The sequence below is a fragment of the Rutidosis leptorrhynchoides genome, chromosome 4 (genome assembly GCF_046630445.1).
Source record: "Rutidosis leptorrhynchoides isolate AG116_Rl617_1_P2 chromosome 4, CSIRO_AGI_Rlap_v1, whole genome shotgun sequence".
Taxonomy (NCBI): Eukaryota; Viridiplantae; Streptophyta; class Magnoliopsida; order Asterales; family Asteraceae; genus Rutidosis; species Rutidosis leptorrhynchoides.
This window is the reverse complement of record NC_092336.1, coordinates 278,170,321-278,314,499: the sequence shown is the minus strand read 5'-3', so window position 1 is coordinate 278,314,499 and position 144,179 is coordinate 278,170,321. Positions and strand designations below refer to the sequence as shown.

The 144,179-nt window shown below is 33.8% G+C and overlaps 1 protein-coding gene across 1 annotated transcript; it reads right to left on the bottom strand.

Moving 5' to 3' along the window:
• Positions 1–119,106: 119,106 nt before the first annotated feature.
• LOC139841629 (protein LURP-one-related 15-like) lies at positions 119,107–120,444 on the bottom strand. The gene is made up of 3 exons (XM_071831840.1): positions 120,232–120,444; positions 119,504–119,731; positions 119,107–119,379 (listed from the first exon to the last, which is right to left on the bottom strand). Exons 1-3 carry the CDS (start codon positions 120,442–120,444, stop codon positions 119,107–119,109), a joined length of 714 nt encoding a protein of 237 aa, XP_071687941.1.
• Between the last annotated feature and the right edge of the window lie 23,735 nt (positions 120,445–144,179).

Sequence of the window (144,179 nt, the reverse complement as noted above, 5' to 3'; positions counted from 1 at the left end):
TAATACATATGTTAATAATGATTCCAATAATACTAATAAGTACATAATGATACTAATACTAATATGAGTAATAATAATAATAGTTTGTGTTATTTTGGTAATAATAATAATCCTAATCATAATAATAGTAATAATACATATATAAGTAACAATAATAATGATAAAAATAATTTTGGTAAAGAAATCTACCTTCCAAAGCTTTTCTAAAATTTTTTGCCCCGAACAAGGTTTGAACCCGAGACCTCTCGCTCATACACAACACCCTTAAACCATTCTGTCATTTCTGTCTTTCTTGATTATAGAGATAGTTTAGATAGACGATTCCTAACAAGATTGCATTAACACAATTTGAAAATTCGTTCGAAATTGATATATGACCAAAAAGTGTAAGAACAGAGGTTTAGATGATGGGTTTTCTTTATTTTTCTGTTTAATTCTCCTCAATTGTAGATATTGATATATATAATGTATTTACATTCATGATTTAACAGTATTTTGTATGTATCTGTGATGGACTTCGATTCTTTTACAGACAGGAACAAAATTTTAAACAGTATGATTAAAACTTGCAACTGATTTTGGACTTGTATGGTAACTTGATTCTTGACATGGAATCAAATTAGATACAGGACTAAACAGCCAGTAAAGAATTTGCAATGGATACCTAACTGATTTTGTATCTATCTATATATTCTATTTATATACTTAATATTAATATTTAATAAATATGAATTTAATAATAATAAAAATATTTTAATATTATTAATAAAAATACTATTAATAATAATAAGAATAATAATAATATTGGTGATATCAAAATAATAACTAAAATCATATTCTTATTACTAATTATAAGGTTTATTAGTAATAATAATAATAATATTAATAATAATAATAATAATAATAATAATAATAATAATAATAATAATAATAATAATAATAATAATAATAATAATAATAATAATAATGTAATATTTTAAATTTGTAAGTAAGTTTATATGTTGTTATTACATATCATTAGCTATGTAATATTTAATAATTATAAGTAATATAACATATATTGATTAATTAATTTTATATATTTTATTATGTTACAATATACATATCATATTAATTTGATATAAAAATCACATATATATTTATATATATTCATTTTAATAGTAACTTAATTATTCTGTATTTTATTTTATATTTTTAATTACAATTGATTAAAACTGTATTTTAAAATATAATATATACATTTATATTTATATTTATATATTTATATTTACATATTTATTTACACACAATGGTTCGTGAATCGTCGGGAATAGTCAAAGGTTAACCATGTCTATGTAATTTGTTCAAAATTCTTGAGACTCAATATTACAGACTTTGCTTATCGTGTCGAAATCATATACATATTAAGTTTAAATTTGGTCGGAAATTTTCGGGTCGTCACAGTACCTACCCGTTAAAGAAATTTCGTCCCGAAATTTGATTGAAATCATCATGGCTGACAATAAATATGTTTTCATGACGCATACGAGATAGAAATTAGAGTTTTTATCATCAGTGAGTAAAATGGATAAAACAATTCGATTACGCGAAAAGTATAAGTGAAGCTATCACAAAAGAGTGAAAAGAGTAAATGCAGGTTTGTCTTAACTAGTGACGTAGTCACAATTGATTTCCAGAATTCAATGGATTTAAAAGAAAATCTTCGTAATAAGATTTGATTCTTCGTAATTTAAGGAAGTTAGGATCCTCTAATTAAATGCGAAAATCTGCCTTGATTTCTTTATCAGATATTTCACTATAAATTAACTTCTTCCGTTCCATTACTTTTACCACTCCTATACTCAACTCCCAAATTCAAAAGATTGTAAAAATACTTAATCCAGCTCTGATCCTTGTCCTTATCCTGACTATCGCAACAATCATTCTCCTTTTTCAACTTCCATTGGAGAAATTTGATTACTTCTACTTCGCCCTTGAGGTTATTGTGTTTTTAATTCTCCCGTGTCTTTATGTTGTGATAAACATTTATATACACGGTTTGTAATTTATGTGTTGTTATCGAGCTTTATATTTTTCCTTATATTTCGGAGTCCTTACTTCTGTCTTCTATAATCTTTGTCATCCACAGTTAATGTTCTCTCCTATTTGCTTCGATTTATACTCCAATTTCTATTTCGGAGCTTCATGCTCTATTTTCTCTTCTATCCATTAAACACCGCATGCAATGGTCCGGAATTCGCAGATATGAATTTTGGAACTAACATAGTTAATGTTCTAAGAAAGAAATGGTAATACCACAATTTGACTTGTCAAATTACTAGAATTCAAGGGAAAATATTGGACTATCAAGAAAATATGTTCTTGATATGTTTATAGATTAGATAGAATGTAAGAGTCGTGTAATATGGCACATGATGATGTTATGGTTTGTGAATCACCACGTTCCATTAGAAACTCAGCATGACTTATTGTAATATAATCATGTTGATCAAGTGTCATTATATTATACTAACTCATGCTTTAGTTCCCAACACTACTTCAAAACATTCATAATTCAAACTCTACGTTTTCAGAGATTTAGAAACTAAAACAGTTTTCTTTTATGATATAACACAGATAGCGCGGAGAGATTATTAATATCGGACAAGAATATTTATGAAGATATCTTCAGAAATATTGAGGATGTTTACAATGAAAGGTACGATGGTATCTTAGAATTTTAGAATCAAAGTGTGATGAAGAAATTCATTCACAATGATTTAGAGCGATTAAAGAGTAAGGTATTCGCTAAAGTTTTCATCAGAAACAGAACTATCAGGATTCCTTATGTACAAGTTTAGTCCTTGTGATTCGTCCACAGTCTCCTTCATAGTTTCGTATAATTCGCTTTTCGGTACTAAATTTTCTATTGAGCGTTTCCAACACTCCATTCTTTATCATCATACTTTTGACTGTTAAAGTCATCAATAGTTTTCGTTGTTCTATCAACTTTCTCAAAATTTAAAGAACTGATTCATAGACTAAAGTGCTTTTCAGAATTTCAGAATAGAAGATCATAATTCTAAGAGATAGATGTTATATGTATGCATATAACTGTTGCTGTAGACATGCTGCGAGATTCGATACACTGATTTTTTATTCCTGATAATTGGTATGGTAATTCTCGTTATAAGATGTGGATGAGTATATGAATAGGTTTTAACGAACAAATATAATGGTTCTTCGGAGGGACTTAAGCCAATGAGTAATGAAGTTGCTGGTAAGGTTACTGTTAATGTGGTGGGTAATAAGTGGTTTCTCAGTAACGATGACAAAAAGTAAACTTATATGTCAAGGTTATAATAAGGCTAATCCGAATGAAAGTCAAAGTTGATTTGCTGGAGCTGTGAAAAAAATTGTCTAATTTGAAAAAGGATTGCAATGTTATTTTCGATGATAATAATGCCAAGGAAGCTTGTACAGATACGTGTTAAACGTTTTCTCAGGTTCTGAGTGTTTTCAGGTGTATAACTATATGCATCAATCTTTTCTCCCGTAGATGAAGTGCGGTTGGTTCATCCTCTAGATTGAGGTGTTTTCAAGAATCATGAAAGGTTTGAATGCAGATTATAATCGTCGAGATACAAATGAGGTTTAAGATGATATCAAGTGGCAAACTTGAAGAATTGTTTAGTTTCATATGTTATAATCAATATTTTAATTCATTTTAATTGTCCAATATTGGTAGTCCTCAGTTGATAGTCCACAGTTAGCAATATTAAATATTCGAATTAATTAATACGTGTCGTGACCCGTGTACATGTCTCAGACTCGATCACAACTTAAAGTATATATATTATTGTAGAATCAACCTCAACCTGTATACTTAACTCCAGCATTACTGCATATAGAGTGTCTATGGTTATTCCAAATAATATATATAGATGCGTCGATATGATATGTCAAAACCTTGTATACGTGTCCCGATATTTAAATGCGTAAATAACAGTATTTAAATGACGATAAATAAAATTGAGAGAATATAAATTGCGATAAATAAATTGCGATAAATAAAATGTAATCAGTTAGTTAGGAACAGTTAGCTAAGAACAGTTAGCGTGGATTCTTAACAAAAATTTTCTCATAGTTAATTTGTTTGTTTCTAACAAATTTTATTTTGTCCAATGTTTTCTTCATTATCCACTTGTTGGATTCTGATAGGTCAAAATCCAAATATAAAATTGAATGAAAATGGTTATTTTGTGGTGAACGGATTCGTATATCTTGTGGATGTAAGTAGGATAGTAAATGATTGTTGAATCAGATTCAAAGAATGTACAATGTAACTTATTAATGTGAAATCTAAATATTCCTTGGGTATTACCTACCCGTTAAAATATTTTCATCATTAACAGTTTTGTACGAAAGAATTTTTAATTATAATCTTTATGAAAACATATATACATATATATTTCCTTCAGATGTAATCATGGATTTAATGAGTAATTTGATATTAAAATCATTTGATTTACCATTAGAACAAGAATATATAATCTCTAAAACATTAGAGATTACATAATCGCCATGTCGAACGAAAATAAAATAGATAGAACGATGATTATGCTCGAGGTACAGAATGAGATGTTGAGACATGGATTGTTGATGGTACTGGTGCTGTTACTGATGGTACTGTTGGTGTCGGTGATGTTGCTGAAGCTGGTACGTTTTGCACCATATTCTCCAAATTTATTACTCGAGCGCGAAGCTCGTTGACTTCTTCCATTACTCCAGGATGATTGTCAGTCAAAACGAGCGGATGAATAAGGTTTAGAATCTGAGATAGTATATAATCGTGACGAGATACTCTGAAAATGAGAGAAAATAGTATTACGAACAGGTTTGCCGGTAAGTGCTTCAGGTTCATCGCCAAGAGATGAATTCGGTTGATGGAAGGGATCGCCTTCTTTGCGTCTCCATTGATTAAGTCGACTACGAACTCATCCCCAATTCATCCAGAATTGATGATGGCTAATTGGTTGATCCAGTTCGGTCACACTGCTTTCGGAGCTTAGGTGAATATCCATGTCAGAATCTGAGGGACTTGAACTAGTGCGAATTCTATTTCGTACGATTGAATAAAGAATTTTCGATATGAAATGATTTTCCAGCTACTGGATGATATTCTAACTACATAGAATATCTATATATATAGTACTAAAGATTTCGTAGACTACGGAGGAATTTACGTCATATGTCAAGCAAGCCTACAGTAACAGATACGCTAAGATGTGAATTATCAGATACGTTAAGATATGAATTTTGTCTATACACTATTCATGCAGTCAATGCAGCAAAATGTATTTAGACTAAGAATGATAAGCAGGTAATTTCCGACAAGAAATGATAAGCAAAACTTTTGACATGCAGACACGGTCGAAGTCCAGACTCACTAATGCATCTTAACAACTATCAGTTAGACACACTAATGCAAGACCTGGTTCGCTAAGACTATCGCTCTGATACCACATGAAGCGACTCGTCCTAATCTATAAGGACGAATACAATAACATATGATTACATCGGGAGGTACTTGACCTCTATATGATACATTTTACAAACATTGCATTCATTTTTAAAAGACAAACGTTCATTACATCAAAAGTTGACGATATGCATACCATTTCATAATATATCCAACTATAAATGACTTAATAATAATCTTGATGAACTCAACGACTCGAATGCAACGTCTTTCGAAATATGTCATGAATGACTCCAAGTAATATCTCTAATATGAGCAAATGCACAGCGGAAGATTTTCTTTCATACCTGAGAATAAACATGCTTTCAAGTGTCAACCAAAAGGTTGGTGAGTTTATTAGTTTAACATAAATAATCATTTCCATCATTTTAATAGACCACAAGCTTTTCCTTTTCATTTCTCATAAATATACTTCCCATGCATAGAGACAAAAATCATTCATATGGATTGAACACCTGGTAATCGACATTAATAAGATGCATATAAGAATATCCCCTATCATTCCGGGACATCCATCGGACATGATAAAACAACATCGAAGTACTAAAGCATCTGCTACAACGGATGGGGTTTGTTAGGCCCAATAGATCTATCTTTAGGATTCGCGTCAATTAGTAGACTGGTTTACTAATTCTTAGGCTACCAAGTAAAAGGGGCATATTCGGCTTCGATCATTCAACCATATAATGTAGTTTCGATTACTTGTGTCTATTTCATAAAATAGTTATAAAAGCAGCGCATGTATTCTCAGTCGCAAAAATATATATTGCAAAAGCATTTAAAAAGGGAGTAATGAAAATCACAATACTGTATTTTGTAGTAAAAATACATATGACGGCACTGAACAAGTGCATGGTTGGCCTCGAATTCACGAACCTATATCAATTGTATATCTATTAAAACGTATAATGGAAATCACATAATTTCCTTTATTAAGTATATATTATTTATGTGTTTATAGTTTATATAAATTTTATACCAAATTTTATTAAAAACATGTACTTCATTTATATTTTTTTTATATCTTAACTTATATATTATATATATTACTTTAAGATTGTAGTGACTCGAACTTTTCCATGTTGATATATATATTAAATGAAATTGTTATTTACATGATTAAGTGTTTCCAACATGTTACGCAATCAAACTTGTTAAGACTTGATTAATTGAAATAGGTTTCATATAGACAATTGACCACCCAAGTTGACCGGCGATTCACGAACGTTAAAACTTGTAAAAACTATATGATGACATATATATGGATATATATATAGTTAACATGATATTATGATAAGTAAACATATCATTAAGTATATTAGCAATGAACTACATATGTAAAAACAAGACTACTAACTTAATGATTTTGAAACGAGACATATATGTAACGATTATCGTTGTAACGACATTTAATGTATATATATCATATTAAGATATATTAATACATCATGATATTATGATAATGTAATAATTTAACATCTCATTTGATTTAATAAACAATGGGTTAACAACATTTAACAAGATCGTTAACCTAAAGGTTTCAAAACAACACTTACATGTAACGACTAACGATGACTTAACGACTCAGTTAAAATGTATATACATGTAGTGTTTTAATATGTATTCATACACTTTTGAAAGACTTCAAGACACTTATAAAAATACTTCTACTTAACAAAAATGCTTACAATTACATCCTCGTTCAGTTTCATCAACAATTCTACTCGTATGCACCAGTATTCGTACTCGTACAATACACAGCTTTTAGATGTATGTACTATTGGTATATACACTCCAATGATCAGCTCTTAGCAGCCCATGTGAGTCACCTAACATATGTGGCAACCATCATTTGGCAACTAGCATGAAATATCTCATAAAATTACAAAAATATGAGTAATCATTCATGACTTATCTACATGAAAACAAAATTACATATCCTTTATATCTAATCCATACACCAACGACCAAAAACACCTACAAACACTTTCATTCTTCAATTTTCTTCATCTAATTGATCTCTCTCAAGTTCTATCTTCAAGTTCTAAGTGTTCTTCATAAATTCTACAAGTTCTAGTTTCATAAAATCAAGAATACTTCCAAGTTTGCTAGCTTACTTCCAATCTTGTAGAGTGATCATCCAACCTCAAGAAATCTTTCTTATTTATAGTAAGATATCTTTCTAATACAAGGTAATACTTATATTCAAACTTTTATTCAATTTCTACAACTATAACAATCTTATTTCGAGTGGAAATCTTACTTGAACTTGTTTTCGTGTCATGATTCTGCTTCAAGAACTTTCAAGCCATCCAAGGATCATTTGAAGCTAGATCCATTTTTATTATTTCTAGTAGCTTTATCCAGAAAACTTGAGGTAGTAATGATGTTCATAACATCATTCGATTCATATATATAAAGCTATCTTATTCGAAGGTTTAAACTTGTAATCACTAGAACATAGTTTAGTTAATTCTAAACTTGTTCGCAAACAAAAGTTAATCTTTCTAACTTGAATTTTAAAATCAAATAAACACATGTTCTATATCTATATGATATGCTAATTTAATGATTTAAAACCTGGAAACACGAAGAACACTGTAAAACCGGACATACACCGTCGTAGTAACACCGCGGGCTGTTTTGGGTTAGTTAATTAAAAACTATGATAAAATTTGATTTAAAAGTTGTTCTTCTGGGAAAATGATTTTTCTTATGAACATGAAACTATATCCAAAAATCATGATTAAACTCAAAGTGAAAGTATGTTTTCTAAAATGGTCATCTACACGTCGTTCTTTCGACTGAAATGACTACCTTTACAAAAACGAATTGTAACTTATATTTCCGACTATAAACCTATACTTTTTCTGTTTAGATTCATAAAATAGAGTTCAATATGAAACCATAGCAATTTGATTCACTCAAAACGGATTTAAAATGAAGAAGTTATGGGTAAAACAAGATTGTATAATTTTTCTTGTTGTAGCAACGTGAAAATTGGTAACAAATCTATATTAATCATATCCTAGCTAACTTATACTGTATTATACATGTATTCTAATATATTATGTAATCTTGGAATACCATAGACATGTATGCAAATGTTTTGACATATCATATCGACCCATGTGTATATATTATTTGGAACAACCATAGACACTCTATATGCAGTAATGAGGGAGTTAGCTATACAGGGTTGAGGTTGATTCCAAAAATATATATACTTTGAGTTGTGATCTAGCCTGAGACGTGTATACACTGGGTCGTGGATTGATTCACGATAATATATATCAATTTTTTTCTGTACATCTAACGTTGGACAACTAGTTGTAGGTTACTAACGAGGACAGCTGACTTAATAAAATTAAAACATCAAAATGTATTAAAAGTGTTGTAAATATATTTTGAATATACTTTGATATATATGTACATATTTGTTATAGGTTCGTGAATCGACTAGTGGCCAAGTCTTACTTCCCGACGAAGTAAAAATCTGTGAAAGTGAGTTATAGTCCCACTTTTAAAATCTAATATTTTTGGGATGAGAATACATGCAGGTTTTATAAATGAATATGCCCCTTTTTATTAATTCTGGTAATCTAAGAATTAGGGAACAGACACCCTAATTGACGCGAATCCTAAAGATAGATCTATTGGGCCTAACAAACCCCATCCAAAGTACCGGATGCTTTAGTACTTCGAAATTTATATCATATCCGAAGGGTGTCCCGGAATGATGGGGATATTCTTATATATGCATCTTGTTAATGTCGGTTACCAGCTATTCACCATATGAATGATTTTTATCTCTATGTATGGGATGTATATTGAAATATGAAATCTTGTGGTCTATTGTTACGATTTGATATATATAGGTTAAACCTATAACTCACCAACATTTTTGTTGATGTTTTAAGCATGTTTATTCTCAGGTGATTATTAAGAGCTTCCGCTATTGCATACTAAATTAATGACAAGATTTGGAGTCCATGTTTGTATGATATTGTGTAAAAACTGCATTCAAGAAACTGATTTCGATGTAACATATTTGTATTGTAAACCATTATGTAATGGTCGTGTGTAAACAGGATATTTTAGATTATCATTATTTGATAATCTACGTAAAGCTTGTTAAACCTTTATTTATGAAATAAAGGTTATGGTTTGTTTTAAAAATGAATGCAGTCTTTGAAAAACGTCTCATATAGAGGTCAAAACCTCGCAACGAAATCAATTAATATGGAATGTTTTTAATCAATAAGAACGGGACATTTCAGTTGGTATCCGAGCGTTGGTCTTAGTGAACCAGAATTTTGCGTTAGTGTGTCTTATCGAGTTTGTTAGGATGCATTAGTGAGTTTGGACTTCGACCGTGTTTACTTGAAAAATGATTGCTTAACAAATTTTGTTGGAAACTATATATTTTTAACATATGAATATTATGTGATATATTAATCTCTTAACGTGTTTCATATTACGTGATAGATGTCTACCTTTAGAACAAGTCTCATTGACTCACCTAATAATAATGAAGAGTCAAATGTAAATTGGAATGATTCGTGGACTGATTCACAAGTTCCCGAAGAAGAACCGGAAGAAGAGTCGGAACCGGAAGAAGAATCGGAACCGGAAGAAGAAATAGAACCAGTGGGGGAAATAATAAAACGGTTAAGTAGAAGAAAATCCTCAACCAACCGACCAAAGTTAATTATGGTCAATGGTGTTTCCGCCAAGGAAGCGAATTATTGGGAGGATTACCAATTCTCCGATGAATCGGATCCCGACAAGGATTCCGATGATGTTATAGAAATTACCCCAACACAATTTAATAAGGCAAAAGAGAACAATAAGGGAAAGGGTATAAAAATAGAGAAATTTGATTCCAAACCCGATGAACTTTATATGTATCGTTAACACTCGTATTTCTTAAGTTGTGACAATAACCCGGGAACCTCTAAACCACCAGGTTTTTCTAAACCAATGTGGAAAACGATGGCTCGTATTAGGGGAACATCATATATCCCTAGAAACTTAGCAAAACGAACCAAAACTGAAGAAGAAGAAGAAGAAACGAGTGAGTTGAAATAAGATAGTTGTATTCGTGTGGTGTAATATATGTAATATATGTAATATAGTGTGCTTATGCTTTATGATATATGTAAAAATTGCTTGTATAAATAAGTATTTTTTTTATGAATCTAACTCTTGTCTATTTTACAGTTTAAAAACACAAAATGGATAGACAACTCAATATTTTAAGAGACCTACCCGGAGACATGATTGATGAAATCTTGTCTAGAGTCGGTCAGAATTCCTCGGCACAACTATTTAAGGCGAGATCAGTTTGTAAGACATTCGAAGAACGTTCCAAGAATGCCTTGGTTTATAAAAGACTTTCGTTCGAAAGATGGGGGATATCACATTGGGAAATCCATAAGTTACGATGTGTTTACTTTGACGCATATATTGCGGGGAACTCAAATGCTATTTTACGCAACGGGTTAAGAAATTATTTTGACTCAATATATCCGAATATAGGATTTCGTGATTTAGAAAAAGCGGCTAACATGCAACATAAAGAAGCATGTTATGCTTACGGGTTAGTAATGTTCGCTTCTCACCAAAGTGAGAACAAGAACATCGGGCTACAACTATTAAACAAAACGTTCCCACAAGTGACGGAGTCGGTAATTGGGGTAAGAAATGAGATTTTTATGTTATTACGAGACTGTTGGTCATTACGTAACCTTCATCCTTTTGAAGAAGTTACAACACATTGTCTTACTATCGGTCACAACGGTTATGTTCCACAAAACCAAGGATGGGAAGTGGTATTAGTAAAACCAGAATGCATGACTTGTTTCTGGACGTATGAATTACGTGTCTTTATTGCCTTTGCTGAACGCCTTATTTATTAACTAGAATTATCTTTGTAACTACTTTGTATCAAAGTTTTATGTGCTATATTTCATGCTATATGTAAAATAGCGGTATTGTAAGTTTGCAAGTTATTGTATAAAGAATTGAATATGATATATTTTTTTTGTGTGTTTAGTTTTTCATATAGAATTGTAGTAGTTGAAATGGTATGTTAGCTACTAAGTATGAACTTAACGGGTAGGTACTACCCGAATTAAAGAGTATAAAATGCTAATATGAAGAAAAAACTTTTATAAATGAGTTCATATTATGCTACGAGATACTATTAACTACTCTTAATATTCTGTATGATTAACTTGTTTCATTTGACTATTTGAAGGAAATGGCACTGACTACTCGACAAACCATGAATATGAGCGAAGAGGAATTTCGTACCTTTCTTGCTGCAAACATAGCCGCAGTACAGGCTGCGCTACATACCAACAATAACTCCGAATCTAGCAATGTAGCTACCGGCACAAGAAATCGTGTAGGATGCACCTACAAAGAATTCACTGCCTGCAAACCTTTGGAATTTGATGGAACCGAAGGACCGATCGGATTGAAACGGTGAACATTTGAGAAAGGTGTTAGAAGTATTGAGGAAGGAAGAATTGTACGCTAAGTTTTCAAAGTGTGCATTTTGGTTGGAAGAAGTTCAATTCCTCGGTCACATAGTGAACAAAGAAGGTATTAAGGTGGATCCGGCAAAGATAGAAACTGTTAAAAAGTGGGAAACCCCGAAAACTCCGAAACACATACGCCAGTTTTTAGGACTAGCTGGTTACTACAGAAGGTTCATCCAAGACTTTTACAGAATAGCAAAACCCTTGACTGCATTAACGCATAAAGGGAAGAAATTTGAATGGAAGGATGAACAAGAGAAAGCGTTTCAGTTATTGAAGAAAAAGCTAACTACAGCACCTATATTGTCATTGCCTGAAGGGAATGATGATTTTGTGATTTATTGTGACGCATCAAAGCAAGGTCTCGGTTGTGTATTAATGCAACGAACGAAGGTGATTGCTTATGCGTCTAGACAATTGAAGATTCACGAACAAAATTATACGACGCATGATTTGGAATTAGGCGCGGTTGTTTTTGCATTAAAGACTTGGAGGCACTACTTATATGGGGTCAAAATTATTATATATACCGACCACAAAAGTCTTCAACACATATTTAATTAGAAACAACTGAATATGAGGCAGCGTAGGTGGATTGAATTGTTGAATGATTACGACTTTGAGATTCGTTACCACCCGGGGAAGGCAAATGTGGTAGCCGATGCCTTGAGCAGAAAGGACAACCCATTAGAGTAAAATCTATGAATATAATGATTCACACTAACCTTACTACTCAAATAAAGGAGGCGCAACAAGGAGTTTTAAAAGAGGGAAATTTAAAGGATGAAATACCCAAAGGATCGGAGAAGCATCTTAATATTCGGGAAGACGGAACCCGGTATAGGGCTGAAAGAATTTGGGTACCAAAATTTGGAGATATGAGAGAAATAGTACTTAGAGAAGCTCATAAAACCAGATACTCAATACATCCTGGAATGGGGAAGATGTACAAGGATCTTAAGAAACACTTTTGGTGGCCAGGTATGAAAGCCGATATTGCTAAATATGTAGGAGAATGTTTGACGTGTTCTAAGGTCAAAGCTGAACATCAGAAACCATCAGGTCTACTACAACAACCTGAAATCCCTGAATGGAAATGGAAAAATATTACCATGGATTTCATCACTAAATTTCCAAGGACTGCAAGTGGTTTTGATACTATTTGGGTAATAGTTGATCGTCTCACCAAATCAGCACACTTCCTACCAATAAGAGAAGATGACAAGATGGAGAAGTTAGCACGACTGTATTTTAAGGAAGTCGTCTCCAGACATGGAATACCAATCTCTATTATCTCTGATAGGGATGGCAGATTTATTTCAAGATTCCGGCAGACATTACAGCAACCATTAGGAACTTGTCTAGACATGAGTACTGCCTATCATCCACAAACTGATGGGCTGAGCGAAAGGACGATACAAACGCTTGAAGACATGCTACGAGCATGTGTTATTGATTTTGTAAACAGTTGGGATCGACATCTACCGTTAGCAGAATTTTCCTACAACAACAGCTATCATTCAAGCATTGAGATGGCGCCGTTTGAAGCACTTTATGGTAGAAAGTGCAGGTCTCCGATTTGTTGGAGTGAAGTGGGGGATAGACAGATTACGGGTCCGGAGATAATACAAGAAACTACCGAGAAGATCATCCAAATTCAACAACGGTTGAAAACTGCCCAAAGTCGACAAAAGAGCTACGCCGACATTAAAAGAAAAGATATAGAATTTGAAATTGGAGAGATGGTCATGCTTAAGGTTGCACCTTGGAAAGGTGTTGTTCGATTTGGTAAACGAGGGAAATTAAATCCAAGGTATATTGGACCATTCAAGATTATTGATCGTGTCAGACCAGTAGCTTACCGACTTGAGTTACCTCAACAACTTGCGAATGTACATAACACTTTCCACGTCTCGAATTTGAAGAAATGTTTTGCTAAAGAAGATCTCACTATTTCGTTGGACAAAATCCAAATCAATAAAAAACTTCAATTCATTGAAGAACCCGTCGAAATAATGGATCGTGAGGTTAAGAGACTTAAACAAAACAAGATACTGATTGTTAAGGTTCGATGGAATGCTCGTAGAGGACCCGAGTTCACCTGGGAGTGTGAAGATCAGATGAAGAAGAAATACACGCATTTATTTCTGGAAGATACGTCAACACCTCCAACTGCTTAAAATTTCGGGACGAAATTTATTTAACGGGTAGGTACTGTAGTGACCCGAACTTTTCCATGTTTAAATATATAGTAAATGAAATTGTTATTTACATGATTAAGTGTTTCCAACATGTTAAGCAATCAAACTTGTTAAGACTTGATTAATTAAAATAGGTTTCATATAGACAATTGACCACCCAAGTTGACCGGCGATTCACGAACGTTAAAACTTGTAAAAACTATATGATGACATATATATGGATATATATATATAGTTAACATGATATTATGATAAGTAAACATATCATTAAGTATATTAGCAATGAACTACATATGTAAAAACAAGACTACTAACTTAATGATTTTGAAACGAGACATATATGTAACGATTATCGTTGTAACGACATTTAATGTATATATATCATATTAAGATATATTAATACATCATGATATCATGATAATGTAATAATTTAACATCTCATTTGATTTAATAAATAATGGGTTAACAACATTTAACAAGATCGTTAACCTAAAGGTTTCAAAACAATACTTACATGTAACGACTAACGATGACTTAACGACTCAGTTAAAATGTATATACATGTAGTGTTTTAATATGTATTCATACACTTTTGAAAGACTTCAAGACACTTATAAAAATACTTCTACTTAACAAAAATGCTTACAATTACATCCTCGTTCAGTTTCATCAACAATTCTACTCGTATGCACCCGTATTCGTACTCGTACAATACACAGCTTTTAGATGTATGTACTATTGGTATATACACTCCAATAATCAGCTCTTAGCAGCTCATGTGAGTCACCTAACACATGTGGCAACCATCATTTGGCAACTAGCATGAAATATCTCATAAAATTACAAAAATATGAGTAATCATTCATGACTTATTTACATGAAAACTAAATTACATATCCCTTATATCTAATCCATACACCAACGACCAAAAACACCTACAAACACTTTCATTCTTCAATTTTTTTCATCTAATTGATCTCTCTCAAGTTCTATCTTCAAGTTCTAAGTGTTCTTCATAGATTCTACAAGTTCTAGTTTCATAAAATCAAGAATACTTTCAAGTTTGCTAGCTTACTTCCAATCTTGTAGAGTGATCATCCAACCTCAAGAAATCTTTCTTATTTACAGTAATATATCTTTCTAATACATGGTAATACTCATATTCAAACTTTGATTCAATTTCTACAACTATAACAATCTTATTTCGAGTGGAAATCTTACTTGAACTTGTTTTCGTGTCATGATTCTGCTTCAAGAACTTTCAAGCCATCCAAGGATCCTTTAAAGCTAGATCCATTTTTCTTATTTCCAGTAGCTTTATCCAGAAAACTTGAGGTAGTAATGATGTTCATAACATCATTCGATTCATACATATAAAGCTATCTTATTCGAAGGTTTAAACTTGTAATCACTAGAACATAGTTTAGTTAATTCTAAACTTGTTCGCAAACAAAAGTTAATCCTTCTAACTTGACTTTTAAAATCAACTAAACACATGTTCTATATCTATATGATATGCTAACTTAATGATTTAAAACCTGGAAACACGAAGAACACTGTAAAACCGGACATACGCCGTCGTAGTAACCCCGCGGGCTGTTTTGGGTTAGTTAATTAAAAACTATGATAAACTTTGATTTAAAAGTTGTTCTTCTGGGAAAATGATTTTTCTTATTATCATGAAACTATATCCAAAAATCATGATTAAACTCAAAGTGGAAGTATGTTTTCTAAAATGGTCATCTACACGTCGTTCTTTCGACTGAAATGACTACCTTTACAAAAATGACTTGTAACTTATATTTCCGACTATAAACCTATACTTTTTCTGTTTAAATTCATAAAATAGAGTTCAATTTGAAACCATAGCAATTTGATTCACTCAAAACGGATTTAAAATGAAGAAGTTATGGGTAAAACAAGATTGGATAATTTTTCTTGTTGTAGCAACGTGAAAATTGGTAACAAATCTATATTAATCATATCCTAGCTAACTTATATTGTATTATACATGTATTCTAATGTATTATGTAATCTTGGGATACCATATACACGTATGCAAATGTTTTGACATATCATATCGACCCATGTGTATATATTATTTGGAACAACCATAGACACTCTATATGCAGTAATGAGGGAGTTAGCTATACAGGGTTGAGGTTGATTCCAAAAATATATATACTTTGAGTTGTGATCTAGCCTGAGACGTGTATACACTGGGTCGTGGATTGATTCAAGATAATATATATCAATTTTTTTTCTGTACATCTAACGTTGGACAACTAGTTGTAGGTTACTAACGAGGAAAGCTGACTTAATAAACTTAAAACATCAAAATGTATTAAAAGTGTTGTAAATATATTTTGAATATACTTTGATATATATGTACATATTTGTTATAGGTTCGTGAATCGACCAGTGGCCAAGTCTTACTTCCCGACGAAGTAAAAATCTGTGAAAGTGAGTTATTGTCCCACTTTTAAAATCAAATATTTTTGGGATGAGAATACATGCAGGTTTTATAAATGATTTACAAAATAGACATAAGTACGTGAAACTACATTCTATGGTTGAATTATCAAAATCGAATACGCCCCTTTTTATTAAGTCTGGTAATCTAAGAATTAGGGAACAGACACCCTAATTGACGCGAATCTATGTGGTTGGTCTTACAATGCTGGACTGGGTTACTAGTAATTACAATTGCACTCTGTGAATCACTGTATATCAGGGTCTTAGTGATCTTAAAGCCAAAGTCTAATAGTTAAGTTTGCATCCGCAAAACTTGTGAACAACAATGAGTTGCGACAATGTACTCAGACTCAGCTGTTGATAATGAAACACAGTTTTGTTTCTTCGATGAACAATGAACCAATCTATTCCCTAACATCTGAATTGATCCAGATGTGCTTTTTTTATCAACCTGGCAACCTCCATGATCCGCATCAGTATAAGCAGTGAGATTGAAATCAGATTCATGAGGATACCAGATTCCAAGGTTAGGTGTACCTTTAAGGTATTGAAAAATTCTAACCACTGCTTTGGTGTGTGATTTCATAGGGTTTGATTTTAAACGAGCACATACCATTAAAGCAAGTACAAAAGAGAACCAACCATGCTTCTATAAAGCGTTATATCAAAGGGAGAACCAACCATGCTTCTATAAAGCGTTATATCAAAGGGTTCCCCTTTTTCATCAACATCCAGCAAATTCCTCATGGGGGTGGTCATGGGTTTTAAAGTAGTCATTTTAAAACGTTTTAGCATATCGTTGATATATTTAGTTTGACTGATAAAAATCTCATTTGGTAATTGTTTGACTTGTAACCCCAAGAAGAAATTGAGCTGGTCAAGCATGCTCATTTCGAATTTATAGGCCATAAGGTCACCAAATTCTTTGCATAAGGCCGGGGACGTGGAACTAAAAATAATATCATCAATGTAAATTTGAACCAAAAGAATGTGACCGTGGATTTTACAGATGAAGATCGTTGTATCAATCATGAAAGGACCCGTTCATACCGATTATAAACGATTCACAATAGTTGATTTCATTGCGAGGTATTTGACCTCTAAATGATACATTTTACAAACATTGCATTCGCTTTTGAAAGACAAACTTTCATTACATCGAAAGTTGATAGTATGCATACAATTTCATAATATATCCAACTATAAATGACTTAATGATATGCTTGATGAACTCAACGACTCGAATGCAACATCTTTTGAAATATTCCATGAATGACTCCAAGTAATATCTCTAAAATGAGCAAATGCACAGAGGAAGACTTCTTTCATACCTGAGAATAAACATGCTTTCAAGTGTCAACCAAAAGGTTGGTGTGTTCATAAGTTTATCATAAACAATAAAATTCATCATTTTGATAGACCACAAGATTTAAACACAGTACACCTATCTCGTGAACAAAACCATTTTTCATAATGCTTGGCAGAGTAGGTTCGTATCCTTTTCTCCCCCGTAGGTTGTCTCGCGATTTTTAAATAACCATACACATATCTCGTGCACAAAAATAATACACATAACCTGTGTATAAAAATCATTCTCTCGATACATAACATTCAATTTGATTTCATTGCTCAACATGGTAACCGACCTTAACATATAATGCGCATCAATAATATCCCCAAAACAGAACATCTCGTCTATATAATATATAAACTTCGAAGTACTAAACACCACGCCCACTAGCTCTTTCGTCTAGTGAACATTCTGGGTGGGGGTGTTAAACCCGGTAGCTACCTTTAAGATTCGCGTGAATTAGGGCCATACCCGTTTCTAATTCTAAGGTTACCAAGCAATAATAATCAGGGGAAATATTCACAATAATTAGTGGCAATTATAACGTCCAACTAATTCAATAATAATCCACAGAACTTCCATCTGCATAATAATTCATTCGAGGAATGTTTTGCTTGTGTCTATCTCGTCAAACAATTATAAAAGCATCTCAGTCCAAAAATATAGATTTCAAAGGCATTTAATAAAGCAGTTGTAAAAATAGCGCATGTATTCTCAGTCTCAAAATGTAAAGAGTAAAAGGGAGCAAATGAACTCACGATACGATATTTTGTAGTAAAAATATGCATACGACTGAACTGAACAATGCAGGGTTGGCCTCAGATTCACGAACCTATATCAATTATATATATCAACACATTGTAATCGAAGAAATTTATATACTATTATGATTAATGTTATATTTATTATTTTAATGAATTATATATTTCATTAATTATTTAACCTATATCAATTAGTTAGGTTATATATGTTAACTATATTTTTATAAAAATTCTATTTCTTTGTTAAAATGATAATTATAGTAATACTACAATAATAATAATAATAATATTAATAATGATAAAAATGATAATTTAGTAATAATGTTGTTAAAAATGATAATAATAACAATAATAATAATAATAATAATAATAATAATAATAATAATAAAAATAATAATAATAATAATAATAATAATAATAATAATAATAATAATAATAATAATAATAATAATAATAATAATAATAATAATAATAATAATAATAATAATAATAATAATAATAATAATAATAATAATAATAATAATAATAAGGTTAGAAAGGCTACCTTAAATTATAAGCCTAAAAAAATAAACTGCCTCAACCTAGGCTCAAACCCGAGGCCTCTCGTTCGACAACCACATGCCCAACCATCGCTCTGCTACTTGTTTTCTGTTTTAATCACGGATTTAATTCTTTTAATTAACAAATCACAGTCTTCTTCTTCATCCTTAATCATTATCTTATGTTATCACTAAAAATCAACTTCAAAATCATTAGCATGATCATCACTGTCATTGATATATCATGTATCCTTAACATCATCACCATATCTATATTATCATTAATGTCCTAATCTATCATTATCATCGTTATATACTAACTGCCCATCATCATCTCATAATCTATCTTTATTTCCATAATTTTAGCCCAACAGCCTAACTTCGGCCCAATTTGTAACGTGGCAGACCATTCATTTGATGAAGCCCAAGGGAAAATCATTTGGCTCGATAATTAATTAAATCATAACGGCCCAAAAAAATCATAACAGCCTGATCAAAAGTAAATATAAAAACAATAACTTCGATCAATGAGAACAACTGTAACAACCATAATTTTATACTAAATTTTCGCAGATATCAATATTTATTCCTCATCTTCCTTTTTAGGCCTTCATCATTATTATTAATTATTAATCGATGCCCACTTGAACCGCTAATATCCACCCACTCCAATATTCATTTAAACTTTCTATACTTGTTCCCACGTGGCTTATCAATCCATAACCGTCATCACCACAAATTACTAAAGTATATCTTACGTTTAATTAACTAGTTGCATGAGTGGGGTTGTTACATTAATAATTCTCGACCAAAAGAAAATATGTTTAACACCTTGGTTTGATACCATCATTGACGGCAACAGTAGACAAAAACAGAAGTGAAGATGAATGGGTTGGTGGGTTTCGGTCTTGGTTGAGGAGACAAGAAACAAACAGCAACAGCAGGAATTGCCGTTTCGAACCGGGAATAGAAGCAGATAACAGGAACGTAGTTGTATCAACATCACGATGGTGTGTGTGTGGTTTTCAACTGAAAGTAGCAAGCAGTTCGACCGCAAGGGTGTTCAAGGGGTTGATGATGGTTCGTGGTGGTGGTCATCGTTTAAACTGAAGTAGCTAAAACAAGTGGGTTTTGATTGAGGATGATGATGGGTTCATGATGTTCGTCAATAAGATGATAGTGGGAGTTGGTTCTTAATAGGAACATAAATAGAAGACTAGTAGCTTGCAGCTTAACGAGTTATTGTGGTGATTAAATGGGTTTCAAGTGGTGATGAATCGATGGTGTTTGTGTTTGGTTTAGTGTGGGTTCGAGTAGAAATATGAGAGATGGAGAGAGGGTGGCGGTTCTCGGAGGAATTGTGGTGGACTACGGTGGTTCTTGGTGGTGGCCGGTGAGTATGGTGAAGTGTGGTTGTTAGTCAATGGGAGGAAGCAGGAGGGGTGTGTGTGTGTGATTGTTAGCTCTTGCATACACACAAATATATATTTAATATGTAAAGTTGATGAAATATTATAAAGAAATAAAAATGTATTCCTAAATAGTGCGATACAGTGAAGCAGCCTGCAATATTGTAATTACTCTACCGACAGTTTATCACGGATGACTATATCGTGTCCATTGCTAAACAGTTAACGTATAAAAGTGTTCCTAAAAATCCCAAATTTTTAGATTAAATATATTTAATTATTTCAATCATTAACTGTTTGAAACCTGATCAAAAAGGTTCGTTAATTATTTATTTTCTGTACCAAATAATATATACGTAGTACTAATTTTTAAACTAAAAAGATAAAAATATTTTTATCAAACATAAAATCTTCGTAATCAATTTACAGTCCAACTTTTATTTTAAATTTTCATAAACTTGTATTAGATCTATATGAACACTAATGAAACACCAACCGAATATTACAACTGTTGACAAATTAAGCTCGAAATCGTTTATAATCAATATACTTTCTAAATATATATAAACAGTTTTGAATAACAAGTTTTATTATGTAAATAAATAATTTATATATTTCCAAACAATTAAATTTAATATTATTATATATTTACAAATATAAAAATAATAATTTTATTATTTAGTATATTATTTTATATATTTATTTATAACAAAAATTTCATACAAATGATTAATAACGTTTCAAGTTATTATATATATATATATATATATATATATATATATATATATATATATATATATATATATATATATATATATACACACATATATATATACATATCTATTTACAGATAGTTGTTCGTGAATCGTTGGGAATGGTCGAAGGTTAAATGAATATATGAAAACAGTTCAAAAATTTTGAGATTCAACAATACAGACTTTGCTTATCGTGTCAGAATTATGAAATCGTATCGTGAGTTTGGCTCAAAATTAGTCGAAATTTTCCGGGTCATGACAGTACCTACCCGTTAAAGAAATTTCGTCACGAAATTTGATCGAGGTCGTCATGGCTAACAATAAGAATGTTTTCATGACGAATATGAGTTGCTAAATAGAGTTTTATCATCGTTGAATAATATGAATAATCAATTCAATTATTCGAAGAGTACGGATGAAGCTATCACAAAATAGTGAAATGAAGAAATAGAGATTCGTCTTAACTCTTGACGTAGTCACGGTTGATTTCCGGAATTCAAGGGATTTATAGAAAATCTTTTAAAGATTTGGTTCTTCGGGAATTAAGGAAATTATGATCCTCACTAACATTCTAAGAAAGAAATTGTAATAGCATGATCTGATTTGTTAAATTATTAGAATTCACAGAAAGATAGAAATATTAAGAAAATATTTTCTTAACACATTTAGAGGTTAAGTAGAATGAAAGAGTCATGTAACATGACACATGACGAAGATAAGGTGTATGAACCATCATCACGTTCCATTAGAAATTTAGCATGACTTACTGTAATATAACCACGTTAGCCGAGCGTCATTATATTATACTAACTCATGCTTCAACTCTCAACACTTCTCCAGAAATCATTCATAATTTAAACTCAAATTTTATAGAAGGATAGAAACTAAAACAGTTTCTTTTATGATGTGACTTAGATAGCACGAGGAGATAAATAATTTCGGACAAGAATAGTTATGAAGATATCTTCAAAAATATTGAGGATATCTATAACAAAAGATACGATGATATCTTAGAATTTCTAAGATCGAAGGATGATGAAGAAATTTTTTTTCGCAAGGATTTAAGATTAAATAAGGAATAATGTATTAGCTAAAAATTTCATCAGATATTGAATCATCTGGATTCGGTACATACAGGTTTAGTTGATTTGTCCATAGCTCCCTTCAGGGTTTTCTCAATCCGTTTTCCAGTACAAATTTTCTATTGAATGTTTCCAACACTCCATTCTTAATTATCACACTTTTGGTCTTTACGACCATCTATAGCTTTTGCTGCTTCATAAGCATTCTCATCTCTGAATCCTTGGTTATCAATTCGAGGTGTTTTCAAGAGTTTGAAAGGTTTGAATGAATATTGTAATCGTCAAGATACAAATGAGGTTCAAGATGAAATCAAGTGGCAAACTTGAAGAAATGTTTAGTTTCATATGTTATAATCAATATTTTCATTCATTTTAATTGTCCAATGTTGGTAGTCCACAGTTAGTAGTTCACAGTTAGTAATTCAATAATTCATATATAGTTTAATATATAATATTCGAATTAATTAATACGTATCGTGAACCATTGTATACATGTGTCAGACTCGATCACAACTCAAGGTATATATATTATTTCAGAATCAACCTCGACCCTTTATATGCTAACTCGAACATTACCACGATATAGAGTGACTTACGGTTATTCCAAATAATATATATAGATGCGTCGATATGATATGTCAAAACCTTGTATACGTGTCCCGATATTTAAAGTGCATAAAATAAATAACAGAAATTAAATGACAATAAATAAAATTGCGAGAATTAAAATTGCGATAAATAAATTGCTATAAATAAATGTAATAAGGAATTAACAGTTAGCTAGGTACAATTAGCTAGGATTTTGTTAGCGTGTTTTCGTAACAAAATTTCTCATAGTTAATTTGTTTGTTTCTAACAAATTTTATTTTGTCCATTGTTTTCTTCTTTATGCCACTTGTTGGATTCTGATAGGTCAAAATCCAAATATGAAATTGAATGAAAATGGTTATTATGCGGTGAACGGATACATATTTCTGTGGATGTAATATGATATTAATCTCATTTGGTTTATCGTTAGATCTAAAATATATAATCTCTAATACATTAGAGGTTACATAATTGCCATGTAGAACAAAGATGAATGATGTAGAACGATATGTAGAACGATGATTATGCTCGAGGTATAGATTGCGATGTTGAGGTGTGTGATGTTGAAACTTAGGTTGTTGGGGGTACTGGTGTGGATGTTGGTGGTGCTGTTGGTCCTGGTGATGTTGCTGAAGCTGGTAAATTTTGCACCATATTCTCCAAATTGATTATTCGAGCGCGAAGCTCGTTGACTTCTTCCACTACTCCGGGATGATTGTCGGTCGAAACGAGCAGATGAATAAGGTTTAGAATTGTAGATAGTATATAATCATGGCGAGATATTCGAGAAATGATGGTGAAAATGGTGTTTCGGACTGGTTCGCCTGTAAGTGCTTTAGGTTCTTCGCCAATAGGTGAATTCGGTTGGTGGAAGGGATCACCTTCTTCGCGTCTCCATTGATTAACTCGACTACAAACCCATCCCCAATTCATCCAGAATTGATGATGGCTAATTGGTTGATCCATTCCGGTTGCATTGTTTTCGGAGTATGAGTGGAAATCCATATCGGAATAGATGTCGAAATAGCTATCGAAATTCGAGGGACTCGAACTAGTTTGAAGGATCCATCTCGTACGATCAGAGAATTGATTTTCGATATGAGATAGATTATAGGAGAAATACATAATTTTCATATGTATATAAAATACCAAGATCACATAAGTTTTGGAGGAATCTCCGGAAGCTGTCAGGCAAAGTTTACTGTAACAGATACGCTAAGACATGAATTTTTTCTATACACTATCGATGCACTAAATGCAGTAAGGCGTGTCTAGACTAAGAATTATAAGCAGGTAATTTTCGACACGAAATGATAAGCAAAACTTTTGACATGCAGACACGGTCAAAGTCCAGACTCACTAATACATCTTAACAACTATCAGTTAGACACACTAATGCAAGACCTGGTTCTCTAAGACCACCGCTCTGATACCAACTGAAAGGACCCGTTCATACCGATTATAAACAATTCACAATAGTTGATTTCATTGCGAGGTATTTAACCTCTAAATGATACATTTTACAAACATTGCATTCGCTTTTGAAAGACAAACTTTCATTACAATGAAAGTTGACAACATGCATACTATTTCATAATATATCCAACTATAAATGACTTAATAATATTTTTGATGAACTCAACGACTCGAATGCAACGTCTTTTGAAATATGCCATGAATGACTCCAAGTAATATCTCTAAAATGAGCAAATGCACAGCGGAAGATTTCTTTCATACCTGAGAATAAACATGCTTTCAAGTGTCAACCAAAAGGTTGGTGAGTTCATAAGTTTATCATAAACAATAAAATTCATCATTTTGATAGACCACAAAATTTAAACACAGTACACCTATTTCGTGTACAAAATCATTTTTCATAATTCTTGGCAGAGTAGGTTCGTATTCTTTTCATCCCCGTAGGTTGCCTCGCGATTTTTAAATAACCGTACACATATCTCGTGCACAAAAATAATACACATAACCTGTGTATAAAAATCATTCTTTTGATACATAACATTTAATTTGATTTCATTGCTCAAAATAGTAACCGACCTTAACATATAATGCGCATCAATAATATCCCCAAAACAGAACATCTCGTCTGTATAATATATAAACTTCGAAGTACTAAACACCACGACCACTAGCTCTTCCGTCTAGTGAACATTCTGGTTGGGGGTGTTAAACCCGGTAGCTACCTTTAGGATTCGTGTGAATTAGGGCAATACCCGTTTCTAATTCTTAGGTTACCAAGCAATAATAATCAGGGGAAATATTCACAACAATTAGTGGCAATTATAAAGTCCAACTAATTCAATAATAATCCACAAAACTTTCGTCTGCATAATAATTCATTCGAGGAATGTTTTGCTTGTGTCTATCTCGTCAAACATTTATAAAAGCATCTCAGTCCAAAAATATAGATTTCAAAGACATTTAATAAAGCAGTTGTAAAAACAGCGCATGTATTCTCAGTCCCAAAAATGTAAAGAGTAAAAGGGAGCAAATGAACTCACGATACGATATTTTGTAGTAAAAATATGCATACGACTGAACTGAACAATGCAGGGTTGGCCTCAGATTCACAAACCTATATCAATTATATATATTAAAACATTGTAATTGAAGAAATTTATATACTATTATTATTAATGTTATATTTATTTTTTTAATGAATTATATATTTCATTAATTATTTAACTATATTTATTTTATAAATACTTAATATAAAATATTAATGTAGTTAGGTTATATATGTTAACTATATTCTTATAAAAATTCTATTTCTTTGTTAAAATGATAATTATAGTAATACTACAATAATAATAATAATAATATTAATAATGATAAAAATGATAAATTTAGTAATAATGTTACTAAAAATGATAATAATACTAATAATAATAATAATAATAATAATAATAATAATAATAATAATAATAATAATAATAATAATAATAATAATAATAATAATAATAATAAAAATAATAATAATAATAATAATAATAATAATAATAATAATAATAATAATAATAATAATAATAATAATAATAATAATAATAATAATAATAATAATAATAATAATAATAATATTATTATTAATAATAATAATAATAATAAGGTTAGAAAGGCTACCTTAAAGTATAAGCCTAAAAAAATAAACTACCTCAGCCTAGGCTCAAACCCGAGACATCTCGTTCGACAACCACATGCCCAACCATCGCTCTGCTACTTGTTTTCTGTTTTAATCACGGATTTAATTCTTTTAACTAACAAATCACAATCTTCTTCTTCATCCTTAATCATTATCTTATGTTATCACTAAAAATCATCTTCAAAATCATTAGCATGATCATCAGTGTCATCGATATATCATGTATCCTTAACATCATCACCATATCTATATTATCATTAATGTCCTAATCTACCATTATCATCATTATATACTAACTGCCCATCATCATCTCATAATCTATCTTTATTCATATAATTTCGGCCCAACAGCCTAACTTCGGCCCAATTTGTAACGTGGCAGACCATTCATTTGATGAAGCCCAAGGGAAAATCATTTGGCCCGACAATCAATTAAATCATAAAGGCAAAAAAAAATCATAACAGCCTGATCAAAAGTAGATTCGTGAGGTTAGGATATTTGAAGTGGGGCATAAATATAAAAACAATAACTTCGATCAATGAGAACAGCTGTAACAACCATAATTTTATACTAAATTTTCGCAGATATCAATATTTATTCCTCATCTTCCTTTTTAGGCCTTCATCATTATTATTAATTATTAATCGATGCCCACTTGAACCGCTAATATCCACCCACTCCAATATTCATTTAAACTTTCTATACTTGTTCCCACGTGGCTTATCAATCCATAACCGTCATCACCACAAATTACTAAAGTATATCTTACATTTAATTAACTAGTTGCATGAGTGGGGTTGTTACATTAATAATTGTTGACCAAAAGAAAATACGTTTAACACCTTGGTTTGATACCGTCATTGACGGCAACAGTAGACAAAAACAGAAGCGAAGATGAATGGGTTAGTGGGTTTCGGTCTTAGTTGAGGAGACAAGAAACAAACAGCAACAGCAGGAATTGCCATTTCGAATCGGGAATAGAAGCAGATAACAGGAACGTAGGTTTATCAACATCACGATGGTGTGTGTGTGGTATTCGACTGAAAGCAGCAAGCAGTTTGACCGCAAGGGTGTTCAAGTGGTTGATGATGGTTCGTGGTGGTGGTCATCGTTTAAACAGAAGTAGCTGAAACAAGTGGGTTTTGATTAATGATGATGATGGGTTCATGATGTCTATCAATAAGATGATAGTGGGAGTTGGTTCTTAACAGGAACATAAACAGAAGACTAGTAGCTTGCAGCTTAACGAGTTATTGTGGTGATTAAATGGGTTTCAAGTGGTGATGAATCGATGGTGTTTGTGTTTGGTTTAGTGTGGGTTCGAGTAGAAATATGAGAGAGGGAGAGAGGGTGGCGGTTCCCGGAGGAATTGTGGTGGACTACAGTGGTTCTTGGTGGTGGCCAGTGAGTATGGTGAAGTGTGGTTGTTAGTCGATGGGAGGAAGCAGGAGGTGTGTGTGTGATTGTTAGCTCTTGCAACACACATATATATTTAATATGTAAACTTGATGAAATATTATAAAGAAATAAAAACGTGTTCCTAAATAGTGCGATACAGTGAAGCAGCCTGCAATATTGTAATTCCTCTACCGACAGTTTATCACGGATGACTATATCGTGTCCATTGCCAAACAGTTAACGTATAAAAGTGTTCCTAAAAATCCCAAATTTTTAGATTAAATATATTTAATTATTTCAAACATTAACTGTTTGAAACCTGATCAAAAAGGTTCGTTAATTATTTATTTTCTGTACCAAATAATATGTACGGAGCACTAATTTTTAAACTAAAAAGATAAAAATATTTTTATCAAACCTAAAATCTTCGTAATCAATTTACAGTCCAACTTTTATTTTAAATCTTCATAAACTTGTATTAGATCTATGTGAACACTAATGAAACGCCAATCGAATATTACAACTATTGAAAAATTAAGCTCGAAATCGTTTATAATCAATATACTTTCTAAATATATATAAACAGTTTGTAATAACAAGTAATATTAAGTAAATAAATATTTTATATATTTCCAAACAATTAAATTTAATATTATTATATATTTACAAATATAAAAATAATAATTTTATTATTTAGTATATTATTTTATATGTTTACTTATAACAAAAATTTCATACAAATGATTAATAACGTTTTAAGTTATTATATATATATATATATATATATATATATATATATATATATATATATATATATATACACACACACACACATATATATACATATCTATTTACAGATATGTAACAACCCAATCCGTTAACCTTCTGAAAATGTGCCACAAAAAAAATTTTCTGGAACAGTTGATCTGGACGGCGTCCAAAAGCTTGGACGGCTTCCAGCTCTTAAGACTGGGACGGCGTCCAGACATCTAGGACGGCGTCCAAATGTACTAAAATAGCCTGATCAGTTTTTCGAACACACGCGGGCGAAAACCCACTTCCCGACACTTTTAAAACAAAACACTTTCACAATATATTACAATAGTTTAAACTAAGAGTTTTTCACAATAAAAACCAAGTTTTACGACACCGGGCCCACATCGACCCAAAATACCACAAGTGACTATTTCGACCCATTAGTTTATACAAAAACATAGACCGGGCATGGGATTGGGGACATGCTACCCAATCCTAATCAAATCCAAAAGCAAGTCTTCTAAAGCAACTGCGCAAGTCCACTAGTCCCCGCGCTTACCCGAGCCACCGCATCCATGCAATCTATAAAAATGTAAACAACGAGAGGGTAAGCTAACGCTTAGTGAGTGAAAATATACTACATACATATATATGCATAAAATGGACACGCCACGCAAATAAACAGATATCGCATACCGAAGCATCCAAGCATAAAGGCAAGCTAGTCTAAGCATACCGTACGATCACTAAGCAACGAGCTAAAGATACATCAACAAACATAAGTTCACCAACGACGATGTGAACAACGCCAAATAGCTACACCCGGAGGGTTAGCTACAACACAACAATACATCAATATATATAACAATATAAAAACGTCCAAGGTTAACCCCTTAACCCAATACCGAGAACCAAATACCACAATGAAGATTGGCCGAACTACACGAGCCTTAGTAATCCGAAACCACACGAGATTACTATCTTCACAACATCGAGGTTGGCCGAACTACACGAGCCTTAGTAATCCGAAACCACACGAGATTACTACCTCAATAAGATGACCGAACTACACGAGTCACCATGAATCCGAACTACACGAGATTCATTTCCAATAAGAAGACCGAACTACACGCGTCATCGTGAATCCGAACTACACGAGATCCACTTCTCTAATTCAAACCCCACGGTCATGAGATTATAAAATCCACCACATCGGCGTTATCCACGTCACAACAATATCAACCCTTCGCCATTGGGGTTATATACTCCACATCACAAACGCGTGTGATAACGTACACATAAAACGTGTACCTCGCCAAAGGTGGTCACCAAAACGCACAACCGTGCCAATTGGACCTAAACGCAAGTCCATCAAATCCACCTATATGTGAAGTGAGCTCTAATAGTCGAGAATCACTTCACCCGACCCGCACCCATCCTACACATACATATGCACATAGGATATTAACACTCACCTTGTCGTCTTGATGAATGCTTCCAAGTAATCCGCAACGCACCAAATGGAAAGTACCTATTCCATTATCACAAACACAACAACACAATTAGGGTTGACTTACAAACCAACCCAATTGACACCTAGTGCAAATTCGACCCATTTGCACTTCCAAGCACGAAACGCGCTCAAACTAACCAATATCCACTAACACGAGTGAAAATGGTCCTAACACATCAATTAAGCCCGAACACAAGTGTTAAACACGTGTCGTGCCCATTTTGACACCAAAACCCTAATTTGACCCATTTCAAAATTAGGCAACCAAACACGCCCAAAAGTGTTCCAACACTTCCATAATCACTAAACCTAGTGATTAAACTCACCATCAAACCCTAAACAAGGCCAAATCGTCAACCGACCCAAAACCCGCCAAGTGACAAGAATAACAAGTCACCATAAACCCATTTCATCATCTAAAAGGGTTTCATAACAATCAAGCTCAAAACCCTAACTTGAACATCAAATCTAACAAATGAAATTCGGAGTTTGACCTTACCAATACCACCACCACGTAGCTAAGAGCGAGATGAACAACTTTAGAACCCGAGCTTTTGCTAGAATCCGACTCCTTCTTCTCCAAATCCACCTCTCTCTCTAGAACTTCTCCTCTCTCTCTAGATAATGTTGGGAGTGTTTGTGAGGATGAAATATCATCCACAAATGACCAAGGAACCAGCCTTGAAGGCTCCAAACCGGCATCCAAGTGAATTTACCATTTTACCCCTTTTTAATATAAAATAACAGCTGGCCCGTAGTTATGTTGGACGGCGTCCCAACCATTAGACGGCGTCCCAACTTTCAATCTTGGACGGCGTCCCAACATTTGGACAGCGTCCCATTTGTCTGAAACAGAAATCAGGGTCTTACAACTCTCCCCCACTTAAACACGATCGTGTCCTCGCGATCTGCAACATGTAACCGAACAGATCTCACTCAACGGTCCTCAAACATAGCCCCAATCCGAGTTTCCTAGGCAACTCTTCCCCATGAATCTCCTTTAACAACTGAAATTGTCGCACGCGATTTATCAAATCACACTTCGAGGACCAAGACCATGCTCCATCCCTCACATCGGGAAAAACTCAACCAATCTCGAACCAAGATATCAAACCTCTAGCGTACCATTACCAAGTACAATGCTAAAAGCAACCAAGTCTCAATCCTAAAGTCAACAATCCGAAACGATGAAGACCGATCCAAACGAATCCTTACGGATAACACCAATCACTAAACATCCCTTGTAGTGCGCAATATGACCAATACGCAACTACCGTAACATCGTAATCCAACGGTTAAAACTGATAGCGCCCAAAACGATCATGGCAACTCTAGATCCCAAGGTGTACAAAATCAATGATCGTCACACCCGTAACAACACGTGAGCGAAACACGGCTATCGCATCACTAATCATACCACAACATGGTCCTCACGACCCCACCATCGGTGTATCAAACAACCGATAGATCAAACATCATGGTCCTTACGACCCCACCATCGGTGTATAAAACAACCGATAGATCACACAACATCCCTTAGTGTACAACGATATATAACACTAACTCATGGACAACGCATATCCAATCACACAAGGAGATGGTACTCGAATTTCCCATCGGTGCTCACACATCCAACAATACGAAGGCTGGCCGAAAACACACGTGCCTTAGTGAATCCGAACTACACGCGACTCACTACCTTCACCACTACAACAATCGGGAATGGCCGAACTACACGTGCCATAGTGAATCCGAACTACACGAGAGTCACTATCCCAGAGGAATGACCGAACTACACGAGTCATTTGTGAATCCGAACTACACGAGACTCACTCCTCAATACAATGACCGAAACTACACGAGTCATTTGTGAATCCAAACTACACGTGACTCACTTCCATAATAAGATGACCGAAACCACACACATCATCGTGAATTCGAAACCACACGCGATCCACTACCATGATGAAGTCAGCGAACCCGAAGATCATACTTCACCAATCTCAACACCGGATGAAGTCAGCGGACCCCGAAGGACATGCTCCACCGATATAACACCTCGCTCATGATGAAGTCAGCGGACCCCGAAGGTCATGCTCCACCAATCGCATACTCCCATGATGAAGTCAGCGGACCCTAAAGGTCATGCTTCATCTGTAGTGACCCGAACTTTTCCATGTTTATATATATATTAAATGAAATTGTTATTTATATGATTAAGTATTTCCAACATGTTAAGCAATCAAACTTGTTAAGACTTGATTAATTGAAATAGGTTTCATATAGACAATTGACCACCCAAGTTGACCGGTGATTCACGAACGTTAAAACTTGTAAAAACTATACGATGACATATATATGGTTATATATATAGTTAACATGATTTTATTGTAAGTATGTATCTCATTAGGTATTTTAACAATGAGTTATATACATAAAAATGAGACTATTAATTTAAGAAACTCGAAAACGATATATATAACGATTATCGTTATAACAACGTCTTACTAGGTACATATGAATCATATTAAGATATTGATACACTTGGTTAATTATGTTAAATGATAAGTAAATATATTATTAAGTGTATTAACAATGAAATACATATGTAAAAATAAGACTACTAACTTAAAGATTTCGAAACGAGACATATTTGTAACGATTATCGTTGTAACGACATTTAACTGTATATATATCATACTAAGATATATTATATATCATAATATCATGATAATATAACAATTTAACATCTCATTTGTTATAATAAACAATGGGTTAACAACATTCAACAAGATCGTTAACCTAAAGGTTTCAAAACAACATTTACATGTAACGACTAACGATGACTTAACGACTCAGTTAAAATGTATATACATGTAGTGTTTTAATATGTATTCATAAACTTTTGAAAGACTTCAAGACACTTATCAAAATACTTCTACTTAACAAAAATGCTTACAATTACATCCTCGTTCAGTTTCATCAACAATTCTACTCGTATGCACCCGTATTCGTACTCGTACAATACACAGCTTTTAGATGTATGTACTATTAGTATATACACTCCAATGATCAGCTCTTATCAGCCCATGTGAGTCACCTAACATATGTGGGAACCATCATTTGGCAACTAGCATGAAATATCTCATAAAATTACAAAAATATGAGTAATCATTCATGACTTATTTACATGAAAACAAAATTACATATCCTTTATATCTAATCCATACACCAACGACCAAAAACACCTATAAACACTTTCATTATTCAATTTTCTTCATCTAATTGATCTCTCTCAAGTTCTATCTTCAAGTTCTAAGTGTTCTTCATAAATTCCAAAAGTTCTAGTTTCATAAAATCAAGAATACTTCCAAGATTGCAAGTTTACTTCCAAGTTTTCTAAATCCATTCCAAGTAATCATCCAAGATCAAGAAACCTTTGTTACTTACAGTAGGTTATCTTTCTAATACAAGGTAATAATCATATTCAAACTTTAATTCAATTTCTATAACTATAACAATCTTATTTCGAGTGTAAATCTTACTTGAAATTGTTTTCGTGTCGTGATTCTGCTTCAAGAACTTTCAAGCCATCCAAGGATCCTTTGAAGCTAGATCTATTTTTCTCATTTCCAGTAGGTTTATCCAAGGAACTTGAGGTAGTAATGATGTTCATAACATCATTCGATTCATACATATAAAGCTATCTTATTCGAAGGTTTAAACTTGTAATCACTAGAACATAGTTTAGTTAATTCTAAACTTGTTCGCAAATAAAAGTTAATCCTTCTAACTTGAATTTTAAAATAAACTAAACACATGTTCTATATCTATATGATATGCTAACTTAATGATTTAAAACCTGGAAACACGAAAAACACTGTAAATCCGGATTTACGCCGTCGTAGTAACACCGCGGGCTGTTTTGGGTTAGTTAATTAAAAACTATGATAAACTTTGATTTAAAAGTTGTTATTCTGGGAAAATTATTTTTATTATGAACATGAAACTATATCCAAAAATTATGGTTAAACTCAAAGTGGAAGTATGTTTTCTAAAATGGTCATCTAGACGTCGTTCTTTCGACTGAAATGACTACCTTTACAAAAACGACTTGTAACTTATTTTTCTGACTATAAACCTATACTTTTTCTGTTTAGATTCATAAAATAGAGTTCAATATGAAACCATAGCAATTTGATTCACTCAAAACGGATTTAAAATGAAAAAGTTATGGGTGAAACAAGATTGGATAATTTTTCTCATTTTTGCTACGTGAAAATTGGTAACAAATCTATTCCAACCATAACTTAATCAACTTGTATTGTATATTATGTAATCTTGAGATACCATAGACACGTATACAATGTTTCGACCTATCATGTCGACACATCTATATATATTTCGGAACAACCATAGACACTCTATATGTGAATGTTGGAGTTAGCTATACAGGGTTGAGGTTGATTCCAAAATATATATAGTTTGAGTTGTGATCAATACTGAGATACGTATACACTGGGTCGTGGATTGATTCAAGATAATATTTATCGATTTATTTCTGTACATCTAACTGTGGACAACTAGTTGTAGGTTACTAACGAGGACAGCTGACTTAATAAACTTAAAACATCAAAATATATTAAAAGCGTTGTAAATATATTTTGAACATACTTTGATATATATGTATATATTGTTATAGGTTCGTGAATCAACAAGTGGCCAAGTCTTACTTCCCGACGAAGTAAAAATCTGTGAAAGTGAGTTATAGTTCCACTTTTAAAATCTAATATTTTTGGGATGAGAATACATGCAGGTTTTATAAATGATTTACAAAATAGACACAAGTACGTGAAACTACGTTCTATGGTTGAATTATCGAAATCGAATATGCCCCTTTTTATTAAGTCTGGTAATCTAAGAATTAGGGAACAGACACCTTAATTGATGCGAATCCTAAAGATAGATCTATTGGGCTTAACAAACCCCATCCAAAGTACCGGATGCTTTAGTACTTCGAAATTTATGTCATATCCGAAGGGTGTCCCGAAATGATGGGGATATTCTTATATATGCATCTTTTTAATGTCGGTTACCAGGTGTTCACCATATGAATTATTTTTTCTCTATGTATGGGATGTGTATTGAAATATGAAATCTTGTGGTCTATTGTTACGATTTGATATATATAGGTTAAACCTATAACTCACCAAAATTTTTGTTGACGTTTAAAGCATGTTTATTCTCAGGTGCATACTAAGAGCTTCCGCTGTTGCATACTAAAATAAGGACAAGATTTGGAGTCCATGTTTGTATGATATTGTGTAAAAACTGCATTCAAGAAACTGATTTCGATGTAACATATTTGTATCGTAAACCATTATGTAATGGTCGTGTGTAAACAGGATATTTTAGATTATCATTATTTGATAATCTACGTAAAGCTTTTTAAACCTTTATTTATGAAATAAAGGTTATGGTTTGTTTTAAAAATGAATGCAGTCTTTGAAAAATGTCTCATATAGAGGTCAAAACCTCGCAACGAAATCAATTAATATTCAACGTTTTTAATCAATAAGAACGGAACATTTCAGTTGGTATCCGAGCGTTGGTCTTAGAGAACCAGAAAATTTGCATTAGTGTGTCTTATCGAGTTTGTTAGGATGCATTAGTGAGTCTGGACTTCGACCGGGTTTTCTTTAAAAATGATTACTTAACATTTTTGTTGGAAACTATATATTAATAACATGTATATATTATGTGATATATTAATCTCTTAACATGTTTGATATTGTGTGATAGATGTCTACCTCTAGCACAAATCCCATTGACTCACCTAATAATAACGAAGAGTCGAATATATATTGGACTGATTCACAAGTTCCCGAAGAAGAACCGGAAGAAGAATCAGAACCGGAAGAAGAATCAGAACCGGAAGAGGAGGAACCGGAGGAGGAAATTGAACCGGTGGGGGAAATAATAAAATGGTTAAGTAAAAGAAAATCCTCAACCAATCGACCAAGGCTAATTATGGTCAATGGTGTTTCCGCCAAGGAAGCAAAATATTGGGTGGATTACCAATCCTCCGATGAATCGGATTCCGACGAGAATTCCGATGATGTTATAGAAATTACCCCAACTGAATTTAAAAAGGCAAAAGAAAATAATAAGGGAAAGGGCATAAAAATAGAGAAATCTAATTCCAACCCCGATGAACTTTATATGTATCGTCAACCCCCGAAGCCCTTAAGTTGTAACAATGACCCGGGAACCTCTAAACCACCAGGTTTTTTCTAAACCGTTGTGGAAAACGACAGCTCGTATTAGGGGAACATCATATATCCCTAGAAACTTGGCAAAACGAACCAAAACCGAAGAAGAAGAAACGAGCGAGTCGGAATAAGATAGTTGTATTTGTGTGGTGTAATATATGTAATATAGTGTGCTTATGCTTTATGATATATGTAAAAATTGCTTGTATTAATAGGTATTTTTTTTTATGAATCTAACTCTTGTCTATTTTACAGTATAAAAACACAAAATGGATAGACAACCCAATATTATAAGAGACCTACCCGGAGACATGATTGATGAAATCTTGTCTAGAGTCGGTCAGAATTCTTCGGCACAACTATTTACGGCGAAATCAGTTTATAAGACACTCGAAGAACGTTCCAAGAATGTCTTGGTTTATAAGAGACTTTCGTTTGAAAGATGGGGGATATCACATTGGGAAACCCATAAGTTACGATGTGTTTACTTTGACGCATATATTGCAGGGAACCCAAATGCTATTTTACACAACGGGTTAAGAAATTATTTTGACTCAATGTATCCGAATATAGGACTTCATGATTTAGAAAAAGCGGCTAACATGTAACATAAAGAAGCATGCTATGCTTACGGGTTAGTAATGTTCGCTTCTCACCAAAGTAAGAAAAAGAACATCGGGCTACAACAATTAAACAAAACGTTCCCACATGTGACGGAGTCGGTAATTGGGGTAAGAAATGAGGTTTTTAGGTTATTACAAGACTGTTGGTCATTACGTAACCCTCGTCCCTTTGACGACGTTACAACACGCTGTCTTATCAACAGCCATAACGGTTATGTTCCACAAGACTAGGGATGGGAAGTAGTCCTAGTAAAACCAGAATGCATGACTTGTTTCTGGACGTATGAATTACGTGTCTTTATTACCTTTGCTGAACGACTTGTGTACTAGCTAGAATTATCTTCACAACTCTCTTGTATCAAAGTTATTGTGTGCTATATTTCATGCTTTATGTAAAATAAGCGGTATTGTAAGTTTGTAAAATATTGTATAAAAGTTTGAACGCGAAATATTATTATAATCAGTTTTTCATATAGAATTGTAGTAGTTGAATTGTATATTAGCTACTAAGTATGAACTTAACGGGTAGGTACTACCCGAATTTAAAGTTATAAAACACTAATATGAAGAAAAAGCTTTTATAAATGAGTTCATATTATGCTACGAAATACTATTAACTACTCTTAATATTCTGTATGATTAACTTGTTCCATTTGACTATTTTGAAGGAAATGGCACCGACTACTCGACACACCGTGAATATGAATGAAGAGGAATTCCGTACTTTTCTAGCTTCAAACATAGCCGCAGTACAGGCTGCGCTACATACCAACAATAACCTTGGATCTAGCAGTACAGGAAATCGTGTAGGATGCACCTACAAAGAATTCACTGCCTGCAAACCTTTGGAATTTGGTGGAACCGAAGGACCGATCGGATTGAAACGGTGGACCGAGAAGGTCGAATCGGTGTTTGCCATAAGTAAGTGTACTGAAGAGGACAAAGTGAAGTACGCTACGCATACCTTCACAGGTTCTGCGTTAATATGGTGGAATACCTATCTAGAGCAAGTGGGACAAGATGATGCGTACGCACTACCGTGGTCAGCATTCAAGCACTTGATGAATGAGAAGTACCGTCCCAGAACCGAGGTCAATAAGCTCAAGACAGAACTTAGAGGGTTACGAACCCAAGGATTTGATATTACCACGTACGAAAGACGATTCACAGAATTGTGCCTATTGTGTCCGGGAGCGTTCGAAGATGAGGAAGAGAAGATCGACGTGTTTGTGAAAGGATTACCGGAAAGAATACAAGAAGATATAAGTTCACACGAGCCCGCCTCCATACAACAGGCATGTAGAATGGCTCACAAACTAGTGAACCAGATTGAGGAAAGAATTAAAGAACAGACGGCTGAAGAGGCCAATGTGAAGCAAGTCAAAAGAAAGTGGGAGGAAAGCAGTGATAAGAATCACCAATACAACAACAACAGCAATTACAATAATAATCGCAACAATTATCCCCACAATCGCAACATCAATCGCAACTACAAAAAATGGCCCAACAACAACAACAACAGCAACTACAACAATCATCCCAACAACAATAACAACCGCAACAACAACAACAACAATCAGAAGCAGCTATGCCAAAGGTGTGAAAAGTATCACTCGGGGTTCTGCACCAAATTTTGCAACAAGTGTAAAAGAAATGGTCATAGCACGGTGAAGTGTGAGGTCTACGGACCAGGGGTTAATAGAACGAAAGGAACAAATGGTGTCGGAACGAGTAATGGCGGAGTAAGTAGTGTCGGAGCAAGTTATGCTAATGTAGTTTGTTATAAATGTGGAAAACAGGGCCACATTATTAGAAATTGCCCGAACCAGGAGAACACGAATGGACAAGGCCGCGGAAGAGTTTTTAATATTAATGCAGCAGAGGCACAGGAAGACCCGGAGCTTGTTACGGGTACGTTTCTTATTGACAATAAATCTGCTTACGTTTTATTTGATTCGGGTGCGGATAGAAGCTATATGAGTAGAGATTTTTGTGCTAAATTAAGTTGTCCATTGACGCCGTTGGATAGTAAATTTTTACTCGAATTAGCAAACGGTAAATTAATTTCAGCAGATAATATATGCTGGAATCGAGAAATTAAACTGGGTAGCGAAATATTTAAGATTGATTTGATACCAGTAGAGTTAGGGAGTTTTGATGTAATAGTTGGCATGGACTGGCTGAAGAAGGTGAAAGCAGAGATCGTATGTTATAAAAATGCAATTCGCATTGTACGAGAAGAAGGAGAACCCTTAATGGTGTACGTAGAAAAGGGCAACATGAAGCTACATCTTATTAGTAATTTGAAGGCACAAAAACTAATAAGAAAAGGTTGCTATGCTATTCTAGCACACGTCGAGAAAGTACAAACCGAAGAAAAGAGCATCAATGATGTTCCCGTCGCAAAAGAATTTTTCGATGTATTTCCGAAAGAATTACCGGGACTACCTCCACATCGATCTGTTGAATTTCAAATAGATCTTGTATCAGGAGCTGCACCAATAGCTCGTGCTCCTTATAGACTCGCACCCAGCGAGATGAAAGAACTGCAAAGCCAACTGCAAGAACTATTAGAACGTGGTTTCATTCGACCAAGCACATCACCATGGGTAGCTCCTGTTTTGTTTGTCAAGAAGAAGGATGGTACATTTAGGTTGTGTATTGACTACAGAATGTTGAACAAACTTACCATCAAAAACCGTTATCCACTGCCGAGAATTGACGACTTATTTGATCAACTACAAGGCTCGTCGGTTTATTCGAAGATCGATTTACGTTCTGGATATCATCAAATGCGAGTAAAGGAGGATGATATTCCAAAAACTGCTTTTAGGACGCGTTATGGTCATTACGAGTTTATGGTTATGCCGTTTGGATTGACTAACGCACCAGCTGTGTTCATGGACCTTATGAACCGAGTGTGTGGGCCATATCTTAACAAGTTTGTCATTGTTTTCATCGATGACATACTTATTTACTCAAAGAATGATCAAGAGCACGAAGAACATTTGAGAAAAGTGCTAGAAGTATTGAGGAAAGAAAAACTGTACGCAAAGTTTTCAAAGTGTGCATTTTGGTTGGAAGAAGTTCAATTCCTCGGTCACATAGTGAACAAAGAAGGTATCCAGATGGACCCGGCAAAGATCGAAACTGTTGAAAAGTGGGAAACCCCAAAAACTCTGAAGCATATACGTCAATTTTTAGGATTGGCTGGTTACTACAGAAAATTCATCCAAGATTTCTCCAAAATAGCAAAACCCTTGACTGCATTAATGCATAAAGGGAAGAAATTTGAATGGAAGGATGAACAAGAGAAGGCGTTTCAACTATTGAAGAAAAAGCTAACTACGGCACCTATATTGTCATTGCCTGAAGGGAATGATGATTTTGTGATTTATTGTGACGCATCAAAGCAAGGTCTCGGTTGTGTATTAATGCAACAGACGAAGGTGATTACTTATGCGTCTAGACAATTGAAGATTCACGAGCAAAATTATACGACGCATGATTTGGAATTAGGCGCAGTTGTTTTTGCATTAAAGACTTGGAGGCACTACTTATATGGGGTCAAAAGTATTATATATACCAACCACAATAGTCTTCAACACATATTTAATCAGAAACAACTGAATATGACGTAGCGTAGGTGGATTGAATTATTGAATGATTACGACTTTGAGATTCGTTACCACCCGGGGAAGGCAAATGTGGTAGCCGACGCCTTGAGCAAAAAGGACAGAGAACCCATTCGAGTAAAATCTATGAATATAATGATTCACACTAACCTTACTACTCAAATAAAGGAGGCGCAACAAGGAGTTTTAAAAGAGGGAAATTTAAAGGATGAAATACCCAAAGGATCGGAGAAGCTTCTTAATATTCGGGAAGACGGAACCCGGTATAGGGCTGAAAGAATTTGGGTACCAAAATTTGGAGATATGAGAGAAATGGTACTTAGAGAAGCTCATAAAACCAGATACTCAATACATCCTGGAACGGGGAAGATGTACAAGGATCTTAAGAAACATTTTTGGTGGCCAGGTATGAAAGACGATTTTGCTAAATATGTAGGAGAATGTTTGACGTGTTCTAAGGTCAAAGCTGAACATCAGAAACCATCAGGTCTACTACAACAACCTGAAATCCCGGAATGGAAATGGGAAAATATTACCATGGATTTCATCACTAAATTGCCAAGGACTGCAAGTGGTTTTGATACTATTTGGGTAATAGTTGATCGTCTTACCAAATCAGCACACTTCCTGCCAATAAGAAAAGATGACAAGATGGAGAAGTTAGCACGACTGTATTTGAAGGAAGTCGTCTCCAGACATGGAATACCAATCTCTATTATCTCTGATAGGGATGGCATATTTATTTCAAGATTCTGGCAGACATTACAGCAAGCATTAGGAACTCGTCTAGACATGAGTACTGTCTATCATCCACAAACTGATGGGCAGAGCGAAAGGACGATACAAACGCTTGAAGACATGCTACGAGCTTGTGTTATTGATTTCGGAAACAGTTGGGATCGACATCTACCGTTAGCAGAATTTTCCTACAACAACAGCTACCATTCAAGCATTGAGATGGCGCCGTTTGAAGCACTTTATGGTAGAAAGTGCAGGTCTCCGATTTGTTGGAGTGAAGTGGGGGATAGATAGATTACGGGTCCGGAGATAATACAAGAAACTACCGAGAAAATCATCCAAATTCAAAAAAGATTGAAAACCGCCCAGAGTCGACAAAAGAGCTACGCGGATAGTAAAAGAAAAGATATAGAGTTTGAAATTGGAGAAATGGTCATGCTTAAGGTTTCACCTTGGAAAGGCGTTGTTCGATTTGGTAAACGGGGGAAACTAAATCCAAGGTACATTGGACCATTCAAGATTATAGATCGTGTCGTACCAGTAGCTTACCAACTGGAGCTACCTCAACAACTCGCGGCTGTACATAACACTTTCCACGTCTCAAATTTGAAGAAATGTTTTGCTAAAGAAGATCTCACTATTCTGTTGGACGAAATCCAAATCAATGAAAAAATTCAATTCATTGAAGAACCCGTCGAAATAATGGATCGTGAGGTTAAGAGACTTAAACAAAACAAGATACCGATTGTTAAGGTTCGATGGAATGCTCGTAGAGGACCCGAGTTCACCTGGGAGCGTGAAGATCAGATGAAGAAGAAATACCCGCATTTATTTCCAGAAGATACGTCAACACCTCCAACTGCTTAAAATTTCGGGACGAAATTTATTTAACGGGTAGGTACTGTAGTGACCCGAACTTTTCCATGTTTATATATATATATATATATATATATATATATATATATATATATATATATATATATATATATATATATATATATATTAAATGAAATTTTTATTTACATGATTAAGTATTTCCAACATGTTAAGCAATCAAACTTGTTAAGACTTGATTAATTGAAATAGGTTTCATATAGACAATTGACCACCCAAGTTGACCGGTGATTCACGAACGTTAAAACTTGTAAAAACTATACGATGACATATATATGGTTATATATATAGTTAACATGTTTTTATTGTAAGTATGTATCTCATTAGGTATTTTAACAATGAGTTATATACATAAAAATGAGACTATTAATTTAAGAAACTCGAAAACGATATATATAACGATTATCGTTATAACAACGTCTTACTAGGTACATATGAATCATATTAAGATATTGATACACTTGGTTAATTATGTTAAATGATAAGTAAATATATTATTAAGTGTATTAACAATGAAATACATATGTAAAAATAAGACTACTAACTTAATGATTTTGAAACGAGACATATATGTAACGATTATCGTTGTAACGACATTTAACTGTATATATTGAAGGTTTTTTCGTATGCCCGAGAGACATATTAAATTAATGTGGCTAATGTGTTATGATCCAAGTCGGGTCATACCCAATAACAAGCTTACCAACACCTTATATGTATTTATCTTAGCGAATGGATCGTTAAATAAATACGCGACACTTGAACTTTAGAAAATCGGTTTTCTGGAATGTTATTACTTGAAACAAATTATTTGGATAATTTGTATTTAATTATTTATAGGTTTAAATAATTATGTTGTGTTATATTTTATAAAATTGGTTTATAAAATAAGTGATTTAACAAATGCATACTTTATATAACAAGTTCTAAATTAATTCAAAGGTATTTTATATCAAGTTTTATAAAATATAAACCTTGTTATATATTTAATAGTGTGCAGATTTTGGGTCTCCAAGAGAGCATCCCATGCTTTGTTTTATCACTTTTAAAAATAGCACAACTCCTTAGGAACATGCTTAAGTAGTCACCCAAGACCTTGACTCAAGTAAGACATGCAAAACACACCAAAAGATCAAAAAAAACTGCACAATATTCAGCTCCTTGAGCTGCCTGCTGCCGTGACCTTTTAGGTGTCAAAGAGGGTTCAAAATTTGGATTTTGCAAGCTCTAATCAAGTGTTAATAAATCCTAACCAAAGTACAAAGGTTTGGTATTAAAAGCTTGGGGTATTACTTGCTTGAGGCTTCAAGTTAGAAGCTCTAAATTCATCATCTTTATCATCATTTTGTTACTTGGATTACAACCCTCAAACACATTTGAGGAGGTACATTTCTTACTTCCTCTTGTTATTTTATGTAAGCATTAATCCTAGACTTGATATTAATATGGAATTTGTTCAAAAGGTTTTACATATCAACATGAACTTATCTCATGCTTCCGCTTGCTTTAACATTACACAAATTGGTTTTGTAATCATGTTAACCATAAGTACATGTTTTATAAACTTGTCAAATTCTTTCAATGGTATCTAGAGCCGAGGTCTATGGATTATGCTTCGTATATTTTCTTTAAACCCACTATATTTGCATTCCAAGTACATGCATGAAAATGGAATACAAATATTTTCGGGTTTGGGAGGGTTGGTAATGTTGGCCGAAATTTTGGGGCTTCCAAATGGGTTTGGAGCTTCAAACTTGGTCATGTTTTGTTGTTTATTATAGTTCACAATCAAGCCTTGACCTTATGTTTGAATGGTTGCATGTTTGGTTGAATTAATTCATTCATTTGGTATGTAATATTAATTCATTCATTTGGTTTGTAATATTATTATTTTGGTTATGTAATTTATTTTATATTTGGTATGTAAAATAGATTAAGTTGTAATTTCATTTTCTAGACAAAATGTATTAGGATATATTTTGTAAAATGATGAAGATGATGAAGACTTGAAGAACACAAGAAGAAGCATTTGGATGCAAGATTAAGTGGGAGATTAAAATCTCCTACTTTATGTTATAACCCTTAACCGGTAGCATTTGTTTTCGGCTAAACAAATGTCTACCAAATTGGCTTGATTGTGAACATATTATTTTGCATGCATGGTTGTTTATTTGGTTGATTATGGTTTGTATGTTTGGTTGCTACAATTATATCACAAATTAACAACTTGTAAAATGGTAATTTAATTGGTTAAATTAGACATAAATAACAATATGCAATGAACAAACTACAATTTAATTGGTTAAATTAAAATGTTAAAAGGGCATTAATAAATGGTTATTAACAACACCAAATGGATTTTAATAAATGGTTATTAAAACACATATAAAATGGTTTATATCAAGTAATTGGTTTAATTACAAAACATGAAAATGGATTTTCAAATAAACCATACACTAAATGCATGTTGGTGTATGGTGCAAAAGTTTTCTCAAACTAGAATTAATGAAAACTTAAAATCCCTTATTAACTAGGCAAACAAGTTAAACGCCATCCTATTGTGTGACACTTAAAAGTATTAGGGAACTCATGATGGGATAAAGGTCACCTAACCGTTATGAGCAAACTAATATGATTAAGGTAAATTTCGCATGCTTGTGGGATAAAGGTCACCTAACCGCTTGTATGTTAAATTTACAAGTCTATACAAGTAGGACGACTTGATTTGGGAATCATGAACTTAGGGTCACCCAAGCATGATGAACAAATAGGCGTTGATGGGATAAATATGCCATGCAAAAGGATTGCATGATCCCATAACTTAGAAGTTGCAAAAGGATTGCAATTGTCATAAAATGACTACCTAGCTAAATCAAATGACGGGATAAAGGTCACCTAACCGTAATTTGGTTTACCGTTGGATTCTAATATTTAATAAGTCAATTAAAATATAAAAGGGTATTGTTTATTAAATTTAAAATCGATACTTAAATGAACTTTGTTAAATTTTGTAGATGGCCGCCAATATCAACAACAACATTCCAAACGCACCACTTAACCTAAACCACCTATCATTAAGGTCTCTCTTAGAGAAAGACAAACTCAACCATACAAACTTTATGGATTGGTTCCGCAATCTTCGGATTGTCCTCAAACAAGAGGATAAAATGTATGTGCTTGAGGACCCCATTCCCGATCAACCAGATGAGAATGATGTGGAGGCAATGGCCTCTTACGATAAGTATTGCCACGACTCCCTTCAAGTCTCATGCTTAATGCTTGGGACTATGATACCCGAACTCCAAAAGGATTTCGAGCACCATAGTGCATACGACATGATAACGCAATTGAAGGAGATGTTCCTCCAACAAGCGCGTGTCGAGCGCTTCGAAACGGTTCGGGCGCTACATGCTTGTCATATGGACGATACCCAATCGGTTTCATCTTATGTACTCAAGATGAAAAGCCTTATCGATCGTGCTAACCAACTTAACCTAAACATATCAAATGAGTTAGCCACCGATCTTATCCTTAACTCCCTATCGAAAAGGTTTGATCAATTTGTAATTAATTACAATATGAATGGGATGGATAAGAGCATAGGTGAGCTTCACGGTATGCTTAGAACGGCGGAAACTAGCATGGGTAAAAGGGCTTTACCCGTGTTAGCAATCGATCAAGGTGGATCCAAAGGTAACACCTCTAAGCCAAAGGTGGCTAAGAGGAAAGGACCCGCCCATCAAGGCAAAGGGAAGGGGAAGATGGTTACCCCAACCAAGAACAAGGCTAAGAAGCAAAAGGTAGCCGAGAAGGCAAACCCCAAAGAAGACCCGTGTTTCGGTTGCGGTGAAATGGGTCACTGGAAGCGAAATTGCCCGGTCTATCTTAAGGAATTGAAGGACAAGAGGGATGCAGGGCAAACCTCAGGTAATATATATATGGTATATATTGAGCTTAATATTACTTCTTCTAATACATGGGTATTAGACACTGGATGTGGAACTCACATTTGCAATTCATTGCAGGGGTTCAAAAGAAGTAGCAAGCAAACGGGAACATCAAGTCTCTACATGGGTAATGGAGCCAAAGTGCAAGTGAAGGCTCAAGGAGACTTTGTGTTAAAGCTTCCAAGTGGTTTGGAACTTATTTTGAAAGATGTTTTGTATGCACCCGATTTATGTCGAAACATTATTTCCATTTCCCGTTTGAAACAATGTGGTTTTTATCTTAATTTTGTTAATGATGATATCCATATTTATTTAGATAATGTATTCTATTTCAAGGCTTCACCTTCAAATGGAATTTATGAATTGGTTCATGATGACACATCATCTAGTAGCTCAATGTACCATACAAGCACCAAGAAACTCAAAAGGGATTTGAGTGATTCCTACTTATGGCATTGTCGCCTTGGTCACATAAACAAGAACCGAATACATACACTTCAAAAGAATGGACTTTTGAAATCAAATGAAATGGATTCGTTTGAAGTATGTGAATCTTGTTTACAAGGCAAGATGACTAAAGCACCTTTCAAAGGGACCTATGAAAGGGCTAAAGATTTATTGGGATTAATACATTCGGATGTATGTGGACCCTTTAAACCCATGACTAGGAATGGTGAAAGATACTTTGTTACTTTCATTGATGACTTTAGTCGTTTCGGATATGTCTACTTATTAAGACATAAGGACGAAACGTTTGAAGCATTCAAAGAATATCAAAACGAAGTACAAAATCAACTCAATAGGACAATTAAGGTACTTCGTACCGATAGAGGAGGTGAATACCTAAGCGATGCCTTCCAAGATCATCTTAGGAGTTGTGGGATTATCTCACAACTTACTCCACCCGGAACACCCCAACTTAATGGAGTTTCTGAAAGGAGGAACCGAACCCTAATGGATATGGTTCGATCTATGATGGCAAGAAGCTCGTTGCCTCTATCATTTTGGGGTTATTGTCTAAGCTCCGCGGCTCGTATTTTAAATATGGCCCCAACCAAGAAAGTGGAACGAACTCCTCACGAGATGTGGTTTGGAAAACCTCCTTCTCTATCATACTTAAGAGTATGGGGATGTGAAGCTTATCCTAAGCGTTATGTAGCTAATAAGCTACATGCTCGATCCACAAAGTGTATCTTCATAGGATATCCCAAAAATAACATGGGATATTACTTCTATGATCCATCCGAGCAAACTGTATTTGTTGCTCGGAAAGCGGAATTCCTAGAAACCAAGTTCCTTATGGAAGGTGATGGTGAAAGGAAGATAGATCTTGTAGAGGTACAAGATCAAGCCGATGATACACAATTGGTTGGCACTAGTACTCAACATGAGGATGTTGAAAATGATCAAGTGGATGATCAGGGTACACAAGACGTTCGAAGATCTAGTAGGATTAGTAATCCTCCCGAGAGATATGGGTTTCTCGTGGATGGTTGCTATACGATTGATTTGGATGAACCGACAAACTACGAAGATGCTTTATCAAGGGTTGATAAAGATAAATGGCAGGATGCCATGAACGCCGAGATGCAATCCATGTATGAAAACCAAGTGTGGGAACTTGTTGAGCAACCTCCTAGCTCTAAGCTAGTTGATTGCAAATGGCTTTTCAAGAAGAAAACCGACATACATGGAAACTTGGATACATATAAAGCTAGACTTGTAGCAAAAGGTTTCACTCAAACTCAAGGGGTTGATTATGATGAAACTTTCTCGCCAGTGGCAATGCTAAAGTCTATTAGGATATTATTTGCCATTGCTGCTCACTACGACTATGAAATATGGCAAATGGATGTCAAAACCGCTTTCCTAAATGGATATCTTATGGAAGATGTCTATATGGTCCAGCCTGAAGGTTTTGTTGATCCAAAATATCCTAAAAGGGTATGCAAGTTAAAGAAGTCAATCTACGGATTGAAACAAGCATCTAGAATGTGGAATCATCGTTTTAATGAGGAAGCCGAGAAATTTGGCTTCATTAAAAATGGTGATGAAGCTTGTGTATATAAGAAAGCTAGTGGGAGCACTATAATGTTCCTTGTACTATATGTGGATGATATATTATTATTTGGGAATGATATTACCACAATGCAAGGAGTCAAAACTTGGCTAAAGAGTTGCTTCTCCATTAAGGATCTTGGAGATGCACAATACATATTGGGGATAGGGATCTATAGGAATAGATCCAAGAGATTGATAGGGTTAAGTCAAAGTACATACATTGATAAAATCTTGAAAAGGTTCAAGATGGAAAACTCTAAGAGAGGTTTGGTACCTATTCAAAAGGGAACCGTTCTCAGTTCATCTCAGTGTCCTACCACGAAAGATGAACAAGAGAGAATGAAGAAAGTCCCATACGCATCTGCTATTGGGTCTATCATGTATGCAATGATATGTACTAGACCGGATGTGTCATGCGCTCTAAGCTTGACAAGTAGATACCAGAATAACCCAGGAAATAGTCATTGGATTGCTGTTAAAAGCATATTGAAATACCTTAGGAGGACTAAGGATATGTTTCTAATATATGGGTCTGGTGAGGAGGAACTCGCTGTAAAAGGTTACGTGGATGCGAGTTTCCAAACTGATCGAGATGACTCTCGATCACAATCCGGTTATGTCTTCATGTTAAATGGTGGTGCGGTCTCTTGGAAGAGTTCGAAACAGGAGGTTGTTGCGTTATCCACTACAGAGTCGGAGTACATTGCCGCCTCACTGGCAGCTCAGGAAGCTGCATGGATGAAGAAATTCATCGACGACTTAGGAGTGGTCCCTTCCATTCAGGACCCTCTTGAGATCTTTTGTGACAATGAGGGTGCGATTGCTCAAATCAAGGAACCCCGTGCTCACCAAAAGACCCGTCACATTGAGCGAAGATTCAACTACATAAGGGATGAAGTTGAAAAAGGAAAGATATGTATTCGCAAAGTTCACACAGATCTAAATATAGCGGACCCACTCACGAAGCTCTTAGATGGTGCAAAACATCAAGGGCATGTTAGTACATTAGGGCTTCGATATTCTAGTGATTGGTTATGATCTGTTTTATGTATTGTAACGGGACGAAATTTGTTCAAACTCATTAATATAATTATGGTATTAATTTATTAATTTTGAGTTATGTTCCTATTTTGCATATTTCATCCATGAATAAGCAATTATTCTAAATTTCCGTAGTCGATCACATTTGTGGGAACAAGTGTGAGGTTTAGACTATTATGAACTAGGATTGGTATACATTCATAGGTTGAATGTAGGGCAAGGTTGCAACCAAGGTTCATAGATATTTGTGGGAAACAAATATTGGAAGACCCGCTCTCAAGAATTACTGTATAGAGCCTATGTGGTTGATCACATGTAATCTTGAGTAAAGACGAATATCATTGTATCCTCTGACCTGAGATACATATTGGGTTCGGATATTCACCAAGTACTGTGCCTTGATTCTTTCCTTCGCTATTCTGAAACATGGTAGTACATAAGGAAGAACTCAGGTATATTACAAAGTGTATATCTAGGACGTATGTAGTCAAGATGGAATTTGTCCCTCTTATTCGTTGAGAGTCAGATGTCTAAGGCCTGATAAAGTTAAGTCTATAAGAGAGTGGTCACTCTATATCTCTTGGATTTGACATGACATCCAGGATGAAAGGAAATAATGAAAGATTCACCTACATATATCAGTTCGAGTAGGGAGCTCGAAAAGGATGATGTTATTGAATGGCACAAAGTCATAACATATTAGGGGTGATGGACGGTGTGTTAGGCTGTATCCATCACTTGCATTGATTTCTTATGTTTCTCGTGCAAGTGGGAGATTGAAGGTTTTTTCGTATGCCCGAGAGACATATTAAATTAATGTGGCTAATGTGTTATGATCCAAGTCGGGTCATACCCAATAACAAGCTTACCAACACCTTATATGTATTTATCTTAGCGAATGGATCGTTAAATAAATACGCGACACTTGAACTTTAGAAAATCGGTTTTCTGGAATGTTATTACTTGAAACAAATTATTTGGATAATTTGTATTTAATTATTTATAGGTTTAAATAATTATGTTGTGTTATATTTTATAAAATTGGTTTATAAAATAAGTGATTTAACAAATGCATACTTTATATAACAAGTTCTAAATTAATTCAAAGGTATTTTATATCAAGTTTTATAAAATATAAACCTTGTTATATATTTAATAGTGTGCAGATTTTGGGTCTCCAAGAGAGCATCCCATGCTTTGTTTTATCACTTTTAAAAATAGCACAACTCCTTAGGAACATGCTTAAGTAGTCACCCAAGACCTTGACTCAAGTAAGACATGCAAAACACACCAAAAGATCAAAAAAAACTGCACAATATTCAGCTCCTTGAGCTGCCTGCTGCCGTGACCTTTTAGGTGTCAAAGAGGGTTCAAAATTTGGATTTTGCAAGCTCTAATCAAGTGTTAATAAATCCTAACCAAAGTACAAAGGTTTGGTATTAAAAGCTTGGGGTATTACTTGCTTGAGGCTTCAAGTTAGAAGCTCTAAATTCATCATCTTTATCATCATTTTGTTACTTGGATTACAACCCTCAAACACATTTGAGGAGGTACATTTCTTACTTCCTCTTGTTATTTTATGTAAGCATTAATCCTAGACTTGATATTAATATGGAATTTGTTCAAAAGGTTTTACATATCAACATGAACTTATCTCATGCTTCCGCTTGCTTTAACATTACACAAATTGGTTTTGTAATCATGTTAACCATAAGTACATGTTTTATAAACTTGTCAAATTCTTTCATATATATCATACTAAGATATATTATATATCATAATATCATGATAATATAACAATTTAACATCTCATTTGTTATAATAAACAATGGGTTAACAATATTCAACAAGATCGTTAACCTAAAGGTTTCAAAACAACATTTACATGTAACGACTAACGATGACTTAACGACTCAGTTAAAATGTATATACATGTAGTGTTTTAATATGTATTCATACACTTTTGAAAGACTTCAAGACACTTTTCAAAATACTTCTACTTAACAAAAATGCTTACAATTACATCCTCGTTCAGTTTCATCAACAATTCTACTCGTATGCACCCGTATTCGTACTCGTACAATACACAGCTTTTAGATGTATGTACTATTGGTACATACACTCCAATGATTAGCTTTTAGCAGCCCATGTGAGTCACCTAACACATGTTGGAACCATCATTTGGCAACTAGCATGAAATATCTCATAAAATTACAAAAATATGAGTAATCATTCATGACTTATTTACATGAAAACAAAATTACATATCCTTTATATCTAATCCATACACCAACGACCAAAAACACCTACAAACACTTTCATTCTTCAATTTTCTTCATCTAATTGATCTCTCTCAAGTTCTATCTTCAAGTTCTAAGTGTTCTTCATAAATTCCAAAAGTTCTAGTTTCATAAAATCAAGAATACTTCCAAGATTGCAAGTTTACTTCCAAGTTTTCTAAATCCATTCCAAGTAATCATCCAAGATCAAGAAACCTTTGTTACTTATAGTAGGTTATCTTTATAATACAAGGTAATAATCATATTCAAACTTTAATTCAATTTTTATAACTATAACAATCTTATTTCGAGTGGAAATCTTACTTGAAATTGTTTTCGTGTCATGATTCTGCTTCAAGAACTTTCAAGCCATCCAAGGATCCTTTGAAGCTAGATCTATTTTTTTCATTTCCAGTAGGTTTATCCAAGGAACTTGAGGTAGTATTGATGTTCATAACATCATTTGATTCATACATATAAAGCTATCTTATTCGAAGGTTTAAACTTGTAATCACTAGAACATAGTTTAGTTAATTCTAAACTTGTTCGCAAATAAAAGTTAATCCTTCTAACTTGACTTTTAAAATCAACTAAACACATGTTCTATATCTATATGATATGCTAACTTAATGATTTAAAACCTGGAAACACGAAAAACACTGTAAATCTGGATTTACGCCGTCGTAGTAACACCGCGGGCTGTTTTGGGTTAGTTAATTAAAAACTATGATAAACTTTGATTTAAAAGTTGTTATTCTGGGAAAATGATTTTTATTATGAACATGAAACTATATCCAAAAATTATGGTTAAACTCAAAGTGGAAGTATGTTTTCTAAAATGGTCATCTAGACGTCATTTTTCGACTAAAATGACTACCTTTACAAAAACGACTTGTAACTTATTTTTCCGACAATAAACCTATACTTTTTCTGTTTAGATTCATAAAAAAGAGTTCAATATGAAACCATAGCAATTTGATTCACTCAAAACGGATTTAAAATGAAGAAGTTATGGGTAAAACAAGATTGGATAATTTTTCTCATTTTAGCTACGTGAAAATTGGTAACAAATCTATTCCAACCATAACTTAATCAACTTGTATTGTATATTATGTAATCTTGAGATACTATAGACACGTATACAATGTTTCGACCTATCATGTCGACACATCTATATATATTTCGGAACAACCATAGACATCTGACTTAATAAACTTAAAACATCAAAATATATTAAAAGCGTTGTAAATATATTTTGAACATACTTTGATATATATGTATATATTGTTATAGGTTCGTGAATCAACCAGTGGCCAAGTCTTACTTCCCGACGAAGTAAAAATCTGTGAAAGTGAGTTATAGTCCCACTTTTAAAATCTAATATTTTTGGGATGAGAATACATGCAGGTTTTATAAATGATTTACAAAATAGACACAAGTACGTGAAACTACATTCTATGGTTGAATTATCGAAATCGAATATGCCCCTTTTTATTAAGTCTGGTAATCTAAGAATTAGGGAACAGACACCCTAATTGACGTGAATCCTAAAGATAGATCTATTGGGCTTAACAAACCCCATCCAAAGTACAGGATGCTTTAGTACTTCGAAATTTATGTCATATCCGAAGGGTGTCCCGAAATGATGGGGATATTCTTATATATGCATCATTTTAATGTCGGTTACCAGGTGTTCACCATATGAATGATTTTTTCTCTATGTATGGGATGTGTATTGAAATATGAAATCTTGTGGTCTATTGTTACGATTTGATATATATAGGTTAAACCTATAACTCACCAAAATTTTTGTTGACGTTTAAAGCATGTTTATTCTCAGGTGCATACTAAGAGCTTCCGCTGTTGCATACTAAGATAAGGACAAGATTTGGAGTCCATGTTTGTATGATATTGTGTAAAAACTGCATTCAAGAAACTGATTTCGATGTAACATATTTGTATCGTAAACCATTATGTAATGGTCGTGTGTAAACAGGATATTTTAGATTATCATTATTTGATAATCTACGTAAAGCTTTTTAAACCTTTATTTATGAAATAAAGGTTATGGTTTGTTTTAAAAATGAATGCAGTCTTTGAAAAATGTCTCATATAGAGGTCAATACCTCGCAACGAAATCAATTAATATGAAACGTTTTTAATCAATAAGAACGCGACATTTCATCATCAATCACCAATACCATGATGAAGTCAGCGGACTCCGAAAGTCATGCATCATCAATCAACGCCCTTTTGGCCTCGAACGACGAGTAGCGTAACATCACACTCTGCTACGTCATAGTGAATCCTAACGGATACCACTAACCATTCACACACTCGAGCAAGAACCACCTATATCAAACATAGGCACAAAACAATAATTCTCTAGAAGAGAATCCGACATACACCTCCCTTAACCGAAGGATTTCACCTTGCTCGCCAAACACGTCCATTATCTCTCAATGAGATTTACGTCATTACCACTCGGTGATAATTCAAATCCAAACCATAAGTATAATTTATCCGAAATTGTAATCTACCACAAATCGACCAAACTAGGTCCCAACACAATTTTCGGATCTTACTAAAATGTCATCCGAAATCTCACACTAAAACTTCCTCGGGCGGAAGTGTAACTCCCCCACTTGAAACTACGTTCCAATATCACAACTCGTACAACCGTACAATGCTACTAAAGGTATACTTTACCAACAATTGGGTTCACACGACCCGTTACCATAACTTGCTCCAACCTTGAGCATACGAAAGATTTCAATCAATCCTTAAACACTTCAAACAAAAAGTGTACCGCAATTTACACAAACTCTACTCTCGCAATCATCCAATTGCTATAGTTTATCAAATTTCCCTAGTCACTCATGTACCTAAGGGTTTCACTTCGGTACCCTAAGTACAATGTAACCGCAACACAATCGGAGTCGAACACCACGCTAGTAGGTATAAAAGAGGCACCTAATGTCGCATCACGTAGACTCCTTTACCAACATACATCGAGATCCAAAACACTCGATCTCAAGGGTTTCTATCCTCCTGACGAACCTCATGGTTCATTACTTCAACACGAGAGCGAACACGCTCTAACATCCGAACACCAAAACCCATACCCATGGCTTGGTATAAACACTCTACAAATATCAAGGAATGCTTGGTTGCACCAAGTCTTACGCCCTTCGCCCGACAATCAAAACGTCACCCTAGGGTACTTCCATTAGGAACATCACCCATAATCATAACATGCACAACACAATGCATTTAGCAAACTCAAATTCAAAGGCACTTAATAAATAATCAAAGGACATATTTATTAAAACGAAACGTACCTTAACGTCTCCTTGCCGCACCCGTCCCCGCTAACTTGGGACATTCCGACTTACGATGTCCTTCTTCTTGGTAATTGAAGCACACCATGCCATCAATTTTTGGTACCGAACATTCCCAAGACTTGTAACCCCTCACGCCACAATTGTAACATCTAGGCGCACTAGAATCCAATATACTCGTCCGCGTACCACCCGTGCTCACGCTCGGACACTTAGTCCTCTTACTTGGAGCACCATACGAAACAACACTTCTCTCACTTGAAGGTTCACCAATCTTCGATCGCGAATACGACTCAAAACCTCTAGCCACCGCGAATAATTCCGCAAACGACTTCGCGTAACCCCGGCTAATCTTACTCTTCAAGTCATCATTCAAAGTCCGATAGAAATCCTCCATCAACAAACGATCATTCCCCAAATACTCCGGGAAAAAATGAGCCTTCGCCATAAAGGTCGTCTTGAGAGTATTCAAATCCATAGAACCCTGTTGCAATTTTTGCAACTCATTATGCATTTCTGACAAATCGGCTGAAGTTCGAAACTCCTTGAAGAATTCCTTCTTAAACTCGTCCCATGATAACGCCATAAACGGTTCACCACCGAAAAGATCAGTCTTACCATCCAACCAATCCTTCGCCCTACCCCGTAACAAACTAGTAGCGAATCTTGTCCTCTTCTCGGGATGGCATTCAATAGTACGAAAACACCCTTCGACATCCGAGATCCAAGTTGTGCTTATCAAAAGATCCGGTTTTCCGTCGTACATCGGGGGTTTAGTCCTCATGAAGCTCTTAAGACAATGCTCCATTTCACCATTACTCCGAGATTCGGAATATTTTCTATCCATTTCTTCTCGAAATGCACTCATTTGCTCCGCAACGGCGGCCGCAACTCTAGAGTTAAACTCCTCGTCATTCGTCTCGATCTCGTTTCGCGTCGTCATTCTAAAGAATGCAAAACGATTAGTCCACGAACGTATAAAACAACACGCATAACACTGCCCCATCTTGCTCGACACTCGTGGTACATCACTTGTTAAACATGATTTGCACCCGTAATAAGGTTTGCAAGTCCTTATTACGCACACACATCGTATCCCCTTATTAGTACAATGACCATCTTGCTCGATGATATTCGCAACACAACATAAACACAAACATAACACAATTAATATATTAATAATATCCGCATTACCAATATCAACGTTAGTCCACCTACAACAAGGCACTAACTATAACCTATTTCGAACCCGTACTCCTACAAGTCCCACAACAAATTAAGCACACACAAAAGTCTAAGTCTAGGCACCTATCTCAAGTCACCTAAATCCCTTATACTTTCTAAATATATATAAACAGTTTTGAATAACAAGTTTTATTAAGTAAATAAATATTTTATATTTTTCCAAACAATTAAATTTAATATTATTATATATTCACAAATATAAAAATAATAATTTTATCATTTAGTATATTATTTTATATGTTTACTTATAACAAAAATTTCATACAAATGATTAATAACGTTTTAATATATATATATATATATATATATATATATATATATATACACACACACACATATATATACATATCTATTTACAGATAGTTGTTCATGAATCGTCGTGAATGGTCGAAGGTTAAATGAATATATGAAAACAGTTCAAAAATTTTGAGATTCAACAATACAGACTTTGCTTATCGTGTCAGAATTATGAAATCGTATCGTGAGTTTGGTTCAAAATTAGTCGAAATTTTCCGGGTCATGACAAATCGTTCCATGAGAGAAGCCATTTTCCAGCAAATACTTTGTCAAGGTCTCGTACCATGCACGCGGTGCTTGCTTTAGACTGTACAAAGCTTTCTCTAAGTAGTAGATGTGGTTCGGATGAATAGGATCAAAAAAGCCTTCTGGTTGATCAACGTAAACTTCCTCTTTAAGATTACCATTCAGAAACGCAGTTTTTACATCCATTTGAAACACCGTAAAAATTCATATGAGAAGCAAATGCAAGAAAAAAACGAATAGCCTCAATATTTGCAACCGGAACAAATATCTCATCGTAGTCAATACCCTCTTGTTGCTGGTATCCTTTGGTCACAAGACATGCCTTATTTCTAACCTCAACCACATCAGAATCCTTTTTATTCTTGAAAATCCACTTAACCCCGATTAGTCGTTGACCCGCTAGTCTTGGAACTAATCGCCAAACTTTCAAATGTTCAAATTGAACTATCTTTTCTTGCAGAGCTATCACCCATTTCGGATCAAGTAAGGCTTAAACAACCGAAGTTGGTTCAATCTTACTAAGAAAGGCAGTATATAAACACATATTCCGAGTAGCCCTTCGAGTTGATACTGGAGCAGTAGCATCACCAATGATAAGATCAATCGAATGACTTTTAGTCCATCGGTTGGTATGTGGAAGAGGTCCTATATAAGTGGTATCCATTGAAACATCAACCGTTGTTGATGTTGAACCATGATCCTCTTGTTCTGATGTAACATTATCTGATGGGTCTGTTTGAGTTTCTGGAGAAACAACTAGAATTGTATCATCGAATGTATCTTGAATCGGATCAATGTTATCATCTAGAGGTGGGAGGGAGGATGAAGAAACAACTGGTGAATTAGTTGGTGTTGTATCTTCATCATAGAGACTTGGTTGTGTCTCCACAATAATTGATTGTGTTGGTGTAACCGGTACGACATGAATATCTGAATTCCGTTGAGGAGAATAAAGACTATCAAACAAGATATCCAGTTCCTCTGTAGTTAACGTAGAACACCCTTCTTCGAAAAAACTGAGTTGTGTGCGGAAGAAGTAGTAGCCAGGTTAGGATCGGATTTTGAACTGAGTTGTTCAAAATCCATTCCCGATAACTCATCAAAACGAACATTCATGCTTTCCTTTATCGTTCGTGTTCTTTTGTGATAAACACGGTAAGCCACTTTGTTCGACGAGTAACCGAGAAATATGGCCTGATCTCCATGAGCATCAAACTTTCCTAGCTGTCAAAGTCGTTAAGAACATAACATATACAACCAAATACACAGAAATATTAAACGTTCGGGCGTCTACCATATATCAACTCATAAGGAGTTTTATCAAAACGTTTGTTTATGATATAACGATTTTGGGTATAACATACAGTTTAAATGGCCTCCCCGCACTTTTTTGGTAGTAGTTTAGAGTAGGCAAGCATCGTTCGAGCAGCCTCGCACAACATACGATTACGCCATTTGACTACTCCATTCTGTTGGGGGGGGGGGGGGGGGGGGGGTTCTTGCAGCAGAGAACTGATGTTCAATGTCTTGGTCTTTCAAATAACTATCAAGAAGGTCATTCTTAAATTCCATCCCATTATCATTTCGGATGCTCTTAACATGTTTGTTAAAAGAGTGTTGAGTTTTCTTGATGAACTCAATGATAATGGCGGGAGTTTAAGATTTGGTCCGCAAAAGGAAAATCCATGTAAATCGGGTATAGTCATCAACAATGACAAGCACATATTTCCGGCCACCAAGGTTAGAAACCCTCATGGGTCCACATAAGTCCATATGCAATAATTGCAAAGAAAGTACTTGAGACTTGCTTAAGTGGATGATTAGTCCGTTTTTGCTTACCCATTGCACATGATGGAGACACATGATGCATATCATATTAAAAGCTAGGAATACCATCAACCAAGTCTTTAGAGACTAGTTGATTGAATCCCTTGTAATTCAGGTGTGACATCCAGTGATGCCATAACCACGAATTTTCTTTTGTGGAACGTGTAACCAAACATAAGTTACCAAGTGTTGGTGCATCATTGAGGTCAATAGTGTATAGTGAAGCACAACGTTTACCAACAAGAAGATCATTTCCATCGGTGGATTGCATCGAGTATTGACGATGTTCGATTAGAACTTTGAGATCTCCGTCGCAAAATTGGCTCACACTAAACAAACTACAACCCAGACCTTTAACATAGAAGACCCGTTTGATTGTTATGCCATTTTTCACATAATCTCCATAACCCATTATCACTGCAATCTCATTATTTCCAAATGTAGCCATTCCTAGGAATTTGTCAACGAAAATGATAAGCAAGGATTTATCACCCGTCCTGTGTCGAGAACAACCGGAGTAGATATACCACACACAAATGTCAAAACCCTGTAAATGTTAATTTTCCTAGAGTTTAGGTACCCAAAGTTTCTTCGGTCCTCTACGGTTAGTCCAATAAACTTTGGATCACAAATATAAGAATCATGTAATGCATCATGCAATTTAGACGTTAAAGCATCATTTAAAAGCATATGACATGAAGCATCATAAGCAATCTCAAGTTTTACATGATCATCGGAAGTCTTAACACACAACTTATTCCAAGTAGATGTTTTGTTCACAGAAGAAAATTGAAATACATGAGTAGACTTCCTAGGTTAACTAGCAGATTTCATGGTTTGGTTTGCTACTTTCTTAGTCATTGACTTAGGAACCCAAACAGACTTATAATTCAAGTTTGGACTATAACCTGTGACACGAAAAATACCTATGATTTTACGTTCCTTTGCATCATACTCACTCAAATCAGGTTTTGGACTCGTGTGTTGTGTTGAAGACTTCACTGGTTTCTTTAAAAGAATTTCCTTTGTATGTTTTGACATTAACATCATAGAAAGTTTTTCAATAGAACAAGAACCATCTGGATGATGAACCTTCTTAATAATAAATTTCTTTGAAGGTGCAACATTTGAAACACTCTTCTTAGTTTGAGAACGTAAAGGATTTTTAAGAATGGTAATGAGTTTAAAAGTATTAAATTGAGATTTCCCCTTAACCTTCTTATCAATCCCACCAGCACACTCGGAAATTTTATTCACACAAGTAGAAGTCAATTGTGATGTGTGTAATTTTGAGGAATCATGCTTATGTATGTTAGCATGCTTTAGTAGAACTATCTTACGATTTAAACTTTGAATCTCAAGACACAAATCCTCAGCAGAATGTAGAACTTCACCTTCCCTAAATGCATAAGTACATTCTTTCCTAGGAAGTGGTGGAAGTTTATCACACATCTTAAGCATTTGTTTCAAAGATTGACATCTAAGTTGCAATTCAACATTTTCTCTTTCAAGTTTATCAACTAGATGATAAAAATCTATCTTCCCGGGCTTTGTTTCACCTGGTTCTACCTTAGGTTCAACTTTTGGTTCTACCATAAGTTCTACCTTTTCATCTAAAGCCTTTTGACCTAGTGATTTTGACTTAGAAAGTTTTAATTTGTTTTCTATCTTGTCTAATTTGGTTGCAAACTTGTTGGTTAAGCATTTAATTCATGTGCTAGGTCTTCACCGATTTTAACTTTAGAAACAGAACATGCAGTTAAGGCCGGTAGAATTGGTTTTGCTTCAATAGCAGATTGTTTAAACACCTCATTTATTGTAACACTAGAACTAGATGTGCCAAACACTTTTTTTTCTAGCATCAAAATGTATTTCTCTAGAATGAGGGTTGGATTGTAAACTAATCTACGCTTAGGCACATAATCAGTATTTTGTATATTCTGTTCATGTTCAATAAGTTCATTCAAGAAATCAGGATTTGATTTACCCATTTTAGCATTAATTTTTTCATACATCAAGCTAAATTGATAATATTTTCTAGATGAGCGATTAGCAATAATATCATCAAAATCAGCATCGGAAGCATGCACAAAGTGATATGGTAAACCAGTTTAAAAATAATCAGAATAATATAATCTTAGAATCTTTTTGGAAATATCGTCCAACATCTTGGGATCTTCAAAACCCAACCCCCACTTATCACCATAAATTGTTTTTGGTCTATTCATAAAGATTGTTTGTTTCGACAATTCCATGCTAATGATAGCTCGTGATTTCTCTTGTCGATCGAGTTTCTCCTCATATCGTGCAAGTTGAGCTTTCATTATTAAAGAATCTTTAGTGAATAGTGAAATTTCTGGTTTCTTCTTAATTATGGTTTCTTGAAATTGAACAATTTTCTTGCTTAATTTGTAAAGTGTGGGTTCATATTGTTCTTTTAAATCAGAAAGATCTTTTTCTAAGGATTGAACTTTCTCCGCAAGACGTTCGGATTTCAAACGATAATCTATACTTTCAAATTTAATCGAAAGTATTAACTTCTTAAGGTCTTCCAACTCAGTTTCCATAGAGCTGAGTTGGATTCTCAATCGATTCATTTCTGATCGTGAATTGGATGATGAAGAAGATTTAGTCTCATTTAGTTTGATTTTATCTTTCAAAACTTTGTTTTCAGATTTTAGGCCTTTTACCTCTTTTGACATTGAGACTAAATTCTTCATCATGTCATTTTGCATTTTCACAAAATCAGTTGGAATTTCAGTTAATTGTACCTCATCATCATCAGATGTTGAGTCAGAGTTCTCCATTGCTTCCTTTGCTTTGATAATCTTGGTCACCTTGCAGACATTAGCATGTTCCACCTCGGAATCAGAATCATCCGTCCAATTGAACCAAGTATCATCAACCGGTTTCATCTCTCCCCCAGTTTCCATAACCTTTGCCATCAATATTTTCTTTTTGTGGTAAGCTGCATACTTCTTCTTAGGCATTTTTCACTCATGGGAGAAATGGCCAGGTTTACCACATTTATAACAGATTGACTCATCCTTCTTGGAATCATCAGCATGTTGATGTTTTCAGGAATCAGGTTTCTTGTATTATGAGGAAGACGATGAATTCTTGCGTTGGTTGCTCGATTTGCCTTTAAACTTGTACTTGTTCAAGGTTTTGGTGAACATAGCAACCATTTTGACTCGTTCAAGGTGAGAATCATCAACATCTGAAAGGTTGATCCCTTCAGAATCAGTTGATTCTTCAACAAGCACTTTCTTGGATAAGCTTTTGGAAGTAGTGTAAGATTTGCTCTTCTTCTTAGCAATGAGGGAAAGTGGATCAACCGGAGAAGACTATTTCCTTTCCGCTTGAAGTTTAGACATAGCTGGTTAATAATGCATAAGGACTCCAACGAGCTCATGAATGTTCAGCTTATCAATCTCTTTGGTAGATCTAATGATAGTTCCATAAGGAAGCCAATCAGTATTGAGCTTTTTGAGAAACTTCATGTTGATCTCAGCATTCACTTTAGTAATCTTGCACCTCTTCAACTCATTAAGAACACCATTTGAAACATCTGTAGGTATCCTTGAGAAGTTCTTCACGTTCCTGCTTGAAATCTTCATAAAGTCCTGGAACCTTATTCAGTTTGGTAACATCAGACATGTCATAACCTTCTTTTGTCTTTTGATCTTATTCCATATGTCCTTAGCAGTAGTATTACTATCAACATTTTCAAACAAATCATACGAGATGGCTTGTGATCGAACATAAATCTGCTCAAATAGCAAAGTTGATGTTGAGTGCATGATGAAGTGTTTAAGAACGTTTATAGCTTTGATCTCCCATCCCGTTTACCGTGAATAACCCTTATTGAGATGATGATCTACGAAAGGGTGATCAAAGCTACGTTCACCATTGATGGCAGTTGCCGCACCAATGGCCACTGCTTCGCGCCTGAGTTGTAGCCTTGGAAAATATGGTGCAAAACGTACCAGCTTCAGCAACATCATCGGCACACCAGTACCACCAACAACCTAAGTTTCAACATCACATGCCTCAACCTCACAATCTATACCTCGAGCATAATCATCATTCTACATATCGTTCTACATAAATTACCTTCGTTCTTCATAGCGATTATGTAATCTCTAAAGTTTTAAAGATTATTCATTCTAGTGCCAATCGAAAAGCAAATGAGATTAATATCATAATAACTCATTAAATCCATAATTACATCTAAAGAAAATATATATGTATATATGTTTTCATAAAGGTTGTAATTAAAAATTCTTTTGTACAAACTGTTAATGGTGAAAATATTTTAATGGGTAGGTAATACCCGAGGAATATTTAGATTTCACATTAATAAGTTACACTGTACATTCTTCGAATCTGATTCAACAGTTATTTACTATCCTACTTACATCCACAGATATACGAATCCGTTCACCACAGAATAATCATTTTCATTCAATTTCATATTTGGATTTTGACCTATCAGAATCCAACAAGTGACATAATGAAGAAAACATTGGACAAATAAAATTTGGTAGAAACAAATAAATTAACTATGAGAAATGCTGTTAAGAATCCACGCTAACAAAATCCTAGCTAATTGTTCCTAGGTAACTGTTAATTCCTATTTACATTTATTTATCGCAATTTTAATTCTCGCAATTTTATTTTTCGTCATTTAATTTCTGTTATTTATTTTTATGCAATTTAAATATCGGGACACGTATACAATGTTTTGACATATCATATCGACGTCATCTATATATATTATTTGGAATAACCATAGACACTCTATATGCAGTAATGATCGAGTTCTCTATACAGGGTTGAGGTTGATTCTAAAATAATATATATACCTTGAGTTGTGATCGAGTCTGAGACATGTATATAATGGGTCACGACATGTATTAATTAATTCGAATATAATATATTAAACTATATATGAATTATTGGATTACTAATTGTGGACTGCTAACTGTGGACCGCCAACATTGGACAATTAAAATGAATTAAAATATTGACTATAACATATGAAACTAAATAATTCTTCAAGTTTGCCACTTGATTTCATCTTAAACCTCATTGGTATCTTGACGATTACAATCTGCGTTCAAACCTTTCATGATTCTTGAAAACATCTCAATCGAGAAGATGAACCAACCGCACTTCATCTACGGAAGAAAAGATTGATGCATATAGTTATGCACCTGAAAACACTCGGGACCTAAGTAAACGTTTAACACGTATCTATGCTAGCTCCTTTAGCATTGTTATTTCCGAAAATAACAATGCCATTTCTTTCCAAATTAACCAATTTTGTCACAGCTTCAGCAAATCAATTTCGATTTTCATTCGGATTAGTCTTATTATAACCTCGATATATAAGTTTGCCTTTCGTCATCGTTACCGGAGAACCGTTTATATTCCACCACATGAGTAGTAAACTTACCAGCAACTTCATTACTCATTGGCTTAAGTATCTCCGAAAAATCGTTATATTTGTTTATTAAAACCCTATCATATATTCATCCGTACCTTGTAACGAAAATTGTCATACCAATTACCGAGAATCAACAATCGGTATTTCGAATCTTGCAGTGTTTCTACATCAACGTTTATATGAATGTGTATACCATTTATCTCTTAGAATTATGATCTTCAATTTCGAATCTCTAAAAAAAAAAAAAAAAAACGCTTTAGTCTATGAATCAGTTTTCCGAAGTTTTGAAAAAAAAAAAAAAAAAAAAAGCTGATGAAGCAGTGAAAACTGGAGACTGCCTTAACAGTCAAAAGTTTGATAATAGAGAATTAAACAAACCATGAAGGAGACTCAAAACAAATCACAAAGACTAAACTTGTACATAAAGAATCTTGTTGATTATGTTTCTGATGAAATCTTTGGCGATTACCTTGCTCCTTAATCATTCCAAATCATTGTGAATGAATTTCTTCATCACACTTTGGTTCTAAAATTATTAAATATCATGATATCTTTCATTACAAATATCCTTAATATTTCTGAAGATATCTTCATAAATATTCTTGTCCGATATTAATTATCTCACCGCTCTATCTGTGTTATATCATAAAAGAAAACTATTTTTGTTTCTAAATTCTGAAATATTCAAACTTAAAATATGAATGTTATTGAAGTAGTGTTGGGAACTGAAGCATGAGTTATTATAATATAATGACACTTGATCAACGTGATTATATTACAGTAAGTCATGCTGAGTTTCTAATGGGACGTGACGATTCACAGATCATAACGTCATCACGTGCCATGTTACATAACTCTTTCATTCTGCTTAACTTCTGAACATATCAAGAAAACATATTCTTGATAGTTCTATTCTCAGTGATTCTGGTAATTTGACAAATCAAATCGTGCTAATACGTTCTTTCTTGTTTAGAACATGATGTTCATTCGAAACTCCATACTTACGAATTCTAGACCATTACTCGCTTTAGTAGAGGTCGAAAAGAGAATAAAAAGACAAAGATCTCCAAAATATAAGAGAAAATATAAAGCCCGATAATAACACATAAATTACAAACCGTGTATGTCAATGTTTATCACAACATAAAGACACGGGAGAATTAAAAAACACTATAACCCCAAGGGTGAAGTAGAAGAAAACATATTCCTCCTGTGAAAGTTGGAAAAGGAGAATGATTGTTGCAATAGTAAGGATAAGGACAAGGATCAGAATTGGATTAAGCATTTTCACAATCTTTTGGATGTATGAACTAAGAAAGAAAGTATAGGAATGGTGAAAATAATGGAACGGAAGGGTTTAATTTATAATGGAAATATCAGACAGGGTAATCGAGGCAGATCACCGTATTTAATTATAGAGATCTTAATTTCCTTATTCGCCGAAGGATCAAATCTTTTAGATTTCAAAGATTTTCTCTAAATTCCTTAAATTCTGGAAATCCACTATGACTAAGTCAAAAGTTAAGACGAATTCCTATTTACTCATTTCACTCTTTTGTGATAGCTTCACTCCTACTCTTCGAGTAATCAAATTATTTTATCCTTATTACTCAATGTAATAAAACTCTATTTATCAGCTTATATGAGTCATGAAAACATACTTAATGTCAACCATGACCATCCCAATCAAATTTCGGAACGAAATTTCTTTAACGGGTAGGTACTGTGACGACCCGGAAATTTCCGATCAAATTTAAACTTTATTCTTTCATGATTTTGACACGATAAGTAAAGTCTGTAATGTTGAGTCTCGAAAACCTTGAAACTATGTTCATATATTCAATTGACCTTCGACTGCTCTCGACGACTCACGAATAATTAATTGTAAATAGATATGTGTTTATGTATATATAAATAATAATTCAAAATATAATTTGATGTATTATATGTTGTTGTTATTAAAAATTAACAAAATAAAAATAGGATATTATAATAATTATTATTTAAAATATATCTCTATATATAAATAAAGTATATTAAAAATTAATATTAAATGATTGTAATACTCGTTTGACGTTTCGATCGATATTAAGCAAGTTAAATTCAAACTTAAATGATTTTAAAATAAACGGTGATCCAAAAATGAGTTACATAAAGTATAGGCTTATTAAAAATATTTTTGGGAACTATTTATTGTGTTTTAAAACTTTTTATATTTTACTTGGGATTGAGAGTGAATAATTAATGTAATTTTTATTTAATAGTTAATGCTCGAATTTTATACCATAAAGACCAAAATAAATAAATATAATTAATTTAAAAATATGGGATTTTTCTGAACACTTTTATCCTCCACTGATTTCGCACGATACACAGCCCGTGAAAACTGTCGGCAGAATAATTCTTTGATCATGGCAGCTACACTATTTCTTTGGTGTTTCCTTTGCACGTTTATGATAGACCAATCATTCACAAATAATATATATATATATATATATATATATATATATATATATATATATATATATATATATATATATATACATACATATATATATATATACATATATATATATATATATATATATATATATATATATATATATATATATTTATTATCATCTTTACACATAATATATATAAATATCTATCCTACATATACATATGATATGATACAACAAAACCCATATTCCTTCCTTCCTCTTCTCTTGACCGAGGCATGAGCTATCACTTGCAACCTTGGGCCGTCACTCTAATCACCACCACTTCCACCATTAAAGTAAGCAACTAGGCTCACTGTTTCTATTTCCAATCGAGCCAAACCACACCTACATATTGTTCTCGTTTCTATCTCTTGTGTACGTTCGAAAGTTAACCACCCTACCACCGATCATTGTGTGATGCTTATCAACAACCATCAGTTTGTTCCTTCCATTCTCTATTAATGATCAACGAATAATAACCTCAGCCGAAGTATTGTTTCTAAAGCTGTATCGACATGCTACTACTACTCGAAGTATTACATACTATTTTGCTATCCCAACCACCATCGAAGCAACTACTATGCTGCTACGTTTATTTCTTTTATTTATTCGATTAACTGCTATCCATAACCTCCCACCCTCCCAAACAATCACCGTAATCTCCACCTCCTCGTTTAACACATTACACACCATACGTATTTCTGTATTTGCAAACCAACGAACACCACCAATAACCCGTCACTTTTACACCTCTACTACTTACTATTTTGCAGCACCATATAAACCCACCAAAAACCACCACACTTTCTAGCTATTTATTGTTGCTTTTGTACGATCCCTTCTGTTGTTTGCTGTTTCAGTTTGACCAAACCTCAACACAACCCACTTAAATCAGTTGTCTTGCTCAATAAAACGTATCCAATCACCAAAGTTTTCTATTTCCATTTTATTATGACAGTTCACGTTTTCCTGTTTCTGTAAAACTAATATGATGTGATACGATCGTGTTTCTTGTATCTTGTTGCTATAATAAACAGTCAACACCACCATAAAATGTTTGGGCTGTACGTGTTTTCTGTCTAAACCGATCACGTTGAACTATGATGATAGTATAATCAAATGTGATGGTGTAAAATGGTGAAATAAAGGAGAAATAAGATTAAAGATCACGTTGAACTAATTGATGCAAACCAGGTGGCGGCTGTTACATGCTTTTTCCTGTTGGCCGACAAGTTCATGTTTGGGGACGTTCACTTTGTTATTTTAATAAGATAAACCCCACCGATGTTTTGTTTCATCTTTCCTTCTTAATCTAAATCTGATTTTCGACTAGGCCTATTTTATGGAGTGGACTGTATTTTTTACTGGGCCGTGACCCTATGATTCTTTAGTTGGGCTTGTGAAATTATTTTGGGTCGAAGGAAGTTTGGGCCAAGTATTATTTTTCTGTTGGGCCGAATATTAGAGGAAGAAGAAGAGGGAATGACGATTACATAGGTTATATAATATCAACTCGGGGTTAATTCAGAAAAACGAGGTAGAGCAGGTGGTCTGAGAGTGTTTGAGTAAGCGAGAGGTCATGGGTTCAAGCCCTGGCTATGGCATTTATTTCTTTTAAAGCTTCTTTTAAAGTTAGTATTATTTTGTTATTATTATTATTAATATCATTATTAGAAAATAATTATTTTTATTATTATTATTATTATTATTATTATTATTATTATTATTATTATTATTATTATTATTATTATTATTATTATTATTTTTATTAGTAATTATTGTTATTATTATGTTATTACAAATATTAAAAATATAAATATTAGTATCATTATTATTATTAGTAAAATCATTATTTTTATATTTATTATTATTAGTATTTATTATTATTAAAATCAACATTTCTATTAAAAGTATCATTTTTTAAGTTATCATTCTTATCATTACTATTACAAGTATCATTTCTAACTCTATCATCATTATTATTATTTTTACCATTACTAATATTATTTTAATATTATTATAATTTTTACAAACAAACGATATATATATATATATATATACACAAATAATATATTTAATACATATAACATAACAAAAAGAATATTTTTATTTATTTTAAATATATAAAAAGAATATATGAAACATATAGGTTATTAATATAAAAATGATATAACTAATAAATTTATATGTATATAAATTGGTACGATTACAATTATGTGTGTTAATATATATAAATGATATAGGTTTGTGAATCCGAGGCCAACCCTGCATTGTTCAGTTCCGTCGTATGCATATTTTTACTACAAAATATCGTATTGTGAGTTCATTTGATTCCCTTTTACTCTTTATATTTTTGGGACTGAGAATACATGCGCTGTTTTTATAACTACTTTATTAAATGCTTTTGAAATATATTTTGAACTGAAAATACTTGAATTGCTTTTATAAATGTTTGACGAGATAGACACAAGCAAAACATTCCTCAAATGAATTATTATACAGACAGAAGTTCTGTAGATTATTATTGAATTAGTTGGACGTTATAATTGCCACTAATTGTTATGAATATTTTCCCCTGATTATTATTGCTTGGTAACCTAAGAATTAGAAATGGGTATGACCCTAATTCACGCGAATCCTAAAGGTAGCTACCGGGTTTAACACCCCCACCCAGAATGTTCACTAGACGGAAGAGCTAGTGGGCGTGGTATTTAGTACTTCGAAGTATATATATTATACAGACGAGAGGTTCTGTTTTGGGGATATTATTTATGCGCATTATATGTTAAGGTCGGTTACCAAGCCAAGCAATGAATGCAAATTGAATGTTATGTATCGAGAGAATGATTTTTATACACAGGTTATGTGTATTATTTTTGTGCACGAGATAGTTGTACGGTTATTTAAAAATCGTGAGGCAACCTACGAGGGAGAAAAGGATACGAACCTACTCTGCTAAGCATTATGAAAAATGGTTTTGTACACGAGATAGGTGTACTGTATTTAAATCTTGTGGTCTATCAAAACGATGAATTTTATTGCTTATGATAAACCTATGAACTCACCAACCTTTTGGTTGACACTTGAAAGCATGTTTATTCTCAGGTATGAAAGAAGTCTTCCGCTGTGCATTTGCTTATTTTAGAGACATTACTTGGAGTCATTCATGGAATATATTTCAAAAGACGTTGCATTCGAGTCATTGAGTCCATCAAGAATATTATCAAGTCATTTATAGTTTGGATATATTGTGAAATGGTATGCATGCCGTCAACTTTCGATGTGATGAAAGTTTGTCTTTTAAAAACGAATGCAATGTTTGTAAAATGTATCATTTAGAGGTCAAGAACCTCGCGATGTAATCAGCTATTATGAATTGTTTATAATCGATATGAACGGGGCATTTCATACTTGATCCTAGTGGATTACTTGAATTAATATGTTATATTAATTTATGAACTTATTTCGGATAGCGAAGTAACTAGAAAACGTTACGATTAAGTTAATCGTCTAGAAAGTTTTACAGTTTACGGAAGTCGGAAAAACGAAAAAATAATTATTTTTTTAATAATTATTATTATCTTTACGAAAAATTATTTTAATTTATTATTTATTTAATGAATTAAACTCGGTGATTACGTTTCAACGACTAGTTAACTTTCCGGAGACCGGTACGGTTAACGGCAACGAAACGGACCACGCGCTTATGAGTATTTATCAAAAACCGAGTCCAGGACACCCCTAGATGGGCCACTCCGTCGAACCCTCACCCAAACCCCCTTAGTGGACTTAACTTGGGCTACAAGGTCACTAGTTGGATTAAATTAGGCCCTAAACCTAGGTATAAAAGAAGAAGTAAACCCACAAACCCCTCATTCTTATTTTTTGGCCGATTTTGCTCTCCCCTCTCCCCCTTGGAACCGTCGGCCACCATCACCACTATAACACCATCATCAAGTTGAATTTAGATCAAACATTGTGCATAAAGGTTGTTCCCTATATCGTTCTACATACCCTAGCATCAATCAATTTGTGTTTTAAGGTATATTTACAAACCCTAATTTCTATAATTCAGTGTTTTTGTCAATTACATAGTGTAATCAAGTCTAGTTCTCAATTAATGATGTTAATGATTGTCGTTTATCGTTTAATTGATCAATTGATGTTGTTTGCATGAAAAACGAATTTAAATCTTGCGAATCTGATAAAATTGAATTGTAGAGTGATCTTGTAATGTGTTTAGATGGAAAGGTATCAAAAAACTATTGAATTTAGACTTTGATTTGGCTAATGAAAAGTGTACTGCTGTAATCTTTGTTAAAAATCATGCATGCTAGACTTAAGATTTGCGTCAAAAGCTTTTGTGATGCTCTCGGTGCGTCAAAACGAAGATTTATGTTTTAAAGAGAGCTGAACTATTTTCGAATGTGAAAGAAAATATTTAGAGTGAACTAGAAATTTATTGAGGTTTTGACCTTCTGGAATATGTTACTTTATATGTTCCTTGATGTATTTCATTTGTAAGTTAACTTGCAAAAACGAGATTTGCCATGAGTTATAAGCTCGACTAAATGATATGTCTGTTTGTTGACTAAAACTGAAGGGTCTGTAAATATTGGTTAAACTGTACAAATTGGCAAAAGATATGTCTTTGATTATTTTATCACTAAAACAATAAGATGTCTGAAGTAACCTCCAATTGGCCATTCATCAAAATCTATTTTTTATAATTTTGGAGAAATGTTTCAAAACTAATGTGCGTGCTGAAACTATTTTGGTAAACCGTAACTAGACCTTTTCTGAAACCCAACTTTTAGACGTTGTATGAGGCCTTGGGTGGACTTTTTGGAATCTATTTTGAGTCTAGTTGTAATCTGGAGTTTGCCATGATTTCTTGAATAATGTGCTATGAGTTATAGTTGTATCTTTCTATGATGCGCGTATTTTAAAGACATGCGTTAAACTGCGAATATGCAATTTGCTTAACTATGAGCTGTGAAGTGATACTTGACTTAGGTTTGACATGTTTACCATGTTTTCATGACCTACTGAGATGTTTAACTTTAGTTGACCACTTTGACCGAGTTGACTTTGATTGACTTTTGTTGACTTGCTTGGATTAGTTGACTTTTAATTGCTTGTTGAGTCAGTCTGAGCACTAGGACTTTGCGTACACTATGGGTTGACATAGTTTGACCTATATGTATACTTAAGATGACCTATTTGACTAGGTTGCGTTGTTCAGTCGAGATTGTTCGACTACTTTACGATTTTACTAAGAGAATTCAGTGCTTTTGCTAAGGTGAGTCTACAGTCCCTACTACGTTTTTACAGGGATGAGATAACATGATTTTTACAAATATTTTACATATTAGGCACAAGTACTTAAAAAATATGCATATGAGTTCAGATCAAAAATCAATTAGCTTGATTATATTAGTTACTTTATGTAAGCTCGACTTATAGGGACGATAACGTTAGGTTTGACAAACCTCACCCCAACATAATGGGTGTTTATTTTGTTGTTACTTGTACACTTGATCGGTGTATGCTTAGAAAGGAAATGGGAAGATGTGTAGCCTAGCTATCCGTGGGTTAAAGTTTTATAATCAAGTGCTCATGATAATGTATGCTTTTTACGATGCTTTCCAGAAATCTTGTGGCCTAACTTACGAAATGCTTTACAAAACCTGTAGATTTCACTCAACGTTTTCGTTGACGTTTTGCATGTTTTTCTCTCAGGTCCATAGAGGTAGTGCTTCTGCCATCCAGAAGTTGTTATGCTTGCCTGCTGCTAGAACTGGACGATGTCCAGCATATTTTACTACATTTATTTCAAGAACACATATTCGCATTGAAAACGATGTTTTAAGTTATGCTTTGAGTTATTTACATTGGTCGTTTGTGTCAACTACTTTTCAGTTACTTTTCTTTATTAAATGACTTTGTTTTGATAATTAATGCGAATACTTTTCGGAAACGTCTCATGTAGAGGGCGTGACCGCTAAACTGTGGGACCGGAGTTAATACACCGTTAGTGGATTCTGATGGGGTATTACAGTACTCCTAGTATAATAAGAGGTTCCACTACAAAAGGGATCTATTCCGGAATCCAAAGCTCAGGTTGACGTACTACAACCGTTGTGCCTCAGTCAAGCTTGCATTGTATCCGACAGAGTTCTCTTATGAAGGGGTGACACAACTAGTGTACTCTGAATGGCGTTCGCGACTTCCCAATATAAAAGCCGGTAACTACGTTCTATTAGTTGGAAAAGCGATTGAGTTTAAAACATAATTGTAAAGCATCTCAACACATACACAATCCACAATATTATATCAGCAGCATAACTGATTACATCATAACATACACTAAAGATAACTACTCGCTAATCATGGTAACAATATCATAAATCATAACAATGAACGACATTATATAAAGATAAAAGATAGAAGTACCAGTAGATTAACTAAGTTCTGAAAATACAAAAGTGACAACTTCAGACTCCAGACCGCTCCTAATACAATCTTCGACGTTCACCTTCGGGTACTAAATTTCCCGCTCAGAGAAGAAAGCCTCAAAAGTATGACTAATTATAGTGAGAGAGAGTGAAAATTTAAGTGTGAAGTGTGTGGAATGATTTAATGACAAATGGCCCTTTAAATAGGCCATTCTGGGCCTGGCAGGACGTAGGGCAGGAGGTGGCAGGCCGTGGGCCACAACCTTGGGCCATAGCCGTGGGCTATTGGTGGCTTGTGTGCCCAGGCCATGGACAGCTGACCTTGGCAGGTCGTGGGGGAACACCGTGGGCCTAGGCCGTGGGCTGCCTTGGTCACCTTAATTTCATGGATTGTAAATTCTGATATCTGAGGTCATAACTTTGTCTTTACCGTTTTCGCTCTAGATTCTTCGTTTTAAGTCTGATTTCTTTGATTCTTCTTGCATTATTTTCGTAATCACTTAATCTACAAAATAAAGTGAATAGATGCTTAAATTGGTGATAAAGTTTATATTTTATTGATTTTGGACTTAATATCGGGGGTAAAAACGTGACTATTTGGCCGATATTACCTGCTAACTCAGACGGAAGATCTAATACTAGAGTTTGATCATTCAAAATATCTCGATTTGTGAATGGACCAATAAACCTTGGAGCTAGTTTACATCATTTACAAAATCTAATAACACCCTTCCAAGGAGAAACCTTTAAATACACACACTCCCTAACAGTGAAAGTTACTGGTCAGCACCGCGGATCTAGCGGCCTTTAACTTTTCGTGAGCAATCGCAAACTTTTTGGCTGTTATCAGAACAATTTCTGGCCCTGAGAACTTTTTCTCACCCGCTTCGAATCAACACGTAGGAGTTCTATACTTACGACCATACAACATTTCATATAGAGGCATTCCAATACTTGAATGATATGAATTATTATAGGCTAACTCTATCAGTGGATGGTGCAAATCCCAAGAACCACTATATTCCAGAACACACGCTCTTAACATATCCTCTAGTGCATAAATCGTTCGTTCACTATGACCATCTGTCTGTGGATAATAAGTGGTACTTAGATTCACACGTGTACCCAGATTCTATTGTAAACTATTCCAGAAGTTCGTTACAAAACTAATATCTCTGTCGAAAATTATAAACAACGACACACCATGTCTGCTGACTATTTCTTTCAACTACAAATCTGCTAAATCACTTAAAGAAGAGATTTCACGAGTAGCTAAGAAGTGAGCACTCTTTGTCAGATGACCTACTATCACCTATATCATGGCGTGTCCTTTCTGGGTTTAGGGTAACTTGGTTACAAAATCCATCGTAATATGATCCCATTTCTACTCAGGAATTTCCAATTGTCATAACGACCCATACAATTTCTGATGTTCCGTTTTGACTTGCGCACAAATATGAAATTTTTCATCAAAATTAGCGACATCTGTCTTCATTGTTGGCCACCAGTACGAAGTTTTCAAATCTTTATACATCTTTGTACAACCTGGATATACTGTTAATCTAGATTTATATGCTTTTGTAAGGTTCAAATCCCTCAAATCTCCAAGCAAAGTCACCCAAATTCGGTCATTATAGGTCTTTAATCCTCTAGCATCATTGCATAGGTCAAATTTTCGTTTGGTCGTTTACTCAGTCTTTAAATTTTCATCATTCAAATCTACTACTTGAACGGTTTTTAATTGGTCAATTAAATCTGAAAGGGTCTCAATTCTCATAAATCGAATATATTCAACTGTTTTCTTGCAACTCAATGTATCAGCGACCATATTTTCTTTACTTGGATGATATTTGATCTCACAATCATAATCTTTAATCAGTTCTTTCCATTGACGTTGACGCATATTCAATTCTTTCTACGAAAAGATATACCAAACAGTCTTATGATTTGTATAAATTTCTCAATGTGTCCCATATAGATAGTGTGTCCCAAGCTTTAAAGTGAAAACAACTGCAGCCAACTCTGAATCATAAGTAGGGTAATTTTGTTCATGGTCTTTTAACTGTCGTGAAGCGTATGCTATAACCTTATTTCTCTGCATCAAAACACAGCCCAAACTAGTGTGTGACGCATCAGAATAAATCACAAAATCTTCGGACCCCTCTGGCAAAGCTAAAGCCAGTGCTTGACATAACAACTGTTTAAGAGTCTGAAAATCCTTTTCTTGCTCATGAGTCCATCGAAAGGCTACGTCTTTTCTGGTCAACTTATTCAACGGACCCGCTATTTTCGAAAAGTATTCGATAAACCGGCGGTAATAACCTGCTAAACCCATAAAACTTTTGATTTATGTTGGAGTTTTCGATGAGTTCCAATTCATTACTACCTTCCACCATAATACCCTGTTCACAAACAACATGACCCAAAAACTACACTTCCCACAACCAAAATTCACACTTAGAGAATTTTGCATACAACTTTTCTTGTTTTAGTAGCTCTAACAATAACCTCAAATGCCTTGCATGATCACTTTTTGTTTTCAAATAAATTAATATGTCGTCTACAAAAACAATCACAAACTTATCGAGGTATTGTCGACACACTCTATTCACTAAAATGTCGTATATAAACAATGTTTTCGGTATGTCGGTCTCTACAACTCATACTTAATGATACCCTGAACGTAAATCAATCTTTTAAAAGTAAGACGCACCCTGTAACTGATCGAATAAGTCATCTATTCTCGCTAATAGATACTTATTCTTTATCGTTCTCTTGTTCAAATCATGATAGTCTATACACATTCGAAGAGACCCATCCTTCTTTTTCACAAACAAAATAGGAGCACCTCATGGCAAAGAACTTAGTCGAATAAAGCCCTTATCCAACAGTTCCTGAATCTAAGACATAATTTCACGGATTTCTGAGGGAGCTAATATGTAAGGATCTTTTGCTACCGGCATAGCACCTTGTACCAGATCGATTTTATATTCTACTTCACGCATCGGAGGTAACCATGGTAATCATCTGGAAACACTTTTGGAAATTCTGACAAAAATGTAATATCAGATACCTGCTTCTCTTTTTTAACATCAATCACGTAGGCTAAAAATGAATTTCATCCTTTTAATATCTCCTTCTAAGCTTTCATTAAGGAAACTATAGGAAAGTTAAATCCATCACGCTCCCCTTGAGCTACAACTCGAGACCCATTGGCCAAAGGGAAAGTAATAATCTTCGTATGGCACTTGATGCTAGTCCTATTCAAACTTAACCAGTTCATGCCTACCACTACATCGAAGCTAGGTATAGGCATCACTAAACAGGTAATAGGGAAAAGATGGCCATCAATCTCGATGGTAACTCTAGACACAGATGATGTGAATGGAATCGTTTTACCATCAGCTACTTCTATTCTCAAAGGCGCATCTAATATTCTAACAGGCAACTTCAACTTATCACAGAAGCCTAAGAACATAAATGAGTGGTTCGCCCCTGAATCAAAGAATACACGAGCTGGCAAGGAGTTAACCAATAACATACATGTAGTGACCCAAACTTTTCCATGTTTATATATATATTATGAAATTAATATTTACATGATTAAGTGTTTCCAACATGTTAAGCAATCAAACTTGTTAAGACTTGATTAATTGAAATAGGTTTCATATAGACAATTGACCACCCAAGTTGACCGGTGATTCACGAACGTTAAAACTTGTAAAAACTATATGATGACATATATATGGATATATATATATATATAGTTAACATGATATTATGATAAGTAAACATATCATTATGTATATTAACAATGAACTACATATGTAAAAACAAGACTACTAACTTAATGATTTTTAAACGAGACATATATGTAACGATTATCGTTGTAACGACATTTAATGTATATATATCATATTAAGAGATATTCATACATCATAATATCATGATAATATAATAATTTAAAATCTCATTTGATATTATAAACATTGGGTTAATAACATTTAACAAGATCGTTAACCTAAAGGTTTCAAAACAACACTTACATGTAACGACTAACGATGACTTAACGACTCAGTTAAAATGTATATACATATAGTGTTTTAATATGTATTTATACACTTTTGAAAGACTTCAAGACACTTATCAAAATACTTCTACTTAACAAAAATGCTTACAAATACATCCTCGTTCAGTTTCATCAACAATTCTACTCGTATGCACCCGTATGCGTACTCGTACAATACACAACTTTTAGATGTATGTACTATTGGTATATACACTCCAATGATCAGCTCTTAGCAGCCCATGTGAGTCACCTAACACATGTGGGAACCATCATTTGGCAACTAGCATGAAATATCTCATAAAATTACAAAAATATGAGTAATCATTCATGACTTATTTACATGAAAACAAAATTACATATCCTTTATATCTAATCCATACACCAATGACCAAAAACACCTACAAACACTTTCATTCTTCAATTTTATTCATCTAATTGATCTCTCTCAAGTTCTATCTTCAAGTTCTAAGTGTTCTTCATAAATTCTACAAGTTCTAGTTACATAAAATCAAAAATACTTTCAAGTTTACTAGCTCACTTCCAATCTTGTAAGGTGATCATCTAACCTCAAGAAATCTTTGTTTCTTATAGTAGGTTATCATTCTAATACAAGGTAATAATCATATTCAAAGTTTGGTTCAATTTCTATAACTATAACAATCTTATTTCAAGTGATGATCTTACTTGAACTTGTTTTCGTGTCATGATTCTGCTTCAAGAACTTCGAGCCATCCAAGGATCCGTTGAAGCTAGATCCATTTTTCTCTTTTACAGTAGGTTTATCCAAGGAACTTAAGGTAGTAATGATATTCATAACATCATTCGATTCATACATAAAAAGCTATCATATTCGAAGTGGTAAACTAGTAATCACTAGAACATAGTTTAGTTAATTCTAAACTTGTTCGCAAATAAAGTTAATCCTTTTAACTACACTTTTAGAATCAACTATACACATGATCTATATCTATATGATATGCTAACTTAATGATTTAAAACCCGAAAACACGATAAACACCATAAAACTGGATTTACGCCGTCGTAGTTACAACCGGGGGCTGTTTTGGTTTGAATAATTAAAAACTATGAAAAACTTTGATTTAAAAGCTATACTTCTGGGAAAATGATTTTTCTTATGAACATGAAACCATATCCAAAAATGATGGTTAAACTCAAAGTGAAAGTATGTTTTTCAAAACAGTCATCAAGATGTCGTTCTTTCGACGGAAATGACAACCTCTTTCAAAAACGACTTGTAACTTGTATTTACGACTATAAACCTGTACCTTTTCTGTTTAGTTTCATAAATTCAAGTTCAATACGAAACCGTGGCCGCTTAAATCACTCAAAACGGATTAGAAACGAAGAAATGGCGAGCAAAACAAAATTGGTAAAAACTACTCATTTTAGCAACGTGAAAATTGGTAACAAATCTATTCCAACCATAACTTAATCAACTTGTATTGTATATTATGTAATCTTGAGATACCATAGACACGTATACAATGTTTCGACCTATCATGTCGACACATCTATATATATTTCGGAACAACCATAGACACTCTATATGTGAATGTTGGAGTTAGCTATACAGGGTTGAGGTTGATTCCAAAATATATATAGTTTGAGTTGTGATCAACACTGAGATATGTATACACTGGGTCGTGGATTGATTCAAGATAATATATATCGATTTATTTATGTACATCTAACTGTGAACAACTAGTTGTAGGTTACTAACGAGGACAGCTGACTTAATAAACTTAAAACATCAAAATGTATTAAAAGTGTTGTAAATATATTTTGAACATACTTTGATATATATGTACATATTTGTTATAGGTTCGTGAATCGACCAGTGGCCAAGTCTTACTTCCCGACGAAGTAAAAAAATCTGTGAAAGTGAGTTATAGTCCCACTTTTAAAATCTAATATTTTTGGGATGAGAATACATGCAGGTTTTATAAATGATTTACAAAATAGACACAAGTACGTGAAACTACATTCTATGGTTGAATTATCGAAATCGAATATGCCCCTTTTTATTAAGTCTGGTAATCTAAGAATTAGGGAACAGACACCCTAATTGACGCGAATCCTAAAGATAGATCTATTGGGCCTAACAAACCCCATCCAAAGTACCGGATGCTTTAGTACTTCGAAATTTATATCATATCCGAAGGGTATCCCGGAATGATAGGGATATTCTTATATATGCATCTTGTTAATGTCGGTTACCAGGTGTTCACCATATGAATGATTTTTATCTCTATGTATGGGATGTGTATTGAAATATGAAATCTTGTGGTCTATTGTTACGATTTGATATATATAGGTTAAACCTATAACTCACCAACATTTTTGTTGACGTTTTAAGCATGTTTATTCTCAGGTGATTATTAAGAGCTTCCACTGTCGCATACTTAAATAAGGACGAGATTTGGAGTCCATGCTTGTATGATATTGTGTAAAAACTGCATTCAAGAAACTTATTTCGTTGTAACATATTTGTATTGTAAACCATTATGTAATGGTCGTGTGTAAACAGGATATTTTAGATTATCATTATTTGATAATCTACGTAAAGCTTTTTAAACCTTTATTGATGAAATAAAGGTCATGGTTTGTTTTAAAATGAATGCAGCCTTTGAAAAACGTCTCATATAGAGGTCAAAACCTCGCAACGAAATCAATTAATATGGAACGTTTTTAATCAATAAGAACGGGACATTTCAATACATGTTATGATGTCATCGGTAGCAGTTACAGCGTCTACCGTCATCTGAAATGCCCTTGCTTCCACCACCAGAGGGTTCTTTATTTTCTGCCCGGAAGTAGAAGCAGAAGATCCCCCCGTTGATGTTGATCTTTCCCCTGACCCTGCCCCATAACTGCTTCTAGATGCTGATGGGCAACCTGTAGATCTATGACATTCTTTTTGATAGTTCCAATAGACAACATCTCTAAATGAACAATTAAATTCGTCATGATCCAAAACTCCACATCTTAAGCATCTCCTAGTCAATGGAGAACATGGTACTGCATGTGTAGATTTACAGACAACACACCAATTTTTCAGACTAGAGCTCGACCTGCTCTACCCGATTTACCCTGCTGCTTAAAACCACCTGACTTCTTAGCACGATTACTAGAATTCCTACTCGAATGCTGGCTTAATTGACTATTCGATGGATTCTCAGATCTTCTCGCATAAGACCCACTTCCTACACTTGTACCTCTTGCCGCCTTAACATCCCCTTCTGTAGCTTTTACCATCTCATGGGCTTGAGCAAGATTTTAAGCAATCCTTCACCCGTTCTATATTCCGTCTTAATTACCGTCACAAAATTTTGAACTTTATCCTTCTCATTTGGTACCCAAGGTTGTACAAATCTTATTTTCTCGGGAAAATCCCCAAAAGTATCATCAATTGTCATATCATCTATCATCATTATACTAAAAAAACTCAGTCTTCAATCTTTACATCTCATACTCTGAACAATATCGTTCACAAAATTTTGCATGAAATTGTTCCCATGTTATTTAGTTGAATTTCTCTTTGGACAAGTACGATATGATAGAATCCCACCACTCCATAACTTGGCCTTTCAACATTCGACAAGCAATACAATACTCTTAATTCCGGCTCACACTGACAAGCCTCCAAAGTCGCTCTACTTCCCTGAACCATTGGAATGTCATTGTAGGATTTGTATGACCGTTAAACTCAGGGGGTTTACAGTCGACAAACTGCTTATAAGTATACTTCTTCTTTGTTTCAAACATTGAAGACTGAAACACGGGCATCTGAAATGGATACATTAGTTGGGGAGTGGTTGATTGTACTGAGGTGGTATCTGATTTGGTAGCGGATAATGATATTGATTCTTTGGAAATTGTTGTTGTTAAGAACTTCCATATTGTAGGTAAAGGGTTGGAAGTATTGTTGGGTTCAATGCTGTAGTATTCGAGTTTAGTTGTATTTGCTGTTGTTGTTCAAGCTCTTTGATTCGATCTCGAGCTTCTTGAAACTAAATCTGTAGGTCAATAATTTCCTGTGGTGTCTCTTCCTCTGATAACACATGCCCATCTTCATCTGGAGCTCTAAACATTCCTAGGGAGATGGGGCCAGTAGCATCGTTCTCATTATCTTCCATTTATGTACTACCACAACATCTCACACCAAAGCTTTATATATAATCGGTTAATACTTACTGACTAACATACATCCTGTCCTAGTATTCACTTAGCCCATTCCTCTTGCGTGTTATATTTGGCAAACTTATGCTCTAATACTAACTTGTTACACCACCATTTTTTTAAGTTGCGGATTATATTAATTAAACCATTTTCATTAAAACAAACATGATTAACACAAACCCAATGTAACATGCAACTAATTTTAAATTTCTACAAACATGTGTCAAGTGACATTACAACAAAATATAATTTTAAATGGGAAAAGACACATCAGAGTCAGCCTTCTCCCCAAAAGCACTATGTGGCCTAGGTAGGAGAGATCAACCTAAGGGTTGAGTTCCTCATGAGGTGGCCAACATCCATGTTGTATACATTTAAGTGATGTGTTCGTCACATGCGGATGATTTATATAACATGGTATGTGTGAGGAACTTTCGTTAAGCCCAAGTCCGATCAACTAGTGGTTGTGGGTTCGGCCGGACCATCGAAGTCTCTATAGACTGAACTCTTTGTAATGTTTGTGCTATATTTAATTACATGATTAGTGTAACTACTATTATGTACTGTTGCCTATAGTTAGTTGCAATCACTTAGCTTCGTGCTAATTCCCCTCCCTGTATGATTAGTGTAACTACTAATTCCAACACACATGGAAACACATAACAAACAGTCATCACAAAGCCATAACTAACTAGCAATAGCAGCATGTTAATCTCAACAAATAAGGCAATCATAGAATAATAAGCTACTCCATACTATCAATCTCTAGTTAGTCCCATTCACCAACTACCTAAACCAAAGATTCTCAGAGGTCTAATGTTTCCGAGCCTTCTCTCTGTCTTTATCACTTGAGAAAAGATAACACAAGTCAGTAACTTTATTCCAACAATAGTGATAATACTACTAAATCATTAACAAAAAGGTCTACATCTATCGAACCCTAACAAAGCCACATTTTCATTTAACGGAATGGTATTGCATGCCCAAAAGTATGACATACAACATACAAAATCATACTACAACCACCATCCTAACTGCTAAGGTATCTTAGGTAAAATTAGACACACGGGAAGCATAACAACTAGGAAACAACACTTAGGAAAATTTCAACTGCCCAAACACCATCGGTCGACGTTCAGAGACAAGTGATGTACCATTGTTACGGGTTCAAATCGTGTCAAACAAGTGATGTACGATGAGTGTTGAGCAAGATGGGGCGGTGTGGTGTATATATCGTTTTCATGTGTTTCGTTGCCTAACCTATTACATTTTATAGCATGAAGACGAGCAGCGGTCACGATAATGGAAGTACGAGTGAAGAGAGTGACTTCACGGCCATGGTAGAGGCCATCTTGAAAAGTCACAATGCGGAATTTCTCGCGAGTGTCAAGAAGGTCTTCCAAGAATCGGTCAATGAGCAAGTGACTGACATGATAAAGGTGCAAATGGGTGCTATCATCCAAAGAGAGTTTGATAAGAGATTCCCAAAACCTAAAGGGATGTATGTTGAAAATGAGGCGGGGGATGTGAGAAGGAGGTACTTCCTCTACAAGAACTTTAAAATTTCTCAACCCCCCACCTTTGATGGTGAAAGAGACCCACTCAAAAGTACTCATTGGATCTCCGATATGGAGGGGGCCTTCCGCACTAGTGAAAGCCCTATCAATAAGAAGACGAGTTACGGAAGTAGCATGTTGAGGGGTGATGCAAAGATGTGGTGGGATGCAAAAATTCGAGTTTATGGTGAGGAGCAAAGCATGCGTTTGACTTGGGATGAGTTTAAGACGGAATTTTTCAAGGAGTACCGAACCTCGGCTGATCTTTCAAAGCTTAAGGATGAGTTGCATGCTTTGAGGCAAGGGTCAATGGATTTGAACACTCTCAAGTCCACCTTCTTATCAAAGACCCAATTTTGCTCGAAGTACATCGGCTATGATCATATGTTGATGGAAGATTTTTATTGAACCTTGAATGACAATCTCCAAGAGAAGATTAGTAAGGGTTCAGTGAAATCTTTTGATGAGTTGTTTAATGTGGCTAAAGGTTTTGGGTCGCTTGCTCCGAAAAAGAGTGACTTCACTTTTAGCAAGAGAAAGTTTGAAGCTACAAGCCATTCCAACAAGAAGAGTAAAGGTGTGACCGAGAGTGACAGTAGTGTGAAGAAGGGTGCTTTTGGTGGTCACGTGATCATATGTTATAGTTGTGGGCAAAAGGGTCACATCTCTCTGATTGACCGAACCCATCTTCTAACAAAATCACTTGTTTTAATTGTCAAAAGGAAGGGCACCGAAGGTCAGAATGTCCCGATTGCGGGGTAATCAAGTCAAGAAGTTCGAAAAGGCAGCGGGTACAGCTAAGGGGGCAAAATTATTTGATAACCCATGATGAAAAAAAACAATCCATTGAAGTCGTCTCAGATGCTTTCAAGGTTAACTCTAATCAGGTAAGGATACTATTTGATAGTAGTGCAAATTTGTCGTTTGTGTCTCCAAAGTTTGTGCCTAAGCTTAATAAGCCGCTAGCTAAGTTAAGTCATCTGGTAGAAGTCAAAATAGCGGATGGTAAGACGGTGCTAGGGGTAGATGTGTGTAAAAATTGAGATGTTGTGTTTGGTGCCGCAACCTTTAAAATCGATCTTATCTCGATGATTTTGGGTGAGTTTAATATTGTTATTGGTATGGATTGGCTCGATAGTTATAGAGCCGATATTGCATTCCATGAAAAGTTTATTCATGTAAAGACTCCAAGCGGGGGAGAGTTAATTATTCATGGCGATAAACGGAGAAGACTTGTGCCATTATGCACTTATGCACGGGCACGTCGTCTCCTTAGTAGTGGTGGCATGACTTTTCTTGCACATGTAGTTGATACTCGTGAAGAGCCTCCATCCATTCGTGATATTTCGGTGGTTAATGATGTAGTGACCCGTCCTAATCCATCTGGACGAATGCATTACATTTAGTTACATGGCGAGGTACTTGACCTCTATATGATACATTTTACAAACATTGCATTCGTTTTTAAAAGACAAACTTTCATTACATCGAAGGTTGACGTCATGCATACCATTTCATAAATTTATCCAACTATAATTGACTTAGTAATAATCTTGATGAACTCGATGACTCAAATGCAACGTCTTTTGAAATACGTCATGAATGACTCCAAGTAATATCTCTAATATGAAATGCACAGCGGAAGATTTCTTTCATACCTGAGAATAAACATGCTTTCAAGTGTCAACCAAAAAGGTTGGTGAATTCATTAGTTTATCATAAATAATCATTTCATAATTTTAATAGACCACAAGATTTCATATTTCCATTTCTTATAAACATACGTCCCATGCGTAGAGACAAAAATCATTCATATGGATTGAACACCTGGTAACCGACATTAACAGGATGCATATAAGAATATCCCCTATCATTCCGGGACATCCATCGGACATGATAAAACAACATCGAACTACTAAAGCATCCACTACAACGGATGGGGTTTGTTAGGCCCAACAGATCTATCTTTAGGATTCGCGTCAATTAGTAGGCTGGTTTACTAATTCTTAGGTTACCAAGCAAAAGGGGCATATTCAGCTTCGATCATCCAACCATATAATGTAGTTTCGATTACTTGTGTCTATTTCGTAAAACATTTATAAAAGCGGCGCATGTATTCTCAGTCCCAAAAATATATATTGCAAAAGCATTTAAAAAGGGAGCAAATGAAACTACCATACTGTATTTTGTAGTAAAAATACATATGACATCATTGAACAAGTATAGGGTTGGCCTCGGATTCACGAACCTATATTATTCATATATTTATTAACACATAGAATTGTAATCGAATAAGTTTACATATTTTTATTGATGATTTACTTGTTATATTTAATAATTTATAGGTTTTATTAATTAATTAAGTATGTTTATTTTATATACATTTTTAAATGAATAATTAATAAAAATTTTAATATAGTTATGTTATGTGTATTAAATATATATTTTATGTAACTAATATTTATATGATAAAATAATATTGATAATAATAAATAAAAAGTTGTTTCCTTTTATAATAATAATAATAATAATAGTTCTTATGATAATTTTACTAAAATGGATGTTTTTAAATAAAATGATAGTTTTTCTACTAATGATTCTTTTAAATAATAATTTGTTATAACAACAATAATAATACTAGTAGTAAAAATTTATAACAATAATATAGTTGTAATAATAATAACACTTCTAATTATGATAATCATGTTAATAATAATAATGATAATATAATTAATAATACTTGTAATTATAATACTAATATTAATGATAATAATAATAATAATAATAATAATAATAATAATAATAATAATAATAATAATAATAATAATAATAATAATAATAATATATAAAAAAAATATGAGCAAAACTACCTCAAGGTAAAGGCTTAAAACAATGCCTTATTCGGGGCTCGAACCCGTGACCTCTTGCTCAACAACTACACCACCAACCCATGGACCATTCATTTGTTTTAGTAATAACCTCCTCGACTATTTATTGTAACGAACTATTTATCTTCATCATCATTAATTTATCACAGAGTCATCACCTATCCTTCTTTTCTTATCATCTAATCAACATAATCATCAACCTAAATCAGGTTCATATTCATCATCCTAAATCATATTCATAAATTTCATCATAAATCATATTCATAATCATCATCACAAGTGGGTTTTAAAACAAAAATCAAGTTCAACGATGGTTGTGTGTGTCTGACCCAGAACCGAAACAGAAGAATAGCTATCATCACAAGTGGGTTTCAATGGAAGAGGTGATGTGGGTTGTTAGTTTCTCGCTTAGCAGCACACAGACCAGGTCTTGGCCTAAAATAACTCAGCCTAACCAAATAATCACAGCCCATCATGTAAATTAAAATGGATTTAATGGCCCGTCTCTTTTCTCTTGCAAATCACACGTTCCATAAATAAAATATAAAGATCGGTATTTCAATTACAGTACATTATCATAATTTATTTTGATTATTTGGACTTTTCATTACCGAATATTCTCCACTAGAGAACATGTTGGCATTTGGGTAACTTTCTTTTGGTGATTGGAAACAGATGGTTACGTCCAGCATATATAAAGAAATACATATGGTTCAATTAAGTAAAAGCCATAAAGTCTTGAGTGGGGTTATTTTGTCCGGCCAAAAAGAGAAAAGAAAAAGGGTGTACTCATTAACCTTCTATATTTAATCCCTTTAGTTGTTGTTGATCTAATGAAGAGAAGAAAAATATCGCAGGTTTCCTCAACCTTCTTGAGGGTTTCGATTTACAGAAAACAAGGCAGAGAAGTAAAGAAGTTGCGGTGGTGTTTCTATGGAGTTGTAAAAAAATATGCAGGTGTCCTGTGGTTTTGTATATACAGAAGTAAAAGAGAAAAAAAATAATGGTAGAGAGAGTGGTTGATCGTGTAGGTGATTGTGATGGTTCATGGTGGTATTCCTTTCTTCGAATAGGATCATAAAATCATGAAAGGTGGTTCGGTTTTGGTGTTGTAATTCAATGACAAACAGCAACATTCAAGATGTGATTAATGATGGCGTCTTGGTTGCAAATTGGAAAGAAATAAAAATATAATTATGGTTAGTTTCGATGGAGACGAGTAATGGTAGCAAACCAGAAAGGTAGTTGCAATATGATTGAGTGTAATTGTTTATTGGGTTTGGTTCTTTGAATCTGTTTTGTTTTTCTCTCTTATATAATTCGACTTGCTTCAGATTTTAGAGAGTGTAAGTAATAGATTGATACTGTAACATGAATTGATTGGAATTTGTATTGTAGTGATCAATGATATCGATATATAACAATAATCAGACAGGGTTATCAATTAGGAATAAGAAAAAGAGGAAAATATAGGAAAGCCGATACTAGATAGAACAGAATTCATACGTTCTTGATTTGATTCCCTAACGAATTTTGTTTGATATCAGATTGTTTGGAATCAACTTGCAGACAGGAAACAATTTAAGTCACAGTTTGATTGTGATTCAAAACAGAAATTGTAATCATCTATGACTTTATTTATTTATTATATATTCATATATATTTATCCGTATTTAAATATCCATATATATCTGTTTTATATATATATATATATATATATATATATATATATATATATATATATATATATATATATATATATATATATATATATATATATATATATATATATATATATATATATATATATATATAATTGTATTTCGTATATGTGTGTATATATATATATATATATATATATATCTGCTTCTTAATTTTAATAATTGATTCTAAATTTTTAATAAGTCACTAATACAAATATATTAATACTATTTATACTACTGATAATAATATTGTTAATAATAATAATATTATTGATAATGAGATTAATAATAATAATGATGTTCACAATGATACAATAATATTAATAATTATAATAACTCAAATGTATAAGTCTTAATAATATTGTTAATATTGAATGTAATGATGTAACAACTATACTTGCAATTACATTTAATATAATATACAATATTATATTATGTGATAATATTTATTCATATATTACAACTAATTATAAATTATATATATATATATATATATTTAAATATATATATATATATATATATATATATATATATATATATATATTCATTTTAATCACACTTATTTATTTTGTATATTCATTTTTACATAGTTAATTCTCATGATTTAATTGTAGTTTACTATCTCAATTTTATTTTCATACTATTATATATATATATATATATATATATATATATATACATATACATATTAGTTTACAATAATTGTTCGTGAATCGTTAGTAATGGTCAAAGTCAAATGTATTTATGATAAAAAGTTCCAACGTTTTGAGACTCGGTTTACTAGACTTTCCTTATTGTGTCGAAACTATATAAAATTTAAGTTTAAATTTGATCGAAAATTTCCGGGTCGTCACAGTACCTACCCGTTAAAGAAATTTCGTCCCGAAATTTGAGCGAGGTCATCATGGATAACAATAAAAATGTTTTCATGACGAATATGAGTTGATAAATAGAGTTTTGTCATTATTGACTAATATAGATAAAACAATTCAATTATGTGAAGCGTACGAGTGGAGTTGTCATAAAAGATTGAGATAGAGATTTAACTCTTGACGTAGTTGATGTTAAAGCTAAGGGGTATAAAATACTATTAAATTTTAGCAGGAAATACTATTAAATACGTTACAATTTTATACAAGATATTTATTTATTTAGAGAATGGATATACTTAAACCTTGCTACAACACTATAGGCAGTGTGCCTAATAGTAGAGTAGTATAGTTTTTAGTAAGTCCGGTTCATTCCACAGGGAGCGGGTTTATTGTACACTATATTTTAATTAACTATATTTGTACAAAATATTTATAATTATATATAATAATATATAAAAGGGGGTTTACCGTTTAATGACCGGTTTGTCGATTTTAAAACTTTAGTCGCAGTTAAAACCTAATGTAAAATATTAAATAAATAAAAGACTTAATTTAAAGCGTAAAATAAATAACGATAATGAAATTGCAATAAATAAAAGTGCGATGAAATAAAATTGCGATAATTAAAAATGTGATAATTAGAAGTGCAATTAAATATGAAAATAAAGGAATTATGCTTATTTAAACTTCCGTAATCATGATGTTTGACGTGTTGATTTTATTTTATTCCCATGGGTTAATTGTTCTTTGTCCTGGATTATTCAATATGTCCGTCTGGTTTTTGTCCATAACAGTCCATCAGTCATAAATATAAAGTGCGAGTGTCCTCGTCAAATTATCCTTATACCCGAAGTCAAATATTCCAACTAATTGGGGACTTAAACTATAACAAGGTCTTAATACTTTGTTTAATAATTACACCACGATATCGACTGCGTGTAACCTAAGGTTTTAATACTTTGTTATCAATTATGCCAAGTGTCCTTGTACATAATTTCACCCCTGTTTTAATAATTCCATAGACTATTAATCCATTCCCGTGTTCGGTTAAATGAACGATTATTCGTACATATAAATATCCCGCCCATCGTGTCCGATCGAGTGTATATGGTTATTTATAGGGACGTCCAATTGTAAATCTTTATATTAAAATTAACAAACTATCATTTAGTTAAACAAATATAAAGCCCATTAATAGCCCATAGTCTAATTTCCACAAGTGTCGTTCTTTTGTCCAAACCCCAATTATGGTACAAAGCCCAATTACCCAATTTTAGTAATTAGCCCAACATCATGATTACTTCGTTTTAAATAAGCATAATAATAACTTAGCTACGAGACATTAATTTAAAAATGAGAACATAGCTTACATTGATTATTTATCGCGTAGTGTTACACGGACAGAGCTTCGACTTTAAAACCCGTAAAATAACCTTTACATAACCCAAACTAATCTAATATAAAACTACCCTATATATATATATATATATATATATATATTATTAGAGGAGGAGTATTATTATTATTTTCTGGCCAAAACTCGTTGCCTTTTATAGATGTGGTCTGATCCTGAGGCTCATGCGATCGCATGAGTTCTCAGTGTTAATCTCATGCGATCGCATGGCCAGTCTGGCCATGCCCAATTGCTTTGTTTGCTATCTTGTCGATGTTATAATTAATTATATAATATAATATATATAATTTTATATAATTATATATATATTTTATTATATTCTTGTGCATAATAGACTCATAATTTTTGGTCCATTGCGTCGGGCGTTGATAGTTAGCTCAGGTCCCGGTTCCGGATTTTCGAACGTCCTTTCGTATAATTTAATATCTTGTACTTTGCGTTCCGTAACTTGTACTTTTGTCATTTTTAGACGTTTCTCATCAATAAATTGAACCACTTGGATTGTATCTTGTACATTTGAGCTTTTTGGTCATTTGCATCTTCAAATCGTCGTTTTCGCCCTTTTGTCTTCGCACTTATTTAATATAAATTATTACAACTTAAAATAGGACAATTATAACTAAATAATTTACATTTTTGGAGAATATATTGCTACTAAATATATGTTCATTTGGAGCACTATCAAATATCCCCACACTTAAACGTTGCTTGTCTTCAAGCAATACAGAACTTGAAATTAAATCACACGAATCACTTCTTTATTCTTCACACTTTGTACATCAGTGATTTCTATACGGCGGTATGAACAATGGTAGTAACGTTGTGGTTTACAGTCCCACATGACTATAAAAATTTAGATCCTTTAAGGAAATTGGATCTTTATGAAAACATTTGATCTTTTGAAAGTTCATTCTAGCTTTTACCCTAGATAAGTTTTTCTTCACCGGTGTTTGCAAAATGTTTTTGTGGGTTTTGTGGGTTTCAGATTTGAAAATTTTAGCTCAAAACTTATGGTTTTGTGTCACCCACTTGCTAACCTTGTATTGGGAAAGCAACACGTCCAGTATACTTGTCCCGTATATTACCTTTCGGCAAACTACCGTCCGGTTGTAAAGGAAAGCGATGAACAAGAAACTGTTAAGGCAATGTCTAATGACATGCATTTGTTCATGGTCTAAAACGTGTCGGATGCAATTACTATCCTTTGTAGGAGCAATAGTAAAGTTCACCCTATAGTTTTTCGGTCTGGCACAAGGTCCTGTCTTTGACCATGCTATGCAACCACCGTTCTTACGGTTGACATCCAATTTGGTTCAGGTGACCTAATGAATTCCAGGTGGATTCTCAGGATTTTGCGTTCAATGGTAATGAACGCATTGAAAATGGGTTTTCAAAAAACAAATCGGTTTTAATGTTGATCAAAATATTTTCTCGTTCAAGCTCGAGTTTAGATATCATTGAATTCCATGAGTTTGTAATTCTCAATCTTTAAAGTCAATCTCAAGGATTGAGTAATATCAGGCTTAAATGCTGATTTTTAATCTTTAAAGGAGATTATCCTTTTTGGGGGTCTGATTCATTAGTCTTATCAAGCTAATTTGCACGGCGCCCTCCCCATTTTATGAGACAGATCCTCTCATGGCTAGGATAAGTCTGACCACTTGGCGACCCTGTTTGATGCTGAGGTCCGTGGATTTCCTGCTGATTTTAGAGATGACTTTTCTAGATTTTTCGTCAACCTACAGCTGGTCTGGACGACAACTTCTTGACCTAAATCAAAAAGCGCGTGTCTTTTTCGGAAGACTTTACTTCCTTTTAATGATGGAATTGATTCATCGTGTAGATCCATCTTTTCTTTTATCTTTATTATAATATTGCGAGTAAAACAGTCAATTTAGTCCAAAATAAAAGCACCTGCAATAACCAGTTTGTAATTACAAAGCTCGTCGAATGATAGATGGCGCGCCTCATCGTTCATTTCTTCTTGTTTTATCACACATGTTTTTCTTCAAAAACGGTTGCTTTTCTGAACTGTTTGCTAATTTTTGAAAATGCGTCTTTTACCCTAACTTATTATGCATGTTTATTAATGAGTTATGATCTAACCCGAACCCCGAATTTAACGTTAAGTGGGGTTAGACTTCCCCACACTTAGCTGACGACATGTGAAGTCGGTAGAATAAGTTCCACGAATTAAAATAGTGAGCCAGTTATTTACATCTCGGATGGTATAAAATATATTAATGGGTTTAAAGTTTAGACCCACCCGATCGTCACTACTTAATTCTTTTTTAAGTGTAGCTTTTAGTAAATTGATATATCTCTTTTCTGGTTCTTGGTCAAATGGATCGATATATACCGACATACATATTTCTATAGGGTGGATAATTCCTAACATTTCCTTCCGTTTATTCTCGGGATCAAAGTTTTCACCTCTATTACCCAATTGGTTGAAATTTGAGGTGTCAATATCTATTACAGCTTGTAGTTCATCTTTGGTAGATGACTCGTCTATTGAGAATATTGGGTTGGAAGGTTGTGGAATGGTGAATTTCGGGATCGAAGCAAATTCTTCTTCATTAATAGTACTTATCGGTCCCACCATTTTGGTCTCGGGGGTAAAATTTTCAACGTTATCATTTTCCCAAGAGTACCAATTTGTCACCCTTACTTCTTCTTCATCCATTGATGGATCGTTGATTTCGTCGGTAGAGGCTAATGTGTCAATATGTTGTGAAATTGGTAAAGCTGAATAAAAAGTATCATCGGGATAATTGGTGATTTCGGAGCTCTCGAATTCATCAAAATTCGATGATATGAGATTTTCTTGCACAATACTCCTCAGATCAACAGGTGTGTAATCTGATAGAGTTTCAGCTTGCCTATTTACAAACTCTCTCATTTGTTCATTTTGAGCATCAAGTTCTTCGAGTTTGATTTTCATATAATCTAAAGAATTTTCAGACACATAATTTTCCTCATCTTCTGGTTGTGGAGTTTGGAAATATTCTTGAGAATAATTCCAATTTGAATTGTATTCTTCATAATCGTTCCCTTCAGGTTCCATGGGTTCATAATTTTCCATAGGAACGTAATAATAACATTCCCATGTTGAGTGATAATCTCCACAGATTTCACAACCAGTTATTGTTTCGTCATTCGTGATCCAAGATTGACCGAACGAATTGTCATCAACACCCGTTTGAGAGTATTGATTAAATTGATTTCGGATGTCATAAAGAGTTTCCAAAATATTCTCAAGATTTTCCATAATGCGCTTATTACCAAATTTTAGCTACAATGTGGTGCATTTACTTAATTATCCTATTAGTTATAAAAATAAAAATTATATAAGTTATCAAATTAATAGACTTTTCTGCTTTTGCCCACGTTTCGAATAGCCAATAGATGCAGCAAAGAGCCAGAACCCTTTAAATCGGAAGCTCACAACTCAGCCACTAACAAATCCAACTATTACTACGAAGCAGAAAATTTGGATGTCTATCAATTTAACCGCTTAAAATAATTTTTCGTTTTTGAAATTTTAGAGAAGAAATAGAAAATTCTATGTCCTAAAAACTAGATCGGTGAGAAATAAGAAAGAAAAAGAGCGCGTCGAAAAACGTCGAAAAATAAAAATGTCGAAAAATAGTAGGCGTCGAAAAATAAAAATAAGAAAGTAGCGCGTCGAAACTTAAAAAGGAACTAAAAACTAAGAATTAAAAGTTGCGTCTAAAAATATTAAAGCTTAAAAGGAATACTATATCCCAAAATGGCAATAATTTAAAAAGGTACTAAAATTTATAAACAGCGTCGCAAAATTCTAAAGCACCTAAGTCTTAGTCTAAAGAAAAAGCACTTCGGGGATTTTACGGCAAAGCCTAAAAATCTAGAAATAAAAATAACTATGGTAAAAACTATATTAAAACTAAATACGAGCAAAAAAAATACAAATATTACACTAAAACAAATAAAAAGATACAAAAATGTAAAAATAAACTTAAAGTTGTAAAAAGTACAATTTTTATAAAAATATTATTTTTATATTATTTATTTTATAAAAGTATTAGTTTTATAATTTATTAAAACTAATTAAACTAAAAATACAAATTAATTAAATAAAACTAAAACTAATAATTAAATAAACTAACCTAATTAGGGTTATAATAATAATAATTATAAATTAATTAAAACACTAAACTGTCGGCTGAGGTTACCAGGCCTGTCAACTCAAGCCATGCGATCGCATGGTTTGGAAGTTAAAATCTCATGCGATCGCATGAGGTAGGGTTTCGGGCCAAGAGCTGGGCTGCTACAGTGTTCGGGCCCGAGAGTTTTTATTTATTTTTTTTTTCTTTTTCTGTTTTCTAATTTTCTGTTTTTATATAAATACAAAATATTTAAATAAAACTTATATTTTTATAAACTAAAATAAAAATAAAGAAACTTTATAAAACTTTTAACAAACTCTTAAAAATATATAAATTTTTATTTTTCTTTTTATATTTTTGGTTTTTTTTTTTAATATTGTTTTTCTAAAAATGATATACAAATAAATTTATAAAATATAGTGTTTCGCCGAATCTCCGGCAGCGGCGCCAAAAACTTGATGTTAAAGCTAAGGGGTATAAAATACTATTAAATTTTAGCAGAAATACTATTAAATACGTTACAATTTTATACAAGATATTTATTTATTTAGAGAATGGATATACTTAAACCTTGCTACAACACTATAGGCAGTGTACCTAATCGTAGAGTAGTATAGTTTTTAGTAAGTTCGGTTCGTTCCACAGGGAGCGGGCTTATTGTACACTATATTTTAATTAACTATATTTGTACAAAATATTTATAATTATATATAATAATATATAAAAGGGGGTTTACCGTTTAATGACCGGTTTGTCGATTTTAAAACTTTAGTCGCAGTTAAAACCTAATGTAAAATATTAAATAAATAAAAGACTTAATTTAAAGCGTAAAATAAATAACGATAATAAAATTGCAATAAATAAAAGTGCGATGAAATAAAATTGTGATAATTAAAAATGTGATAATTAGAAGTGCAATTAAATATGAAAATAAAGGAATTATGCTTATTTAAACTTCCGTAATCATGATGTTTGACGTGTTGATTTTATTTTATTCCCATGGGTTAATTGTTCTTTGTCCTGGATTATTTAATATGTCCGTCTGGTTTTTGTCCATAACAGTCCATCAGTCATAAATATAAAGTACGAGTGTAATCGTCAAATTATCCTTATACCCGAAGTCAAATATTCCAACTAATTGGGGACTTAAACTATAACAAGGTCTTAATACTTTGTTTAATAATTACACCAGGATATCGACTGCGTGTAACCCAAGGATTTAATACTTTGTTATCAATTATGCCAAGTGTCCTTGTACATAATTTCACCCCTGTTTTAATAATTCCATAGACTATTAATCCATTCCCGTGTTCGGTTAAATGAACGATTATTCGTACATATAAATATCCCGCCCATCGTATCCGATCGAGTGTATATGGTTATTTATAGGGACGTCCAATTGTAAATCTTTATATTAAAATTAACAAACTATCATTTAATTAAACAAATATAAAGCCCATTAATAGCCCATAGTCTAATTTCCATAAGTGTCGTTCTTTTGTCCAAACCCCAATTATGGTACAAAGCCCAATTACCCAATTTTAGTAATTAGCCCAACATCATGATTACTTCGTTTTAAATAAGCATAATAATAACTTAGCTACGAGACATTAATTTAAAAAGGAGAATATAGCTTACATTGATTATTTATCGCGTAGTGTTACACGGACAGAGCTTCGACTTTAAAACCCGTAAAATAACATTTACATAACCCAAACTAATCTAATATAAAATTACCCTATATATATATATATATATATATATATATATATATATATATATATATATATATATATATATATATATATATATTTATTATTATTAGAGGAGGAGTATTATTATTATTTTCTGGCCAAAACTCGTTGCCTTTTATAGATGTGGTCTGATCCTGAGACTCATGCAATCGCATGAGTTCTCAGTGTTAATCTCATGCGATCGCATGGCCAGTCTGGCCATGCCCAATTGCTTTGTTTGCTAGCTTGTCGACGTTATATTTAATTATATAATATAATATATATAATTTTATATAATTATATATATATATATATATATATATATATATATTATATTATATTCTTGTGCATAGTAAACTCATAATTTTTGGTCCGTTGCGTCGGGCGTTGATAGTTGGCTCAGGTCCCGGTTCCGGATTTTCGAACGTCCTTTCGTATAATTTAATATCTTGTACTTTGCGTTCCGCAACTTGTACTTTTGTCATTTTTAGACGTTTCTCATCAATAAATTGAACCACTTGGATTGTTCTTGTACATTTGAGCTTTTTGGTCATTTGCATCTTCAAATCGTCGTTTTCGCCCTTTTGTCTTCGCACTTATTTAATATAAATGATTACAACTTAAAATAGGAGAATTATAACTAAATAATTTACATTTTTGGAGGATATTGCTACTAAATATATGTTCATTTGGAGCACTATCAAATATCCCCACACTTAAACGTTGCTTGTCCTCAAGCAATACAGAACTTGAAATTAAATCACACGAATCACTTCTTTATTCTTCACACTTTGTACATAAGTGATTTCTATACGGCGGTATGAACAATGGTAGTAATGTTGTGGTTTACAGTCCCACAAGACTATAAAAATTTAGATCATTTAAGGAAATTGGATCTTTATGAAAACATTTGATCTTTTGAAAGTTCATTCTAGCTTTTACCCTAGATAAGTTTTTCTTCACCGGTGTTTGCAAAATGTTTTTGTGGGTTTTGTGGGTTTCAGATTTGAAAATTTTAGCTCAAAACTTATGGTTTTGTGTCACCCACTTGCTAACCTTGTATTGGGAAAGCAACACGTCCAGTATACTTGTCCCGTATATTACCTTTAGGCAAACTACCGTCCGGTTGTAAAGGAAAGCGATGAACAAGAAACTGTTAAGGCAATGTCTAATGACATGCATTTGTTCATGGTCTAAAACGTGTCGGATGCAATTACTATCCTTTGTAGGAGCAATAGTAAAGTTCACCCTATAGTTTTTCGGTCTGGCACAAGGTCCTGTCTTTGACCATGCTATGCAACCACCGTTCTTACGGTTGACACCCAATTTGGTTCAGGTGACCTAATGAATTCCAGGTGAATTCTCAGGATTTTACGTTCAATGGTAATGAACGCATTGAAAATGGGTTTTCAGAAAACAAATCGGTTTTAATGTTGATCAAAATATTTTCTCATCATTGAATTCCATGAGTTTGTAATTCTCAATCTTTAAAGTCAATCTCAAGGATTGAGTAATATCAGGCTTAAATGCTGATTTTTAATCTTTAAAGGAGATTATCCTTTTTGGGGGTCTGATTCATTAGTCTTATCAAGCTAATTTGCACGGCGCCCTCCCCATTTTACGAGACAGATCCTCTCATGGCTAGGATAAGTCTGACCACTTGGCAACCCTGTTTGATGCTGAGGTCCGTGGATTTTCTGCTGATTTTAGAGATGACTTTTCTAGATTTTTCGTCAACCTACAGCTGGTCTGGACGACAACTTCTTGACCTAAATCAAGAAGCGCGTGTCTTTTTCGGAAGACTTTACTTCCTTTTAATGATGGAATTGATTCATCGTGTAGATCCATCTTTTCTTTTATCTTTATTATAATATTGCGGGTAAAACAGTCAATTTAGTCCAAAATAAAAGCACCTGCAATAACCAGTTTGTAATTACAAAGCTCGTCGAATGATAGATGGCGCGCCTCATCGTTCATTCCTTCTTGTTTTATCACACATGTTTTTCTTCAAAAACGGTTGCTTTTCTGAACTGTTTGCTAATTTTTGAAAATGCGTCTTTTACCCTAACTTATTATGCATGTTTATTAACGAGTTATGCACTAACCCGAACCCCGAATTTAACGTTAAGTGGGGTTAGACTTCCCCACACTTAGCTGACGACATGTGAAGTCGGTAGAATAAGTTCCACGAATTAAAATAGTGAGCCAGTTATCTACATCTCGGATGGTATAAAATATATTAATGGGTTTAAAGTTTAGACCCACCCGATCGTCACTACTTAATTCTTTTTTAAGTGTAGCTTTTAGTAAATTGATATATCTCTTTTCTGGTTCTTGGTCAAATGGATCGATATACACCGACATACATATTTCTATAGGGTGGATAATTCCTAACATTTCCTTCCGTTTATTCTCAGGATCAAAGTTTTCACCTCTATTACCCAATTGGTTGAAATTTGAGGTGTCAATATCTATTACAGCTTGTAGTTCATCTTTGGTAGATGACTCGTCTATTGAGAATATTGGGTTGGAAGGTTGTGGAATGGTGAATTTCGGGATCGAAGCAAATTCTTCTTCATTAATAGTACTTATCGGTCCCACCATTTTGGTCTCGGGGGTAAAATTTTCAACGTTATCATTTTCCCAAGAGTACCAATTTGTCACCCTTACTTCTTCTTCATCCATTGATGGATCGTTGATTTCGTCAGTAGAGGCTAATGTGTCGATATGTTGTGAAATTGGTAAAGCTGAATAAAAAGTATCATCGGAATAATTGGTGATTTTGGAGCTCTCGAATTCATCAAAATTCGATGATATGAGATTTTCTTGCACAATACTCCTCAGATCAACAGGTGTGTAATCTGATAGAGTTTCAGCTTGCCTATTTACAAACTCTCTCATTTGTTCATTTTGAGCATCAAGTTCTTCGAGTTTGATTTTCATATAATCTAAAGAATTTTCAGACACATAATTTTCCTCATCTTCTGGTTGTGGAGTTTTGAAATATTCTTGAGAATAATTCCAATTTGAATTGTATTCTTCATAATCGTTCCCTTCAGGTTCCATGGGTTCATAATTTTCCATAGGAACGTAATAATAACATTCCCATGTTGAGTGATAATCTCCACAGATTTCACAACCAGTTATTGTTTCGTCATTCGTGATACAAGATTGACCGAACGAATTGTCATCAACACTCGTTTGAGAGTATTGATTAAATTGATTTCGGATGTCATAAAGAGTTTCCAAAATATTCTCGAGATTTTCCATAATGCGCTTATTACCAAATTTTAGCTACAATGTGGTGCATTTACTTAATTATCCTATTAGTTATAAAAATAAAAATTATATAAGTTATCAAATTAATAGACTTTTCTGCTTTTGCCCACGTTTCGAATAGCCAGTAGATGCAGCAGAGAGCCAGAACCCTTTAAATCGGAAGCTCACAACTCAGCCACTAACAAATCCAACTATTACTACGAAGCAGAAAATTTGGATGTCTATCAATTTAACCGCTTAAAATAATTTTTCGTTTTTGAAATTTTAGAGAAGAAATAGAAAATTCTATGTCCTAAAAACTAGATCGGTGAGAAATAAGAAAGAAAAAGAGCGCGTCGAAAAACGTCGAAAAATAAAAATGTCGAAAAATAGTAGGTGTCGAAAAATAAAAATAAGAAAGTAGCGCGTCGAAACTTAAAAAGGAACTAAAAACTAAGAATTAAAAGTTACGTCTAAAAATATTAAAGCTTAAAAGGAATACTATATCCCAAAATGGCAATAATTTAAAAAGGTACTAAAATTTATAAACAGCGTCGCAAAATTCTAAAGCACCTAAGTCTTAGTCTAAAGAAAAAGTACTTCGGGGATTTTACGGCAAAGCCTAAAAATCTAGAAATAAAAATAACTATGGTAAAAACTATATTAAAACTAAATACGAGCAAAAAAAATACAAATATTACACTATAACAAATAAAAAGATACAAAATATAAAAATAAACTTAAAGTTGTAAAAAGTACAATTTTTATAAAAAATATTATTTTTATATTATTTATTTTATAAAAGTATTAGTTTTATAATTTATTAAAACTAATTAAACTAAAAATACAAATTAATTAAATAAAACTAAAACTAATAATTAAATAAACTAACCTAATTAGGGTTATAATAATAATAATTATAAATTAATTAAAACACTAAACTGTCGGCTGAGGTTACCAGGCCTGTCAACTCAAGCCTTGCGATTGCATAGTTTGGAAGTTAAAATCTCATGCGATCGCATGAGGTAGGGTTTCGGGCCAATAGCTGGGCTGCTACAGTGTTCGGGCCCGAGAGTTTTTATTTAATTTTTTTTTCTTTTTCTGTTTTCTAATTTTCTGTTTTTATATAAATACAAAAAATTTAAATAAAACTTATATTTTTATAAACTAAAATAAAAATAAAGAAACTTTATAAAACTTTTAACAAACTCTTAAAAATATATAAATTTTTCTTTTTCTTTTTATATTTTTGGTTTTTTTTTTAATATTGTTTTTCTAAAAATGATATACAAATATATTTATAAAATATAGTGTTTCGCCGAATCCCCGGCAGCGGCGCCAAAAACTTGATGTTAAAGCTAAGGGGTATAAAATACTATTAAATTTTAGCAGAAATTCTATTAAATACGTTACAATTTTATACAAGATATTTATTTATTTAGAGAATGGATATACTTAAACCTTGCTACAACACTATAGGCAGTGTACCTAATCGTAGAGTGGTATAGTTTTTAGTAAGTCCGGTTCGTTCCACAGGGAGCGGGCTTATTGTACATTATATTTTAACTAACTATATTTGTACAAAATATTTATAATTATATATAATAATATATAAAAGGGGGTTTGCCGTTTAATGACCGGTTTGTCGATTTTAAAACTTTAGTCGCAGTTAAAACCTAATGTAAAATATTAAATAAATAAAAGACTTAATTTAAAGTGTAAAATAAATAACGATAATGAAATTGCAATAAATAAAAGTGCGATGAAATAAAATTGCGATAATTAAAAATGTGATAATTAGAAGTGCAATTAAATATGAAAATAAAGGAATTATGCTTATTTAAACTTCCGTAATCATGATGTTTGACGTGTTGATTTTATTTTATTCCCATGGGTTAATTGTTCTTTGTCCTGGATTATTCAATATGTCCGTCTGGTTTTTGTCCATAACAGTCCATCAGTCATAAATATAAAGTGCAAGTGTTCTCGTCAAATTATCCTTATACCCGAAGTCAAATATTCCAACTAATTGGGGACTTAAACTATAACAAGGTCTTAATACTTTGTTTAATAATTACACCAGGATATCGACTGCGTGTAACCCAAGGTTTTAATACTTTGTTATCAATTATGCCAAGTGTCCTTGTACATAATTTCACCCCTGTTTTAATAATTCCATAGACTATTAATCCATTCCCGTGTCCGGTTAAATGAACGATTATTCGTACATATAAATATCCCGCCCATCGTGTCCGATCGAGTGTATATGGTTATTTATAGGGACGTCCAATTGTAAATCTTTATATTAAAATTAACAAACTATCATTTAGTTAAACAAATATAAAGCCCATTAATAGCCCATAGTCTAATTTTCACAAGTGTCGTTCTTTTGTCCAAACCCCAATTATAGTACAAAGCCCAATTACCCAATTTTAGTAATTAGCCCAACATCATGATTACTTCGTTTTAAATAAGCATAATAATAACTTAGCTACGAGACATTAATTTAAAAAGGAGAACATAGCTTACATTGATTATTTATCGCGTAGTGTTACACGGACAGAGCTTCGACTTTAAAACCCGTAAAATAACCTTTACATAACCCAAACTAATCTAATATAAAACTACCCTATATATATATATATATATATATATATATATATATATATATATATATATATATATATATATATATATATATATATATATATATATATATATATATATATATATATTATTATTATTAGAGGAGTATTATTATTATTATTTTCTGGCCAAAACTCGTTGTCTGGCCATGCCCAATTGCTTTATTTGCTAGCTTGTCGACGTTATATTTAATTATATAATATAATATATATAATTTTATATAATTATATATATATATTATATTATATTCTTGTGCATAGTAGACTCATAATTTTTGGTCCGTTGCGTCGGGCGTTGATAGTTGGCTCAGGTCCCGGTTCCGGATTTTCGAACGTCCTTTCGTATAATTTAATATCTTGTACTTTGCGTTCCGCAACTTGTACTTTTGTCATTTTTAGACGTTTCTCATCAATAAATTGAACCACTTGGATTTTATCTTGTACATTTGAGCTTTTTGGTCATTTGCATCTTCAAATCGTCATTTTCGCCTTTTGTCTTCGCAGTTATTTAATATAAATGATTACAACTTAAAATAGGACAATTATAACTAAATAATTTACATTTTTGGAGGATATTGCTACTAAATATATGTTCATTTGGAGCACTATCAGTAGTCACGGTGGATTTTCAGAATTTAAGGAATTTAAAAAAAAATCTTTGGAAATCTATAAGATCTGATTCTTCGGCGAATCAGGATCTCTCTAATTTAATGTGGAGATCTGCCTTGATTTCTCTGTCTGGTATTTCCATTATAAATTAAACACTTCTGTCCCATTATTCTCACTATTCCTATACTTTCTTTCTTAGTTCATACATCTAAAAGATTGTGAAAATGCTTAATCCAGTTCTGATCCTTGTCCTTATCCTAACTATTGCAACAATCATTCTCCTTTTCTAACTTTCACCTGAGGAATCTATTTTCTTCTACTTCACCCTTAGGGTTATAGTTTTTTAATTCTCCCGTGTCTTTATGTTGCGAATAATGAACCAGAATTCGTAGATATGAATTTCAAAGTGAACAGAGTTAATGTTCTAAGAAAGGAATGGTAATAGCACAATCTGACTTGTCAAATTACCAGAATTCAAGAGAAAGATAGAACTATCAAGAATATATTTTCTTGATATGTTCAGAAGCTAAGCAGAATGAAAGAGTTAGGTAACATGGCACATGATGACGTTATGATCTGTGAATCATCACGTTCCATTAGAAACTCAGCATGACTTACTGTAATATAATCACGTTGATCAAGTGTCATTATATTATACTAACTCATGCATCAATTTCCAACATTACTTCAAAAACATTCATAATTCAAACTCGAATTTTAAAGAAATTTAGAAACTAAAGTAGTTTCCTTTATGATGTAATATGGATAGCACGAAGAGATAAATAATTTCGGACGAGAATATTTATGAAAATATCTTCAGAAATATTGAAGATATTTATGATGATATTTTGGAATTTCTAAGTTCGATGGTTGATGAAGAAAGATTTTCCGCAAGATTTTAACATGAGTACGGAGCAAGATATTCGTTGAAGGTTTCATCGGATCCAGAATTACCTGGATTCTTTGAATATATCGTATGGTCTTATATTTAGCCTTGGTCTCCTTTATGGTTTGCTCAATCGGTTTTTAGGTACCAAATTTTCTATCGAGCGTTCCTAACACTCCCTTCTTTATCATCAAACTTTTGGCCGTTTAGACCGTCTACAATTTTTCTGTTTCCTTTGCATCTAATGCTACAATATCTGAATCATCAGTTATCAATCCGAGGTGGTTTCAAGAGAATTTTGTTTTTAGATGATTAAACGCTGATGGTAATATGGTGAAATATAAAAGGTTCTCAGGTAACAATAAAAGAGTATACATATATATCAAATTGTTAATAAGGTTGTTTCGAACGAAAAAATGAAGTTGACTTGTTGGAGCTGTGACAATATTTGCTACTTTGAAAGAAATCACCAAGTTATTTTGGGTAATAATAACACTAAAGGAATTTGCACAGATACGTGTTAAATGTTTAATCAGGTTCCGAGAGTTTTTCAGGTGCATAACTATATGCATCAATCTTTTCTTCTGTAGATGAAGTGTGGTTGGTTCATCCTCTCGGTTGAGGTGTTTTCAAGAATCATGAAAGGTTTGAACGCAGATTGTAATCGTCAAGATACAAATGAGGTTTAAGATGAGATCAAGTGGCAAACTTGAAGAAATGTTTAGTTTCATATGTTATAATCAATATTTTAATTCATTTTAATTATCCAATGTTATTAGTCCACAGTCGATAGTCCACAGTAAACAGTCCAATAATTCATATATGGCATAATATATAATATTCGAATTAATTAATACGTATCGTGTCCCGTGTACATGTCTCAGACTCGATCACAACTCAAAGTATATATATTATTATAGAATCAACCTCAACCCTGTACAACTAACTCTCGCATTACTGCATATAGAGTGTCTATGGTTATTCCAAATAATATATATAGATGCGTCAATATGATATGTCAAAACCTTGTATACGTGTCCCGATATTTAAAGTGCGTAAAATAAATAACAGAAATTAAATGACGATAAAAAAAATTGCGAGAATAAAAATTGCGATAATTAATTGCGATAATTAATTGCGATAATTAAATTGCGATAATGTAATAGGGAATTAACAGTTAGCTAGGAACAGTTAGCTAGGATTTTGTTAGCGTGGATTCTTAACAAAATTTCTCATAGTTAATTTGTTTGTTTCTAACAAATTTTTATTTTGTTCAATGTTTTCTTCATTATGCCACTTGTTGGATTCTGATAGGTCAAAATCCAAATATGAAATTGAATGAAAATGGTTATTCTGTGATGAACGGATTCGTACTTCTGTGGTTGTAAGTAGGATAGTAAATGACTATTGAATCAGATTCGAAGAATGTACAGTGTAACTTATTAATGTGAAATCTAAATATTTCTAGGGTATTACCTACCCGTTAAAATATTTTCACCGTTAACAGTTTGTACAAAAGAATTTTTAATTACAATCTTTATGAAAATATACTTACACATATATTTTTCTCAGATGTAATCATGGATTTAATGAGTTAATATGATATTAACTCATCTGATTTACCGTTAGAACAAGAATATATAATCTCTAAAACATTAGAGGTTACATAACCATCATGTTGAACGAAGATAAATGATGTAGAACGTCATGTAGAACGGTGATTATACTCGAGGTACAGAATGAGATGTTGAGGCATGGATTGTTGTTGGTACTGGTGCTGTTATTGATGGTACTGTTGGTGCTGGTGATGTTGCTGAAACTGGTAAATTTTGCACCATATTCTCCAAATTGATAACTCGAGCGCGAAGTTCGTTGACTTCTTCTATTATTCTAGAATGATTTTTCGGTCGGAACGAGCGAATGAATAAGATCTAGAATTCGAGATAGTATATAGTCGTGACGAAATACTCTAGAAATGAGAGAGAAAATAGTACTACGAACAGGTTCGCCGGTAAGTGCTTCAGGTTCTTTGCCAAGAGGGAAATTTGGTTGGTGGAAAAGATTGCCTTCTTCGCGTCTCCATTGATTAAGTCGACTACGAACCCATCTCTAATTCATCCAGAATAAATGATGGCTAATTGATTGATTCATTCCGGTTACACTGCTTTCGGAGCTCGAGTTGAAATCTATATCGAAATAGCTGTCGGAATAACTATCGGAATTGCTATCGAAATCTGAGGGACTCGAACTGGTTGAGGGATTCATCTCGTACGATTAAATGAAGTATTTTCGATAAGAAATGGATTATAGGATGTAGGTTAGTACCCTGCAATACATAATTTACATATGCATATATAATACTAAAATCCCATAAGTTACGGAGGAATCTACGGAATTTGTCAGGCAAAGGTAACAATAACATATACGCTAAGATATGAATTTTGTCTATACACTATTCATGCAGTCAATGCAATAAGATGTGTCTAGACTAAGAATGATAAGCAAGTGATTTCCTAAGAATGATAAGAAGGAAATTTTCGACACGAAATGATAAGCAAAACTTTTGACATGCAGACACGGTCGAAGTCCAGACCCACTAATGCATCTAAATAACTATCAGTTAGACACACTAATGCATGACCTGGTTCGCTAAGACCACCGCTCTGATACCACCTGTAGTGACCCGTCCTAATCCATCTGGACGAATACATTACATTTGGTTACATCGCGAGGTACTTGACCTCTGTATGATACATTTTACAAACATTACATTCGTTTTTAAAAGACAAACTTTCATTACATCAAAGGTTGACGGCATGCGTACCATTTCATAAATTTATCCAACTATAATTGACTTAGTAATAATCTTGATGAACCCAACGACTCGAATGCAATGTCTTTTGAAATATGTCATGAATGACTCCAAGTAATATCTCTAATATGAAATGCACAGCGGAAGATTTCTTTCATGCCTGAGAATAAACATGCTTTCAAGTGTCAACAAAAAAGCTTGGTGAATTCATTAGTTTATCATAAATAATCATTTCATAATTTTAATAGACCACAAGATTTCATATTTCCATTTCTCATAAACATACGTCCCATGCATAGAGACAAAAATCATTCATATGGATTGAACACCTGGTAACCAACATTAACAAGATGCATATAAAAATATCCCCTATCATTCCGGGACATCCATCGGACATGATAAAACAACATCGAAGTACTAAAGCATCCGCTATAACAGATGGGGTTTGCTAGGCCCAGTAGATCTATCTTTAGGATTCGCGTCAATTAGTAGACTGGTTTACTAATTCTTAGGTTACCAAGCAAAAGGGGCATATTCGGCTTCCATCATTCAACCATATAATGTAGTTTCGATTACATGTGTCTATTTCGTAAAACATTTATAAAAGCAGCGCATGTATTCTCAGTCCCAAAAATATATATTGCAAAAGCATTTAAAAAGGGAGCAAATGAAACTCACCATACTGTATTTTGTAGTAAAAATACATATGACATCATTGAACAAGTATAGGGTTGGCCTCAGATTCACGAACATATATTATTCATATATTTATTAACACATAGAATTGTAATCGAATAAGTTTACATATTTTTATTGATGATATACTTGTTATATTTAATAATTTATAGGTTTTATTAATTAATTAAGTATGTTTATTTTATATACATTTTTAAATGAATAATTAATAAAAATTTTAATATAGTTATGTTATGTGTATTAAATATATTTTTTATGTAACTAATATTTATATGATAAAATAATATTGATAATAATAAATAAAAAGTTGTTTCCTTTTATAATAATAATAATAATAGTTCTTATGATAATTTTACTAAAATGGATGTTTTTAAATAAAATGATAGTTTTTCTACTAATGATTCTTTTAAATAATAATTTGTTATAACAACAATAATAATACTAGTAGTAAAAATTTATAACAATAATATAGTTGTAATAATAATACCACTTCTAATTATGATAATCATGTTAATAATAATAATGATAATATAATTAATAATACTTGTAATTATAATACTAATACTAATGATAATAATAATAATAATAATAATAATAATAATAATAATAATAATAATAATAATAATAATAATAATAATAATAATAATAATAATAATAATATATAAAAAATATGAGTAAAACTACCTCAAGGTAAAGGCTTAAAAAAATGCCTTATTCGGGGCTCGAACCCGTGACCTCTCGCTCAACAACCACACCAACAACCCATGGACCATTCATTTGTTTTAGTAATAACTTGCTCGACTATTTATTTAATATGTAACAAACTGTTTATCTTCATCATCATTAATTTATCACAGAGTCATCACCTATCCATCTTTTCTGATCATCTAATCAACATAATCATCATCCTTAATCAGGTTCATATTCATCATCCTAAATCATATTCATATATTTCATCATAAATCATATTCATAATCATCATCATCGTTATTATCCAATAAACGGTAACCATCATCATCATCATCATACGATTTCGTGAACATCATCATCACATTATCGATCAACTTATCATCATCTTTATCATCATCATCTTGGTTCAACGATGGTTGTGCGTGTCTGACCCGTAATCGAAACAGAAGAATAGCTATCATCACAAGTGCATTTCAATGGAAGAGGTGATGTGGGTTGTTAGTTTCTCGGTTAGCAGCACACATACCATGTCTTAGCCTAACATAACTCAGCTCAACCAAATAATCACAGCCCATCATGTAAATTAAAATGGATTTAATGGCCTGTCTCTTTTCTCTTGCAAATCACACGTTCCATAAATAAAATATAAAGCTCGATATTTTAATCACAGCACATTATCATAATTTGTTTTGATTATTTGGACTTTTCATTACCTAATATTCTCCACTAGAGAACATGTTGGCATGTGGGGTAACTTTCTTTTGGTGATTGGAAACAGATGGTTACGTCCAGCATATATAAATAAATACATATGGTTCAATTAAGTAAAAGCCATAAAGTCTTGAGTGGGGTTATTTTGTTCGGCCAAAAAGAGAAAAGAAAAAGGGTGTACTCATCAACCTTCTATATTTAATCCGTTTGGTTGTTGTTGATCTAATGAAGAGAAGAAAAATATCGCAGGTTTCCTCAACCTTCTTGAGGGTTTCGATTTACAGAAAACAAGGCAGAGAAGTCAAGAAGTTGCGGTGGTGTTTCTATGGAGTTGTAAAAAAATATGCAGGTGTCGTGTGGTTTTGTATATACAGAAGTAAAAGAGAAAAAAAAATAATGGTGGAGAGAGTGATTGATCGTGTAGGTGATTGTGATGGTTCATGGTGGTATTCCTTTCTTCGAATAGGATCATAAAATCATGAAAGGTGGTTCAGTTTTGGTGCTGTAATTCAATGACAAACAACAGCATTCAAGATGTGATTAATGATGGTGTCTTGGTTGCAAATTGGAAAGAAATAAAAATATAATTATGGTTAGTTTCGATGGAGACGAGTAATGGTAGCAAAACAGAAAAGTAGTTGCAATATGATTGAGTGTAATTGTTTGTTTGGTTTGGTTCTTTGAATCTGTTTCGTTTTTCTCTCTTATATAATTCGACTTGCTTCAGATTTTAGAGAGTGTAAGTAATAGATTGATACTCTAACATGAATTGATTGGAATTTGTATTGTAGTGATCAATGATATCGATATATAACAATAATCAGACAGGATTATCAATTAGGAATAAGAAAAAGAGGAAAATAGAGGAAAGTAGATACTAGATGGAACAGAATTCATATGTTCTTGATTTGATTCCCTAATGAATTTTGTTTGATATCAGATTGTTTGGAATCAACTTGCAGACAGGAAACAATTTAAGTCACAGTTTGATTGTGATTCAAAACAGAAATTGTAATCATCTATGACTTTATTTATTTATTATAAATTCATATATATTTATCCGTATTTAAATATCCATATATATCTATTTTATATATATATATATATATATATATATATATATATATATATACATACATACATACATATATATATATATATATATATATATATATATATATATATATATATAATTGTATTTCATATATGTATGTGTATATGTATGTATATATATATATATATATATATATATATATATATATATATATATATATATATATATATATATATATATATATATATCTGCTTCTTAATTTTAATAATTGATTCTAAATTTTTAATAAGTCGCTAATACAAATATATTAATACTATTTATACTACTGATAATAATATTGTTAATAATAATAATATTATTGATAAAGAGATTAATAATAATAATAATGATGTTCACAATGATACAATAATATTAATAATTATAATAACTCAAATGTATAAGTCTTAATAATATTGTTAATATTGAATGTAATGATGTAACAACTATACTTGCAATTACATTTAATATAATATACAATATTATATTATGTGATAACATTTATTTATATATTACAACTAATTATAAATTATATATATATTTATATATATATATATATATATTTTAATCACACTTATTTATTTTGTATATTATTTTTAAATAGTTAATTCTAATGATTTAATTGTAGTTTACTATCTCAATTTTATTTTCATACTATTATTTATATTTACATATATATATATATATATATATATATATATATATATATATATATATATATATATATATATATATATATATATATATATATATATATATACATACATACATAATAGTTTACAACAATTGTTCGTGAATCGTTAGTAATGGTCAAAGTCAAATGTATTTATGATAAAAAGTTCCAACGTTTTGAGACTCGGTTTACTAGACTTTGCTTATCGTGTCGAAACTATATAAGATTTAAGTTTAAATTTGATCGGAAATTTCCGGGTCGTCACAAATGAATTCGAAGAAGTGTTTCCAGATGAGTTACCGGGTGTTCCGGCAGAAAGACAAGTTGAATTTCGCATCGAGTTGGTTCCGGGGGCTACTCTCATTGCTAAAACATTATATCGTTTAGCGCCAACAGAAATGCAAGAGTTGTTGAATCAAACCCAAGAGTTATTTGAGAAGGGTTTTATCCGACCGAGTGCTTCGCCATGGGGTGCTCCGGTCTTGTTTGTGAAAAAGAAATATGGTAGTATGCGGATATGCATCGATTATCGGGAGTTGAACAAAGTGACGATCAAGAATTGTTATCCATTGCCTCGGATTGACGATTTGTTTGACCAACTCCAAGGTCTGACTTATTTTTCTAAAGTTGACTTACGGTCCAGTTATCACCAAATGCGGGTCCGTGAGGAAGATATTGAGAAGATGACCTTTCGAACTCGTTACGGGCATTTTGAATTCGTAATGATGCCTTTTGGTCTTACGAATGTGCCTGCGGAATTCATGGATCTTATGAACCGGGTGCGCCAACCTATGTTGGACAAGTCGGTGATTGTGTTCATTAATGACATACTCATTTATTCGAAGAGTATGAAGGAACATGAACATCATTTGCGTGAAGTGTTGATGACGTTGTGAAAGGAGAAGTTGTATGCTAAATACTTTAAGTGTGAATTTTGGCTAAGGGAAATACAATTCCTTGGCTATATTGTGAATGAAGAAGGTATTCAAGTAGATCCGGGGAAGATAGAGGTGGTAAAGGGTTGGGAACAACCGACTACACCAACGAAAATCCGAAGTTTTCTCGGATTGGTCGGTTATTATCGTCGATTTATCCAAGACTTTTCATAAATTGCTTCTCCATTGACAAAGTTGACAAGGAAGAATGTAAGATTCAATTGGGAGAACGAGCAAGAAATTGCTTTTCAATTGTTAAAATAGAAATTGTGTCAAGCTCCAATTTTGCTGTTACCGGAAGGAATTGAAGATATGACGGTTTATTGTGATGCTTCAATCAATGGGCTCGGCTGTGTTCTAATGCAACTGGGTTAAATCATCGCTTATGCCTCTATACAATTAAAGGAACACGAAAAGAGATATATGACTCATGATCTTGAATTGGCGGCGGTGGTTCATGCTTTGAAAATTTGGCACCACTATTTGTATGGTATCAAGTGTACGATTTATTCGAATCATAAGAGTTTGAAACATCTCTTTGATCAACGAGATTTGAACAATAGTCAACGTCGATGGATCGATTGGTTGAAGAATTACGATTGTGAGATACTTTACCATCTGGGTAATCGAATGTGGTTGCGGATGCGATGAGTCGAAAGAGTCAATATCCGATGATGCGAGTGGGATCGTTATGCATGACTATTACTAACGATTTCCTTGTAAAGCTTCGTCAGATTTAAATTGAAGCTTTTGTCAACAACAAGCGTGAAGAACGAATTATGGGGCAAACGGAGTCTATTACCTTAGGCCACCATAGTTTGTAGTCTTCTCAAGGTAGAGGTGGGTGCCTAAAATGGGTGGTTACCGACAAGTGCTACTTGATGAAGCACATAAGTCAAAGTATTCCATTCATCCGGGTGCGACAAAGATGTACCTTGATTTTAAGAAAGAGTATTGGTGGCCCGGAATGAAACGTGACGTGGTTAAGTATGTTGAACAATGCGTTACGTGTTTGCAAGTTAAGGCCGAGCACCAAAAGCCGTATGGTATGTTGCAACCGTTAGAAATCCAGAAGTGGAAGTGGGAGCACATTACCATGGATTTCATTATAAAGCTACCAAAGACGGCGAGAACCCAATGTGATACAATTTTGGTAACAGTTGATAGGTTGGTGAAAAGTGCATTGTTTCTTCCCATCTGGTAGATGATATCGTCGAAGACGATATCAAAGTTGTTTATCAAGGAGGTGATATCGTGACATGGGGTTCCTATATCTATTGTTTCGGATCGGGATACTTGTTTCACATCTCAATTTTGGAATAAGTTTCATGAAGATATGGGTACGCAATTGAAAATGAGCACGGCGTATCATCCTCAAACTGACTGTCAAACCGAACGTACGAAGCAAACGTTGAAGGATATGTTACGGACATGTGTTATTGATTTTGGTTGTAGTTGGGATGATTACTTGCCTTTGGTGGAATTCTCATACAATAATAGTTATCATGCTAGTATCGGGATGCCACCTTATGAGATGCTTTATGGGCGAAGGTGCCGAACCCCGGTTTGTTGAGATGAGGTGGGTCAAAAGGAAATCGGGAGTACCAATTTGGTTTTAGAGACGAATAGTAAAATTGAGATGATTCGGGCTCGACTAAACCCGGCGCAAGATAGACAAAAATCTTATGCCGATAAACGAAGGCGACCGATTGAATTCCAAGAAGGTGACATGGTGATGCTTAAGGTTTTGCCATGGAAGGTTATTATTCGGTTTCGAAAGTGGGAAAAATTAACTCCTCGGTTTATTGGGCCTTTCAAAATTTTGGCTCGTGTTGGTGAGGTTGCTTATAGAATAGAGTTACCCGAAGAGCTTACGAGGATTCATAACACATTACATGTTTCCCACCTCTGTAAGTATCTTGCGGACAACTCGACGTGGGTGCCATTGGATGAGATTTCCTAGAACAATATGTTAGAATATGTCGAGGAACCAATTCCCATTCTTGATGAAAAGGTCAAGATGTTGCGTAACAAAGAGGTGATGACTTTTAATGTCCAATGGCGACATCGAAAGGGTTCCGAGTTTACGTGGGAATCCGAAGAGTTTGTTCTGGTGTATCTTCCTGCTTGTCTTGCGGATTGGATCGCGAGGACGCGCTCCGAATCAAGTGGGGAGAGTTGTAAGACCCGAAACTCGATTTTACATAATGTATATATATATTAAAAGTTGTTGGATTCATATCTGAAGGAACGCGCGGCGTGCATTTGGCTGCGCGGCGCGTAGTAGCTGTTGACAGTCCACTTCGTTTTTCCACCTTTTTAAAAAGGGTATTTTGGTCTTTTCACATTAGATTCAGGTTTGAGGCCACAAAACTGACTAAGGCTTATCCAATTCTCATTTACACTCCTTCGCCAACCTTATCTTCATCTCCTTCAAGTAGAGAAAGAGAGAGAGAGAGAGAGTAGAGAGAGAAAGGTGCTTTGTGAAGATTCTCAAGTGGGTTTTGCTAGATTGGGTTTAATCTTTCATGTTTCTACCTTCTAGCACCTCTTTAAGTGTTGTGGTAAGTCTCTACTCAGATTTTGTGAATTAATTGTATTTAGTGTTCATAATTGAGACTTGCAAGTAATTAAACCCTGGAATTGTAAAAATTGGGGGTTTATGGTTTGGGTGAAAGTGTAAGAAACCTAATATTAGTGATTTTGAGTTAGTTGATGAAATTACTAGTATTATGAGTTAATATTGGTTAAAGTTCACTAATGAACTTTATTAACTAGTGATTTGGGGTGACACTTGCAAGTTTAGTGTTTGTCCCATTATTAGGTAAAAATGGGTTTTGGGGTCAAAAGTGCACTAGTATGAACTTAATGACCTAATGATGTATATTTGGCGATTTAGAGCCATGGTCACTAGCTTTAGCGATTATTGGTGGTTTACGCCTAAGGGTAGCGTTGTGAGTTCAAATGGTGAACATTTGTACTATGTGTATATTTGGGCGGGTCGGAAGCTCCATTGAGATGTGTATTGATTTATGTTAATGTAATAGGTAAATTGCATTGACGATTGAGGAGCTCATTTTGCTTATTTTCACTCTTCGATTAAAAGGTGAGTGGAATAATTATACATGTATGTATGTATGTAATGTATTTACTTGTGTATAATGCGATGTGGGATTAAAGTTCGGGCGTGCGATACCAATTCGTGTTGGCATGTGATATGGGTTTTAAGTTCAGGCGTTCGATACCATATCATCATGTGTATGTGTGTGGGTGTGAAGTGTGGTTTTAAAGTTCGGGCGTTCGATACTACATTTCACGTGACGGGTGGGTTTAAAGTTCGGGCGTTCGATAACACCCAGGGGTTAGTGATATATGTCGTTGTACACTAATGGTTGCTGTGAACACTGATGGTCTTTCGCAAGCACCATTCCCTTGTACGATTGGTTAACCATGGTTATGTGTTGATTTATTATTTAGCATATTATATTGTATGGGCTATATACTATCAATTATGCTAGCTTGCGGTATTGGAGATTTTTGCATTATACTTTGTGGCGGTATGCTAATTAAATTGCTAGCGCGTATGCGGTATTTGTGTAAGTGTTTACAAGTAAGTAGATTATATATGTAGATGTGTAATTATTGCATTCACTAAGCATTATGCTTACCCTCTCGGTATTTACTCTTTTTTGGCTCTGGCGTGGTTAAAGGCAAGGGTATACGTTTGGATTAGAGATCTCCCACTTTTGATATGATGGTGGACGCTTTTGTGATTCGACCTAGGTTTAGGCAGTTTAACCCTAAACACCATGCTCGTCTTTTGTTTGGCATTTAAACTCTTTGGTTAAAAATATTGTTGGTGAATTACGGGTCATCTTTGTAAACTCGTAATCATATAAATTATGTGAAATAAGTCGGTCATTGAACAGGTTACTATTTAAGGAAATTGTGGTTACAAAATTGTGTTTTGTACATTACAAAACTGAACAGTGGCTGTTGTGTACTAGTGCGCGCCGCGCAAACCCTTGTGCGCCGCACGAATGGTCAAGTGCAGGTAGTTGTTGGCGAGTTCAAGTTCTGAAGTCAAATCGAGCTTTAGCGCGTGTCGCGCAATTAGATGCGCACCGCGCATTTGGGCCTGACCAGAATATTTGCTATTTAAAAAAAGAACGTGTTTTCTCATATAATGTTTTGGGGTTGTTACAAAAAAAAACATGATTCTTAACTTAAAAGACTCAGTAGATTACAAGGACCACAATGATGTAACTGATTTGAGCCTAAGATCAAGATTCAATGATTATTTGGTAGGTGGTGGAAGTGAAGAACCAGGTGAGTGAGAGGAACAATCCAGAAAATGAAAGAAAAGGCAAAACAACAGTTACATAATTTGGGATTAAAACCCGTACCTCACGACACACGGGTATTTATCAGTTATCTCTGGTATATTTCGTACATAGTCAGGCGACCCTAACGGAGTCCAAATTAAATAAACAAACTTGTTCTGTGACACTTGTCACAAACGGGTCCTAACCACATAGTCAAATAATAATAAACATTACATTAAAATAAAAGCATATAATAACACATTAGAAACTTAAGGGCAAATGAGTAATCTTACAGCTAGGCATGGTCAGAGGGTGTTACAACATACATGCTTCTTTTTTTTTATGATATGACGAAAGATATATTTATAAAATGCAGAGGGCCGTCGCACAGGGCCCCTAATCCACAAGGGCCCAAGAATCACCCAACATATATATTGTAAACAAATCGAAATATGCTAGTACCCATGATATTATTAGTGTTACTGAATTTATTATTATACATATGAAAAATTTTATTATATAAAAGGCCTTCTTTGTATTTGTTGAACAGGGCTCATAACTTTAACGGGACGGCCCTAGTCTGCATGAGCAGCTTTGTGAGTATATCATGTTGCAATACTTTGTACCTTTGATTTCCTTTAGGAACTAAGTTAATCACCATTACTTTGATTTCTTACTGCTGTTTAATGAACTATATCTATATCTATTAGGTAACTAGTTGTATTAAATTTTTACATCTTTGTTTTGTTGTTGTTTCAACAGGGACCTTATAATGCTTTTGAAGATTAGCTTATGAGGTTGATCTAATACATAATATATGATGCATGGAAAGAAGATTTATATGAATGGAACCTGTAGTTTGTTTATGAACAAGTATTTTTGCTACAAGTGTACTTGGTTAGAAAAGTTTTTCATGCAATATTTGTAAGCACCTTTGTACATATTTTTTAGTTTTATGTTAATGAAACTTTACATTTCATGCCTGATAATAAATAATACTTTGTATCTCTTTGTCATCGTATATTGTAACAAAACAATATAAAATTATGTACACATTTTTTAGTGTGATCAGAATTATGCCACTAGGTTTTTGTTTCGTTGTTTGTGAGCCGAGTGCTCTTGGTGGCTTTGTATCACATTTCTTAGCGTGGTCGTTTGTGAAGTTATAGGGCATGTCCTATAACCATTTTGTACTTATTGTATTCATTTATTATCAATATATTTACCGGGTGATCCGTTTACAAAAAAAAAAAAATTTATGCCACTAGATTAATAAAATCTTCACATTTGTGATTTTATTAACTGACGAAAATTATATGCCACAAAAGCGGTTGATGTTATTGTGGCATCAAAAAACTACCACTAAACGCTTAAAAGTCTGCAGTAGCACAAAGGAAAAGTGTCACAAAATGGCTTTAGTGGTCGCTTCTAGTGACACTTTTTTTTTATGTGCCAACATTTTCAAACCGGGTTCTAGCGACAGTTTTAAGGTTTTTCGTGGCACTTTTTGTGTGCCATGAAATGTTATTTTGTTTGTAGTGGCTTGAGAATCAGCTCATTTATATTTAAAATTTGTATTTCGCATTCTACTACTACTAGTACATTTATTTTGATAATTCTATTATATTTGACGTTTGGATCAAACTTGGTTATTTTGAAAACTTATTAATAAATGAATGCAAATTTTGTTAAAACGTCTCATAGAGGGAATTGACGATGTTGTGAGACATCTTGTTATTATGCCACATCATAATATTTTTTGACGGGGACATTACAAATTTCGTTGTAACCAAATTAATAAACTAAAACTAAAAATCGAATTCCGATTTGTAAACAAAATAGAATCCCTATGCAAATTTGATATGGTTTCTTTCAGGTTTCATTTGATTCAATGGCACATCAGATTCAAGAGCCTGATTGACAAGATCTAGTAATCTATAAACTATAACAAGATAATACATTGACAATTGGTTGGAGTCCTAAAACACAAGCTAACTCCATTGAAACCGAACCTATTGAAACAAACATACAAATAAACTATAACATTGAACAAGCCCCACGAACTGCCAATTAAACTTTGAACCAAAAGTTGTAGCCCAAACTCTACAACATGAAAACATGCACATCACTCCGTCCAAAACCGAAGTGAAACTCCATCTCTGATGAGTACCTGCCTCATCTCAAATCTAGCGAGCCACGAAATCCTAAAACATCACGAACCGACAACACACATCAATTGCACCATCCAAGAGTCGCAAGAAAGAAGATCGTAAGAACCACCCTAAACCGCCACATATACGTACAATCCTCAACCTCTAGCAACGGAAGAAACAAACTCAGTTACCGGGAACCCTCAAAAGGTCCATTCCGTTAGCCAGAAATTAACCAACAACCAAACTCAGGAGAAGTGTGAAACAAATATGGATGCGGTGCATGGTGACCGGCCTTACAAGACCACGACTAACGAAACCCGAGAGAATGTAAGATGGTAAAACGCTACAAACATGAGGAAGACGCCCAAAGGAAAGAGATGAACATCCCAAAATCCACCTGATTCGGAAACTTCTGGAGACGATTCTGGCGACAAACTTAACCGGACAGGACAGTCTTAGATAATATGAACCCCTTGATTATTATTCAATACACTTAGGATATTTATAGTAGATAATAAACCCTAATGATACATAGAAACCCTAACGGACCCAAACCCACAATCCGGTTGGGCCTCACTTATCACCTAACACTCTCCCGCAGTCCGAACGGCGAAATCGCGAAAGTTCGGACTGGAACAAAACATTAAATATTAAATTAAAGAAATAAAATAAACTATGTTTTTTTTCCTTCATTTGTTGCATCGAATAGAATGATATTCGCTGATTTGGTTGCATTGCTTGACTGCGTTCCTTTTCCGTAGCGCTTTTTTTTTTGTTACGCTGTGGCTTGCTTTGCTTAGCCTAAGGATCGAGCAGAACTTGGGCTTAGAACTTTTATCACCGATATAATCTTCTTCTACGCCGCAAAACAAGATAGTTTTTTTCTTTCTATTCCTTTTTTTTCGGGGTTTGGAACCTAGTCAAGCTAGGCGGCTCAGCCCCACGCCGATTATTATGATAAAGAGTCGAACATAATTAAAGATAACAGAAAAGAAATAAGGCGGTCGTGGAATAATGTTTATATAAGGTTTGCGCTAAATAAGAAGAAAATAAAAAGAAGAAAACGATCATGATGAGGTCAACTAAAGATTTGTTTTTTTTTTTTTTTCCGATTGAAATAGAATGGATATATGAATGATAGAAATATAGCAGTTTATTGGAACCAAAGAAACAACTTACAAGAAGAATATTAATAAGAAAAAAAAAGAAAAAAAAAGAAAAAAAAAGAAAAGAAGAAGCTTACGATGTACAAATAAATAGAATTGATAAAGTGATCATGGCAAGTGGTAATTAAATAAGTATTGAGATGTGGGGTTTTGTACGTCCAAAAAAGGAAGAGAAAAAAAAAAATCAATCGAACAATAATCGGCCGTTTGTAAGAAAGAGACGATTGATTGATAAGATGAATTGGTGTTTTAGGTATTTGGTGGTGAGTCCACCAGGATCATAAGGCTGTGATACCATCTTAGATAATATGAACCCCTTGATTATTATTCAATACACTTAGGATATTTATAGTAGATAATAAACCCTAATGATACATAGAAACCTTAATGGACTCAAACCCACAATCCGGTTGGGCCTCACTTATCACCTAACAGACAGAACCAAAAGGACCCAACAAGCATTCCCCTCAAAACCATCAACCATCTACCACCAAAAAAGTGGCTGCTGGTGGCCATAATGAAGGACCACCACTAGATCATGACCCGTTGATAACAAATTTGGTGGCCAAAACCACATCAGAAATGAGCCTTCATAATCTAGCAAAAGATATGTCAGACAACGATGAGAAAAGAAAAGGATTCAACAGAAAAACAAACTAGGGATCCCTAAAAGTCACCCTATCTATCATCATCTGTTTGCATGTAAATGGTAAATAATGATATAAAAATCAAGCAAAATTTGCAAATATCTATATGTTGAAACAGGGTACGGTATCCTATTATTTTCTCCATCTTGTATTACACACTCTCACGTTGTTTTCCTTTTTTGCCCATAATACTGCTTTCTTCGAGTCATTTATACAAATAATGCTATTTAGTCAAAAAAAAATCATACTTTCACAACAAAACTATACAAATTTAAGAAAAATGAGGTATACAAAAATAACAATCAAAATCAAAATCACAATACAATAACAAATATCAATCTGAATCGTCATCTTCTTCATTATCATCTTCGTCGTCTTCTTCATCTTCTTCATCAATATGGTCATCATCATCATCTTTATTTTCCATACTACCACCATCTTTCTTCTTTCCTTTAATCTTCTTCTTTTTTTTACGATCCTTATTAACCTCGTAAAGAATTACCATAAGTGCAACCACAAGCGCGTAATCAGCATTTGGAGACACTGTTATCCCATATGTATCTTTATTATCAGACTCGAGACATGTATCAATATGTTTATCATGCATCTGCATTTTATCAGACAAAACCATAGATTATTTAATGGCTAAATAATACCCTAATTGAATAAATCACTAATTACTTAACCCTTATATATTTGAAAATCAGTTAAAAATGCATATTTTAGGTTACCTGAGCAAGGATAGTATCCCCATCATACGAATAAACTGCGCAAGATCGTTTTTTCCAGTCTCCCACGACTTTATAATCACCGGCTTCTTCATCTTTGTTGTTTGATAGGAAGGCATTTAGTTCTGTAACTCGTTGCATTAACGCTTTCTTTTTTGTACTAAAAATCAAATCTTTTGCGTTTGTACTGTCTCCTCTAAAAGCTTGCCACCTTCTATGTATGCTCCGACGCTGAACATGATAATTTTAGTCATACAATGTTTAATTTCCTTGGTTATAACAATAAAATTGGAGTTATTGGATGAAATGGAATAAAACGACCCTTAGGTGTGCTTTATTTTGTTCGTCGTTATAACAATAAGAGTTATTATGATTAAAAAGAATAACGACCCTTGGTTGGCCTACCACTGAGCTATCTCACAGCCAACATAAATAAAAAAAATCTTGCAACTAATGATTAAATGGATATGGGCAGATATTGAACCCATGACCTCGTACTTACAACAAAAATAAAACATGTTTTCAACATTTTGTATTTTGAAAAATTGAAACATGTTTTGCATTTGACCATGTGTTCGATCACGATTATTATTAGTTTCCTAGAGACAAAAGTAAACCTTCGAATCCTCGATCAATCTTTTGTACGAAATTACATAGACATACATACAATATAATCGTAAGAAGTCAAAATATAATAAAAACAAAAACATAAAAATAAAAATAAAAATTACCTTTTTCTGGAATGTAAGAATAGGATTTTCTGATGAATCTAACAAGATATGTCGATCATGAAGACTAAACTTTATATCTTTAATTATAAAAATAACATTTCCATTGACATCCAACACGCAACTGAGATTTCCATCGGCAACAGTTAACGTGTTTCTAACAATGGCTATATCGACCTGAAAGGGTGAAAAGAATCTGGGGTCCACGACCATCATCGTTGCTGCTTGTATGGCAACAATGCCGGAGCATGAACCCGAGTCCTTGTGGTGGTGGTGTGTACAATATACAGGTTCATTAAGATTTTACCGTGCCTTGATTGATTTATTTTGTGTGTATATGTTTATATGTATAATAATAGTAATAATAATCTCTCAATTGGCAAATTCTGTTTCAATAAATGGGAATGTATATAAATAAATGGTTAGCAGTGATTTTAGCGAAAATTGCTCTCATAAAGAGATTTCCAACATGCTTTAGAAATTTCTTTCATTATTATTATTTAGTAGTTTGTGATAAAAGTAAGAAATTGATCTTGTATTGAATATATTTTGAATGTTTGATACAATTGAATTGAGTTTTTACAATTTGCTAAGTGATCTTATATAATCTAAACATTTTAATAGGTATTTCTATTCTTGGTATGGCTCCATTACACTTTTGGAACCACCATAAACAAATAAGGAAAAGGTTGCTTAGCAGCCTACCTCTTAGCCATTTACTTGTTTTGACTTGACAGACATGTGATCTTCTAAATCGGGAGAGGATGAAGTAGACAACTTCTGATCCCAAAGTCAAATTACCTAAACATGTAATTTGATCATTTATTGACAGGTTGCTTTATTCCAACAGTTTGAATATAAATTATAAATTTTGTTATCACATAAAAATGGTATTTACAACGTTATTTTATAAATCGGCAAAAAAATTGTTCATTATCGCATAGAGTGCATTAAGGAATGATTTTAACGAGGATAAAGAAACATGCTCCTTGCTGCGGGGTGGTTTTGTTCGGTTAACGGTCTGTGAATTGAACGTTTAAAAAATCGGTTAACGATCGAGTAACTAAACGTTAAAAATAAAGGAATAAAAAAGACGGAAAAAAAGGAAGTAGAAAAAAGTTACTCGTATAAAAGAATAGTTTCACTACGGGGTGACTTTGATAGGTTAACGGTCAGCTAATTTAACATTTTATAAAAAGTGGACTGTTAAAACGTTTAAATTAAATGAATGAAAAAAGAAGCGGGAGAAGTTGTAAAAAAAATATTGAGAAAAGGTAAAAAAAAAAAAAAAAAAACTCAATTACCAGAATACCCCTAAACTTGGGAGTGTTTACATGTTTGCCACCATGAATAGTACCATTCTCATGAGAATTAGTATATAGTTATAGTTATAATATTATAATTTGGACTAATTAGAACACTTGCCATTAATATTTAGGCATGGAGATGAATCCACACATTATGAACCAGATATATAGGCTGATACTTAATGTTTCAAATGAAATTGGTCAAAATATCCCTAAATTCTAAAGTATTTAACGACATGCCAATATGGCAAAAATGCCCCGTACCACACACCGAGCACCATGCACCGTGCTTGGTGCGTGGTGCGAGTTGCGTGTAGCCTTAGATGAAACGATCAACAACCAAGCACTATGAGGAACGTACCGAGCACCACATCGAGCACCACACACCAAGCACTATGCACCGTGCTTGGTGCGACTTGTGCATCACCTTGGACGACGCTGTAGAAATTATCCACAACCACGCATAGTGCTTGGTGCTTGGTACGAGTCTCATGTAATCTTGGAAGATGATGTAGAAATGATACAACGACCAAACACCACGCACCGTGTTTGGTGGACAGGCAAGGGACATTTTGTAAATTCGTAATTTTAAAGGTATATCGTTAAACATTTTAAAATTTGAGGGTTCGTAAAAAATGCCATCATATCCCATAGTGTTTTAACACTAAAGACAAAATCATAATCTAGCTTTATGCCTTCGAAACATGTACAATTTTCACAATACATGATCAAGATCATGTGTAACATAAGGTATGCATAGAGTTGAAAATTAGATAATAAAAAAAAATATAGTCTAGGTGAATTACAAAGCTCTCTTACCTTATGTAATGAACTTGATTAGTTGAGTTAGATATAAAATCAACATAGAATTGCATCGAGATGGTAAGATTCTACTATAAAATTAGGAGGCTTTGGTTTGTAACCATAAGAATGACTATGGGTATAAGATTGGAATACACGGGTATACGTATAAGGTTATATAATTGGAATACACGAGTAAAGTCTTTTATGTTCAAGCTAATTAAAGGTGAAGTACTTTTACATAGATGTAACAAGCCTAATCTGAGTATCCCGTAATTATTTTTGACATTTTATTATGATCACCCACTAAACTATCTGAAAATGGTGTATGCCTATTTTATTTTGTTTAATTCTCATTCTCAAAACTAATCTCACAATTTAAAGAAATGTTGTACGGTACTAATTGGGCCTATCGGTAGTCCGAAGACCTGGCCGTTGGGCTAGTCTCAGAATAATATCCACAAAATATCGAAAATGTTCGATGGAACAAAAATCTTGCCGGCGCACATAGTATTTTTTAAGGCATGCCCATGTTTATGGAAAATTTATAAAGAATCGTCTTTAATTAATCTCACAAGATCTCCAATTCCACAATATGTGAAATACCCAGATCATCAGCATACCATGTGAATCAGTATAAAAAATAAAATATAATTATCAAAAAGAGTTGACACATTTTCTCAAAGAGATTCGATTCTAACAACTAATAAAATATATATTTTTAGGATTTGCACTCCCATCATATGTATACTTAAGTGGGCTAAGCTCATACACACCCACATATTCATATTTTCCTAGTACTATTACTACATATTGGATCAAACAACAACCATATATTATATCGTCTTAAGGTGCGTTTGATTATCTCTTAATTGAATGATTTAACATTATTGCTATATTGTTCAATATTCAAGAAATAACCCCTCACGTGAGAAATTATAGAAGATCTTTAAGATCAAACAATTCCATGGAATTGAGTGGGTTTGATGTTTCACAAGAATGGGGAATAATGTTGAACCATTCAGCAATATGTGATGGATCATTTAGAGTTGAAATAATCTCATAATCATTCAGCATGTCCATTTCCTTTAATATCTTCTTTGAATTATATTCTAAACACTTATCAAGTAATTATTTTCTTGTATTCATTGATTTATAGTGTTAGTATATTGATTTTATATCATTCATATAGTTCATTCATTGCTCAAAATCAAATTTAATCAGAGCCTTTTAGTCATCTCATATTTTGAATCATTCAACGATTAGTCATTATATTTCATCAAACACACACTTAATTACTTTCTTCTACACCATGTAACACTTTTGAAGAAGCTCAAAGTTGTTGAAATTATTCCTAACTATGAATGACGTTTCGCTTTTTTAGGTTTAGAAATCCAAATTGCTATGATTATTCAATATCCACATGTGTCAAATCTAAGGCTTGAACCTACATTTTAAAAGTTTTAGATCACTTTACAGTGTTATGTCAATGATCTTTGTTGGTTTAAGATCCAACGTTAATATTCAAACGTTAATTTATGTTTTGATGATGACATTCAACCTGAGTAATGATATTTATGTTAAAGTGAAAACGCAAGTTCATTAAAATCCTACCATTTCTATAGGAAATGATCAACACACACGAAGTCTAACAAAGAAAGTCGTATTATAATCAAAGCATGCATACTCTAAACATCATGGTTGGACGGTAGGATGAACCGTCTCTGCTTTGTTACCCACGTTCAATATAACGGTTATGCCGCAAATCAACTTTAGCTTTGCCTGATCAAACTATGCTTTACAAATTTTAATAATCACAAATAGTTTGACATCACTAATGGTTAAAACTTCACTTAATGCATATTATATGAGTTTTCATTTGATAATTAATAAAATTCAATCAGTTTCGATTTGAACATAATTATCCACAATTAGTTATCACATGATTTAAAACTAATCATCCCAAACGCATTAAGTGTTTGATGACTTTTACAATCTTAAAATCTATCTAGACATCTTAAGAATGGTCATCAACTCCCAATTAGGAGAAGCTCCTTCCTAAACATAAATTGTAGATTAATGTATACTTATACAATTATGTTTGATTAACTGCTATGTGCTTAGATGTTAACATATTTAATAACTATATGCTTAGACATTAATCTTTCTTGATAAACCTTTATGCCTAACAAGATGTTACAAGTATTCGCGCCTAAAAGAATATCAATTCCAAAGTCAAATTATATGGTATCTCATTCTAACGAATTAAGATATGATTTTATGGCTTGTAAAATTCTTAAATCATGATCTTATTGATTTATTGAAATCAAACTATCACGAGTAGTGTACTCGGATGAAGGCATGATAAACCAAGATAAGACCACGAGAAATTACTTGCCTAATTCATTAAGAACGTGGTTTTATCAACACATATTAATATTGATCTGAGTGTGCTAATCTATGTGCCTACATGAATATGTGATTAAGTGATTAGAAACACCTAGTAAAATGCATGCTAATTAATAAGCAAAATCATATGCATTTTGTCACGACCCTCGTCTCGATTTCCCAAGACGTGGTGTGAACTTTAACATAGTGTCCCAGGTTATAGTCAACGTAGCAGCGGAAACATAAATATTATTACATCATGGTCTCTGTTTTTAGTTTTGGTACATCGTGGTTACAAAATACAAGTACAGACATAGTACAAATACAAATATATCCTAATCTAGCTTATCAATACTAGATTTCACAAAAGACATTTTTAAACTTCCACGATGCCCGACCTGAAAATGCTCCAAAAGCTAAGTACCTGAGATAAATACTTAAAACGTCAATATAAATATTGGTGAGTTCATAGGTTTAGTTACAATGCATATTTAATGGACATCAAGATTTCATGTACAAAATAGTTGAAAAGTTATTCTAGTTCATGAGCTTTCGATATCGAACGTTAACGTAAAAGTACCCGAAAACAAGCGTCACTTAAGGTCTAAGTGCAAGTGGTCGAAGGTTATGCATCCGATAGCCTATTAGGCCTATCCTGATGTGAGGAGTCATCCTCAAATAGATCTATTCATAATATTCGCGTTTACCAAACCGGTAATTAACGATATCAAAATCGGGATTTATAAATTGACCTTTGTTACTCAACATAGAATATAGTTGCAAGTACTTGATTCCAATATGTAAAACAGTAAACAAGTATTATCTCATCCCATAAGTATAAAAGATTGATTAAAAATGGGACTACGAACTCACTTGATGCGGTGTAAGGTATACACGGTAGTCGGTTTAAAGAGTGTGCGGTGATCCGGGCTTGAGACCTAATGAATATTATGAGGTCAGAGGTCATACTATCCCATATAGTATTTAGAATGAGTCTAAGATCAGTCCCCAAGTATTCTTACATGTCCATTTCGATTTTTGATTGGAAACATTATATAATTTGTAGTTTTAAGTTTCAGCAATTCTGTCCAGTTTTACCTTCACATTATATTATGTGTTTCTACCAATCTAGATATTCATTTAAAGTGAGATTACCACCTCTGGAAAGGTTATTGAGTCCCTAATCCAACCATGTAAGGTTAGCTTCTGGATTCAAAGTATAAATTGGTCAAATTTATGATTTCCTACAAGTGTGCAATTCTTTCCAGATTTATACTATAAGCTTCCATGCATACTTATAATTAGTAAATCACCTTTGCTTGACTTGTGGCTTTTAAAAAACACTAAAAAGATATAAAATAACACGTGGTAAAAAGGATTAACTTCCAGCTATTCATTTGGTTAGTTTTTCAAGACCATACTTTAGACCAAAATCAGACTACAACAGTTTTCTTTATTAAATCTATATAGCCTTTTCTCCTAAACTACTACATGGATTTTAGTGAATCAAGTCTTGTTTTGTTCCTATATTAGTACCCTTTTAAGTATAGAAGGATATATCTTAATAAACTATATAGTTTTTGATTTATTCAAGTCACACTAGACTTAGGTCAGATTCAAGAAAGTCTAGACACTTAGTGAATAAATAAAAATAAAAAATACCTTTTACTTTAGGTAAAATCATGGAAAATTTACAGGAAGCTTACAACATATATGTGGATATGTGGTTAATTTATTAGGTTCAAATTCAGAGTCTAAGTAACTTTTTAACCTACGAACATTTCAGGGCTGTTTTGGACAGAATCCTGATGAAACTGTTTTGTGTATTTTAGTCAACAAAATTCATGTTTAAAGTTCATTTTAAAACATAGGACATGTAGGAAACTTAAGGTTACTCATCCATAATCAAGATCATGGTTAGCTATATAGTCATCATTGAGTGATTAAACACTCTAGATCAAGCAATTACACCATGAATACTCTTGAATATAGCTAGACAAGATGAATAGAATTAAGTAGTTTGTTATACCTTGAAGAGATTTGATATTATAGCTTCAAGAGAATGATAAATAGAGTGTTTTAGATCTGGAACTTTAAGTGTATGTGAGTGAAAGAGATGGTCAAATGACTAGAGATGAACTAGAGAGGGTTTATATAGGAAAGGTGGTGGTGACTAATCTTAAGATCATGCATGATGTAGACAAGTGTTAAGGCAATTTGATGACTAAACATGAACTTATGCATGGTTTAGACATGTGTCCATGCATGTTTGCATGCAATTAAGGGTTAATTATATGTGATAATTAGTATTATCTTAATGATTAATCCTAGGTTAGTTTTAGTTTAAGTGTAAGTGTATGGTTTAGTGTACATGATCTTGATTAAGGTTTAATTAGTATTTAATCTTGTATTAGTTTAGTTCTTATATTGATTAAGGATGGTTTCTTAATCCTAATACTTGATCATTTTATGTTTTTATTTTTTTACTTTTATAAGTGAAATTACCAAGTCTTAGAATTTATGGTGATAAACTTGAGTTTCTAGAAATTATGTAATTTCGTGATATTCCTAGATCAATCAAGACATAAATCATTAAGTTTACTCGTCAAGTCGGAAATTGAAATTTTTAAAGAAGTCAAACTAGATATCCTAAGTCGAAAAGCTAGGGTTATGACATTACCTACCCGTTAAGAAAAATTTCGTCCTCGAAATTTTTAAGTACTTCGATTATCGAATAGATGAGGATATTTCTGCCTTATACAGTCCTCACGTGAACTCTGGACCTCTATGTGCATTCCAACGGACTTTAACAATCGGAATCCTACTATGCTTCAACTTTTTCACTTCACGATCCATCACTTCTATTGGTTCCTTGACAAATGCAATTTGTCATCGATTCTTAGTTCCTCTAAAGGAATTGCTAAATTCACATCTGTTAAACACTTCTTCAAGTTCGAAACATGAAATGCATTATGAATACCACTAAGCTCTGGTGGTAGTTTTAATTTATATACAACTGGACCAATTTTCTTAGTAATCACAAAAGGTCCTATGTATCTCGGGCTTAGTTTTCCGCGCTTCCCAATTCGTATTACTCCCTTCCATGGAGATACTTTGAGCATGAATTTATCACCCTCTTGAAATTCCAAGGGTTTCCTTCGAATATCCGCATAGCTCTTTTGTCTACTTCTTGCAGTCTTCAACCTTTCTTTGATCTGAAAGATTTTTTTTTTTTCCGATTGTTTCATGTATGATCTCTGGGCCTGTTAATTGTGTATCACCAACCTCACTCCAACACAGTGGTGATCTACACTTTCTTCCGTATAGGGCCTTAAATGGTGCGGCTCCTGGAACTAAATTAATCTGAAATTCGACTTGCCTATACGGAGGTAGACTTGGCAAATTTTCTGGGAATACTTGTGAAAAATTTCGAACAATTGGAACGTCTTCTAACTGAATTTCTTTGGTTTTAAGTTCATTTACATGTGCAAAAATAGCTAGATATCCATTCATTAGATATTTTCTAGCTTTCATGCAAGAAATGATATTGAGATTCGTCTTAACTCTATCTCCTTGGATCATTAATACCTCACCACTCTTGAGAGGTATAAGGATAGACTTTTCCTTACAATTAATGTTCGCACAATTCTTGAACAACCAACCCATACTAATGACAACATCAAAACTTCCTAACTGTAAGGGCATTAAATCAACTTCAAACAGATTATTTGACAGATTCAAAACACAACCTCTCATAATCTTATCTGCTTTTATTAACTTACCGTTTGCCAATTCTATAGCATATCTGGTGTCTAAGGCGGTTAAAGGCCTATTAATTGCAACACTAAAATCTTTGGCTATAAAACTTTTATCAGCACCGGTATCCAGTAAAATAGATGCTAAACGATTATCGAGAAGGAACGTACCCGTGACTAACTCTGGGTCCTCACGAGCTTATTTAGTGGAGATTTGAAAAGCTCGACCCTTAGCCACTTCTCCCTTCTTCGCCTTAGGACATTCTTTCTTGAAATGCCCTGCTTGCCCAAAATTGAAGCAACCACTCTGTTTCCCCTTTTCATTATTATCATTTCCTAACAAATGAACTCTACAATCCTTCGCGAGATACCCTTGCTTCTTACATCGCTGGCAGACTACAGTACACATACCAAAATGATGTCGCGTACATCTATTGCAAATATGGTTTCTTCCCTTCATAACCATTCCTCGAACCCCCAACTTGTTGTTTCCTTGCTTCTTGGAATTTCCTTCTTGATTCCCGTTCCACTCACGCTTCTCAGTCGTGATCTTCACATCCATTTTGACATTGATTGGCTAACGTCGCACTACTTGCGTCACAAATCATGTGCCATACGGATTGCACTCTGGATCGTCTCTGGCTTTGATGATAGAACATTCCCTCGAATGTCTTCTGACAAACCCCAAATATACCTCTCAACTTTCTTATATTCAGGGGTAACCATAGTTGGGCACATTAAAGCTAATTCCAGGAATCTATTAGTATATCTTACGATATCAGTTCCTTCAAGTTTTAAGTTCCACAACTCGGTTTCTAGCCTTTGAATTTCGTTCCATGGACAATACTCATCGATCATTATCTTCTTAAATTCCTCCCAAGGGGTAGCATATGCTTCATCAATGCCCTTTGATTTGGAAAAAGGAATTCCACCAAGTTAAGGCTCCATCTAAGAGAGTACATGATGCGAACTTCATTCGATCATTGTCTGCGTACTTACTAATTCTAAATACTGATTCTAGTTTTTCAAGCCACCTTATTAACCCTAAGGGTCCTTCTGTTTCTAAAAAAAAACTCTGGGGCTTGCAACCCATAAATGCCTTGTAATTGCATTTCTGCTGGACATTTGCCACTTCGAGTCTCCTTCCATTCGCGGCATTTGCTACACGCCCAGCTTCAGCATTAGAAAGGGCTTCAGCTACTCTTTGATCTACCATTTCCTCATTCTGAGTGGCACTCATTCCCCTGGAGATAAGAATAGCATAGTGGTAAATGTACATCATACAAGTGTTATGAAAATGAACTAAATACTCATAATAGATAAAAGTCGATTAAAACTTTTAATCATTACAAAATTTGGGTATTCACCTACCCGTTAGTTCACACACATAATGTACATAAACTATTATCACACTATATGGCATATCTGATAATTGATCCTAACACAACCGATTACTGATCCTAGCACACACAAGCTACCTTTCCTATCGTATCCGTTATAAATGCATACTATTAAGAGTGTAGGCAAGAAAATTAACACTCCTAGTTACTAACGGTAGATCTAAAGTGGCACAATGGTGTTAACCACCATAACCATCTCGTGTAGCTGGGTTTCCAAACTCGCTACTTTTGTTACAAGTTCTTGATTCCTTGCTGACAAATCATCCACACGGTACTTCAACAACTCGATCTCCTCCTGTTGCGTATACTGAACACCCTCGATTTCATTAAAACGAGAATAATTACCATCCTGATTCTCTTGGACAAACAAATAGTCAACAGTTCCTTGAAGTCGTTCAATACGTCCCTCATGCCTAAAAATTCTAGCTAACAAAGTGTAAATCGTGTCCTGTTATGATTGACCCATTAATCCATCCCTTCCATTAATGGTCGGAGGTACATTACGTTCATGGTACGGGGTTCCCTCTTGATGATTCCATCTACCTAAAAAGTCACGAACCCACATCCATCGTTGCTAGAATGGTTGGTACGCTGCGAACTCATTCATGTCAGAGTCGTTGTCCGGATTAATCTCTATAGGTACGGTAGAGTTGGATCCTGTGGAGCCAGTGAAGCTAGACGAGGCCATCTTAACATACACAACATATAAAGGTTAGCCTATAGAATTTCCGACGAGTAAAAATAATAATATATGACTCAAAAAATAGTAGAGACCGGAAACTTTTGACTCGGTTATAGGTGGGACACACTAATGCAATCCTAGTTGATTAGGTCTAGACACACTAATGTCGTCCACATTCCCTATAACCCAAGCTCTGATACCATGTCTTTCACGACCCCCGTCTCGATTTCCCAAGACGTGGTGTGAACTTTAACATAGTGTCCCAGGTTATAGTCAACGTAGCAGCGGAAACATAAATATTATTACATCGTCTCTGTTTTTAGTTTTGGTACATCGTGGTTACAAAATACAAGTACAGACATAGTACAAATACAAATATATCCTAATCTAGCTTATCAATACTAGATTTCACAAAAGACATTTTTAAACTTCCACGATGCCCGACCTGAAAATGCTCCAAAAGCTAAGTACCTGAGATAAATTCTTAAAATGTCAATATAAATATTGGTGAGTTCATAGGTTTAGTTACAATGCATATTTAATGGACATCAAGATTTCATGTACAAAACAGTTGAAAAGTTATTCTAGTTCATGAGCTTTCGATATCGAACGTTAACGTAAAAGTACCCGAAAACAAGCGTCACTTAAGGTCTAAGTGCAAGTGGTCGAAGGTTATGCATCCGATAGCCTATTAGGCCTATCCTGATGTGAGGAGTCATCCTCAAATACATCTATTCATAATATTCGCGTTTACCAAACCGGTAATTAACGATATCAAAATCGGGATTTATAAATTGACCTTTGTTACTCAACATAGAATATAGTTGCAAGTACTTGATTCCAATATGTAAAACAGTAAACAAGTATTATCTCATCCCATAAGTATAAAAGATTGATTAAAAATGGGACTACGAACTCACTTGATGCGGTGTAAGGTATACACGGTAGTCGGTTTAAATAGTGTGCGGTGATCCGGGCTTGAGACCTAATGAATATTATGAGGTCAGAGGTCATACTATCCCATATAGTATTTAGAATGAGTCTAAGATCAGTCCCCAAGTATTCTTACATGTCCATTTCGATTTTTGATTGGAAACATTATATAATTCGTAGTTTTAAGTTTCAGCAATTCTGTCCAGTTTTACCTTCACATTATATTATTTGTTTCTACCAATCTAGATATCCATTTAAGGTGAGATTACCACCTCTGGAAAGGTTATTGAGTCCCTAATCCAACCATGTAAGGTTAGCTTCTGGATTCAAAGTATAAATAGGTCAAATTTATGATTTCCTACAAGTGTGCAATTCTGTCCAGATTTATACTATAAGCTTCCATGCATACTTATAATTAGTAAATCACCTTTGTTTGACTTGTGCCTTTTACAAAACACTAAAAATATATAAAATAACACGTGGTAAAAAGGATTAACTTCCAGCTATTCATTTGGTTAGTTTTTCAAGACCATACTTTAGACCAAAATCAGACTACAACAGTTTTCTTTATTAAATCTATATAGCCTTTTCTCCTAAACTACTACATGGATTTTAGTGAATCAAGTCTTGTTTTGTTCCTCTATTAGTACCCTTTTAAGTATAGAAGGATATATCTTAATAAACTATAAGTTTTTGATTTATTCAAGTCACACTAGACTTAGGTCAGATTCAAGAAAGTCTAGACACTTAGTGAGTAAATAAAAATAAAAAATACCTTTTACTTTAGGTAAAATCATGGAAAATTTACAGGAAGCTTACAACATATATGTGGACATGTGGTTAATTTATTAGGTTCAAATTCAGAGTCTAAGTAACTTTTTAACCTACGAACATTTCAGGGCTGTTTTGGACAGAATCCTGATGAAACTGTTTTGTGTATTTTAGTAAACAAAATTCATGTTTAAAGTTCATTTTAAAACATAGGACATGTAGGAAACTTAAGGTTACTCATCCATAATCAAGATCATGATTAGCTATATAGTCATCATTGAGTGATTAAACACTCTAGATCAAGCAATTACACCATGAATACTCTTGAATATAGCTAGACAAGATGAATAGAATTAAGTAGTTTGTTATACCTTGAAGAGATTTGATATTATAGCTTCAAGAGAATGATAAAGAGAGTGTTTTAGATCTGGAACTTTAAGTGTATGTGAGTGAAAGAGATGGTCAAATGACTAGAGATGAACTAGAGAGGGTTTATATAGGAAAGGTGGTGGTGACTAATCTTAAGATCATGCATGATGTAGACAAGTGTTAAGGCAATTTGATGACTAAGCATGAACTTATGCATGGTTTAGACATGTGTCCATGCATGTTTGCATGCAATTAAGGGTTAATTATATGTGATAATTAGTATTATCTTAATGATTAATCCTAGGTTAGTTTTAGTTTAAGTGTAAGTGTATGGTTTAGTGTACATGATCTTGATTAAGGTTTAATTAGTATTTAATCTTGTATTAGTTTAGTTCTTATATTGATTAAGGATGGTTTCTTAATCCTAATACTTGATCATTTTATGTTTTTATTTTTTTACTTTTATAAGTGAAATTTCCAAGTCTTAGAATTTATGGTGATAAACTTGAGTTTCTAGAAATTATGTAATTTCGTGATATTCCTAGATCAATCAAGACATAAATCATTAAGTTTACTCGTCAAGTCGGAAATTGAAATTTTTAAAGAAGTCAAACTAGATATCCTAAGTCGAAAAGCTAGGGTTATGACACATTTACATCTTAATACACCAAGAACATGATTTCTGCTTGATGCCTAAATGATTAATGCATGCTACTTGATTAACACTTAAAAGATTAATACACATTATCTGCTTAATTATTTAAACAATGAATGTATGTTGGTTTAAGAAGATAATCTTAACCTGTTTAACTCATAGTCATTAACATGTATGTATAATATTTGTTACACTTACTGTATGTATGACCGATTCACATGAATTAGTTGAGATTATAAGATTACATGTGTGCTTAAGATTAAAGATAATACTTAATAATCATAGGCGTTGCATGATAACATCCTCTAGTTGATTAAAGCAAAAGTTACTTTATCGAATTAAGTCAAACGGCTAGCACATGATACAATTTTGGGTTATAAGACTGGATATGATCCATATCTACACTTAGCTTAATTAGTATTCATGATGGAGTGTCAAGAAAAAAAGACTTCCCAAAGTGTTTGTGACTAGTCACTTTCATAAAAGAAAGTCCAAGATAATTCAAACGTTTTCAACCTATAGCATTTGTCTAGGCTATTACTCATATTTTGCTAGCAACTAACATTCAGAAACAGTACAACCTGACCCAACAAAGAACCGTTGCTCAAATGGCTATTTTATTTGGATTACTAAAGATGGTCGAAGCTGTGTACAATCGTGGTTTGACCGTGTGCAATCTGACAAGCTTATATCTTCAACTATAAAAGAAAGACTCATAGCTCTGCATTTCATATCTTCTTATGTGATCAATCTAGAGGGATATTGTATCTTGTACCCAAGATATAATTGATGTAAATTTAATTCTTAATTAATTTCTTATATTTAGTAAGATTACATTGTAAGCTACTATCTTTGAAACGTTCAAAGATGTAGCATATATTATCACTTGTATTTTGTCATGATTGATGTTAAGCTTTTAAGTTGGGGTGATCAAGTTAGTGGTAGTATTTTTTTTATAAGAGCACCATCCTACTTAGCTAACTAATTTCCTTAAAGGGACTTAGGGGAATGATTTTTTTTGTGATAAGACCAATTTGTATCTCATTGGAGATGTGAGTGATCTAAGTAGGCTTTAATCCTTTGACGGGATAGAGAGGTTGTTGGTCTAGCTTATTAAAGAATAAGGGGTAATCAGATCTCCACTGGATTTTGGATAGTGTTGCTAGGTAATCTTCCTTGTGGTCGGGTTTCAAGGCGTTGGAATAACTGTCAGAGCTGTGTTTCTAGACTTTTGAGCAAAGCCAACTAATTTTTTATGAGCAGGTCTGTATGGTCTTGTGTAGCTGCAACTCTCTAATTGAACTGTTGTTGTCCTTAAATGAACTGACTTAACTGATCGTATGTTCCAACGGTTGGGTTGGTTGCTTTTGTGATCTGAGTGGTTGAAGAGTTTTCCTCAATTGGATGTCCAGTGAGTGGAAGTGGTTGATTGAAGGTTAATTGAGGTTGTGGTTGCGAATAAGGTGGATATTTGTAGCGGGGTTGAAAAGTTGGGTTGCTTCTTTGAAATTGGGTGTTTCTGGATTGCTGGTTAAATCAAGGGTTTTACTGACGAGCAGGTTATTGGACGTAACAGACTGAACCATCATGATTCTCGTACTCAACTTGGTATTCTTCAATAAGTGGCAGGTTGGTACAGTTAGTACAGTATTAGGCCTGGTTAACTTGTTGCGGTTGTGTCTTTAGTTCTCCTAGTTGTTTTTCAAGAGTTTCCATCTTGTCCGTGAGGGTTTTGATGACTTCTATTTGATTATTAAGTGCGGAGAGTGGGGCAGATGATGAAGGTTGTTCACCACTGTTCCAGTCATGATGATGCATCTGTCATATTCTCAAGCAGGTCCCATGCTTCGTTCGCGATTAGGTTCATCAGATTTCCTTGAGCTGTTGCATCGATCGTCGTCCTATGGTTTACCGTAAGACCATTGTAGAAGGTACAGATTTGGGTTGAACGTTCTAATTGGTGACTAGGGCTTTTCTTCAATAAGGTTTTGAATCACTCCCATGCGGTGTATAGAGATTCATCATAACTTTATTTAAAGTTGATGATGTCATTTTTGAACTTAGTTTGTTTGGAAGGCTGGAAATACTTGGTTTAGAATTTTGTAGCAATTTCCGTCCATGACATGATGAAGTCATTTTTCAGTCCTTCAAACCATGTCTGCGCATGATGAGTGAGAGAATAATGGAACATGTATAGCATAGCCGAACTATATCTTGTCCTATCCCTGGCTGCTTGTAGGAATTCGAAAGAGAAATGAATTTATCAAGATGTGAATTGGGGTCATCATTCGGTAATCCATGAAATTGACAGCCATTTTGGATTAGTCGTACAATGTGATGCTTTAACTCGAATGAGTTCCCTTGGATCTCTGGAAATCTAATCGGTCCTCCTCGACCTTCAATCGAGGGTTTGGTATTTTCAACAAGAGTGATGCGTAATGCCATTGGGTTTCTAGATGCTCTACGTCATCCTTCCTTGCGTGCTTTGGATATTATCGATTCCAGATTAGGGACGAATATTAGTGGTCCTGATCTGGATCGGATATGGGTCATACACTAGGTATGCATGTTTTAATTTATAGATAGGAAAATCATATGGTAATCTAAAGTATCTTAAGGTATTCTATGGTAATCTAGTTCTAAAGTTTCTACTTATTACTAGGGTTGGTTATTCTAGAGATAGATTTTTGGTTCTTGTTGTTGTTTCCCAGGTATTTTGATAACAGAGTTTCTCATAAACTATTCAATAAACCAAGTGGCTAGATCGATTACAGAGATGCAGGATCCTTTAGTTCTAATATAATTGGAGACTGTTTGGAAAATCCAATAACCAAGTCCATGTATATTATACACCAATAATAGCTTATGAAAATAAATCTAACTGAAACATTATTGTCAAGTACAGTCCCCAGTAGCGGTGCCAAAAACTTCTCCTTCTACTGATATGGCCAAAACGGATTGTTTATTTTGTGGCGGTGTCATCAGGTCGCCGGCCGTCTATTTCGGGATATTAATAGGAGGGTATGTTTTAAATTTATAATACGCGGGGCCTAAATCTACTACTCCTTCCTATGGGTGATAAGGGAAGTATGACCTAGGGTCGTTCGTTTAAGAAGACAACGGAATCAAACTGTATCTGTAGAATTATCCTAATAACTAATTAGATGGGGGAGTAGTTTGGGGTTTTTCTAAAGGTCTAAGGCAAATAGGTAAATAAAGGAAAGTAAATGCGAAAAAATTTGTAATTCGGGTAAGGTTAAAATAAGTGTGTGTTATGATTTTATCAGTTACTTGACTGAGATAGTGAAATGTTGACTCATGAATAGGCAATGACTCTGTATTTGTTATGATGTACCTAGAAGTCCCTATCACATTGGTGATGTCACTGGGTAATTACGTTAGGTTTGGTGATTCTGAATAGACCACAATGCCTCAACCCCCGACGTCCATCAAACACGAGTACATGTAGTCATGGGCGGCTCATCAATAGGATTGCTCGAAAAAGTTGGCATATTAACATTCCACAAGGTCTAAAATTTCTTATGCATAACAAAACACAAGGTGTTCCTAATTCGAGAGACATGATGTGTTTTGATACTTTCATTAATGATTGGTTAATACAAAGTGGTTAGGCCCTAAAAAGAGTTCAACCATAAAGAACACCATGGCCAAGTTACTAGGTAACTTCCATGAACGCGTTCGGTTATCCTGACGATCCAATCATTTATGGATTTTAAACAAACAGTTCCTTAATTAACTAAGAATCCCTCAAGCGGAGTGCAATGCTTGAGACCGCGTTATGGTGTAGTGTACTAGTCAACACTTATCTGTTTCCATGACCTTACGTAGCAGTGGTGCAAATTACATCAACCGTTGTGCCTCAGCATGCACGTATTAAGTTTATATGCTTAGTGACTACACCAACATGGTTCGAGACTGACAATGTACTCATAGTCTAGTCATAGGTTCCACTACGAAAGGGATCTCTACCGGAATCCAAAGCTTAGGTTGATGTACTACAACCGGTGTGCCTCAATCAAGCATGCGTTGTATCCGACAGAGTTCTCTTACCAAGGGGTGAAACAGATAGTGTACTCTGAATTGGGGTTCGCCGGTAACTACGTTATATTAGTTGGAAAATCGATTGAGTTTAAAACATAATCGGAAAGAATCTCAACACATACACAATCCACAATATTATTTCAGCAGCATAACTGATTATGTCGTAACATACACTAAAGATAACTACTCGCTAATCATGGTAACAATATCACAAATCATAATAATGGAAGACATTATATAAAGATAAGGATAGAAGTTCTAGTAGATTAACTGAGTTCCGAAAGTACAAAAGTGACAACTTCAGATTCCAGACCGCTCCTAATACAATCTTCGATGTTCACCTTCGGGTACTAAATTTCCTGCTCGAAAAGAAGGCCTTAAAAGTATGACTTTCTAGTAATTGTAGTGAGAGAGAGAGAGAGAGTGAAAAGTGAAGTGTGAAGTGTGATCATATACATACATATGTATATGTATATTTTTAGTGCGAAAAGTTACTTAAGGACAAAAACGCGAAACTGATGAACCGCGGTAAATGCTAATGAATGCGGTGAGATTACGCGGAATATTAAAGAGTGCGTAGGATTCTCGTAGTACTTGTGCGGAATGCCTAAGTGCGCGCACATCTTACTTCCACACAGATCTCAAGCCTATAAATAGGGAGCTTGGCCTTTCATTTTAGGTTGTTGATTCTGGAAGGATTTCCCTAGCCATATTTATCTCTCTCGTGAGTTTGCCCGAGACTTGATCTTTGTTGGTTAAGGTAATTTACGAAGACCGGGACATGGTTGTTGATCGTTTAGCACTTAATGAAATATGACAATAAGGTCCCAAAATCCTAATCGACATCCCTTATACCCCCTCATTGCACTCAATCCTTGATTAGCCTTTATTGGATAATCTAGGATTGATCAATTGGCGCCATCTGTAGGACACGAATAGAATTGAAATGAGAAATTCACGTTCGTTTTAATCTAGCTATTAAACTCATTTCCTAATTCTAATCGTGTTAATTTTCTTTATTATGTCACAGGAAAACGTAATCTCTTTAACAAAAGTTGTGAGCTAAACAAAATGACGAAGCAACAAAAGCTTTTAGCTACCAAAAAGGTTGTAAATGAGACGAATATGAATTTGAAGGTGCACAAAGTGCGGAACACTTTTTTGAACAAGAATTCACCACAAAAGATACAAAAGGTGCAAGACATGAAAACAGTAAGCACAATACACAAGAAAAAAGGGTTTAAAAAGTGAAAGGCAGCAGAAATGCTTGAAAAATGGCAATTCTCACCCATTACTTTTCCATTTGAGAAAAACCGCGATATGTATGACGCACCGCTAGTCATATCGTGCAAGATCATAGATACTGGAATAACAATTATGAAAATACATGTTGACACTAGTAGTAGCATAGATTTGATATACGAGCAGTGTTTTCGACAATTGCCAGAATGTATTAAAGAGGAATTGAAGCCAACCGCGATATCTTTGTCTGGTTTCGCGGGTGAATCTGCCTGGCCTATGGGGCAAGTATCATTAAAAATCGAGTTGCATGATGAAGTAGATGTGAAATTAAAAAGGTAAGCGCAGTTAGATTTTTATGTTATATGCGTTGCTTCGCGTTATAACATGTTGTTGGGTAGATCCTCGTTGCGTAAGCTTGGCGTGGTGCCATCTACAATACATGGAATGGTAAAATTCACTACTTGCAAGGGTGTGGCAATAATAAATTCTAGGGCTATGCAGACAATTTGTGCGGCTATAAGCACGCATAATGCAGTTGTTGCGCACAAAATTGTAGAAGATGGCATGGTTGTCGTAAACTTTAGATATCCTGATCAAAAAAGTAAAAATTGGCACCGAGTTGAATGAGGAAATGAGAAAGAAAATTATTCAATTTCTTGTTGCGTACATGGATGTGTTTGCTTGGAGTGAACAAGATATGACTGGAGTTCCACGTGATATTGCAGAACATAGATTAAATGCAAATCCTGCACTGAAACCAATTGTGCAAAAGCGCAGAGGAATGGCTCCTGATCGCATGAAGTGGTTATGTGCGGAAGTCACCAAATTGATGAATGCAGGCATTTTGCGCGAGGTAAAATATCAAACATGGGTTACAAACCCAGTATTGGTAAAAAAGCCTGATGGTTCATGGAGGATGTGCATAGACTTTAAAGACATAAACAAAGCTTGTCCAAAGGACAACTATCCGCTTCCTGAAATAGATCTCAAAGTGGAGTCTTTGCACGCTTATCCTTGCAAATGCTTTCTGGATGCTGCGAAAGGGTATCATCAAATACCAATGGCGCGAGAAGACGAGGATAAAACCGCATTCCATACTGGAAAAGGCATTTATTGTTATATTAAAATGCCTTTTGGACTCAAGAATGTGGGAGCAACTTATCAGTGATTAATTGATAAAGCGTTTAAAAGCCAAATAGGCCGTAATCTTGAGGCTTATGTTGATGATCTTGTCATAAAAAGTGAAACGCAAGAAAAAATTTGCTTGATATGAAAGAAACATTCGAAAATTTGCAAAAGATTAATATGAAATTGAATCCGTCTAAATGCAGTTTTGGGGAAAAGGAAGGAAACTTTTTAGGGTACTATGTCACTGAGCAGGGCATACAAGCAAATCCTAAGAAAATTTCAGCAATTGAAAACATGACCGCGCCTAAAACTGTTAAAGAGGTGCAAACTTTAACTGGAAAGATCGCGGCTTTAACCAGATTCCTATCCAAAGCTGCGGAAACACTGTTGCCTTTCTTTCGCACACTTAAAGGGTGTTTGAAACAGAAAAACTTCTTATAGACGGAAGAAGCAGATAAGGCCTTTCAGGCAATGAAGCAATTACTTGCTACGTTACCTACATTGATCGCACCTATAGATGGGGAAATATTATATCTTTATATTTCGGTTGCGAATGAAGCATTTGGTTCTGTACTTGTTGCGGAAAGGAATAAAGTCCAGAGGCCAGTTTATTTTGTTAGCAAGGCACTCGCGGGAAGTGAAATAAACTATGCACCAATTGAAAATTTTATTTACGCGTTGGTGTTGACGTCACGAAGGTTGTGCAGATATTTTCAGGGTCATCCAATACATGTTTTAACTGATTTGCTGGTTAAGCACGTTTTGAGCACACCTACGATATCAGGAAGACTCGCCAAATGGGCGATTGAGATTGGAGCATTTGAAATATCGTATTTACCGCGCACATCTGTAAAAGGACAAGTTTTGGCAGATTACCTTGCAGAAATGACGGGTGAGCTTGAAGTCATACATGAAAGAACAAAATTACAGCCTCTTCAGCATGAAATTTGGGATTTATATACAGATGGTGCGTCGTGTATTGAAGGTGCAGGTGCGGGATTGGTGTTAATAAGCCCGAGTGGTGAAGAACACACATACGCGTTGCGTTTTAATTTTGACGTGACAAATAACGAGGCTGAGTATGAAGCACTGGTTGCAGGATTAAATATGGCGCGTAAAATGAATATTTCGCAGTTACGCGCATATGTTGATTCACAGTTAGTGGCAAATCAATTCAATGGTTCCTTTGAAGCTCATAAGTTGTCTATGCAAAAGTATTTGAAACTTTTGCGGGAAGCTGCAGAAAGATTTGAATTTTTTGAATTGTCACAAGTATCAAGAAGTCAAAACAAAAAGGCGGATGCATTAAGTAAGCTTGCTGCATTGACTTTCTCGCATTTCCAAAAGCAAGTTTGGGTAGAAGAACTTCCCCATAAGTCCATTGATGGTAGTTTGATTGTTGCGGCTATAGAAGAGGTTCAACCGAATTGGATGGATCCTATAATTAAATATTTGCGCAATAATATATTACCAGGAGATAAGAAGGAAGCTCGATTAGTACGCGAAAGATCACCTATGTACGTGATTGAAAATGATGTGTTATATCGCAAATCATATTTGGGACCATTAATGCGGTGTGTAGGACCCGCAGAGGCTGCAACAATTGTTGAAGAAGTGCATAGTGGATCTTGTGCTCTTCATTCAGGTTACAAAACTATTGCGGCTAAAATAATGTGAATGGGTTACTTTTGGCCTACCTTATATCGCGACGTTGCGCAAATAGTTAAAAGATGTAAAAGTTGTCAAAGACACGCGCCGCGGAATAGAAAACTGAGACATGATATGATCCCATCTAATTCGCCATGGCCATTTTATAAGTGGGCCATTGATATTGTGGGACCATTCCCACCAGGTTCGGGGAATGTAAAGTTCCTGATTGTAGCAATCGACTATTTCACTAAATGGGTGGAAGCTAAAGCTTTACACACAATAACCGGAGTACAAGTGCGGAATTTTGTATGGGAATACATTGTGTGAAGATTTGGCATTCCACGAGAACTTGTAACTGATAATGGGGAACAGATTGCCAAAGATCCATTTCTAAGCTGGTGTGCAGAATTGAATATAATTCAGAAATTTACATCGGTAGCGCATCCGCAAGCAAATGGGCTATGCGAAGTGACTAACCGTGATATTGTTGGCGGAATTAAAAAGCGTTTGAATGAAAAACGGAATGGATGGGTTGATGAACTATCAAATGTGTTATGGGCTCATCGCACGACTTTCAAGAAAAGTACGGGCGAATCACCATTTAGCCTTGTATATGGTTCAGAGGCATTGATCCCCGTGGAGGTTTTTGTTGAAACACATAGAGTTGTTAATTTTGATGAAAGTGCGAATGTAGATGGCATTTTCGAAAATTTAAATTTCATTGAGGAACGCAGGCTTATGGCCGCGATAAGAGAGGCAAACAATAAGCAACAAATTGCCAAGTATTATAACAAGAAAGTGCGCGCGTTAGCCTTTGATGTTGGTGAGTGGGTTTTGCGAAATAATGAAGCAAGCCGTGCTGAAAAACTTGGAAAGTTGGGACCTAATTGGGAGGGACCATACCAAATAGTAGGAATCAATGCGGCAGGCTCTTATAAGCTCCAAGACATTGAAGGGCGTCACATACCTAACGCGTGGCATGCTACTTTGTTGAAAAGATACTACATATAATGAAAGGAAATGTGCGGAACTCTATGTACAAATTAATGACGTGTGCTCATGTGTAGCAAAATTATGTTTGTAATGATATGCGAGATGCATAAATGTCAAGTATTCCTTAATAACAGCCATGGTCTATTTGTGCGTCACTTGTGAACATAATACCTAGCATAAATCGAAAGTTTGAAATAATACAAGTGATGGTAAAGACCACTTGACAGTTTATAAAAATAAATCAAAGTGTATGCGAAAAGAATGAGAACTGATATTTTTTGCCCAAAGTATTAGATCTAGCCATACTTGGATGCTTCGCAATAAACACAAATTTATGCCTAAGGATCATTTCGGCGGACTTAGAAGATTCATAATGTGCAAAAACGCACACGCATACAGGTTGTTTCGCATAAAGTAATTGTTTGTTATGTGCGCAATAACAAAACAGTGAAATTGCAAAAGACAATGCTAGTAATTATGAATAATGTTCTTAAGCGCTATATAAATAAAAACAATTGCAATTGATAAATGGAAACTTTATTATGATATTGCGTAAATTACAACAAATAGAAACATAATAAATGCGCTTACAGTTGCGCTTGTGATTGCGAAATCCTATTCCTTACTGTTTAAGTCTAATTTAATGATGTCTTCGACGGGAGCATCTTTATTTTGACTTATGGCCTCCAGTTTCGGAATAGGAATAACGCGAATTCCTTCTTTGGCCAATGCGACCATCTCTTCTACCTCTTTAAGAGGGCAAATAAGCTTTTCAATATATTCCGGCATTGGCTCCGGCAATACAGTCACCTTGCTAATTTCTTGCAAAAATTTGACTCGCTCAAGTTGTTGAAGTGCAGTAACATAAGTTTCAAAACGTTGGGAAACAACGTTTGAATCCATGATTTTTTGCCCAAGTTCAGGCAAATATTCGTGAAGCATTGTGAAGTTAGATTCCGCAGTTGTTTTCACGGATAAGGCTGCAGTTAGATCAGCTTGAGATTGAATGAGTTTGTTTTTCATAGTATCATGTGCTGCTTGAAGATTGTCCTTTTCAATTGCTTTTTCGGACAGTTGTTTCTTCAAGTCCTCTGTGGGTTCTTTTGATGCTTGTAACTCTGCGGTGGCGGAGGATAACTGTGATTGAGTGATTACATGTTTGGCTTGTTCTTTTTTCAAAAAATCAAGAAATTTTTCTTGACGAGACATTGCATCAAATACAGATGCAAATGTCATAAAGAAGTTTTGAGCAAAACAGTTGAATGCATCGCTGTGAGAGAGTTTGCTAAACTCGGCGCACAGATCATGTGGGAGGGCAAACTTCATGTGCTGTCGTTGATCCAGTGCAGCTTCTGGGGATGCGCATAAATAGCCTTGAAGGCCATCCACTTTAATGGATTTTAAAGCGCTGGGTGGAGTACGCCAAATATCTTCGTACTTAGAAAGATCGAATGTTGGCGGAGAACTTGTTTGCGTTGTTGGTGGTGGAGTAATGATTGTCTCTGCTGCACATAAATAACAAAAATATGCGTTAGCATAAAGCATACTATAGGTATTGCTTAAACACTAAAATAATAAAATAAAAAGTGTGCAAGATTACCAGTTTTGGGTTCTGTGGGTGTAACAGAGCTGGATCGTGTAACCCTTTTTTCAGTAGAACCAAAAAGGGGAGATGTCGCTTTGCGTTTGCTTGGGGTCACAGTTTCTGCGCTGGTAGCAGGAGATATAGGCGCAGATTTGAGAGTTCTTGATTCTGGACTTTTTAATCTCTCAGCAAGAAATTGCTTGGTGTCGTCTTTCTTCTCAATTTCTGAA

What these genes read in the sequence shown, in the direction of transcription:
- LOC139841629 (XM_071831840.1), bottom strand. Translation starts at nt 120,444, where the DNA reads ATGATGGTCGTGGACCCCAGATTCTTTTCACCCTTTCAGGTCGATATA. An exon ending in TTCTTACATTCCAGAAAAAG is followed by an intron (nt 119,732 to 120,231) that starts GTAATTTTTATT and finishes TATCATGTTCAG; the next exon opens with CGTCGGAGCATACATAGAAG. An exon ending in GGGATACTATCCTTGCTCAG is followed by an intron (nt 119,380 to 119,503) that starts GTAACCTAAAAT and finishes GATAAAATGCAG; the next exon opens with ATGCATGATAAACATATTGA.